Source organism: Xiphophorus maculatus, chromosome 7 (assembly GCF_002775205.1).
Source record: "Xiphophorus maculatus strain JP 163 A chromosome 7, X_maculatus-5.0-male, whole genome shotgun sequence".
Taxonomy (NCBI): domain Eukaryota; kingdom Metazoa; phylum Chordata; class Actinopteri; order Cyprinodontiformes; family Poeciliidae; genus Xiphophorus; species Xiphophorus maculatus.
Genome location: NC_036449.1, coordinates 3,875,167 through 4,019,345, shown reverse-complemented (window position 1 = coordinate 4,019,345; position 144,179 = coordinate 3,875,167). Strand labels below are relative to the sequence as shown.

Below are 144,179 nucleotides of genomic sequence, written 5' to 3'. Positions count from 1 at the left end.
TGTTAGAGGAACCCCTTCCAAAAAAATCCTATGAAAATCACGTTTTCACATGTGATTTTCATGGGATTTTTGTAAGGGACCAGCTGCACGTTGTCTGAAAAAAAAAAAAAAAAAAAGCTATCATCCTCCTACCATGTAGCCGCAAGGTTGTCGGTGCCTGTCGCGGCGGCAACCCTCGAACCCGCTGGTGGACACCTTCGGTGAGGGATGCCGTCAGGCTGAAGAAGGAGTCCTATCGGGCCTTTTTGGCCTGTGGGACTCCGGAAGCAGCTGATGGGTACCGGCGGGCGAAGCGGCATGCGGCTCGGGCGGTTGCTGAGGCAAAAACTCGGGCGTGGGAGGAGTTTGGAGAGGCCATGGAGAAAGACTTCCGTACGGCTTCGGGGCGATTCTGGTCCACCATCCGGTGTCTCAGGGGGGGGAAGCGGTGCAGCACCAACACTGTTTATAGTGGGGATGGTGTGCTGCTGACCTCTACTCGGGACGTTGTGGGCCGGTGGGCAGAGTACTTCGAAGACCTCCTCAATCCCACCAACATGCCTTCCACTGAGGAAGCGGAGCCTGGGGACTCTGGGTTGGGCTCTCCAATCTCTGGGGACGAGGTCACCGAGGTGGTTAAAAAGCTCCTCGGTGGCAGGGCCCCGGGGGTGGATGAGATCCGCCCGGAGTTCCTTAAGGCTCTGGATGTTGTGGGGTTGTGTTGGTTGACGCGACTCTGCAATGTCGCATGGACATCGGGGGCAGTTCCCCTGGATTGGCAGACTGGGGTGGTGGTCCCCCTGTTCAAAAAGGGGGACCGGAGGGTGTGCTCCAATTATAGAGGGGTCACACTCTTAAGCCTCCCTGGCAAGGTCTATTCAGGGGTCCTGGAGAGGAGGGTCCGTCGGATAGTCGAACCTCGGATTCAGGAAGAGCAGTGTGGTTTTCGTCCTGGTCGTGGAACACTGGACCAGCTCTACACCCTCGGCAGGGTCCTGGAGGGTGCATGGGAGTTCGCCCAACCAGTCTACATGTGTTTTGTGGACTTGGAGAAGGCGTTCGACCGTGTCCCTCGGGGAGCCCTGTGGGGGGTCCTCCGGGAGTATGGGGTACCGGGCCCTTTGATACGGGCTGTCAGGTCCCTGTATGACCGGTGTCAGAGTCTGGTCCGCATTGCCGGCAGTAAGTCGGGCTCGTTTCCGGTGAGAGTTGGACTCCGCCAGGGCTGCCCTTTGTCACCGATTCTGTTCATCACTTTCATGGACAGAATTTCTAGGCGCAGCCAAGGTGTTGAGGGGATCCGATTTGGTGGCCTTAGGATCTCATCTCTGCTTTTTGCAGACGATGTGGTCCTTTTGGCTTCATCAGATCGTGATCTGCAGCTCTCGCTGGAGCGGTTCGCAGCCGAGTGTGAAGCGGCCGGGATGGGGATCAGTGCCTCCAAATCCGAGGCCATGGTCTTGAGCCGGAAAAGGGTAGAGTGCCTTCTCCGGGTCAGGGGGGGTGTCCTGCCCCAAGTGGAGGAGTTTAAGTATCTCGGGATCTTGTTCACGAATGGGGGAAGAAGGGAGCGGGAGATCGACAGGCGGATTGGCGCAGCGTCTGCTGTCAAGCAGGCGCTGTACCGGTCCGTCGTGGTGAAGAGAGAGCTGAGCCAAAAAGCGAAGCTCTCGATTTACCGGTCGATCTACGTTCCCACCCTCATCTATGGTCATGAGCTTTGGGTCATGACCGAAAGAACGAGATCGCGGATACAAGCGGCCGAAATGGGTTTTCTCCGTAGGGTGGCTGGGCTCTCCCTTAGAGATAGGGTGAGAAGCTCAGTCATCCGGGAGGGACTCAGAGTAGAGCCGCTGCTCCTTCACATCGAGAGGAGCCAGTTGAGGTGGCTCGGGCATCTGGTTAGGATGCCTCCTGGACGCCTCCCTGGTGAGGTGTTCCGGGCACGTCCCACCGGGAGGAGGCCCCGAGGAAGACCCAGGACACGCTGGAGGGACTATGTCTCTCGGCTGGCCTGGGAACGCCTCGGGATTCCCCCGGAGGAGCTAGAAGAAGTGGCTGGGGAGAGGGAAGTCTGGGCCTCCCTTCTGAAGCTGCTACCCCCGCGACCCGACCTCGGATAAGCGGAAGAAGATGGATGGATGGATGTATCCTCCTACCACTTCCTGCCGTTTTATTTGTCGTTTACGCCAGCAGCAACGATGATCATGTGACTCGTGATGCGGAAAAAGTGTTTCCATTGCAGTTTTGCCAAATACTTCTGTTTTGAAACAGCTGAAAAACCACCTCATCCTAGTGCAAAACTTTTTTTCTTTTTAAGAAAGTGAGATTATTTTGAAATTGGAGTCTTTCAATTAAGCAAATTCAGTTTTGTAATTTCAATGTGTGCAAATTCATGGTTAATGGACAGTAACGCAGCTACTGGTTGTGTACAGGAGCTGCAACGCTACCTAAAGAAATCATCAACTAAAACTTCACTGAAATATGTTAAAAGCTCAGTTATCAACAAGTTATATCAAAACAGCAGTAGACCGAAATTTCAGGAAAACCGATCTGCATGAAAACAATTTATTACCAACAGACGTACCTGTAGAAAGGTGACTCAGCAAAATCCAGAAACTTACCTTCGTAAGTCTCTGTGGGTCTGGCGGATTGATACAACAGGAAAACCGGAGAACTCAACTCAGACATCAAGCTGAACAAAAGAGCACCGAATCTAACAACAGGCTCTTGTGAAATTATAAGCTGTTAACATCCAGAATAAAGTATTGAATACCACTGACATGAATATTTTCAGTTGAGGTTTTTTTGTTGTTGTTTTTTTTAAATTGCCAACGTCGGCTGGAACAGAAGAACATCTGACCAGAAATGAGCGCTTGGGGACAACAGCCGGTTCACGCACTGTTCCCCTTCTCGGTCTAAATAAACGAAGAAACGAAACCAAAACACCGAGCTCAACTTTGAGACGTTCCCGTCGCCGCTCGCGCGGGTAAAACGGTCATTGTCTCGAGACGGACCCGCAAAGCCTCCGCGAATCTATTCTTCCAGTGCGCTCGCGATAATTGTCCAGATTCTTTTTCGCTGTAAATTTGTGCTGACAGCTTAATCACAGGCCTCAACGCAGTAAATGTGAACGGCGGTGAATAGTCATATTGTGAGGCCTCCAGCACATGGCCGCTGTCCATGTCTGGGATTATAATGGAATAATAAACACAGGGACGTGAGTTTCTCTTTAATGAGGAGGCAGCGTCGGAGCGGTCCAATGAAAATCCCTCCTTTCTACGATTTTTTTAAATTGTATTTTTTATTTTTTTAAATAAACGATCAGATGGTTATGATTAGCACGAGGAACAAATGACTGTGTGGTGTCTGCAGAAGTATAGGGCTATAAAAAAAAAAATCACATCTGTCCGCCAGGTTGCCTCACACCTGGATGTGGAGAAAAACACGATTTGAGGAACGATAGTTTGCCCTTTCAATACGTGTGACCACAATACGCGAAGCTTCTCTTTGCCTCTTTCTGTCCACCATTAGACTCTGAACAGAGAACATTTCCAATCAGCCTGACAGCCATTATCTCGTCACTCTGTCGCGCTGCAGCGCCGCTAGTTAATTACACCGTTTTCCTTTGTGTCAGGAAATGCCTTCTCTCTGCTCGGTGCGCAGATTTGGAGCGGGAGCCGTGATAAAGGAGCGGCTCAGTGAGAGGAGACAGCAGACAGGCAAATTAGTCTCCAGAGTCTCGGTGAAAAGGATTTTTATTAGGTTCACGTGTGAAGCGGCGGCCCAAGCTGTCAGATGCTGTCGGGATTGAAATGTTCCGTCGGTCGGATTTTTTTTTAATTTATTTTTTTACGCCATTTCAACGGAGCCGCGCGAGCGTTTCGGCTCCGAGCCCAACAGAGACACGAGCGAGCAGCTGAGACGAAAACCACGGAGGTTTGGCTGCACCTCGACCCCAAACACGAGAAACGACGTCTAATGAGACCCCGGGGGCCCGCCGTGTCTCCCGAAACAAAGAGTCCGACCGGGAACTGTGGCACCCCCGCAGACCCTCGGTTCGCTTCACGCCGTCTTTAACGCGCCTTTTTCAGCTTTCTGGGTTCAGTTTAGAGTTACGATCCAGCGGGAAAAATGTCAATAAAAAGCGGATTTTACTTTTATTGTTAAAAACACGATTATTTATTTGTTGGCTGGTAGTTTAAACGTTGGTGGAAATAAAACATTTCTTGAAAAAAAAAAAAAAAACGTACACTTTTACCAGCCACTTAGAAATTTTACAAACCACTATTTATTTCACATAGTTGTATGATGTAGATCCGGGTCCTCTAGAGCTGCTGTATTACCATGTATTATTTAAACTGAATTATTGACTGAAATATTGATTGTAAATACATTCAGAGTTCAACATCAAAATTGGGAATTTAGTTACATTTTTGCATTTTATTGTTGCAAATACTCCAAAATTAGCGTTCCTTAAAACACACCACTCTGGCTTTTTAGGATAAATAACACAATTTATCATTCATCACAGGGCGGAATACTAGTCTGTGAATTCAAAAATAATCTTTTTTGTGTAACATGTCCCTTGATAACAAATCCCCGCCATTGCAATCAAATTACAAATGTATCAGTTCCCATCTTGAAGAGAACGTGGATGTCAAAGAAACTCTTGTCTGTGTTTTATGGAATAAACTGTTTATACAAGAGCACAATTATGCCCACAGTAAGACCATATTTTTATGGAGAAGAAAGAGCGCTCCATCAAAGTAGCAGCTACAAGATCTGAACATTTTGGGGAGACATTACCATTTGCTAAGATTATATACGGCTTCCAAAAGGCAAGACAGCAGTTTATCTGTGGCGATCTTGTCTGTGTCCCATCAGAATTACAGGGAGTGGCTGAATGTTTACCAAGACTGAGAAGTGAGTCCCTGGTAATGAGAGTCAAACTGAAAAGAAGTTTGTCATACAAACGTCATCAACGTATTCAGACGGTAATATGGTCTAAACTGATACATGCTTTGAACAAGCTGAAGGAGATTCACCCACAATATGCTGATATTAGTATCAGAGACGACGCATTGCTTTGTGATCCAGCATTACATGATGAGGAGGAGTGACAATTATGATGAAGCAGATTTAATGGAAATTGACAGACGTGAGAAAGACGCCATGTGTGAACAAGATATTGATAAGTCATCCTCTGGTACACGACCAGATGAACCAAATCCAGAGGAGCCAGAAAGTGATTTTCAAAATCGAGGTTTTGCTTTAGAAAGTTGTCCGCAGCCTGTGGACATCTCAGAAGATTTTCTATGTTTTAGTGATTCATCATACTGTGTCGCTCTGGCTGAAAGAAAATTCTCCAGTTAGTTTTTTCAGAGTTCCATATTTAGAGGGAATGTCATTTCCTGTCCAATTTCCAACACGACGCGATACGCTCGATGGAAACATGTCTCTTAAACTCGCGCTTACTTCAACTCAAGGCTTTTCAACATTGATAGAAGATTTGCTAAAGACATTAATTACCCGTTTTACTCGCAGTTTGTCCCTGAAATGCACTTGGCTAATTCCAGCATGATAACACAGTAAAGGAAGGGTCAAACTAGAATCAAAGATGGACGAAGAATAACATCAGGAATGTTGCAAAACAAAGCAGAAGAGGAGAAGCTTGTCAGAAACAAAGATGCAGTCAGATTTATGCAGCCACTCAGGGGTACTCCAGCTTACTGGGGAAAAACTACACGTGATCTGTACAGTATGCTGGCTCAGCTCGGACATCCACAGTTTTTCCTGACATTCTCTGCCGCCGAGATGCGTTGGCCTGAAATTATTCAAGCTATCAAAAAGCAAGAAGGCGCCCAAGTTGATTTTGAAGCGCTTGACTGGTCGGAAAAGTGTGAAATACTGAGATCAAATCCAGTGACTACCATGAGAATGTTTGATAAGCATGTCAACGCTTTGTTGAGAGATTTGACATTTTCTCCTGCACAGCCCTTTGGTGAAATTGTTGACTACTTTTACAGAGCAGAGTTCCAGCACAGAGGTAGTCCGCATATTCACATGTTGGTATGGCATTGGCAGAAAATCAAAATTGACATAAACGACGATCGAACCGTCTGTGACTTTGTGAACAGATACAACTCGGCTCAACTGCCTGACCCAGAAAGCAACGGACAACAACACCACTTTATGTTTCAGGATTCAGCACCAAAAAGCACTCAAATATTTCCCACACAAAGAACAGAACATTCAGTCTGTTGCAGTAGTATTGCAGCAAGAAGGTCCTGGGTTCGATTCCCGGCCTGGGGTCTTTCTGCATGCAGTTTGCATGTTCTCCTTGTGCATGGTGGGTTCTCTCTGGTGGGTTCCTCCCACAGTTCAAAAACATGACTGTCAGGTTAACTGGTTTCTCTAAATTCTCCTTAGTGTGTGTGTGGTTGTTTGTCTTGTCTGTCTCTGTGTTGCCCTGCAACAGACTGGCGACCTGTCCAGGGTGATCCCGCCTCTCGCCCGAAACGTTGGCTGGAGATAGAGACCTGGATCCCTCCCTGCCCCACTATGGACAAGGGTGTTAGAAAATGGATGGATGGATGTGACTGCTGCGTAGACTGTAGCTACCGCTGCTGCTAGCTAATCTAACGCAGCAGTTTGTAGTTTATGTTTCTCTTCTGCATTCTTTACACATACAAACCTTACCTGTACTTATAAATGAAGTCCATGCGCAAAAAGACTACGGGTCAGAAATGACGATTAGCTGCACTATTACCAACATAATTTGGAATTTTTAAAATATCCAATTTACAAAAAAACCTTAAACATTAAAGGGAAAACTGATCTTTACAAAATAGTGACTGGTAAACAAAAACATGTAACATAATTAGCTGACTGCATGAATCTTCACCCCCTTAATTCAAAGTAGAACGAATGGAAATAACATGAGTGCTTTAAGTGAGTCTCAACTGGTTGTGGTATAAAGACTCTGGGTCTAGAAGGTCTGTCAATCTTGGCTTAGTAGCCACTCACACAGAGTGTGACTGAATCTTCAGACTGAATCTTGGATTATGGCAGAATAATTCCCCCATACAGTCACATATGTCAATTTAAAGTTTTAAATATATACACACTTAAAAAGTCTCAGTGAAAACTTGTTTATTCTTAACATTTTGGTGCAAAACATTGATGAAAAAAAAATGTATTCACTTCATGTTTATGTCTGTTTGTTTAAGGCTGAGATGGCACTGAAAACAGGACTACAAACCAGCAATAGAGACATGGGGTGATAACTCAGAAATAGTCCAAATAGTTTGAATGTGTTTTTTCTTTCTTTCCTACTTATGGAACGTTTCTGTTTATATCATAAGTTTGTGGTGCATTTCCATCCTAGAGATAAAGATATAAAACTTCAGATATTTCACAACAAGATATTAACATACATGGAAAAACTGTATGAAGCCTTATGAAAACCAGAACTTCTCCTCACGGTCACACTCTACTCGGACTTTCTGCTCGCCTTTCGAAACATCTTTTGGCACAGTTGCCTGGCAACCTCTCAGTTGATAGAATGAAAGTGTTGTACTGGGTGCGTTTGTTTCCTTCTAGCGGGTGTGCCTGTGTGACTGCTATCGATTGTAGCAACCTGCATCACCCACTGGATGTAAGGAGTTGGTTGGGTGAACAAACTCCTGCCTAAGATCAGTAGTTGTTGGTGTTCAGTAGCAAAATGCTAGCAGATGTTTAGTGCACTACGGAGCAGAAAGCTGACATCGTTGTTTCTCCCTACGTTCAGTGGGTGGTTCAGGTTGCCACAATCGATAGTAGAGCAGAGACTAAGTCTGATCGCAAGACGTTTTGAGTACAATCATTCCAAATTTTGAGAAGGAAGACATGAAGTCCTTTTCTCAAAATGAAAATGTAAGTAAAAGTATTAAAAGTTTTGAGAACAAAAGACATTAAATCCTGTTTCAGACTGAAAATGTGTGCTCTAATGGGCAAAAAAAAGAAAAGTCAACCAAACAGCTTGATGCATGACAGCACTGAACACACTGTGGTTGCAGAGTTTTAATTATACAAAAACCACAATTTGAACACTGACATATTTTTACACTTAGATACACTGACCAGAGACTGAAAGCTGAGCGAGTCTCACCCAGACAGATGGAGATGTGTAAGAATTTGAAGTTTTGTATTCGTCGTCGTTGGTGACAATACTTGCGAGCAACACAAACATTTGCAGAGCGACCGTAGCGCTGATTCAACATGGAAGGAGTAACAATAAACAACAGGCAATAGCAGCAATTGTACAGTGCCTTGTACAGGTATTCATACCGCTTTCACATTTTGTCACATTATAATCGCGAACTTGAATATATTTTATTGGGATTTTACGTGATAGAACAACACAAAATAGTGCATAAATATGAAATGGAAGAAAATGCTGCATTTGTTCTTTAAAAAAAAACAACCAAAAACTAACTGCTGCGTTTGTAGTCAGCCCCGCTCCGTCAGAACCTCGCAGAATGTTCACCTTCCATGATGACAACCGAAAACATCCAGTCAGAACTACAACGGGACAGTGCAGGTCGCAGCACATTCATTTGTTTAAATGGCCCAGTCAAAGTCCAGGCCTACATTCAATAGATAATCTGTGGCAAGACTCAAAGATGCCCTCTTTCCAATCTGACTGAGCTTCAGCTGCAATATATTGCCAGACGTTTCTGCTCATCTACAGGTGGACTCGAGCTGCAGAGCATTCTTACTCCGACGATGTCGGCCCAGCCATCGAAGTTCAGATTCAGCTCCTCCGGGACGGTTTTCCTCAAGGTGCAGGAGTGTGTTGAGGGGAATTTTCAACCATTCTTTCATTACAGCATCGAAGAGGTAAGACACTGATGTCGGACAAAAAGGCCTGTGGCTCACAGTCTCTGCTCTATTTGGCCCCAAGGGTGTCCTAGAGTCAGGAGGCGGCGTGTGCTGCACCAGTTCTGATGGTTTGTAGGACTTTTCTAAAAATGCTTCTAACTGCCTTTATTAATAGTTCAAAGACCAAATATTCCTAAGTCTTGGTGAAATGGAAACCATCTTACCACTAGACCTGAAGCTAACATCTACAGTCTTCCTTATGTCTGCTGTTAGGGGCAACACAATCAAATAACATCAGACTTGTATAGCGCTTTTCTGTACACTCCTGCGGCTGCTGGATTGTAGCCACAGCTGCCCTGGGGCACACACCAGCTTCATCTGCCCTCTGACCACCACCGGCAAAAAGAAGAAGTCGATTTGGGTCACATTTGCCTTCTTTACGTCTATCGCATAAAATCTCAATTTCAAAATGTGAAAAAAAAGTTCAAAGGGAATAAATTCTTTTGCAAGGCACTCTATCAACCTGGCGTGACAGAGGCTGCGGTTACAACAACGCTGACACGAACATCACAAAGACTCAGATAGAGATTATGAACGCTAACATAAGTGACAGTCTAGGGAGAGTCCAAACTAATACCCACAGGTGGGTAAAGGCCTTCAGGGCTCCCTTTGCCCTCTGTTTCTCCTAGATCGTTCACATGATGAGCTCTCCTGTAAGCGACAGTGAAGTTTTACACAGCTACATGAAGGTCTGCAGGAAGTGTGTGAGATGTTATTGGTTGAGTAACAGTGCAGATGTTCCTGTATAGTTCCACTGTGCGTCTGGGGAGGCCTGGTCCTGCATTTTAACAAAGCGTGTTGTCTTGTTGGCAAACGTGTGGGAGGGGTTCGCTTAGCTGTCACGGATACTTCGAAGCGCCACACTGCGGTTTGAGGGTGTGTGTGTGAGTGATGGATTACTGAGGCCTGTAATGAGCGGAGTGTGTCTCTCGGGCGGGGAAGGATCTCAAACCGGCCCCCGGGATCAGCAGTTTGCGGTGTTAGGCCTTGTGAGCTGAAGAAATATGCTTTGCATGGCTCGTCATGATTGAAAGCACTTATAATGGAGAAGGTATGGAGTGTTCTACATGTGTCCCAGAGCTGCGGGTCAATTATTAGGAGCACATGAAGGGGGGGGGGGGGGCGAGCGGATTTGATTCCTCCAAACTGTTAGCGTCCAGCATTTTTGGAGCATAGCTCTATATCCAAAAATCAACAGAGCATTCCGAACAGTTTCAGAACGAGGTCCGAGGCCAAGAAAAACGAGAACCTTTGGGGGGTTGGGGTCTTGCAGGGAATTGCCGCCTACTCAGCTGCACTCCTCGCAGTTGCAGGCTAGGATGTATCTGTAGGTGGCCGTAATGCGAGTCCCGCCGGCGCAGCGCAGCCTCACCGCCTTCAGCTTGGAGGTGTGTGGTCGGCAGCAGGAGCAGAAGCTCTTGAAGGGCTGCTTGAGCACGGAGCTGAAGGAGATGAGCGGGTCTGAGCGGGTGGTGTGGCTGCAGTGGCCCTCGCAGCGCGCCAGCAACACCATCTGCGGAGACGTGAGAGAGGGCAGGTCAGTCACACAGAGGGTTTTCATCAACATCAAGGTTCTGTCAGAGATAAGATCCGGGGGACGGGGCGGTGTGAGCACAGCGGAGCATTGTTTTAGTCTGCCCTGATAGGAAGTAGCGTCTAGCGCCTCTTTGGCCTCCTACTCCCTGGCCTCGCACCTGCGAAATGAGAGATAGTAACAGGAGCCGGTCCCACACTCCCACACCAGAGGTAGTTTAGTCACACACAGCATACAGGAGTGTATCAAGTATTCCCTCAAGGTTGACCCATCTCCACACACACACGCACACGCCCACACACCCCCACACACACACAGCAGCAGTCTGATTAGTGTAGTGACCATCCGACTGGCGCTCCTCTGTGGGTCACTGCATTCCTGTCGCCACCCCTAAACAGCCTCCTGTGTCATGTCTTCTGTCAGCTGCTGTGTGTCGCCACCCGTGTACCCACTTTGACAAAAGCCTGTCTGGGGCCATAGCAGGATGTCACAAATACACCCACACACGTCAGGAGTGCTGTCGCCACTTTAAGACCATTTGTCTTTGTTCTGGCCGAGCATCGGTCCGTCGCTTTCTCCCCTCATCTGCTCGCCCCGTCCCGACCCTCTGCCCCCCTTGGCCTCCTCCCCCTTCCCCCACTGCTGTCTCACCATCCATTCAGGGCTGTCATTCATTCATCCACTGATTCAGAGATGAGGAACAACATAGTCACCACTGTGGTCCAAAGCATCAGAACTACAAAACATTTTCAAAAAAATAACTACAGTAAATCTCTATTGTTTGTGGATGTACCAAAAAATTTCTCTGGCTGAACAGAAACAAAACTGAAATTATTGTCTTTGGACCCAGAGGGGAACGATCTAGAGTCAATGCACAGGTTCAGTTATTACAGCTAGAAACCAGCAATTAGGCATAAAATCTCTGTGTAGTGATGAACTCTGACCTGAACCTTCAGAATCACATAAAACAGTTACAAAGTCGGCCTTCTGTCACCTGAAGAACATTTCCAGGATTAACGGACGAATGTCCAAGCAAGGTCTAGAGAAACTCATCTATGTGTTTATCTTCAGTCACATTGATGACTGCAGCAGAGTCTTCACAGGTCTGCCTGAGAAAGCAGCTGATCTAAAACAATGCTGCTCGCGCTCTCACTGAAATAATAAAATTAATAGGAATAATAATAATTAATAATAATGTTAGTTTATAAATCACTGAACATCTTAGCACCACTATACATCCAACCTTCCAGACTTCTCAGGTCTGCTGGTTCTGCTCTGCATCTCCAGAACCAGAACCAAACATGGTGAAGCAGCTTTCAGCATCTATGCACCAATAATGTGGAACAAACTTCCAGAAAACTGCAAAACAGCTGAAACACTGAGCTCCTCTAAATCAGAGCTAAAAACTCACCTGCTTGGAGGAGCATTTGATTCATAATAACCAGAACATTAATCAGCATATTTGATGCACGTGTTTGATGATTTTGATGATGACATTTGACCAAATGGAATGTTTATTTCTCGTTTCATAATTGGTTAGTGTATTACGCTTCATGGTGCAAATCACTTTGAACGGCCGTGTTGCTAAAATGTGCTTTGCAATTGAACTTATCTTTAACCTTCGTGCAAATATGTGATGAAATGATACATTTTAGGAAGAAAAGGCTACAAATAGGAGACTTCAATGTGCAGTGTGATATTTAAATACCTAGCTGCAGGTTTCACACTGCGTACAAGAATGCGGAAAGAGTAAAGAAAAAAAAAAACCAAGAAAGTATATTGGAGCTGGAGGCCTATCATATGGTTATAGTTTCCAAGAGAGAGGGACTTATTGCGCCCTGGAGACCTCTGAAGATCTACATGACTGTTAAACTATGTTGGTTTAAAACCATTGAGAAGCAATTTAAACCCACACACCGTCCTGAGGGAGGTCGTGTAATGGTCAGTCATGTGCTTGTAGGAACTATGTGACAATGTTTTAGTGATGCGGCAGCATCACTGTTTCGCCGTCTTTGTTTTGGGGCAGGACGGCCGAGTGGCCTTGAGCATGCAACACACCGAAGAAGGTCAGACGTTGAGGTCGAGGTAGAAAGACTCGGTGGAATCTGCAACATCTCACAACTTGTTCTATATATATATATATATATATATATATATATATATATATAAGGACAAACAAACGCAAGAAGCTGGCTTGATTTGCTTCGAAGGACTGTTCTCTGGGTGGAGTTGACAAGAAAAACTGGACGGAAAAGTTATTTTTAATTTATTGTGACCGGATCAAGCATATAACTTGGCGTTATTTTGGGTTCCAAGCATTCCTGCAGCTTAAAGTTTGGCAAATGTGTCGCTTTGGGAGACCAGTGAGAACTCATACCTGTAAAAGATGGTGGTCAGACTGAACCATCTGCACATCAGACTGATATTCACCCCCAGTGTTCAAAGGTGGCTTTGAAAATAAGCTGGGTTTGTCCAGCTGGTGTAATTTCATCAGTTAATGTGCCATGTGACGAACTGGAAATGTGTCAAAACTCAAATCACTTTATAGTTTTAATGGTCTGCTGTGTTTTGTATAGAACACTATAGAAAAACATGATTAAACTGTTAAATGAAAAATACAACTGCAGATAATCACACACACAAATGTTTTCTAGATACATTTTGTGTCTGTACTTTTCTCTAAAGTTATTTTCGTACAAAACTGACATTATAGTGGATACAATATTCACGTGTCTTAGCAACTGCTATTTCTCATCTTAAAAGAAAAATGAGGGCTGTGAAATAAAAATCTAAACGGTGTACATATAGATATAATAAATTATAATTCAAAATTAAAGACTCTAAATGATCTAAAATGATTCTAACAAAATAAATGCACTTAAATTATATTTGATAAATTGTTTGGGAATAGGTCAAGCTTTGTTAGAATGGTATAAATAAAAAAAAAAAGAGTGTTTTTTAAAAAAAAAAAGCACATGTCCTGTTGAAAGATGCTGGTGTTCTCTGCGAATATGTGTATATGTATATATACAGTATATGCTTCATACTCTCATGTATGATTTATGTATGCTATATTCTGAAAAACTAATAAATATATATATATATATATATATATATATAAAAAAAAGATGCTGGTGTATGTGGGGGATGAAGTACAATTCACACAACCCGGCTGTAAAAACACTCCTATAAATCACCTGTTTGTGATTTCTCTGTCTATTGTTACTGACCATTACTAATAACTGATCAGTTACACATATCCCTCGATAAACATCAGCGGCCTGGAGAAGGCAGGCTATCGCCAGGCAGCTTTGGGTTTCACCGCATCACTTGGAAACGACCGTTTATTTGCCTCAGACCATGAGAGCAGCTGTGACGAATGTCAGGCTAACAGGAGAAACATGTTCATTAGTAGCTCAGCGTGACAGTTCCTCCATGTTTCTGCAGAGAGGCCTCACATCCAGATCACTCCGATTGTTCAAATTTCACAATATGTGTCGATACATTTTGGCACTTTCAATTCATTTCTTTGTCTGTGTGATTTTTAAGCTTACTGTAAGTTGCTGTAAACAAGGTAACACCTCCATGGAAGAGAGGCTCTTAGGTCAAAATAGCATTGGTAATCTGATTAATCTGCATTATGTAATATTAATACGATAAACCTTTCAGATAACCGCGTGTGTTAACATGTTAACGTTGGCAGCCCTGTCAAGAATCCTTAGCAAGATTTGAAAATTGATGTTATCAAATGTTCTCCATCCAATCGGACTGAGCTTGAGCTATGTTCCAGACATCCAGTTGGCCTATAAAAGAAAAAAAAAACTCTATGATGTCATGACGCAGAAAAAAAAGTGAAAAAACATTTACAACAAGCATTTACTTAAAAAGTGAGTAATGTGGATTTTCTGCAGACCTTTTGCAGACTACGGTGCATAAAGTGTGAACCGGTGCCTCGGCGTGGCTTCCTGTCAGCTCTGTATGTTCGGCTACAGAGGACTCATGCTGGGCAGGCAGGCCTTGCCTGAGTTGAGCTGTGGTTTCACCACCTGCTTGATGCACTCAGAGTCAGAACATTAAAAAACACCAAAGAGCAGATCACTCAAACCAGAGGAACAACTGCTGTGGTCCACAACAAAGGAAAGGGGTCTAATTGACAGCACCTTTCCACAAAATGCCTTTGCACGTCTGCTGCGGCTAAGTGGACCACCAGTCTTCCCACGTGAAGCGGTTGCCCCGAAGCTGTCTTCAGCATCAGAATTGGAACCGCTCCACTGGATTATTCACACAAGCGCCTTTCGTATTCTCCCCTCGACCCGTCCCTCTCCCTGCGGACCCTTGGAGGAGGTAGCAGAGGACAGGCTGACACGACACGTCCTCTTTGGTAAAAAACAAGTCCCAGCTGAGGTACAGAACAGGTCTGCGGCGTGGCCCAGGTCCAGCACTCTGTCCACACACACTCACACACGCCCACACACACACTCAGACTTTTGCTGAGAAACAAAGCGTGACTTGTCTGCTTGACTGAGAGATGGAGATAAAGACACGGAGGTGGAGAGCGGGAGTAATACAAGTACTTTGGCCTGAGTTCTGGGGTTTGCTTTGGACCCCAGAGGTTTTATTTGGAACAATCTATTTCCGTGATGTTCCGGTGGAACGTTCTGGTAAAGGAAAAATGAGAGAACGACGTGTCGGTCCCACAATTTACCTTAGAGTTGCATTTGTAAATGGGATGCGTGATGGTCTCCACAAAGTGGTGCCTCATGCAGCGATCTGGGTCGGTGTCGACCAGCTGCTGGTGTCCCTTATCGCCAGCCTTGTTGCTGCTGCTGCTGGCGGATTGGACAAAGCCCAGCAGAGGACAACACATCAGGACCAGCAGGAGTCCAGAAGGAGGGCCTGTGGAGATGGACGCTTTCATGACTGGGACACCCGGAGGATCCTGGCACTGCAGGCGGTGGCCAATGTGTCACGGTTCTTGACTACAGCCCTTCTGACGCTTTGTGACGGGATTCAGAGGAGTCTCACACAGGACAGACTCTGTCTTTGTTCCTGCTGGAGGAATGAAGATTGAAGGTCAGGTAGGGAAGGCAAGTGGCAGGAGAGTCAGGCCACTCCATCCCTCGCTGTCTCAGTCCATCTCGGTCTGGAAGAACAACGAGACAAATACGAAGAGATTGACTCAAATACATAAACATAATAATGTACTCCTTGCAAACATGTTCATGTCCCTTTAAACTTTGCAACCTTTTGTCATCGCCTTTCTAGGCGACTTCTTCAGTTGTGAATAATGTTGGTTTCCGGCGTTGTTTTAAAATTGTAGTCTAGCTAGCTAGTTTTAGCGATGGCAGCGGAGGAAGAGAACGAAGCAGTTCAGCCTGTGTTGCCTAGGCTTCGAAACATCTGTTTATGTTCACAACGTTGAGATCTTGCCCAGATATTGCTAAGAGGTAAAAAAAAAAAAAAAAAAAAAAAAAAAGGGGCAGGGACTGGGTACAACCAAAGAACAGACAGAGAACATTTGAACTGTCAACCATGCAGAGATCTATAGAGGAGAGGCAAAACAAGAAAGTGGATTAGCAGTTCTTGCTAACAACTGATAGTGCCATATTAACAGAAATCAAGCTGCTAGTATGTCGACAGTCGTGAAACATAGGGCAAAACAGTCTTCAGTCAGAAGCCCTCTTCACGTTTGTTGCAAGACTGACTGCTACTGCAGATCTTTCCTACCAACAGCATCACCATCCACAGCAACTTTTTCTTGGATGACAAGAGCAACAGCAACATTTCATTTCCCTTTGGTGTAAATAAAGTATTTCTGAATTGAATGTTTTACAACCTAAAACTACCTCAAACTTCTCCACAATATTATCCAGACCTAAATCACATTGAGGATCCACACACACCCCTGCTGATACACACACACACACACAGGACACAAACATGCTGGTCTTTCCACAAAGGAAGGAGAAACCACACCAGCCTCACACCAACCAGGCCCTTTCCTCTCTGCAGGGACAACTTTTTCATTAAAACACGTCGCTCTCCCCAACAAGCCCTCCCTGCGCCATAAACGCTCTGCCAGTCCAGCAGAAATATTTTCATAACTGTTTACTTTTCCCCCCTCAAATTCAGATTTTTATAGCTCTCCCGACATCAGGGCTTGTGTTAATAGGGAGCGTGTTGCTGGTGGAGGCAGATTTGCTAGAAGGCAATGTGTTATTAATTATGAGGAGGTTTGTGTGCAGGGTGAGGGAGAACAACACAATCACTGAGGACTTTTCAGAAAAATTATAAATACAACATGACGTCATTAATGCCTGAAATGTATGAAAACGTGTGCTGACTGCCGGACTGATATACACCAGACTCTTGTAGCTAGTGTGTTAATTTCTCCCTCTCCTGCTGTTAACCTTCATGAACACTGAATGTTTTCCTACATCGGTTCATCTGTTTCTTTTTGTGTCTCTGCTCTGTCTTCTCAAACCACCCAGGTGGTTGAGGCAGATGGCCCCAATTTGGTCATTTTGATCTAAGTTACTAGTGTTTATTTATGTATGTTTTTTTAAAAAAAAAAAACAAATGTGAAAATATTTGTTTTCACAATAAATAAATGAAAAATGATCCACCTTTTTTTTTTTTACTCTTTTCTTCCCCCCCTCTTAAGGTAGTCATAGTCAGTTTTCATTTCTGACTGTATCATTTCTTTAAGGTAAATGTGGCTCTAGTGTAAAGTGCTCAGTGTAGTTAAAGCTGCAGTATGTAACTTATAAAACATATTTTTTTACATATATGTTGAAAGTGTTACGATGTCATGACAGTTCATGACAAAGTGGAGTAAAACAGATTAGACCATACATGAAAGTATGAGACAGAAATCTGTCTCATAAAATATGTATTCTTCTGCTGCTAAGTAGGAACAACCAATCAGAACCAGGAGGCGGGTCTTAGTGCTGTCAGTCGCCCTCTGTGTGGCGCTGCTCACTGCTACGCTGCAGCTAGCAGAGCCTGATCTGAATGCTAAGGCTACTTAGCATGGCCACTGATGACAACTAATGATAATTTTCCCGTAACTGTAAGTCCTTTCTTTGCCATTAGCACATTTAGCAGCGAGTTCATGTGGATGATTGACAACACTAAGACCCTGCTCCTGGCTCTGATTGGCTGTTTTTGCCTGGGAGCAGATGGCAACAGTAGCACTGGGAGGAGGTGGAGGAGATCGACTTTTTCACAGATTATCTGTCACAGGTTAGGGACGGTTTTAACAAATGTGTGAAAAACATATTTTTTAAATAAAAGTTACATACTGCAACTGTAAAAGCTATTTAAAGCTGTACTGTTTATAAAACCCATTATAAACATCAGGTCTCTCACCTATTGCTCCACAGGCAGCATTTCTCCTGAATTTCTCTTCCTTACTGGATGATTCACCATGTCGGTCTTCGTCAAAAGGAGTTTACGTTAAAGCTGGAAACTTAACGGTGGCTTTGATCCTGGGTGGCCTGTGTGTTTTGCATTGATTAAAGAATTCAGGCTTCCTTATGTAACGTCTTTCGGAGCATTCCCTCTTAGCTGGTTTGGCTCAGGATTTAATTATGAGTTTTTAACTCCAGACAAGAAAGTACTTTTTTTTTTTTACAAATATGGTAAACAAGCCAATAAGCACTTTAAATCCAAAGCCTCATGTTTGAACTTTAATAAACAGAATCATTTCGGCCGTCATATGCAGACGGTTAAGTACTGGATATTATTTGTCATAGCTAAGAGTTCACATATTTCCCTGGTGACATTAGATACAGTCTGCATTACACTGCAAAAACCTTTACCAAGTATTTTTGATCTGGTTTCTAGTTAATACATTTGAGATACGGCAGAACTAACGTACAAGTAACTCTTCAGCAAGATATAGGAGCTTCTTTTTAGTTTTGTCTTTTTTATATATTTTTAAAATTTTCCTTCAAATAAAAATGTTTTTGTTCCATTGGCAGATTATTTCACTTGCAACATGAAAAAATGTCTTGTTATGGCAAGCACTTTTTATTTCTGTCTATAAATTAGAACATAATTAGATATTTGAAAGGGAGTGAAAAAAAAAAACTTTCTTGCCTTTTGAGTGGATAAAAGTAGCATTCAACCCCACACTACAAAAACATCAAACCTTACTAAGCATTGGTCTAGTTTCTAGTTATTAATATTTCACATGCAAGTCATTCTTCCCATCTTTTATGTGAAATAATCTGCCAGTACTTTTTAAAAATGAATATTAAGGAATTACTGACTTCAAACAAGCTTGTAAGTTACTTTTGTCTTATTTCAAGTGTAATAAAATATTTGCACAAGGAATACAGCAGCAATACTTGAGTAGATTTTGTGTTTTTGCAGTGTATAGTCAAAGATGTTTACTGAGATTATAAGCAGATCTTGACCAAAACCGGACAATCAAACTTTAAATAAACCCGCTGATTCACTTTAGGCTCAGTGAGGCGTCAGTCAGCCCGGCTTTCGCTGTGATCTACATTTTCCTGCAGAAATCGGCCGACTGGCCCCGGTGCCGTCTCTTCCCTCGGCCCCGGCGCTCGTCCCTCGAAGGGGAAATCATTTAAAAGTTAACATTCCGCTCGAGAAAAATAGACGTATCATTTGGCCTGTTAAAATAAATACCGCCCGAGATGTTTCGCTGGACTGTCGAACATGTGCTGCGGGGTTTACATAGCGGGCGGCCCGGTCTCCTCGAGCGCTGCCAGAACCTCTCAGCACCTTGGGCCCTGCCAGCCGTACGACCAACACCGTTCCGTCGGCTCTGCTGCCCGTATCGCTATCATCAGTCTGCTTGTCTTTGGCAAGATACTCTTAAGTGTTTATGGAGCGTGAGTGTTTGAAATCAGCGATGGACCGTCTTCCAGCAGTGGAGTCAAACAGATTAGACCAAATGAAGAGAAGATTTATGCCCCCTGTCAAGAGTTCCCAAATGGAGACACAGATGCTAATTTAGGCGAAAATCTGCGGTGGAGGGCCCTTCTCACTGCTATTAACCCTTACCTACCATATACTGCATGTGCCCTTTGACCTTTAGATCCACTGAAGGTGGATCTAAAGGGACATGATATCTTCCTTTCAAGCCTATAGACAAAGAAACGACTAATTAAGAGGTTGTTTGTTTATTGAAGTAGTCTCACAATCTATAGGACTTGGGGTGAGTTCACACCAGCCATGTTTAGCCTGCTTTAATCCAACTCCAGATCATTTGTCTAGAAGGTCTGGTTCATTTGGGGAGATGTGAATGCGTAATCAAACTCTGATGTGGACAAAAAAAAAAGACCTAAAATTTTAGGTCTTGGATTGATTTAAATGAACTCTGGTGAGGTTCAAATGTATATGTGAACGCCAAGGAGACCAGAAACCGCTCCAACAGAAGGAAGAGGACTACAGTGCAGAGGATTCTGGGTAAATACAACCAAAGCAAATGCAAGAGTCTGGCACTAGTGGGAGAAATGGCTTGTGATCTTTTGCCAAAGATAAAAGAGAAATCCTATAACCACTAAAATCTGATGCCACTCCATTTTTATTTACATTTCATGAACATTAATTGCTTGTTTCATAAATGGCTACTGTACTCATCATGTGAAGCACTTTGAACTGCCTTGTTGCTGACACAAATACACTATCAAAAGAGTCAAAATGTTGTTTTTTTTTCTCTTTCATGTATTGTCGTCTTAAGAACTCTGACTGAATCAAACCTGGAAAGAAAGAAAAAACTAGAGACTGATACTGGCAGAAAAAGCTTGAGCAGTGATTCTCTAATCTTATTAACATCAACACAAATCAGTCATTGTTACAGTCAGGTCAACCATCTCTGCCATGAACTGTTCGGACTGGACCCATTCTGGAAAAATTCAAGTGTTAAGAGTATGACTAAAGAAATCTTCAGCATTGAAGCACATATGTGAATGAAAAGCTGTCAAAGGGTTTGATAACCCACATATGTCATTATTTTTCATAAGTGAGGATTACTTTATATATTCACCAGGCACCTGGAGACAAGACTCTGCGTACATTAAGGGCATCTCAATACAGAAACAGAAAACAACACAAACAAAAAAATAAAACCATTATGAAAAGATAAAAGCAACTGAATCTTTTACTAGCTTGAGACATTATGCTCCTTTTGCCTCCAGGCCACCAGCAAATGGACGGATTTGGGTTTAGCTGAGTTTTAGTTCAGACCAGGTCTGAATCCAGGTCTGATAAGAGTGAAAATGTTCACATTTCTTCTGCTGTTGTCCTCTTGACATCTTAATGTTTCAGGCCAAAGTAATTCATCACATCAGACAAAGATAACATTAAATCATGGTTATATTATTATGGGAAAGAGAGAGATACAAATCAGCTTGGTCTTATAAAAACAATGGCGCCTCGTTCCAGCCTCAGTTTCACTAGTCAAATAAAGGCCTGATCACTGCATGTAGGAGTGAGCAATATGAACTTAAAGATTTGTCATAATATTTTATGGTATTGTTGTGATAACCATAAAACTGACGGTAAGAACTCTTTATTAGTTTTTTAGGTTGCTGACTACATGACACAGCAATAACAGCATCACAAACACAATCACAAATGCTGCTATTGAAAAATATTTCTAATTGTAATAAATATCTTTATGACACCAGTCACATAAAGAAGTGATCACTAAAATGCGCAGTAACTGCATTTAATCATGTATTCAAATTTTGAACAAACAGACGAGAACAATGCTGACATTACAGACAGTTTTAGGACGTTTTAAACATCGTGAATTGGAATTTACCGTCACAACGATGAATCAGAATTCTTAAAATGTATCATGATAAATGATAAATGATACGATAAATGCACAACCATAACTGCTTGACCCAGGGAATAAAAAGAGAAATCACCAAAATCTAACAAACACTCCAAGAAGCAACACATCCATCTGAAGACATTCAAGAACAGAGTAGAAAAGAAATAATTAAAAACATGGAACAACCACAGTGACAATAAGAACTCTTTATTATTGTCACAAACGTTTCCGGGCACCATGACAAGTCTGTATTATCGCTGGGCATTTAAAGAATCACTTATCATTTATTGTGTTAAAATTTCTTGTCATGATGAGATTCAGATTTATTGCTGTAACGATAAATTCCAATTAATGATGTTTAAACCCCCCTAAACTTGTCAGGATTATTTGTAGGACGTTGCTGTTGATCACAATTCAATAATAAGAACATAGGAACAGTTTGGTTTGATACGTTTTTCCCTCAACAAATTAAATAATTTAAAAACTGCATTTTCGCAAACGGAAGAAATATGTAAAAGGGTAAATTCTGGTTGAGATTAAAGTTTAGTCGTTTTAATGAGATGCCAAAGATAGCTGGACTGACCAAAGTTTTTTCTAGACGTATGAAGTGAGAGTGGATTAATTGCTACATAGAGTAACACCTGCAGAGGCATAATCTCTGTTTCACCAAGATTTGGGCATCTATTGTATTGTTTATTGGTTTCCATTTATCATGATAAATGTCTTATAAAAATCAAGATTTGTTGTTGATAAATTCCAATTGGCGATGTTTAAAAAACAATTCTCCACCATTTGTTCAATGAGAGCATCGATAGATATCAATAAATTTGAAAATATAATTAAATGCAGTTACTGTGTGGAGTTGAGCAATTCAACACTTCTTGATGTGACTAATGTCCAAAGGAAGCACATTCGTTTGTGGAGCTATGAATGCTGTGTCATGGATTCACAGCCAGCCCCTAAAGTTACCTGAAAAAGTAGTAATAAATAGTTTTTATCACCTTTATCGCTATCACAATAGTACCATAAAATACTGTGATAAAATTTTAAGTCTGTATCGTTTTATCTTCTCTTCTGTTCCAAGAGACGAGCATTTCCGACAACTGTGGAAACTATTATTGCTACGGTTAGCTACTAAAACATGACTGTAAAGCAGCAGACTGCAGGCTGGCTAAATGTTTCAGCCTTCTCCAGTTTTAGTAGGAATAACTGTTGCTTTTTTTGTTTCAAATAAAAGTAAAGAACATTTTATGTTTTTGTATAAATACCTCAATATCATCAAACAATGTTTTTGTTTTTACTACATTTATCACATCCCACCACCACAGTCTTTGTTTTGACCCTTTGTTCCCTAAATCATCAAAAAAAAAGTTTTTTAATGACATGTAGAACAGCAGAAACACAGAAAGTCAATTTTTCCTGTAACCATATACTTTGTGATTACTCTAATTATATTTAAACCATGTGAGCTGAACAGGAAGGGACGGCTGTCAGCTATTCCACAGTCTGTGGCGGATTACAGTTTCTCCTGATAATTGGAGTGAGAATAATACTTTTCACTGAACCGCGGCAGCCAACCCGACGTACCAAACACAACAAAAAACAAAAAAAAACAGTCCAAGTATTTTTATAAGCTCCTGTCTGCTTTGCGGCCTCCGTGTGGGACAGAAACGGCGTGGTTTTCAAACTTCGTAGCTTCGCTTGTTCTTGTGTCATGTTTCCATAACTGCCAATCAAAGATGGAGACAGCGGAACGCCCGTGTGTCGTTGGGGGTTTCAGCGCGCAACGTTTCCAATCAAATCCACCACACATGTAATGAGTTTGGGAATTTCAGGGATCTTGGATGTTTTCTTGGGGTGAGATGTTGTGTGTGTGGGGGTGGAGGGGGTGACTGTTGTGAGCTTCAGCTACACGATACTCCCGTTTTGCATGAACGGGCAGAAAAGCATGTGTGAGTGTGTCATCCTGTAAAGCCAGTAAATGGATTTTATTAAGTGAAAACATGTTAAATCAATTGAGATCAAACAGGACGATGTAGCTGCGGTTGCGGTCACACTAGGGGAAACATCCTCGGCATTTCCTCGTAAATCACAGTTCCCCTTCGGAACATGTGTTTTCGTTAAACAGACAACAGGTCCTGGCCTTACCGTGAAGGAAAGCAAACAGAGATAATGACAGCAGTGGTCCGGCAAGTAAATACCCTGACAGGCCAAATAAACTCTCTTTTTACCTGAAATGTGGTTCTGGTCCCGGTCCAGCAGCGTCCTATGTGATTAACACTTCGCTGAGCTGGCCAGACGTCCGGCGAGGCAGGGACATCTCTCGGTGCAAGGTGTCTACACATCATAACTACTGTCTCTTTTTGGCCGCTCAGGATCATAAGCTCTGAAAGCTGCCGACAGCAACGCACAGCTATGAATGGCAGCTGTTTCAGATAATGGGTGGGGCTTTTAGGATAATAATCAGAGTGAGTTCATTACAGCTCCGTGAGGGTGAGAACTCCAGTCGCATCGTTGGTCGGAAAGTGAACGAGGTCGAGAGGGTTGAGGAAGGACAAGGGCCGCGTTCGGACTCCTCTGCCTGAATTCACCCTCACCCGTCCTGCTCTGACTTATAGAAAGCAGCTGGATCATTTTGACCATCCTTACCGCGCCACAGACACAACAACATAACCCCAACTCAAGCTGTCCGCACATCCTTAGAAAGTCTTAAATTCATGTATTTAAAATGAAGGACTTAAAATGTCTTTAATTTATTTTAAAAACGTATGTGGACCTTATATAAGTGAATGACAGGTCTTAAATTTTGCAGGTCGTGGTAGGTACTGGATGGCTGTGTGCTGTTTGCATTCTTTATAGTCCATAAAATGTTTAGAAAATCTGCTGTGCATAATAATTTGGAACAGTACATTTTGAGTTTTTTATTTTTGATAAAAATACTGTTCTCACAGGGAGCTTTGGTCACTAAAATTTGATTTATACTGTAATAGTTCATGACTTGAAAATTATACTGACCATCATTTGCATTGACCATTTAAGAAAATCTGAGAAAATATCACTTGCATAATAATTTGGAACATGGTGTATTCAATGCATTTTCTTTTCTTATAGGACTTTACTGTCACACCAAAGGTTGAGTCAAGACATCTTACTCTTGGTAGCAAACAAGCTAGCTATGGGTTAGATGAAAATATATCGCCAGTTGGCAGGAGGACCTTCGTCTTCGCCAATGGTTCACTTCTGTGGCTCAAAGTGTTTTGGGATACGTAGCTGCGGGTTTCCAACCTGTACGATGCGACATGCATTCTACAACGCGCCGCGTACACAGAGGCTGCAGACCTGGACGCTGCCATCCTGAGTTCAACTCCCGTTTTTGGTTCCTTTGCCACTTGTCTTTCTCACAGAAATGTCACAGTTTTGCTCCCGTGGCATGGCTAATGCCCCTGAAAAAGATTAGCGCTGCTACCGCTGGAATTGATCTAGGAGCAACACTTGATGCGACAAACTCTGGAGTCAGACGTTTTGTGAATTCTAAACATGGTGGTCAAGCACCAGACTTACTTATTGAAGAATTGTATTTCAATAAAAGCTGCTGCTATGGAGGGAAATATAATTTTTCTGTCTTGATACAGGCCTTGAATGTCATTCAGAATGGTCTTAAGTTTGAGTTGGTGAAACCAGAAGAAACCCAGAAACTGTTTCGGTCCACATCTTACTTTGATCTATCACTTGGAATTACCCTCATCTTCCTCTCAAGCCCCGCACTTGTATTTCTAGTAATCACAAAAAAAAACTAATCCTCCTTGTGTTCCACTTTAAAGTACATTCTTTTCCTACATCCTTTTTCCATCATGTCCTCATTCACACCAAACTCTAAGTACTCATACTATTCTGTTGCAGTGCAGTGTTCTAAACTTACCTGATTATGTTTGGAAAGAGTGCTGGACCCAAACCCATGGTGTCACCTTAGGTCCTCACTGTTTTCATTACAAAACCCAGCTATGCTGGCAGCACAGCCCCGCAAAATACAACAAGTCATTCATTCTGAATTACCCATGAAATTTCACCTCCTTTAAAGTAAACTACTTCGCTTAATGACTTGGAAGTAAAAAAGGCTCCAAGAAATAAACCACCGCCAACAAAGACATTTCCAGATGTTTCCAGTTGATTAGAGGGGCGGGGGCTGTTTGTTGTGAATTGGAACGATATAAATAAACAGAAATGAATTTGGAAGGCAAAGCCAACTTACAATGTCGTTGTAAAAAGCGAATACATGAGGTCAACTGCTTTCTAAAACATGATGTAAAGTTCTGCTCTTTTTTAATTAACTGGTGCACTTTAAAGGGGCAGTGTTATGCAAAATGGTATTTTTGACCTTTATATTGTGTTTTAAATCTATTCCCTCATCAAAAACATACCTGGAGTGTTTTCTTAATTCTATCATGCATGTGTGAGAAATCCTTCAATCTCCATGGCAACCACTTATCTGTGCAAAACACCTGGGTGGACCCACCCCCGCCTTCAATGACAAAGCTCCTCCCCTGAACTGCAGTTTTCAAGATTCTGAGCTTCTGCCTCACAGCGCAACCCTTACTCAGCTCCTTCAGACTAGCCAGCACCAATTAGCAAACACCTGCTGGAACTACCATCGGAGCTCATTACAGGAGCTACTTATCAGTGAAACACTGGTAAAAATGTTAAAAGGCTTATAGAGGAGCCATGTTGTGATGACTTCCTGAATCCCTGAAGAGTTTCAGAAAAAGCAGGAGCTTCTTATAGAGACAGAGGCCCAATTTCAAAGAGTTAAATTACAAAGTCAAATTTCTGTTAAGTCATACTTGACATACAGCAATTTTATAGCAACTGAAGTGAACATAGTTCGTTGATTGTGCTACAAAATGGCACTATGTTCCTGAAAAATACCTATTACTTTCCCGTTAAGAGTATTGATTTATGTATTGGGCCATTTACATGTCTCCGCTTTATTTTTTAACTCTCAGTTTCAGTCTGCCAGGGTTAACAGGCAGCAATATATACCTATCATGTTGCCCATGGATGTATATAGACAAGTCAAAGCATAATTAGTGAATTATTTTCACTAATTAACTAACACTCTTTCAAATGGTTGAGAAACATTTTCCAGCTGTGAAACGAAAGAAACTGCCATTGTGAGTTTCCTAAAAACATCACTAACATCTCCTGCCATCTTGTTATGATGAACCCAATACTATCTTTTCTCCTGAGCCTAATGTCATGAATGGGCCTGCTGAGTACATTACTAAGGTTTTGGCAAAGATTTGGCGTGTTTGTCAATCCCTGTTTCCCCATATTTACACCAAAACACCACGATTATCAACAATGCTGAATGGGCTGGAGGTAACACACATATACAAACTTTGTTAATTTCACCAACAGTATGATGGTCCCTAACGGCTCCGTTTTAGAGCATCATGCTTCTCAGCAGTCTAAAAAAACCGAGTCAATGACTAAACAAAATGTCAGCCCCATCCATCTTTCCAATCCCACATTTTTTCCATTAATTTACTGGTTTGTTTATGCAATTTCTCAGAATTTTTTTTTTTACCCTAACTGAATTATTTTTTTGCCATGATTTGAGGGTCAAAACCGCAACTTTATCAGACACTTCATACATACAGCTGACAAATAAGTAATAGTAAAGCCAACTGACCTCAGGAATGGAGACAAAAAGTCTGCAAAACCCGACAGAAGCTTTGTTTTAGGATATCTTCAAATCTTTTTGAGTGTAAAACCCCCCTGTCTTTGTCATGTTATCTGTTCGGCAAGCTGAGACATTCAGATCTGTTTGATTTTCAGCTAGCCTCACTCATAACTAGAATGTTTTACCCTGGAGACTCACAACATGGAGGGTCCAAGCCCATAATGGAAAGTACCGAAGATCTCCGGGGACGGAAGACGTTTTAATAGGAAGGAACTATCATTTTATTTTCAATATTAAATATTTGTAGCTTATAATTATTTAGAGTCAAGGCAAACGTGGATTCCTCTTATGGTCAAACAATCACAAAAGTCTAATAATCTTCTAGAAGTTTATGTGGATGTTATTTCATAAACTGGATAATCTGCCAGTGTTGTATTAGAGGACTGACTTCATAGAAATGAAAGGTTTTTCCAGGGAGGTTGGTTGTAGGAAGCAGACTGTAATAATGACCATCAAATTTAAATACCTAATATTAAACTGAAAGTACTAGCTGTATCTGGGCAGAGTTAGAGCTAGCTGATGGAAAAACAATGCATGGGCCTTCTAATATGCAGTAAGTGTTTCAAATCTCATAGTCACTGTTACAGACCCAGGTTTATGGTAAAAAGCATCTGTATTTAATGTAAATAACCATCTCATTATCAAGTTTTGCAAATATGTACATTTTGTACAGCTCTAAAACGGCACAGAAAATTGACGTCATCATTCACAACTTCTTCCGTTTGCTGATTAGCAAGTTTGAAATTCTATTGGAAAAATCAAAGTCAATGGGAGAAAACCCAGATAGCGCATTGAGGGGAGATTAGAACCGAGAAGAACTCCGTAGGAAGGCAGCGGCCAGGCTACAAATCCACAGAATCTACGGTGCTGAGACATGATCAAAGGATCGGTCATGGGAAAGTGTTAAACTTAGTTCACCTTTAGGGACTTACTAAATTTGAAACATGTAATCGGGTTGTTGATGGGAGCTATTGTTGATTGTTACTTTCTGGGTTTCCATTGACAATAAAATTGTGGAAATTGTAATTATGAAAATATATTTCTTTAATAAAAACATCCCAATTGTTTTTTATCCAATGTTTCTTGTGCTAGGAGGAAGTGGTTTTTCAATCGTATTGAAATGTACTGTATGTATTTCGCAAAACTGCAACGGTTGTTGTTGGTCACGAGTCACGTGACCAACAACTGGATGTTACTGCAAAAACGAAGAAGACGATAAGAAACGGCAGGAGGGGATGTGCTGTGGTGGCGCAGGGGTAAAGCACAACCCACATAAGGAGGCCTTAGTCCTCAACACGGCTGTCGCAGGTTCGATTCCCGGCCTGGCGACCTTTGCCGCATGTCTTCCCCCTTCTCTCATTACCCACTTTCCAGTCAATTAACTATCAAATAAAGGCCACTAGAGCCAATAAAAACCTTTAAAAAAGAAACGGCAGGAGGATCATAGTGTGACATATTTATTCATGACTTATCACTTGAACAAACTTATTCCCGTGTGATTTGAACTGCATTTCATATTTAACAGAAACACTGAAATTGCAAACTTGCATTGTGTTTTTTCTGGCAGAAGGTTTTGTGCACATTTATAGTGGAAACGCAAATACTGACTGAACACTGGTTGGCTCATCTCTTTGGTCCTTCAGTCCCATAGGACAGAGAAGAGAACCCTCTCGGTTTGCAAAGGAGGTTTTTATAATATAACTTCCCTAAATAATATGGAGTTGCGTTCTAAAACTCCAGACTCTTTAAGGTTGGGAGGAAGGAAATACATCTTGAGGGTCGAGGAAGTGGAAAATGTTGCACTTGTGCTTCGGCTCAGTGATGGATGTGTCTGAATAAACCCATAAGAAACATTAAAGTTTAAGCAACCTGTGTCGGGATGACTTATCACCACCACCGTGACGGATTGAACATGCCACTGATGTTGGGCCTGGTCTCTCCAAAAAAACGACAGGCATGATTAACCGAGAGTCCGCTCCCGTGGTTCAAAGAGTGGAAACTCATTTGTGGTTTGCACAAGCCTTAAATACCAATTGCTGAAACATGCTCAGGGAACTAAAAAGGCAAAATGTCACGGCCTTTCCCAAGTAATGACGACATGAAAGAGAACAAGCTGCCTCATTAGGACCTCTGGATATAATTTCTCATCAAAAATGTATAACCAGGTGCTGAAAAGTGGCATTGCGTTCATTAGCTGTTCTGCTTTCGTTATTTCTTCACATATTCAAGAAACCTGACTTAGAGTACGTCCTGAACATGAATGATAATGTCCCACCATCAGTTATTAATGGTTACTGCAATGGAAACAAAGCCCAGAAACAGAGAATGCCAAGTTATTTAACTGGTGATGGAAGTACAAAACCTTGTAAAAGTATTGACAACCCTTTAACATTTTGTCCTGTTACAACCACAACTAACCCCTAACCTATCACTGAGAACTAGAAGGGTGATGTTGTCAATATTTCTAACAAATAAAAATCTATAAAATATGACACACATTTGTACTGAACCCTTTTACTGTCATATGCCTAAATAAAAATATTCCGTAAATAAACGTATGGCTCCAAAATAATCAAATATGCAGGCGCTGATCATATGATTCTTATTTTTATTCTGCCATATTTTTGTTTTGTTTCGTGTTGTTTGTATTGTGGTAAACTCTTGTGCTAAACGGCTTTTTATTCTTTTTAATTTAGTAACTTGATATGACCCTTTTGGTTAAAAAAAGCTTTTTGTTTATTATTGGAAAGAAAATAATTCTATCTTTTGGAAGAAACTGGTTACATTGTGTGTATTGCATTGTAGTATGTTGTATTTACAGTATAATGAATGTACCTGGAAGGACTACAGATGAAAACTAATCTTTATGGTTAATTCTGGTATATTAGGTGCACTGTCTCTTTTGTAATAAAAAAAACAACAATATAAAATTCTGCGAAATCTTTAGAGGTCAACTAATTATTCAAGTCCACCTGTGTGTAAATTAAAGAGGCAATATTATTTGGATTCCAGCCAATTAGTGCAATTTTATAGCACATTCAAGTATGTTACTTTCAGTTGTTATAAAACTGCTGCATATATAAAACATATCTTAAAAGAAAATATACTTCCTAATTTAATGCCTTGAAATTGGGCCTCTGTCTCTTTAAGAAGTTCCTGCTCTTTCTGAAGCTCCGCCTACAAGAAGACCTCACAACAAGGCTCCTCTATTAATAATTTTACAACACTTTCACCAGCATTGCACTAAGTAGTAGCTCCTCTAATGAGCTCGGCACATGCACAGCTACAACCAGGTGTTTGCTAATTGCTGCTGGCTAGTCTGAAGGAGCTGAGTGAGGGAGTCGCGAGGGAGGACGGCTCTGTGAGATGAAAGCTTGACAGTATCTAAGTCCTGTTAACCTTGTTGGTATAACCTTTGTTTTTAGCTAGATAAATTACCAAGGACAACAGATGGAAAATAGCCTTTTGGCTAATTCTGCAAAAAATGTTAGTTAATGTGGATTGATCCTACCAAATAGATGAAATTAAACAGTCAAAGCTTCTGGATAAAATCTGGGGAAAGGTCTAAACACTTCTCTCATCAATCTGACCAAATTCCAGGTGTTTAGCTAAGAACAATAAGCTAGCATGTTCGTCTCCAGGTGAGCAAACTTGATACAAACATACACCAAAAGACTTGTAAGAGTAACTGTACTATTGTTATTCATATACAACATATGTAAAAAGTCCAAACTTAACAGAGCTGCATTGGAAAGTGTGGATCCTGCCGTTGACCCCCATTTTACTTGTGTTGTGACTTCGATGACTATCAGTCCAATCTCTCCTTTACCACAAATCTCGACCTTCAAAGCAATAACTTCAACAATTTGGCGCAACAGCCCTAAAATCCAAAGACATCTCAGCTTTAATCGACCAATATGGCGTTCACGCTACCCCAGAGCTAATTAAGCGCGCAGAGGCTGTGGGACCAGACCAGAGGCACACTAAATGATTCAACTGCATCCAGTTTATGAAACTTTAGACCAATATCTGGGTCTGCATTAACTGCTCATTAAAAGTAATATCATCTTGCGTGGATCAAATCTCGTTAAGCAACTTCCATCTCTGTTATGTAGGTTCGACTTCAGGGGCCTTGCTGAGGGGCAGATGATTTATGAAAGGCTCAGCTCACATAAAAGAACCAGTACTGCATAAGCATAACGAGGCCCGTCCTTACATAAGGTCCCCCTGCTGGGAAAGCCTTTTGGATTTGGAGAGTTATGAGAAGTTGAGTCCCAGCTTAATTTCTGAGGAAGGTTGATGTGCTGTCCTTCGAAGCGACGGTGGGAAAAAGAACTCCCACTCTCACCCACGGTACACTGGTGGATGAATGCGTCTGTCTGCCCCTGTATCTGTGTGGATTTAACAGTTTGTTCTTAGGTATTGTAATAATTGTCGAGTTATGTCACTAATCTTACTTCTGGGAGAAATCAGAATACGTTTCCACTGTTTAGCGGCTAATATAGCTAATATAAACACTTAAAGCTTGTTTTGTCTTCATTATAAACCTTATATAAGACTTTTAATTTTTTTGCGTCTCCAGACAGATTTGTTTTTTGTTTTTTTGATCCAAAATGGCTCTTTCAATATGTTGGGTAGCTGACCCCTGGTTTAGCCGTAAGACGAGAAAGAAAGCACCGAGAAGTTTAACGTAGTTAGTTACTTTGTCAATAACCGAGAGATGGAAATAAATTGATAGATAGTTACTTTTATAGAAATCATAAAAAAAAAAACGATTTAGTAATTTTGGGAAATATTTCTTAAAATATTTTTCAATTCTCTAGAAAAAACTAAGGCTGCGTTCACACCAGCCCTGTTCAGTGCGTTTGAGAAATCCTTTAATTTCCCGTGGCAACCACTCATGCAGTGCAGAACACCTGGGTGAACCTAGCTCCGCCTTTGAAGGCGAAGCTCCTCCTCTGAGCTGCAGTTTCTAAACTTCTCAGTTGCTACGTCACAGAGCTCCCCTTCCCCACAATCCCTCCAATCAGCTCCTTCAGACTAGCCAGTAGCAATTAGCTGGTGGAACTACACATCTGCAGTGTATACGAGCTACTTCTCAGAGCAACGCTAGTGAAAACATTGTTAAAAGGCTTATAGAGGAGCCATGTTGTAATGACTTCCTGAAGGCAGAGTTTCAGAAAGAGCAGGAATTTTTAAAGAGACAGAGGCCCAATTTCAAGACATTAAATTAAGAAGTACACTTTATTTTAAGTCATATTTGATATATATAGCATTTTTATAACAACCAAAGGTAACATAGTTACTCGATTGTGCTATAAAATGGCACTATGTGGTTGGAAAACATATAAAACTGCCACTTTAACTTACTGCCAGAGAACGACTGGATGCTTGGGGGTTTTATTGCATTTGGACTGCAGGAGAGACCTGAATGGAAATACAAAACTGTGCAGAAAGTAAATTTTGCATAATAGCTCCCCTTTGAGGAAAAATGAGCTATTGCAGTCCCGAGTGCATCCCCATCAATAACTCGGCATCACCAACTGAGTGTTATGTTCCATGAGTTTCCAATTATCCATCCATCTGTTATCTTCTGTTTAATCTGAGGTCGGGTCATGGAGGCAGCAGCCTAAGCAGAGAGACCCAGATTTTCTTCTCTCCTGCTACTTGGGGCAGCTCTTTTAGGGAAATCCCCAGGTGTTCCCAGAAACATAGTCCTTCCAGCATGTCCTGGGTCTTCCTCTGGGTCTCCTCCTGGAACACATCACCAAGTAGGCATCCATTCTAACCTTTTACCTGAGGCATCTCAACTAGCACCTCTCGATTTGGAGCAGCAGTAGCTCTAGGTCTGGCAGAAGCCAGACCCAGAGCACTGACTCAATCAGGCCAATCAGTTGGGCCAATCAGGGAACAGAAAGAGAAGCTGTGAACAATGACGATGATTTTCTGCACTGTTTTAGAATTATGGTCTGGCTATAGTTTTAGCAATGGCAGCGGAGGAAGTGAAGAAAGGTGTTCAGTCTGTGTTGGCCACACTTCCAAACATTGAATTAACATCAAAAGCCACATGGTTCGACTCAGCACTTCTCTCTTCTCAGTGGAGGATGTCTGTTTACAACGCAGACAATTGCTGGTTGGCTTCATAGCATCAAATTTGCGCTACATATGTCGCCGCCAAAAGTTAATGACTGGGTAAAATGTAAAATTAAACAGAATCCATGGCATCAGGAAGCAACAGCTTGTCAATAGCAAACCATAGAAGAACAGGCTGGTTTTTACCAGGCCACTGAAGCCTTGTTAGGTTAACTGGCGAGTCCAGGGTGTTTCCTACATTCTCAAGTCATTTGCATCAGGAAACTCTTCCCTCCTCCCAACCACCAGCCAGAACAAGATGGTGAGATGGTTCAGCCAGCAGACAACAAGTAGGAGGAGTTAATGATTTCATCTGATTATCATGTTCACTGTGAATATTCATCACTGTCCTGATGTCTTTACGTTAATGAAGACTCAACCAGTAGATCAGTCAAGAGTACCATCACACCTCCTAACCGTGCAAGCCATATGTTGTGTAAAGTTTCTACATTCCTGTGAAATGTGTTGTTTTCCCCGGTGGGATGCTAGTATAAATATCCTCTGCCCACCTGGCTTATGGGAAGGGTAGCGTACTATTGTGCAGCGAACTCCACTCAGATGCCAGTGACCTGGTGGAGGCCTTCCGACGGATCTGCGCCTTCATCTCGTTAGGTCAGCCGGCAGCTGTGGCTGGTGCCCAGGGACAGGCCTGTCTGTGGCAGGGGTGGGGTTGGAGGGGCTCAGTTATGGAGCCCCTGCAATCAGGCTGAGAAAACAGGTGTGTGAAAGGGCACTGGAAGATGAAGAAGAAGATGAAGTCAGAGTGAAGTTGCAGGTAGATTAGGGAGAGTGCTACGTTCCGGAGCCCCTCCATGTCTCCCTTTCATCTCTGCCACATCGCTCGTCTCCCATTGGCTGGAACGGCCAGAGTTTACGTCATGATTTTCTGCTCACCTCCCCACCTGCCCTCATCCCCAGCCTCACCCCCTCCATTGTTTCACCAGCTTTTAATAAACTAAAGGGCAGATTCCTGACTGCAGTGCAGCGGGTTGAGGCGGGGGGAGCGTGAGGATGGAGGGTGTAGAGACCTGTCCTCCAAACACACACAGTGTATGCACAAAAACACACACACCGTTTGGCATGCGGCGTGCCAAGCTCTTCCACTGTCTACTGACGCCAACACACACACACACGCTTCTATACTTCCTCTCTCTCACACATACACACACACCCTCTCCACGCGCCAACCTCCTAAAAGCTAAGCTCCTCACTAAATATATCCCCTTCTGTAAAGATAAGACAAACAGTGTGGATTTGAGCGCGCGCTACAACCAATGACAGGCAGCCGTGTGAGCCAGGGCTCAGCTTGTGTTAGCTTTGCACTTAAGGCTTCTCAGAAACTTTGGTGACACAGAGGACACGTTTGCATGAGCATTTGCAGATTTCTGTCTCTCCCCAGAGACGCCGCTGAAGCGGCGGCAGGAGAATGGGGGGCAAGGGGAGACCGCTTGTGGTGCAGATGCTTTGCTGTAAACGCGTTGTCCTAATGGTTTACCGTACGCACCACACGGTAAGGGTTGGTTTACGGTATAAAGGTGTGTTTAAAACATTGCTCATGGGAGATTGTTAAAGTCGTTTTATTGAGGTGCCAAATTGATGAGCTTGTACGACGTTACGCGGCGTATTGGGAAACCTTCCCTCACTTGTTTCTGCAAGCAAAGGTGAAGCTTTCGGCCTGAGGAGAGATGAAAAGTTTTTAACTCAACCTTATATTTTCTAGAACAAAAACTTAACTCATCAATATGGGGGGAGAGGTGGTTTATTTCTCTAAAAACAATTGGAAAATGTCTCGTTATAAGTGAAATTATCTCCCAGCGTAACTCAGACTTTTTTTTAAATTAATATTTGTGTTAAATATTAAGGAATTGCTGACTTAAAACAAGCTCCTACATCTTTCTGAAAATTTACTCATAAGTTAATTTAGTTTTATTTCAAGTATACTGAGATATTATCACTAGAAACTAGACCCAAAACACTTGGTAAGATTTTGTGTTTTTGTAGTGTGGGTTTGAATACTACTTTCATGCATTCAAAGTACAATTTAAAACATATATTTTTCACTCCATTTTAAATATCAAACTCTGTTGTCATTTGTAGACGTAAATAAAACAGACATCTTGACATTTTGAATATTTAATTTAGACATGGTTGGCAATTTATTATTAACAGTCTCAAAGTCAGCAAAGCTATTATTAAATGTGACTTCATGACGGTTCAGTGACGGTAGATAAAGAATGACTGACAGCATAGGGGGAATATTCCTTTTTGATGAAGTCATTTCTTAGGTCAGTAGGTTGTTTTTTAAGGGTTTTTAAATAAAGGTTTCTCTTTTGACACATGGCTGTTTTGAATGTTCTATGAAGAAATCCAACTAATATTTAGATACCAGAGAGAAAGTTGTACAGTGGCGTTCTCTCTGTACAGCCACCCGCAAATACCTAAAATCCACAAATACTTGAGTTATAAGAACCCTTATAACTGCCTATTTTAATAGTTTAAGTGCTAAGTATACCCTAATATATGTATTAATGTCACAGTGGAAACGTTCTTAGCAGTACCGCAGAAGCTAAAATGAACAGTCTTCCTTATCTCTCTCTTGTGTTTCAGCCAATCACTGCCAAGAAAAATAAATGGCGCTCCTGGATGGGCTGCTTTGCAAAGAGCAAAGCAGCCAATTGGTTCCATTGCGCAATTGAACCAATGGGCGCAATGAAACCATTGCGCCATGTCATTTCAGCTTCCCAAAATGCACTTTCTGTCATGAAGCCTAGGCGCAAATTCAAACTGGAAGACTCTTTAGCCCCACCTGCATCATCCAGTCGGCGCGTCCCGCTCATCACCGCCGACCTATCAACGCAGGACCAAGCCACGTCACGTCCACTCACCGACCAAGGCCCAGTTGATAAGGACCTCCATCCATGGCATCTTCCGCTTTCCAGCTGCGCTCAACCTGTTCAGCCGCACGCCTCAGCTCCCAGTCAGTTATCTCACCAGATCCTTTTCTCCGTGATTGCTCGCCCTTCCACCTCTAATGTCCCTCTTAAAAGCCGCTAAGCCGTTTGCTCGGCCCCTTCTTTCCCTCAGTCGCTCCTCGGATGGAAGAAGTATTCCTCCCGGCCTCATTCATTCTAAGCAGCTTCTGCCGCCGCTCTCTCGCCTGACCGGGACCCACCGTCCCTTGCTCCCGCGCCACCCACTCCACGGCCTGTCTCTGGCAAGCGGCCACATAATCCCACTGTCTTCATCCCTGGGCCATCTTTCTCCGCCTCAGGCCCCTGGCCGGCCCGCCAAGGTCTCGCCGCACCGATCTCCGTCGCCCTCCCAGCTCGTCGTTCATCATCTTTCCACCGCGTTCATCACGTCGCCTTTCTACCGGTTCCCCGCTCTGGTTCGGCCACTTCAACAGCTTCACTCACTTCCGCATAGCTGCTGGCAGCCCGGTCATCAGCGCCTCCCTTCGGATTTCCCACGCTACGCCCGCCTCGGGCTTTCAGGGTAAGACGTAGCCTCACTTGTCTCATTCATGTTTGCAACGTTAGGAAACGCGGAACTTATCCCCTTCCCGAACTTGCAGGCCCATTTCGCATGCGCCATCCGGGCGCGGTTCAAGTGCTTCAGAGCTTTTAATTGCATGAATGCATAAATGAATTGGTAATAGTGGCATCCCTCCCGGCGTGACCCAAGGTGGATCGCCAACCTCTTTTCTACAGCTTCCCGACCTCGGTAGTAGCCTCCGTTATCAAGCCCCGTATATTCCTCCTCTAACTTTATTATGCCCGCACTGGACTTACTGCTCCTTTTCTCGGCCCCTCTCAAGCCAGCGTTCGTGTTTGGTCACGTTTATCCGCACAGCGGGATTATTCATTCATAAAACGGTAGACGCATGCGCACCCAGCTACGTAGAGCCGTTCATGGGCCGTCATGGTTACCGTATTCATTTTCTCTGCTTCAACAGTGACTATCTTAAATCGTGCACCCGCCGTCTTTAACCGCGTGACAGTACGTCACGCTCCCACTGGCATTGCTGAGCGGGATGCGCATTATAATCAAAAGAAAAAAAAAAAAACCCTCGACATTTTGCATGCCGTTGTCAGGATTCGAGCACCTGGCCTTTTAACAAAGTGCCCCTTTTTCCTAGCTTAAGTTTTAGGATTGTCTAAGTCGTTTTCTGGGTTTATCCTTGGTCTCAAGAGTTTACCTGCTTCCCCGCCAGGCCCAACGGTACGGGTGAGCTTCAGAGTGTATTGCCTGCCCAGAGTAAGCAGTGCCCCTCCCCACCCCCTGAACCGGAAGCTGCCCGTTTCCACCCCAGAACGGCCAATTCTCCGTCATTCCTATGTTGATTTGATACTATGGGGGCTCCCGCGCTTCCCATATCCGCGTCCCCGTCACTTTCAGCAGTTAAAACTGTTTAATCCATTAAATGTCGTAACCTGTTTCCCGAGCCGCCCTCAAACGCAACTTGAACTCTGAGATGCTTGCTGGATTTACACCGGTGCGGCAGCGAAGGAGACCTGCTGCTGCTGCGCAGAGCTGTGTATGTCCATTATAATCACGCCACAAACGCAGAACCCTGCTAAGTTTTCCCCCAAGGTAACGACCACGTTGAGCAATGCTGTCGGATGCAGGTATCGACAGATAAATGATGCTCAGCTAATATTACAGCATCTTAAGCCTGTTAACAAGTAGCCCGCGGCTACCGAGCCGTTACCTACGTTCAGCTACGTAGATTCATTTTGCCCCCAAATAAGTCCATGCCCCCTGATAACTTGCTTAACCGTGGCCCGCCAACAGTAAACTGCCTCGTATGCCGACATTTCAAGCTCATGTCCCTGCTGGCGCTTCTAAGCTTCATCTCTCACCAGACAATTGTCCGGATTCGCATGCTATTCCCAGGCCATCCTGTCATTTCCAAGTCTATGCAGCCTATCCTCTAGCTTTCCCAGGTTTCACTAGCGCATTCGTTCCAGTCCCTCTTCCGAGCCAATTATCATAAGGCACCTACGAGCCACCCTTGCTGCCAGTTAGCAACGACCTACCAGCACTTGCAGTTGTTCTGAAGCCAAGGCCCCATCCGGAGGAGCAGAACCTCCAACATCATTGCTTAGGTCCAAGTCAAGTTAGTTCGCATGGTTCCTTTCACAAGCGCCAAAGCTTTGCACATCTTCGGTTTAAAAAAAAAAAGAAAAAAAAAAAAAAAAAAAGATTTCATTATCGCCCATTTTCTCAACCCCCATCGGGGTAAAGCCAGCACCTCCTTATCGCTGGGAGTATAGGACGGCACCTCCTCTCTAATTTTCTCATTCTATCCAGCCTGTCCTGCATGACCCTTTCGAGAGGGAACCCCCATGCAGCCGGTTCAGCTCCAACCTCCATTTCAGCAGCTCGAGTCCTCAGCATTCTACGAAGCCCGTTCCACTTCTGTAGCCTGTTTCCCGAGGGGTCATTTCCGTAAGCGTCCCCACATCGCCGCTCTCCGCCATAAGCTATCATGTTTGACCCGCAAAGCCGAATCTCCACCATTTTCCTCGCCATCATTGGCCATTAATCAATTTAATTGCCACTAATCATTCTAATCACCTCCGCTTATGGCAGATCTGGCCTTCATCTACTATCATCCCGCCATTCGAACACTCTCGCTTCCCCAGCTGGCCTTCATCTTCCAGCATCCTGCCATTCTATCACTCTCGCTGATAAGCTATATCTCCCAGCCCTTGTTCAGTCCAGTCCAGCTACTAGACAAAATAATCTATTTCAAACCCTCATCCACGCCTCGCACCGTAATTTTATTCCCTATGGTTCCTCAGTTTCTCATCCTCATTTCCAGTCTTAGCTTCCTCTTCATGCTCATCCATCATTCCAAGCCCCTGCATTCTCTCAATCTCGAGGCCATAATTTATATACGACATCATTCAACTCTTTAGATCACGTTTAACCAGTTTTCCAGGTATTCTCTCGACCTTACGTCAACAGCTCCATAGTCATCTTCAGCATTCTCTTCATATAATTTTACGTATCTCGTCTCCGTCTTCATAGCTTCCCTCAGTGCCCGACGTGCACTGCGCAATTCACTGGTGGTGGTTGGTCAACCTCACGCAAAGCGCACACTCCCATCCAGCAAATGTTATGCTCATCTTTCCCTGTTGTCCTTCACTCCCCTATTTTAAGTTTCATTCCAGAATGTCCCCATATCTCGCTCGCATCCTCTAACGTCACCCTGCGAATCTAATCCTGGTTCTAGCATCTCACCTCCAGTAGCAGGCAGCTATCTTCTTACATCCTAATCTATTCCCTCTCCCATCCTTTTCTCGCTATCTCAGTACCATGCAGCTGATCTCTTTCCTACAGCTAAATCATCATTTCAGTCGGTCTACTCTACGAGCACCCTGCCATTCCACGCCCATCTATGTCTCCGGCTGACCTTCATCCACTGGCTTTCATCATTTTCCCCTACCATCAGTACCGTCACCCTGTATAGCCTCCTTAAGGTTCCAGCCCGCAAGCCCCGAGTTGGCGTAGCTCCCGACCTTTTCTCACTCTCCCAGTCTCTAACTCCCAGCTCCGGCCCCAGCCTCAGCTTTCATTTTTGGGGGGATATTATTTCTAATTGACATACTATTTCATAGCATCACCACATTACCCCAGTCAGCCTTCATCTACCAACTTCCTGCCGTTTCATCTTAACGGCGCCCCCAAGTTAGCCCACATCTACCAGCATCCAGTCTTTTCACAAATAGCGGCTTCCCCAGCCGGCCCACATCTACCAGATCCGGTCATTTCAAGCATAGCGGTGTCCCCAGCTGGCCTTCATCTACCAGCATTTAGTCATTTCATGCATAGCGGCGTCCCCAGCTGGCCTTCATCTACCAGCATTTAGTCATTTCATGCATAGCGGCGTCCCCAGCTGGCCTTCATCTACCAGCATTTAGTCATTTCATGCATAGCGGTGTCCCCAGCTGGCCTTCATCTACCAGCATTTAGTCATTTCATGCATAGCGGTGTCCCCAGCTGGCCTTCATCTACCAGCATTTAGTCATTTCATACATAGCGGCGTCCCCAGCTGGCCTTCATCTACCAGCATTTAGTCATTTCATGCATAGCGGTGTCCCCAGCTGGCCTTCATCTACCAGCATTTAGTCATTTCATGCATAGCGGCGTCCCCAGCTGGCCTACATCTACCAGCATTTAGTCATTTCATGCATAGCGGTGTCCCCAGCTGGCCTACATCTACCAGCATTTAGTCATTTCATGCATAGCGGTGTCCCCAGCTGGCCTTCATCTACCAGCATTTAGTCATTTCATGCATAGCGGTGTCCCCAGCTGGCCTACATCTACCAGCATTTAGTCATTTCATGCATAGCGGCGTCCCCAGCTGGCCTTCATCTACCAGCATTTAGTCATTTCATGCATAGCGGTGTCCCCAGCTGGCCTACATCTACCAGCATTTAGTCATTTCATGCATAGCGGCGTCCCCAGCTGGCCTACATCTACCAGCATTTAGTCATTTCATGCATAGCGGCGTCCCCAGCTGGCCTCCATCTACCAGCATCCAGTCATTTCACGCATAACAGCATCCCCCGCTGGCCTCCATCTACCAGCATTCTGCTATTTAACGCCGCACCTCTTCCCCAGCTGGCCTTCATCTACCCACATCCCGTCATTTCATACCTCGCACCATCCCAGTGTCTTTCATCTACCAGCATCTCGCCAATACACGCCTAGCAGCATCCCCGCTGACCGTTATCCACCAGCTTCATAATTTACCCCTATCACAGTAACATCACCTACTACGATCTCCTCAAGTCCTAGTCTGTAAGCCCCGAGCTAGCGTAGCTCCCCCACATTACTCTCTGACCCTGATGCTAATTCCCCGGCCTCGGCCCCGGCCTCAGCCTCCCTTTTTGGGGGATGACATTCCTAACCTACATCGGGAATGCTCATCCGAGCTGATCGCAATTCACAGCTCAATGTCCTCAGCCGGGGCCCGAGCGCCAAAGAACTTTAAATTCATGCATGTCAATAAACCTGTTTAATCGCTGTTTTTTCCGTCTGAGTCTCTCCAGATTGAAATGAAGCCTAGGCGCAAATTCAAACTGGAAGACTCTTTAGCCCCACCTGCATCATCCAGTCGGCGCGTCCCGCTCATCACCGCCGACCTATCAACGCAGGACCAAGCCACGTCACGTCCACTCACCGACCAAGGCCCAGTTGATAAGGACCTCCATCCATGGCATCTTCCGCTTTCCAGCTGCGCTCAACCCTCCTCCACCCCTTCTCCACCTCCACTCTTCAGGCTCCCATCCTTCACCGACCCCCACCACCAGTGTCGGGTCCCGGGGGATGACATTCCTAACCTACATCGGGAATGCTCATCCGAGCTGATCGCAATTCACAGCTCAATGTCCTCAGCCGGGGCCCGAGCGCCAAAGAACTTTAAATTCATGCATGTCAATAAACCTGTTTAATCGCTGTTTTTTCCGTCTGAGTCTCTCCAGATTGAATTATATTTGAGCGATAGGTGAATAGGTGAATCCACAAAAACTGAAATTGTGAAAAGGCAGGGGTCCATTGTACTGACCACATTTTTCTCCAGCAGCAGAACAGCTATTAGAACTTCCCTCAAATGTTTCCACACAGAAACATTTGCTAATTTACCTTCCTTAAATGAAAGACAACATTGGCTGTTTGGAAAGTCAAGGAATGGAAACTAAATTAGTTCCAAAGATCTCTCTTGTTAACGTAAAACTTAACAGGTTTTACCTTAACAGGTTTTACGTTAAGTTTTAACGTAAAACTGCGTTGAAAATTGTAGTGAGTAAGCTAGAAGCAGCATGCTAGCCCACCACTGACTGGCTACCAGAGCAGATAGTCTGACTAACACTAACCGTGACTTTCAAAACATGCTACTTTTTCAGTCTTTTCTTATATGTTCCACCACTTTCCACTTTTTTAAAACAAAAGAAAGTAAACTTTCTTCTGGTTTCAGTCATTATCATTACTTATGCCTTGAGTAGCTTTTTAAACGTATTTATCAACAGTAGAAGACATTTTCTGTTAGATAAAATCAAATAAATCTATTTTATCTATAAATATAATTTATTGTGCTAGCACAATAAAAGATTGTTAAATATTTACTGGAAGTTGTGAGAATCTCATGCTGACCCATTTCTACCTGAACATGTACCTGCTCTCCAGAGAGAAGAAAAAAAGTGACTGCAGTGCTTGAACCAGATCAAACCTCTCCTGGTTATAAGCCTGAGGTGAAGCGAATGCAAAGTGGAGCTGGGTCTTTAAGTTTTACCGGATCGGACCCGGGTTCTCCAGCTGCGGTAGATCAGCCATGGTGGCACTGGGGTACCTTTAGAGGTTCATGCACAACAACCATTTGTCAGAAGCACATTTCCACAGTGGTGGGCTGTTGTGAAAAGAATATTGAATCTTCACCGTTGTCTAAATAAATAGACGCACAGCGGGCCTCAGGGAGAGGAGAGAGAGAGAGTGTGTCTGTGTTTCCGTGCATCTGCGAGAGTATGAAACACGAGAACTCAGAGATGAAAACTAAAACTGCGCTGCTCCTCTTGCCGGATAGTTACCGTCTCTCCGCACCTGGCCGCTCCGTCTCAAACACACCTCCTACTCGCTTCGGTCACGTTTCCCATCTCCAAACGGTTTTAAAGCGATTGGAAGTCGAAGGCCAGGATTCTAAAATCCTTTTTTTCAGACTCCGCAAAACTGTTTCTCATCTGGTGTCACCGGAAGTTGGAAAGGGATGCTTGCATCACTCTATCTCTTTGGCTCGCCTCTTGGGTCCGTCTGGCCGTCATTCTCTCTAACCTCTCTCACACATCTCGGTTTCATTCTGTTTCTCCTATTTATTGCGTCCTTCTCCGACTTTGCCAACCTTTCCTTCCCCCCCCCCATTCCCTTTGCCTGAGTTGTCTTTCGCGATTCGCCGATCTTTTACGGTCACTTCATTTTTCATCCAAACACCTTCTCCCTTTCCGACGCGGTCAAGTGGAAGTGGTAGCCCTCTCCTCCTGCCTACCTACCGCAGAGTCTGCTACGTCTGTCAGCGTCTCATACTGCCATAAGTCAGCAGCCTCCAGGTCCAAAACAACAGGCCAAGTCAATCACAGTCAAGGACATAACAGATCTGTAAAACACATAGACGTACACACAACATGTACGTCCAGATGCGTGCGGGGGTGCGCACGCCGACACACACACGCACACACACACTCCACATGAGCTCGCCTGCCCTTCTAGCTTGCCTGTCAGTACTTGATTAGCAAATCCATCAGTGCCAATGCAAACATGTTTCCTGCTTAAGCACATCAATCAGATTATAGATCCATGCAGAGCAGAAAATGCTGTAAACTAAAGACAAATGTGCACCTGAGCTTTGGAATGAGAGAGGGGAAAGTAAGCAGAGTCGTCCTTCAAACTGTTGCATTTGCAGCCATGCAGACATCTAAGAGATGATATGAGTCTCTAGAGGACGAGCTGTAAGTGAGATGATCAGGTTCCTGTGGTCTTACCTTCAGTCGCAGTCAGCTGAGAGGCAGAGATCTTGCAAGCAAGACTGGATTTGTTCTACTATTGTTTCCCGGCCAGCTCCTCTTGTTTCTACCTCTCTCTAACACGCAGGGGATTGTCTGAGTGTTACTCTCTCCTCCCTCTGTCTCCCTCTCACCTCCTTCCTCCGCCTCTCCTCTGTCCCACAGTCACACGCTCCCCTGTTTCATCTCTGACAGGGAGATCGGCGGAGGGAGGGAGAAAGGGAGGCAGCGAGGCTGGATGCTCTGGCCGTGAGGACGCCCGTCACATGTGGATCGTGACACAGCAATCATATATTATACGCCCTTTCTTTTCCTCTATCCTAACGCCCCCCAATCCCCAAACCCCCCGGCTGTCCACCTCACAAACACAACAGCTGACACACCGACACGCTCCACAGCAGCAAATGGGAATTCCAGGCCTGGACGGCCCCACTCGCCCCTATTGGGAGGGAGTGGGGGGAAGGAGGATTGACCAAAAGCTGAAGCCAGTTTTATGAGGTAGGGGTTATAAAACTGTAAGCGAATTCAGTTTATTTGAAAGCCCGTGTGGCCTTCCAGTTTATACAGCCTCCGCAGTCCCTTTCCTCAACAGACAAAGTGGAGAATCTTCACTTGACGTAATCTTTTAATAGGAATGGACGATATGGACTTAAGATTTATCACGATATTTTGTGGTATTATTGAAAGATTTTCCCCAGTATATTATAACCCTGGTGGGCCACCACGCTTTACCTGCCCCTTCCCAACAGGTTAAAAGTCATTTGTTTATTTTAAATATGGATTTTTTTACACCAGTAACAGTGACAGTAAAGACAGATTAAGCTAGATTTATAGTTGACACACCAATTGTGCCGTCCCTGCATCTCCCCATTGGCTTCAAACGCTATTATTTCCAAATTACGATGCCTGCTCGTGCACTTCCAAATTTTTGTAACTTTTAACATTTTTTCCACACAAAAACTGCCCTAGTATTTCTTAGCAGGTTTTCTGGGGAAGACCTTGTATTGTGATAACTATAAGAGTGAAAAGAAGAGCTATTTATTGCTACTCTTTTTGGTAACTGCATTGTTGTGACTGCACGACATAGAAGTGATAGGCTACGTTCACGCTGTAGCCTGAAGTGACCCAAATCTGACTTTTTTTTTTGCCTTTATGTTCCCTGTATCTGATTTTTTTCATGACAGTCTGAACAACACAGATCCAATTTTGACCTAAATCTGGTACATATCTGATCTTTTCAAATGTGACCCGAGTCTGTACGGCCAGGTCACATTCATCCGATATAACGTCATTGACACTCCACCAACGTCACTATTCTGCGTCCTGAAACGCGAAGCGAGAAGAAAAACAACTACGGTGAACGATGGTGAGGATTAAGTTGTTAATGTGCTGCACAGCAACCTTAAAATCAAAAGATGCGCTCCACTCTTACCATTCATGTCGCTATGTGTGACATTACTGCGTCCTCTGCTGCGCATGTGGTTGTTTGTGGTTCACACAGGAGCTCAAACACAAATCACGTGTATTTGGCGATGAGAACGACCATGCAAAAAAAAAAAAAGAAAAGAAAAAGTGGAGAAAATGTCTAAAATTACCGTAATAATCCTGACAATATAGACAGTTTTAGGTGGATGTAAACATCATTATTTGGAATTTATTGTTGTAACGAAAAATGCAAATCTTATGATACCTTTGTGCACCACGAAGGCAGAAGTTTAATATTAGGACTAAACACTAAGCATCAGTCAGACAAACAGCCAAGTTAGCTGCACAAGTAACAGATCCACCCAGAGGACATTTCACTTATCCTCCCTCGTAAACCGTCCGATTACATGACAGTCGGGTGGCTGCATGTTAGGAGAACATGGCAACAATCGCAACGGGGCCTCCAGTCGGATCTAAATGGTAACGTCTACATTCATCACTCTTACACAACTCAATATAAAAACAGCCCGCAATGTAAAATAGACTGACTACGATCAATGGAAAGCTAATAAAACTCTGAAAGTCATACCCTCTGTGAGACTGTGTGCTTGGCTGCTGCCAAATCATCGCGCTACACTGCATTTCATCAGTCGTCCCGCTTGCTGCGCCGCAGTTTAGGGACCATTTTCACCAACGGCATAAAGATCAAGCCTGACAAGTCCTTTCTCATCAGGAAGACCCCGCACTGCTGGAAGAGTCCGAGTCGGCCAAAAACCTTAAGTGTGGGATACATAAGACCAGGCGTGGACTGGGCCTGTCGCCAGAGGATGACTAGGACTAAAAATTAAAGGGGTTTTATGGTATTTGTGGGGAAAAAGGTCTATATGTGTAATGAAATGGTAAGCTGACTTTAAAGCTGGAGTATGTAACTTTTATAACTTTTAACACATTTTTTAAAACTGTCACCATGTTGTGACAGTATAGTATGAGACATAAACAGGCTCCTCTGCCTTCTCGCTGAGGTTTTACAGTCATCTGCAGAAATACACCAGAAACATCCAATCAGGAGCCAGGAGGATGGTCTTAGCGCTGTTAATCATCCACATCAACGCTCTGCTCACACCCTGCCCCTTGCTCTATGCTATGCTACAGCTGATTTACCACAATAGAGACTGTCCTGAATGCTAAAGCACGTTAGCATGGCCACTGATTTTTCTGGAATGGTGAGTTTGTTTCAACACCTTTAGCACATTGAGCAACACATACATAGAATGGTTGACAGCGCTAAGATCTTAAATGGTGACAGTTTTATAAAATATGTAAACAACATATTTTTGGAAAGCTACTGCAGCTTTAATTTTGCTATGCACTAGAGTATTGTACGGGAGATGACATCAGTTTTCTGCACTGTTTTATAATTGTAGGCTAGCTCTTGGTACCTAGCCAATTTTAGCAATGACAGCGGAAGAAGTGAAGGAAGCCGTTGAGTCCATGTTGGCCACACCTCCAAATATCGATTTAACATCAACAGTTGCCTCTTTCAGCTCGGATCTTCTCTCTTCGTAGTGGAGGATGGTTGTTTACAGTGGAAGAACTTTCTGGTAAGCTTCATAGCGTCAAACAGGCGCATTGCATACATAAAATAAATAAATAAAACTTTCAATCCTTCAGCAAGCCATAGTTTCTCAATAGCCGAGAGCCCAGACCCTTCGTACGAAGCGTAGAACTAGGCCCTGGCTTTTACCAGTCTAGTGTTTTACATCACTTGACCAAACAGGGAGGTGGAAAAGAATAACACTGGATGTGTGAGGTTACAGCACACGCTAACAGTCATTGGATCAAGCACAACGCCCACATGTAGACACACACAACGTCCTGGTATGTGGAGTCAAAACTCTCGGGGGGAAATAAGGGGAGCAAGCTGCTCCACACTAAGTAGGGCTTAGTGGGTCAAAAGTTTAAGAAGTGCAATTACCTGAAGGACCTCGGCTGACCCTCAAATTTTTCACCTTCTGTTCTTTTTAGCACACACACACACACCTTCAACAGAGGCGATTTACGGCCAGCAGCAGGAGGGAGTGAAAACTTATACACCACCAACAGGCTCCTGGAGAAAGAGACAAAGAGACCCACGTAAGCTCAGTTTGTGTTTTGAGTAGACTTTCAGGCATTGTAAATGATCACCACAGCGGGCAGTGTCATATTAAATGGCCATAACTCACCTGGACAAAATCTGACAGCTCCTGCTCAGCTTACTCAGCTTGGGTCCACACTAGAGGTGGTGACAGGGAGTAAATGGCTTCAGATGCTGTATCATAATATCGCATTAAGAAAATGTCCAAAGAAGCCAAATGTGAATCCCATCTGCGAAGACGGGAGGAGGGTGGGGTGAGAGGTAGAGAGCGGCGGAAAAGCCAGAGGATATATCGAGCAAAATGCTCAGGACCCTCTGAGATGACGAACCGCTAGGAAAGCAGCTTTCTGACAACTTGTAAAAACACTTTCAGATACTATAGCGGTAGCCGGTAATTGGACAGCAATAAAAAAAGACGTAAAGTTAGTGTTCTGTGACAGCTGTGGAAAGGTTGCTTGCTTTTTCACGGATTATAATAAACTCCCCTGCTTCCTGAATTGTTCAAATCCCATCTAGTGATACGTCGCCTAGCGTTTCGCGCCATACCCAGAGGCTCCGATGGTTTGGGCCCGATGGTCAAATTGCAGCAGTGTTACATCAGCGGCTGAGTCGGTGGCTTTCGTGAGGGACGTCCGAGCCTGGGCGCAGCCCCACCTTGGCTGCAGGCGGCCTGATCCTGCCGTCACCAGGAGCAGATGAGTTGGGAATGAGTCTGACATGACGTGGGTCATCTTCTCATCAGAGCGGGATTAGCAGGGCAGGGTCAGCCCACAGCTCAATCACACCTGAGGTAAACATTTTAAAGTGTTCAGGCATGCCTGTGGAACATTAGCCCTTTTCTACTTGCTCAAATAGAGAATTAAAAAGAACAAATATATATGTCTAATGTAAGGAGACAACTGAAATAAACAGAAGCTAAGATGACCAGCAGTAAGAATTCACAATTTCAAAATGCAAAAATCTTTCTCACCAAAGTATTTTCTGTCATTCAAAACTTTATTCAGTTGCTATCAACTAGTAAACAAAGCATAAGTGATTATTCTCTCGAATGTGAATGCTTTGTAAGGTAGATATAAAAATTTTTTTTTTTTTTTTTGCTCTTAAATAAATTTTTGTGTGCTGGAAATGTTGAATTTAGTCGCGTTCAGTGATTCAATAAATCACAGTTTTAGATTTATTGAATGTTTATTTTATTTGTGAAAACAAAACTTCTAATGCTTGAAACCACTCACCGATTTGTAGACTCTTCATCTGATTACTTGGTTCTCACGAACTCGAGTTTCCTGTATCATCTCCGTCTCACCAATTGCTGCATTGCATTAACCTTTGACAATCTGACACTGGCAACAAATACTTATTACAGCAGCATATTGATCACAGATGTTATGTAACGGTAATGTTAAAGTTTCATCCCTAACAGCTGCATGTTATTGTTCACGTCCATAAATTTCACGCGGAAAGACGACTCTTTTACTTGCCATTCATAGCCACACTGCAGCAGTAGAACATTTTCGTAACAAAATGAAACATAGGTATTACTGATTTAGCGCAGTGTGCCACAGCAAAGGGAAAATAACGCTTATACACTCCACTTTTCTTATCCTAATCTTTAATTTTTCCTTTATATGACCCTTGTTCTAAAATTTGAACCCTTTGTATTAGCTGTAACTGAGTTTACAGAGGGTATTTCAGCCACTCCATACCACAGCAGTCTTTAGTAAATATTGCAGACATAAGACTGGATGATCATTTTATTCAGAGGTTTGGAGCACACAGCTTCAGACTTTTTGGACTCCTGTTAAACAATACGTAGAAAGAACATCCTTCCCTTGACCTTTTTTCTTTTAAGAAAAATAGTTTGCTCATCTGTTTGTTGACGACCCGACCTCGACTGACGTCTTTAACGAACACTGAAGGAATCACAATGAACTTTTAAAAAACAATATCGATATATTTCATATTTAATTACAGCCCCCAAATTACTCAAGACGGTACAAATAAATTGAAGATGACAAGAAACCCCAAAGAAAGGCCGTATTTCCATAATCTCTGCAATGAAATTAGAGTCAAAGTCAATACATGAAGAATTTTTCCAAATTACTCATTTTCATACCGTCTGAACATTGTCTGATTTGAGGTTGTAAATATATTTCTCTGTCAGTTTCCATCAGTGCTGAAGAGTCTGCTACCAAGCTCTTTTTCTCCCAGTGACTGAGATGTAGACTGACTGACAGACTTTCAGTCTTCATTTCGAAGATAGATTTTCAGCTTTATTTTAAGCTACATGAAAATATGGATGTGGGCTATAATTCCGGAGATTTATTTGGACCGGTGTGTAACAGAAAAAAAAAAAATGCGCCCTTGCCTCGAAAATAGTCTCCGCTGGGAGCCAAACATCTGACAAAAATGGTCCCACAGCTGTAATTTACAGCTGGTGTAGAATAACTTTCTGTGTTCTTGACCAGGTAAAGCGACGTCTGCCAAAGACAACTCGCATTTGATGAGTGTACCAGGTCTGGCAATGAGAGTTCAGGAGGAAACACGAGGCAGCGCAAAACGCTCAGAATACACGGATAATGTCAAGCGCAGGTACCGAACAGAAACGGCGCTTCTCAGATGGCGAGGAGACGGACTTAATGGTTTAAACACTCGTTCAAAGGCATCCAGAGAGGGCCGCACGCTAAAGGACAGCAGCGCCCCTGGGGTGGTGGTTCAGAGATAAAACAAGAGACGAATATGAGAAAGAGATTTTGGAGGCAAAACATCGCGAGAGCCACTCAGGGTTTCCCCGCGTGTACCCAATGCCCTCGTCAGTGGCAGACTTCGTTCAGCATCCTCCCTCGCTGCCCACAGGCGCAGAAGAATCGCTGGGATGAGGGACAGCAGCCAGAACCAGTCAACTGCAGCCGCCTTCTTCTCTGCAGAAGAGCCGCTACGGAGGAGAGCGGCCTCCACGGAAAACCACTCAACAGGCGCCCGAGTTGTGACGGTGGCGACGTTTTCATTACTAATTTGCGCAAAGTTTTGTCGACACTGTGACGGTGCGGTGAGAGGTTGGAGGAGGAGTTAGCAGCGGTGGCTAGCCACTGTAACCCGAATCAGCAGAACTCGCGGTTATCCACACTTTCACCTTATTTCACTTTGTCCATGTAAAGCCGGATCTCCACGGTACTGAACTTATATTCTCTTCTCATACATGAGAAAAGTAACAAAAGTTGAACCGCTCTGTACCGCAGCATCACCGATATTTCTCCTCTCTAAAACAACATGGAAAAGACTAGTTCTTACTCTGTACAGGATTAAAAGAAAGTGAAATTGGCGCCCCCTTGTGGTGATACACACTCAACTCTAGGAACAAAGCAGTAAAATGACTGTTACAATATTCTGCTAATACTGACAAAAACAGAATTTCGCAATTGCGTTGTTTCCATTAAGTAAGAAGCGCAAAATTGAAATTACACGTGAATAAGCTTGTTCACGCGATAAATCGTTAGAAATCATGGCAATGTGCAGTAAAATTCATAATTCGATCATGGTGCTAGCGCTCATCATCTATCAGCCATAAGAGGAGACGTCAGCGTCCTATTCAGGCTCTTTAGACTGCACTGCTTTGGGGAAATTGTCAGTGTCTTTACAGTAGTGTTATGGATTCAACACGTTCAGCTTTTTATGAACTGCGTGAACTTAATTTATTTTCATAATTTCAATTAGCCCAATTCTATAGTTAATGGGAATGCAGCTGACATGGCAAAAGTTATTCTCCCCGCTGTGATGCAGAGAAACTCCATGAATTCCACACCCTTGATTCCTATAAACATGCACCGTTTAGAATGGAAAACACACATACCACAGAAATATGACATCACTTAGTAATTCTCAAAATCTACTTCATTTCCTGGTGTTATTAGCCAATACTTTCCAGTTTTCTAGCAAGGTATAGGAAAGAATGTAACAGTAGATTTAGACTTGCTGCTGTTTGCTGTTCCTGGTCTGGTGCGACTCCAAAGTTCCCTGCAAGCTCAAATATTTGTTAATTGCAAATGTAAACCGAAAGAAATTGGACTAAATCACGGAATTAAAAACATATTTCCTGTGACCTGGAAAACGAAAACCTGCTGCTTTGGAGGATCAGTTTGGGGGGGAAAAAACAACATCTGAACGCAGGTGCTCTGTGATGCATGTGTTTCCGTGTCCTTCCAGGTTCAAGACTTGTTGTCAGGAGAGAAGGACGGCACGCTGCCAGCAAACAGAAACTTTCCCCCTTCTTGTTTTCACATATCTGTTTAGACCTCATATATTAGCCATGACTCCATCAGACTTGCATTGAGCACCGTCGCCCACGTTAGCACACACGTGTGTGTGGGTGTGCGTGTGTGTGCGAGGATATTCTCAGATCCTCTCCACTCCAGAGACATGTTTGAGTTTCCTGCATATCGGTTTTTACAGTGAAGCAATCCTGACCAGAGCGGCAGTAAAGTGGAACAAGGACGAGGCAGGAAGAGCAGATTCCGTGCGGCACGCCTCCATGTTGAGCCTTGTGTTGAGCAGCCGCAGGGAGACAACAGGAAGCAGTCACAAATCACGTCAACACATTGCATGCTGAGAGGAGAGGGCTGGATCCGTGTTTGTGCTTCAAACTTTCGTTGCACGTTAGTCACAATGGCTGAGTTCGGAAAACGAGTTTTTGAATAAAACTTAGACTAGTTAGCAGGAATCGGACACGTATTCTAGTATGTTACTAGGGGTGAAGCGATACAATAATATCACGATACGATATATGATATTCTGAACACAATACAATATGTATCACAATATTTGGCAAACGATACAATTCGATGCACTTCTATGATTTTCTGAAAGATTTTAGAAGGACAGATTGATTTTAGTGACATTTTGTGTTCCATAGGCTTGGATTTAATTAACTGAAAACTGATTAACAGCACCAACTACACAATACCTGACTCTGATTGGACAGAGTCTAACCGTCTACAGCTGGACAAAATGAATCAAAGATGCAGTGAGAAAATTAGTTTCAACATTAATCCAGGAGCTGAGTGGGGAGATGATCAGCCTCTGTAGACTCTCGATATGCAAATGATTGCACTTATGTTTTTCTTTTGGACATACTGTGGCTGCGTTTTGGAGAAAATAAAGTCTTTTGGACTATAGGAGAAAGGCTTTTCTACCTTGGCACCCGGAGTTAGCCATGGCTGTAAGCTGTTTACTACTAGCTGCTGAGAGAGTGGCTCTGGCTCACCCCGTAGTGATCGACTCCTTGCAGCTGCGCAGCGCCGTCATTCCCCTGCTTGGATCTCTGAGTAGCTGCCTCTCAGACTGCCAGGATCTCATTGTACTCTAAGTCTCTGATACTCGTTGCCAGTTGCTAATAAACTGCTCTGCATGAAAACATCGTCAGCAGGAGCAAGAGGTGTTCATGGAAGCTGTAGCTATAAGTGACAGGTCAGAAATGATGAGGACATATTCCTACTTTAGATGACATGCCGCACGACATTTTGTTCGCGTTTTGAGCTGAATTGTAGCAGCAGATTGAAACTGACCTGGAGAAACTCAAGATAGGACAAAATAAACAGGAAGTGCAGACCGCAGTAACCGAGAATGTCACCGGTGAGTAAACGTAATGTATTGATGCTGATGAAATGTGGAGCGTTATTTAACTGCACTTCAAAGGTTTTCAAGAATATACATGGCATTGCTTTTATTAAGTTGAATAAAGTACTGTGCTGTGACTCAGTATTGGCCGGTTTCCATCCTAAAATGACTGTGTGGTTTGGCTCATCCACAGAACGAGACAGGCCAGACTGCACAGAACAATCAGGACTGACCCTCCCTTCATCCTCGACTTGAACAGATCTAATAATAATAGATTTTACTCATAATGCCCTGTATATTTTGAGCTCTCCAATGGGTAAAAGTAGGATAAAGAAATGGTTAAGTAACATCTAGGAAGACTTCACAATCCTGGACACAAACTGTTTAGACCTTCATCTTCAGGTGGCTCTATAGAGCGCTATTTGCAAAAAGCAGCCAACATAGGAGGATATTCTATACAGGTACATGTCTGTATGCATACATACATATTTATATATAAATACATATGACATTTATCATCTTAAACTGTTAGGGTTTAAAAGTTATTGCTTTGAACTATTTCACCTCTATTTCACTTTTAGAGCTTTTTGAAGCATAATTTGCTCATTTTGAATCTGATAAAATCAACTGTGACAATGGCGTTCCACAAGGCTCAATGCTTGATCCTCTTCAGTTTGATTCATATACCTCACTGCTGTCATTAGACAACACAACATACAGCAAGTCACCACCTCTTTGCTGATGATACACAGTGAAACCTTTCGGTTTCCTCCATCAGACTTTTAGCCTTTTGAATAATGTCTTTTCTTGCTTGCCCGATGTGAAGTGCTGTCTGTGTAGAATTTCTTGAATGCTAAATGAATACATGATCAATTCTCTTGGAAGATGCCGATAGGCAGTATAATTAAATGCAACCTTTCACTATTTTTGTTGAATCTTGTGAACATGTCAAAAAGTTTGATTGCGAATCTATGCTAATGTTTAGTTTTAGGGCTTAATATTTAAATGATGTTTTTTTACAGGTTCTAAAACAATTCAAATCTAGTGTCAGGCTAAAAATATTTTATCCCTTCCATGTCCAGATCTTCGCAGTAGCTTCCAGTCATCCAAAGAACTGATTTTCAAACTGTTTTTGTTCCTAAGCTAATAGCAGGACCTTCTGTAATTTGCCTTTGGGGAATATTTGGGCTCATAATTTAATCCTAATTGCTTTTTTAATGGATTTCACAGTGAGAACAGAGGAAGGTTCATTGCAGATTGATGAAACCCTCCTCATTTAATTACCACTAAATTTTGAAGTTGAGCAAAACATCTGGTCTAATCCTGAAGGATGCTCTGTCATATGATGCGATCAGATTTCAAAGACGGACGATGACGACACGGCTCATTCGGCGTGCTGTTGCTGTGCTGCAGAGCTCCGCGGGGGCAGAGACGGTTTGCAAAGAGAAAGCGAACTTGACAGGAGGAGAAGGAATGAAGTCTGGCAGGGGGGGAGGAGGGTGGTGGGGTGGCATTGGGGGAAATTCCTCCTTCATTCACAGCGTGCTTAAAAGAAAAGAAGAAAGACGCTCAGCTATGCATTTGGGAAGCTCCCTGACCACATCACTGTCAACTATTGTAATTCACCGACTAATACTGCAGCATGTGTGGCAGCAGACTGAGACTAACCGATAAGACCCTGGCTGATGTAATGCCCTAGAAGCCGGCCAGGGGATTGGCTGGTTGATTACCTAAAGTTTGCTGTGATCTGCACCACAGGCTCTGATTACAGTGGCGCCTCAACCAGGAACAACCTGTGTCTGTTTATATATTTGCGCCCCTCCATCCCCTCATACACACAGAAAGCAAGGCATCAGCCATCCGAGGAGTTCACTCAGCATTCTCAAACTTTTTAAGAATGGGTGGAGAGTTTGTCCCACTTAGAGGTATCACTCAACTCTTCAGTCTTCCTGTGATTTGTGGTCTTAGAGAAGGCTTATCCATTTGGAGTACTTCTGTGCTGCCAGGTCTCAATGCACTCAGAGCCAGAGCTGCGCTGCGTGCTCTGCATTGATTTGAGGCTTTTGAATGAAGGGATTGGATGAGACTTGATGGTGTACATGGGGGTACGAGGGCATCTGGCAGAGCCAAAAGTAGATTATATCAATTTAGAAAACGTCTCGCCAACAAAGAAAGAACAAGCCACACATTGCAGGTGCAGTCCAAGTGTCTTTGAGATATAAAAGATTATAAAATATAGAGCTTAGCAAAAGTTTAACATCCTTTTTTTTTTAACACTTTGTCAAGTTACAACTGCAGATGATTAAAGGTGATTTTTTTAAATTGCCAGAACCTTTAGATGTGTGTGTGTGTGTGTGTGTGAGTGTGTGTGTGTGGCTGGATGTCTCGGTGAACACACCATCACCACAGTGAAACATTACTATCACATATGATGGAGTGGAATTCAAAACTCTTTTGTTTACAGTCAAGGTCATCCGCAACCTCTCCCCTCATTACTCATTTGATCTCAAATTCAATTCAAAAGTACTTTATTGATCCCAAAGGGAAATTGCATGGTGTTGTGGCTCAAGTCATTCAAGATTCCTCAAAGAGTTGTTGTAGATAGTAATGGTAATGGCTGTGGTCTTCTGACTGAAGGAGCCTTTGACTGAAGACACAGTTTTTCCATGACAGTCTTATGAAGAGGATGCTCAGGGTTGTCCATAATTTGCTTGATTTTATGTAAAATCCTTCTTTGTTTTGTCATATCTAGAGGTTCCACAGTCGTCCCCAGAATAGAGACATCCTTCTTCATCAGGTTGTTGGGCCTTTTTAAAGCCTTAGTTGTGATGTGGTATGTGGCTGGCAAAGAGTAATCCAATCTGTAGCCTAAAAACTCCTTTGTTACCACCAGAACATCAAAAACAAAAATAAAAGTAAAAAATCAAATCAAATGTCAGAACATCACCACTCTTCCTGTTTAGATTCAGACTTAAAACCCATCTGTTCTAAACTGCCCGTTCATTGTGATTCCCTTCTAGATACATACAATTTTACCTTATTTGTAAAGTGACCTTATAATTTATTAACAAAGCATATTGATGCTTCATAAATTACCAAAGTCCAGACCTAAATAAAATGGATAAGGTGAGGCTTGAGTTCACATCAGTCTAAATATGCACAAAGCTGGTTGCATCATACCTGAAAGGACCTGCAACTGACCTGATTCAGATTTTTACTAATCATTCAAAAAGCCGTGAATCATTTTCCTTCTACTTCACATTCTGCACACATTTGAATCCCCAAAACCAACAAAAGTGACAAAAATGTGAAAAAGATCCAAAGGCAGGTTTTACCAGGTCAAATTTAAGACTCTTTAAGACCTTTTAATGCCAGCTTGAATGAAATTTAAGACAAGAAAAAAGAACTATAAATATAGGGGGTGAATGGAGTATCTTGCTGGCTCTTGTGGGCTGGCAGCAGAAGTGAATCAGTGGCAAAAACAATTTGCACTTACCCGTGAAAGATGCAATAAAGAAAGCTAGTTAGCAAGAGCATATTAGCAGCTAGTTACTGACTGCACTGAGTCAGAGAACAACCCTGAAGATTTCTGCGCATGCTTAAAACTGACAGAAAAGTCTCACAAGAAAAAAAAAACTAACAAACCTAGATACAAGATTAAATAGATCAGCTACAACAAAATGTAAGACCCGTGATTAACCCAACTCACTCTAAAAAGAATTTAAGGCCTTACTTCCACATACATCAATTTAAGGCTAAGGATGCGCAAACACCGTGGACTTGAATACTTTTGTAAGGTACGACTACATTGTTCAGACCAGCTGTTTGAATTTACACTATCATTTGTAAGCACACACAGGGGGCGGGGAAACATCAAAAGCATCTGGTTTCTGAGCAGGTTTCTTCCCTGAAGCACCAATTTTCCAGCTAAGTGGAGTGTGCTGAACCAACGGCCTTTTCCTGCCAGACAGCTAACACACAAAACAACAAACACTCAGTGTTCACACTTCTCCCATCCTCTGTGCCTTAGCAAGATGCACGATGAAAACAAAGGAACTGAATAAGTGACATTCTTTAATCAGCAGACAATGGCTGATTCCAGGCTGCTGGTCTGAGAGTCCACTTCCTCCCCTCCAAGCATCTACGTTGAGGCAGCGGCTTCTGCTTCACCTCTGTTGGGCGAAAAGCTGAATATTTCCTTCACAAGTTTGGAGCAGTTGATGTTTTTCAGAGCAGATCGACCACCATCAAACCTGGCGTTGACCTCATACTGGAAAGAACAGGAACACACGTCACTGACCAACACCACAAATAAACTGGTGGGAGTATTTATAGTTCATTTGCTCATCCTATATGTGCTCCATAAAGCTTCATGAGATTTTTCAAGCAAAAGAGCTTTGTAATTGTTCATTTTTTTTATCATCTGAAACTTAAAATAAAGCAACAACAAAAAAAACAACTGACACCTTCTTGTTTAGATGTGACTGTTAGAACATAAAGTGCCTTGAAAAATGTTCCCACATCTTGACAATTTTTATATTTTGTCACATTATGGCCAAGAACATTAATGCTCCTTTTATTTATGGATTTTTAAATGTTTTTATTAATGTGGGCTCTGAAGCACCATTTTGACAACAAACTCTCAGCTGGATTTCGGATGGGAGTTTGACTAGACCATTTGAAAGCATCACTTTTTCTATATCCAAACCTTAGTTCTGGCTGCATGTTTGGGCCTGACCTGTTACCGATGCCTTTCCTCTTGAATACCTCCATAAATTCTAGATTTTTGGGGCTTGAGAGCCCTCTGAAAATGGCTTTGTTTTTGTAATTGGCCATTATTTGTACAGGTTAAATCCCATTGGGAAAATAAATCCTTATTTTTATGGGACCTGAAACTGCCTAATTTAAACACTAAACATACCTTAATATAGAGCCAGCTTTGGTGCCATATCCACCAAGGAAAAATGCTTTCACTAATGATAATTACAGTAAATTAATAGGTAGTCCTGTACATCAGCAGATATAAACCAATACATTGTAGGCTTAATACATCCTCAAGCCAATAACTCAAGTTAAGTCGACTATAACTTGAGAATTTTCAAGTACGTCAAACCCTAATAGATTTCAACTCGGATGATTTGGGCCTGAGTCTTATATAAAGTGCAATGTTTGCAAAACCACCATTCATTTTGAAAAGAAATATCTTGGGCGCCCCCAAACATTGGAGCCCTGGGTTACTGCCCATTCTACTGTCTGACCCAGGTTCAGTCTAAGAGCACCAAGGAAAATGAATTGACCAATATTTCAACTTCCCAAGATGCATTTTCCTTCAGACATGTTCTGTGAAAAATTGTGACTTGCTAAATTTTCTGTGAATAATCACTGAAAAATTTGCGGACACTAATTGGCGACTGGGTGGGGTCTACTGTACAAATGACCCCACCAAATTCATGTTTTTATTCAGTTTTTTTTTAGGACACCAGATTAAAAAAGAGCTGGGAGAGAGTGACCAGTCTGGGACAGAACGTAGCTGGAAACCGTGGCAGAGGGAGGATCGACTGCACCACTATTAACACACACACACCCCCACACACACAGACACACACACACACACACACACACATACACACTCATTCCACTCTCATTCCAAACATGCAAGGTTTCCCTTTGTTGTCATGCCCCGGCGCACATCTCTCCTGCTCACCTGTTTCTGCTTAGATCTGGCTGCAGCGCAGCATTCCAAATCAACGTTAAGCAGGAAGAGCAGCACATGCAAGGAGGAAGAACAAAGGCGCGGCCGTGCTTTCTTGGTCTGTCAGTCTGCGCGTCACTCATTCTCAACTTCTGCTCTCAATCAATTGTCCTCTTGTTCACTTGACTGTTCCTTTCCACACACTTAATTCTGACTTTGGCTCCCTTCTCCTCTGAGTCATTGCAGGCGGCGGATGGTGGGAGATGGAGGGAAGGGGCTAGTGCAGATTGATTTCCAATTAGGTCTCTTTAAAAATCTGGGCACACGCCCGGCCTCCTTATGATAGACTCTCGTTTTAAAGTTTCGCTTCGCTCCCGACTTTCTGTGTGAAGAAGTGTCGTCCTTATCGCCTACCTTTAAAATGTCGTCGGCCAGCACTGGCGGTGCCGGGTGCTCTAGCCAGTTTAATCCAGCGACAAAGGCGTGGTAGTCGATCCCGTCTCCATCTGTATACCTGCAGCAGATTAGAAAGCATTTACATATCTTCCAGTGGTCTCCAGATGAAGTTTACACCATGATTAAACGGGTTTTAACTACGCCAAAAAATCTGGCCGAAGGAATAGAGCGGGGGGGCCTACTCTGTTAAGAGGGCTTGCTGCAGGCTCTCGGGGATGGGAAGCATGAAGGCTTTACAGATGTTCCTCACCTCTTCGGCTGGCAGACGTCCCGATCTAGAGATGAATTGGCTCATCAGAATACATTTTGGTTTTAACGTGTGAAAATAATTCAAACTGAAGCATCAGAAACCACCAGGGGAGCCTGGGATAAGACGAGACATTTTTTTCATGTTTAGGGTCTCTACACCCAGCTGACCTTAGTTTGATCTCGATCGTCAGCTTATACGTCTGCATATCCAGCTCTGGAAGAAATGAAGAGACCACTGCACTGAACCCCATTCAAACTCTCATAGTTATTCAATCAAATATTGATTTCTGAACTCTTCCTGAGTTTTTAAAACATTTTTGTTGTTTCTAGATGAATATGACATTGTTTTCTTTGCATTGTTTGAGGTCTGAAAGAACTCCATCTCTTTTTTTGTTATTTTGACCACTTCTCATTTTATGGAAATAAATATGAAACTTTGCTTGGAATTTCGGAGACATGTTGTCAGCAGTTCATAGAATAAAAGAACAATGTCCATTTTACTCAAACATATACCTATAAGGAGCAAAATCAAAGAAACTAATCATTGTTGAAGTGGTCTCTTATTTTTTTTCCAGAGCTGTATCTCAGGATGTTGTGTATCCATTCAAACAAACAGAACAAGTATAAACAGAAATATTTCAATAATGCAGCATTTCCAAAAAAATTTGTCATGTGGTTCAACTTATGCCACGTTCAGACCGAACGAATATTGCAAATCAAAAAGTTGAGCTGGATCCCTAGAACCCAAAACCCAGGCCCCTCTCTCACACACACTCCTCTTTTCCCACCCCAACTTGACCTCACTAGCACTAGAACTGAATCCTTATTTCACATTCATAGGTGAGTCAGTGGCTCAACTTACCACAAAGCTAACATTTCAACTTCATTTGTGCCTAAAATGACAGAAGTGCTAAAGGTGTGCCTAAAATGCTACACTTTTATTTTTGATAAAATCTCATGCTGTAACTAATACACAGGGTAACTGATATATAAAACTATTTAAAAATATCTACTAAAGTCTGAACACAATTCTTATGAAACTTATGATAGACTAAATTCATGTTCACAATTGAAAAACGTTTTTTAAGAAATAAGTTTAACCACTTTGCCCATGAGGTTCTTACATTCAAAAACTTCATTAAATGGTGTTTTCCTCCAAACCATTTGGTCTCATAATCTATGTGGGGTTTTTTTGGGGTTTTTTTACAATTTCCTAGAAACAAGTGTTGGTTCAACTGATCCCAGTTAGTCCAAATATCTCTTAACGGTGTGGCAACAGAAGCCTTTTAGAATGTGAAATAAACCAGAGTGATTCGAAGAACAAAGAGACGAATCCGAAATTCAACTGTCCAAGCAAAGAAGGTCAACCAGAGATGAAAGGAAACACGGATAGGTCAGCATGTCGGAGAGCGACAGCAGAACCTCCACGTCTGCCGAGAACTACTGGAATCACTGTCCACACTGAAGGGGATTTCACATTAACATCTACGGCACACCCTCTGTTATTTTCTTTTTTTAAATCCCTTCTGGAGAGAAGATTTATGCTAAAACAATTTACAGATATGTCTACTGGTGGTGAAAACAAAGCTATGAAGCTAAGGGAACTGAAACTGATGTCAGGAGTTAAGCCCGAGTCAAAGTCTGACAGGAGATGAAGAGATCTATAAAAACTTCCAAATCATTTAGACTCACAGCTGTAACTTGAAAAAATATGGCCGAGAACAGCCAATAAATACAGAACTGAAAGAAACCCACAGTCATTAAAGTGGATCTGTTGTAGTATGACTGTAAATCACCATGATCACGGATTCATACACGGAGGACTCTGGAGAAAAACAAAGAGTATTTAAATGTTTTCGGGAAATCAGAGATAAATATGGCCTACGCAAACATGATTTCTTTAAGGATACATTAGCCAAAGATTATTGTAATAATCAGAAAAATCCTCGTCACTCAGTTTGGTGATACAGTTAATCGATAAAACGTATGAAGGGAAGCTACAAATGCTTATATAATCATGTTACCACACATTACCAAGCAACACACACTGACCTGGATATAGAATAATAAAGTGGAAACTTACTGACACTGCTAAAACATTTAACCAATAGGAAAGTTCAATGTGTCAGAATAAATTTTACGTTACAAACAAAATTAATTGTTTTTAATTGTTTGACAAGAGGAATGTCATTTGGTGAAATGACATTGCTCTTGTCATTTCACCAAATGACAAGAGCAATGAGTGGACTAGTCCAAGGTAAGGCGTCTAACTCAAAGAACACAGTAAGGAAGCTCATAAAGAAATAGAAAATTAAATAGATTTGGACAAATCAGACATGCGCTCATCTGTGTCATGTATTGTTATATTATGGGAAAATTAATAACAATACAACAGGCAGGCGATAAGACAGAGAAAATATTGTAAACAAAAGGCAAAAAAACCCATTTCTTTCAAGTCCTAATCGAACCTGAAGTCAGTGTTTATGCCGCTTAAGTGACTCGAGTACGAGTCCAAATGAGACTCCTCATCTCTGGTGTTGAATGCGCTTCTTTACGGTCTGCGCTCCAAACAGCTGGGTTAAATCCGAGCCCAGTTTTAACCTGGAGCAGGTTTGGTGTTCAGCACCAGCTGTTGGGTCAGATCAGAGTGGAGCGCATCCAGGACGTGGAAAAACTCCTGCTTTCTGTCTCCACACACATCCCAGTCTCTCCTCCACTGTGAGACAAAATACCTTTCCAATAAGGACTGACAGAGTCACGAAGCCTGCTTTCTCATGATGACATTGAGTAAAGTATTTAGACTGTGTGTGTGTGTGTGTGTGTGTGTGTGCGTGTGCGTGTGTGTGTGTGTGTGTGTGTGCGCGTGTGTGTGTGTGTGTGTGTGTGTGTGTGTGTGTGTGTGTGTGTGTGTGTGTGTGTGTATTTTATACAGGCTGCTTGTTTTCCACAGTGATGCATGACACTCCATTCTTGTCATACTATTTTCATGTCAGGAACGCTGATGAACAACGCGACACTGTGAGAGAGGAGCTGGTTCTACAGAACAACACTTTAAGTGAGTTATTGCTGCGTGGGTTAAAGGTCACACCATACTACAGAGTATTAGGGCCATACTAAAGACGAATAGAAAGAAAATTACCAGAATAAAGTCATAATATTGCGAGAATAAAGTCGTAATCTTACAAGAACAAAGTCACAATACCATAGGAATAGTCAAAATATTGCAAGACTTAAGTCATAATATTGCGAGAATAAAGTTGTACAAGAATAAAATTGAAATACGAGAATGAAGTCATAATGTTTTGACAATAAAGTCATAATACTGCAAGTACAAAAGATTATTCTTGCAGTATGACAATTTATGAGCAAGCCCTTTGAACTGCCTTGTTTCTGAAAATGTGCTATATAAATAAAATTACCTTACCGTTCTCATAAATAAAGTCACAGCACAACTTCATTCCAGTATATAATTATTTTAGTTTTCTTATCGTGGCCTAATACTCCATCATACTCTACATCCTCATGGTTTTGAGCAGAAAAGAAAAGGCCAGACTAAATGACACATACATGTCACCCTGGTCTGTGGAGTCCATCTGCTTCCATTGACCCTCCCTTACATTTAGGGAACTAATCGTCGCCCTGACATGTGAGGCCACCAGCTGCGCCTCTGAAGTTTTGTTGCGATGCAAAATCTGCCTGCGTGTTACTACGGCATTTTTGGTGTGACACAGTGCGCGTGCTGCCTACTTTTGCCTGTCGCTGTGCACAAATCTGGCTGAAAGGAGATTGTAGTCCTCAAACCGTTTCCTCCTCAGGTAGTGCTGCGCCACAGAAAGCATCACCGCCACGTCCTCTTTAGGCACCGGGTGGTCCGAGTAGCGCCGGGCCAGGGCCAGAGCCTCATGCTCCGTCAGGCCGCAGTTCAGGCCCATCACTAAGTCTCTGCGGTGGCACAAACACACACGTGAAGAGAACGTGACAGTCACAAATCTATAGAAGAAATCTTTTTTGAAGGATAATTTTGTTTACAGAGACTTCAGGATCCATTTTATTTGTTGTTTTGGTTGCTTTGTTGATTTATTTTTTGATATTTGAAACATCTTCCAGTTCCTGTATTGGATGTTGGTTAGAAATTAAAGCAAGTTGATCTTTGAGGTATATACTGTTACAATAGTATTACTTGAAAATTGTCTCAAAGCAATTATATTATCATTTATTGAAATTAGGGCTGGACCATATGGCTGAAAAACATATCATGATATAAGGATTTCATATTAGTATAATCGACTAATAATATTATTAGTTGATTAATAATATTGTTTATTATTGATTAGTGTTTTGTTTTAAATATTTGGCACACTGATAAACTGGAAGCGTGACCTAGCTGTTTCATCCGCAGTTTTCACTCTGTGCTGTTTCTTTGCTATTATTATTAAGCAGTTTTGAGACACCATAGCAAAACCAGAAACTGCTACTGCACAAGTTCTCAACAGGTTGTTGCTAGGTAACCAAAGAGTGAGTGAGTTAGTTGACGCTGCCTACCTTGCTTAGCTTGTTGTGAGAAGTTGAGCAGCTAAAACCTTTCTTTTGCCTACATCCTTAGGAATGCTGTGTGATTCTGGATCAGAGTTCAGTGAACTTATTGAATATTCTAGCCATAGAGACCCAGCGTCTGCAGCGTCCGAGAAAATCTGACGGACAGATGAAGTTCAGAGGCTACTGACTCGATCCACTCTGTGATTGAACGTGGCTCACCACCTCATGGTGGAGTAGCTGTCGTTCCCAGTCACTTTCAACTATTTCAGGGTTTCTGCAGGTTTAAGACTTTTTAATGCCACCTTGAGTTAAATGTATGACCAAAATAACAAGAGGGAATAGTTGAGGGATGATGCTGCATTACAATCAAGCATAGCAAACAAAATAATGACGTTCTTGGGGTTTGTTTGGAGCTCTTGGCAACAGCATTGTGCTTCTCACACGGCATATGGCTCTTTACAGCCTTAACCCAGGTAGTGCCAAGCTCATTAGCACAGAATGAACGCAGAATCCTATGGGCTGGCAATAGAAGTAAGCTAATGGCAAAGACAAACGTAGCTCAGCCATCTGGTGATAAATTTGCACTTACCCATGATAGAGGCAAAAAAGCTATCAAGCAAGCTTTTTTGCTTGACAGCTTGCTTGATAGCTATCAAACAAGCTGTCAAGCTTAGCTTAGCTAGCTTTTTGGGTGGGTAGCTAAAAAACTAGCAAGGGCAGCCAACTAACTACAAGTAATGGTAGCTAAAAAGTGAGCTAGCTTTTTGTGGGTAGCTAAAAAGCTAGCAAGGGCAGATACAGGCCCGGCGGCATGAGCGGGCATTGGGGGGCATTGCCCGCCCACAGAGTCAGAGTTTATTTTATCCAATATTAGAAACACGTTAAAAGATGCAATACTCCGAGAAAGGGTGTAACATTTCTAGAGTTGCTATTTTCCACTCACACACAGATGAACTAGAACAATCAACTATAACTGTTGAAATATAATACAACTATCCCACATTCATTTTAATAACTGTACCTGAAGGGCTCAAAGTGGACGAAGCCACTGTTGATGGGGGTATTGTTGGACAGGAACGTCCTGACCTCATTCTGTTTGTCCTCGGAAATGGAACGCAGTTTGCTGAAGATGGTGCCTATGTTGGTTATGGGGAACTTAGGGAAAAAAAACAGAAACCAAGGTTATTATAGTTAACTACAACTGATGAAATAACTAAAACTGAAATTGAGAAAACTTTTTTGTAAATTTAAATAAATAAAAATGATCATTAATGGGGGGAAAACTACAACTAACTGGCACTACATCATGCATTTATACAACTAACTAAAGCATTTAAATTAGAAATATACCTGTATGTTTTAGCTATATGTTTACAGATAAACATATAGATATATGGCCAATTTGAAAGGCTATTTATTGTCCTTTCAAACTGATGTAAAATAGATTTTTTGGTTGAGTCAGTTGTTGGTCAATTGAATACATTTTTTCAAAATGGTAACTTCTGGTGAGCACTCATTACCCAATTGATGTAAATATAATAACAAAACTATGCATTTTGAATTACTCATCTAAAAATTGACCAAAATATTAAAAAAGACTACAACTTTAATAAAAACTAAACTGAACAATATTTAACTAAGAATAATAAAAACCAGCAACCACGCTCTAAACACTGGAAGACTAACTGAAGTACACAAAAAACCCAACAAAATAAGACTGGACTATAGTGAAAATCCTGACATGCTCTTCAAGCAAGCATACCTCGTCTGAATGCAGCTCCATGTAGCCGAGTGTGTAATCGTCAGCGTCCACAAGCTGGAAGCGCACTCCGTTCATGCAGATGGACCCTCCGACATACAGATCCTGTGCCATGAAGTATTCAGACGGCTCGCTCTTGAACAGCTCCTGCCCCGGTTTCTTAACCCGCTGGCGCTCCAGGAACTTTCCTCCAATTACACCTGGAGCAAGACGAACGACGTTTATTGATGTTTTCCCAGTGGACCACTGCTTTTTATATGATTATTGGCCTGATGTTTCTTTTTATATCGCATTAGCAGCCTGTTTTTTGTTTTTCCATTTTTATCTTTTATCTCAAAATCAAAGTAAAATTCCCCTCATAATATTCAGCTTTACACGCTTTTAAATTCTTGGCTCTTGTTCCAAACCCACAGCGCAGCATTCGTTTTGCACCGTAAAAAATACTGATGGAGAAAACAATAAGGGATATTGCTGGAAACCAACACACACTGCAAAAACACTAGATCTTACCAGGTATTTTTAGTCTTACTTTTTAGAGAAATATCTTAGTACACTTGAAATAAGTCAACTTATAAGTAACTTTTCAGCAAGATACAGGAGCTTGTTTTTAGTCAATAAATCCTTAATGTTGATGAAAAAGAACTAGGTCCATTGTCAGATTATTTCATTTGTAACATGAGAAAAATGTCTGGTGACAGATGAAATAATCCACCAGTGGATCTAGTACTTTTATATCAACATTAAGGAATAATGTACTTCAATCAAGCTCTTATATCATGCTGAAACGTTAGCTGTGTCTTACTTCAAGTTTACTAGGACATTTGCAAAATGAACCAGGCCATAATTACTTGGTAAGATTTGCGTTTTTGCAATGCATTGTCAGTTTCTACCGTATTCTGGAGCTGGAGGTGGAATCTGAGACCTTGACATTTACTAGGAGAGGTAAAGATTTGCACCTGCAGGCCGGGGAGCACTTCTGGAGGGAGCTGAGCGCCGTTACCTGAGTTCTGCTGCTCCTGTTCAAACACACTTATGGAGTCATCAGACAGGTAGTAGCGAATGAGGAACACCCGCTCTCTGTGCACTGGATCCGTGGTGATCATCCTGGCCTTGAAACTCAGCACATTACTGTTCAGGCCACTGCTACAGTGACAGAAAAAAATGCAGGGTTTTAATCATTCCTGCTCAAACCTTTGCACATCTTATCCCTTTACAACCACAACCTTAACTCTATTTTATTGGGATATTATTGGATAGACCAACACCTCCCAACTAGAACAAAAATTACACTGCAAAAACACATCTTATGAAGTCATTTTGGTGTAGTTTGCAAATGTACAAGAGCTTGAGCATATTGCAAAAGAAGTGTGGGAGAAAATCCCACCCGAGAAGTGCAAGAAGCTTATAGATGAATATAAGAAACGTCATTGCTGCCAAAGGCTGTGCAACCAAATATTAAGGAGGGGTGTTCATATTGGTGCACATGCTGGTTTTCTGTTTTGTCCTTTGGAATTAAAATATTTATGTTGAAATGGCAATTGTCTTGGTTAAATTACGTAGGACCTCGAATTGAAAGGTCCTGCAGATATAAGTTTTGAACATTTCCATTTATTTCTGAAGATATTCACTCAGCTATGCAAAACATGAAGGGGAGCCAATAATGTTGAGCAGGACTGTAGTAAAACTAAAAAGCCCAAAAATACAAAACAGTTTTGGGGGGTTTTAAACATTATTAATTGAAATTTATCATAACAATAAATCAAAATCCTTATCACCATTTTTTAAAATCACAATAAATAATAAACAATATAATAAATGCCCATCCCTACTGGTTATAAGTGAAATAATCTGCCAGTTGAACTAGTACTTTTTTTATTAGTATTATAGGAATTATTGTCTTAAAACAGCCGAGTGTGAAGCGGCCGGGATGGGGATCAGTGCCTCCAAATCCGAGGCCATGGTCTTGAGCCGGAAAAGGGTAGTGTGCCTCCTCCGGGTCAGGGGGGGTGTCCTGCCCCAAGTGGAGGAGTTTAAGTATCTCGGGATCTTGTTCACGAATGGGGGAAGAAGGGAGCGGGAGATCGACAGGCGGATTGGCGCAGCGTCTGCTGTCAAGCGGGCGCTGTACCGGTCCGTCGTGGTGAAGAGAGAGCTGAGCCAAAAAGCGAAGCTCTCGATTTACCGGTCGATCTACGTTCCCACCCTCATCTATGGTCATGAGCTTTGGGTCATGACCGAAAGAACGAGATCGCGGATACAAGCGGCCGAAATGGGTTTTCTCCGTAGGGTGGCTGGGCTCTCCCTTAGAGATAGGGTGAGAAGCTCAGTCATCCGGGAGGGACTCAGAGTAGAGCCGCTGCTCCTTCACATCGAGAGGAGCCAGTTGAGGTGGCTCGGGCATCTGGTCAGGATGCCTCCTGGACGCCTCCCTGGTGAGGTGTTCCGGGCACGTCCCACCGGGAGGAGGCCCCGGGGAAGACCCAGGACACGCTGGAGGGACTATGTCTCTCGGCTGGCCTGGGAACGCCTCGGGATTCCCCCGGAGGAGCTAGAAGAAGTGGCTGGGGAGAGGGAAGTCTGGGCCTCCCTTCTGAAGCTGCTACCCCCGCGACCCGACCTCGGATAAGCGGAAGAAGATGGATGGATGGATGGATGGATGGATGGATGTCTTAAAACAAACTTCTATATCTTGTTGAAAAGTTACTTTTAGGCTAGTTTTGTCTTACTTCTACTGTACTAAGATATTTGCACCAGAACCTAGACTAAAAGTACTTGGTAAAATTTGCAGTTCTGCAATACAACACATAAACCCCTAATAAAATACAAAGATTTGCTTCTTTAATGTGACAAAGAAGCAAATTACAAAGCAAATTTAAAGTACAAGGGGATGTGTACCTTTTTGCAAAGCAAATACTTCACCGTTTCATTTCACTGCTACTTTCTGAATCATCCAAACCTGTCTTTCTCCATGAATTTTTTGAAGTCCTTGTGGACGGGTTTGGGCAGCAGGCCTTGGCAATTGCCCAACGAGTCCTCCTCGGAGCCAAAGCCATTGTAGGGGGGCACTGGCTTCGGCGGTTTGGGGGCTGGAGGAGCTTTGTGTTGGACTGGGGTGAAATCCTCTGAGAGGAAGGAGCAGAGAAAGACACACACAGAGGGAGAGAGGGAGGAAAGACAAAACAGTTTGAAAGAAGAAAGAAGCCTTGGAAAAGAGCTGAAACAACCCAGGGGGACGCAGGTAATCCGTCCCTGATCTGACCTATGACTGCGTGGAGTCAGACAGGACCCTCCATCACAGGGGCCTGTCTGTAGGGGCTGCACCCGTTTTTTACTACTGTGACTAATCCAGAACCTGCTCCGACTGGCAGCTACATCCAGGAAAAGCTTGGTTTTCCACTGCAGGGACCCCCGTATGGCCTGGTGCGGCTCTAACTCCCAGACGTAGGGGCCCCGGGTTTCTCCGAGGTGCCGAACTCTTTCGACATGTCGAAAGTGTTTCGACCGGTGAGCAACAGGCAGAACGAAAAACATATGTGCTCCCCCCTTTTCCCCCTGCCTCTTTTGCGAACAGAGCCTGTGACACTGCTTTCAGGAAAGAGTCAAGGGGTATGGAATAGTAGGCTTGCACTTACTGCCCTCAAGTGGTCAGAGTTAGGTAATGCAGCAGAAAGCAGGAGATCAAGTAAAATATCTACAAACGATCCAATAAGGCGGTAGTTTTCTCAACAAAGTAGTGATTCTTTACCTCTGCCGTATTTGAAGCGGTAGTACGCTTTGGTGAATTCATCACAGTCGGTGAGGAGAACTCGTCTTCCCCAGACGTTTATTTCTTTGCCTATAGCCAGGTCGGAGTCTTTGTAGAACTCATCAGTGGCAGCTCTAATCTGCAAGAGAGCGAGAGAAACCTGGATGGCAGCAGTTTACATTTCTCAAAAGACGGCTGTGACATTACTGTAACCTTAACTTCACAGGTCTGTTCTTACTGCCCAAACAAACCACTTGTTAATCCCCAGCAGTGGACAAAGTGTTGATACTCATGGTCAAATCTTACTCAACTACAAGTAAACGTTGCTCAGTCAAAAATATACTCACGGTAAAGTACTGAAGAAATTACTTTTCAAAATATTTAAGTATTCAAAAGTACGAATTGAAATTTCTAATAACTGTACTTTTACAGAGCAGTGTGACTTGCTGAAGCCACCTGATAATGTATTAATATGTAGAACCTTCAAACCGTGCTCACTCAAAAAAAACAAAAAAACAGGAAAGGCCTTTTTTCTCGCAACAGAGCAATATCGGTAACTATAATTAATGCCACAATAATAAGCTTTAAGTCAATTCATTGCATGATAAATTAAAATGAGCTCAATAATTTTCTCTTTTCTCTCTCTACCAAAAACAAAAGTCTTCAGTCGGGTGCATTGGTCCCTTTTCTTGAAGCACATTTTCTTTTTTCATAATTCATTTTATTTGTTGTTTCTGTTGTTGTTTATTTATTTTTGGATATTTAAAATGTGTACCAGTTTCAGTGTTAAATGTAAGTTTATTGATCGTTGACTATGTGTTTTTGTAATATCATGGCATTGTCATTATGTTAAATGGTCTCAAAACAATATTATTGTTTATCGCAATAACCTCTGGGACAATTTACTGTCTAGCAAAATGTATTATTCTGACAGCCTAGTCGAAAGTCGTAAGTTCCCCGAAAAATAAATACTCAAAGTAAAAATACTCACAAAACTGTACTTCAGTAAATGTACCCTGTTACAGACCACCACTGCTAACCCCTTCCCAACGTTACGCATTGATCTTCCCTGCTACTGAGACTGGACGTACGTCACAGCTGTCCAGTACGATGTGCTTTCCTTCATTCATGGAGCCAAACACGTTGAGGACGGTCCGGGTTGTGACCGCTCCAGGGGGCTTCATCTGCACTGGAGCGTTCTGCAGAGAAACCCCGACACACACACACACACACCAGAGACAAAAAAAATAAAAAGGGTTAACACAACAGATGTAAGAAGCGTTCTCCATAGATACGGAGAGAGGCAGGGAGAAGAACAGATCTGGAGGTAAGAGAGAGAGTGGACTTTCCTTTGATGGAGAATCCTGCTGATCCCTTTAAGGCTGACATTTATGAAAAGGCATGGAAGCAAACAAAATGAGTGTCACACACACACACACACACACACACATAAGTACAGTCACAATCAGGATTGAGGAATGGCTGCATTTCAAAATGAATTATACTTTAGTGAGAGAGCGCAGGAGAAGCCAGGATGCTTGAGGGAGACAGGGAGTCCTGTCAATGTGGATGAGTTTTTATTGAAGACTGGAACGTTGAGGGGCTCTTTAATTGCCCTTTAGCTTTTACATTTTTTTACTTTTCCCTCTTAAAACGGCCTTCTCTACATTTTGATGTACTGAAAAGGTGTTTCACTCAGAAGGAACTTGAACAGTGGTAACCCATGTTCTGGGTACGTGTATGTTTGTGGTCAGTGGTGGGTAGCCAAAAATTCTATTCTAATAAAAGTAGAACTACTTCGACATATTTTTACTCAAGTAGAAGTAAAAAGTAACTGTCCAAGAAATTACTCAAGTAAGAGTAAAATGTGTCTGATTAAAAGGACGTTAAAAAACAAGCCGTGCCACGATCCTCCAACTACTTGTCTCGTCCTTCTTCTTCTTCGTGGTCTACACCAGTGGCAACGTTCAGTTTTTGATCCTGTGACTCGTGTAATGAATAAAGTGTACAACTGATTTCGTTTGCCCTCACCTTAGGTAGTTTGCAGCGGCGTAAGAATTTGGAGACGTGCACTCTTCCGGAGTTTGGCGGGATCACCTCGATGATCTCAACGGTGTCATCAGCCAGGTAGTAGTGAAGCACGAGTTCCCGCCGATCTCCAAACAAGTTGTCCGTGTCGTCCCAGAGGCAGTAGAAGCGCAGAGTTTTACCGTCATTCTCCAGGAACTGCTTGAGCGGGTGCAGTCTTTCGTACGGACGAAGAGGATTCATGCTCGCCTCGTGCTAAAAGGGGAATGGGTGCACATAAATAAAATATCAGGGAGTACAGTGAAAATGCTATTGAAAGACCAGTGCTAATTTCTTTCTCGCTATGTGGAGAGGCACAAACGAGCTGAGTCACTGTTTAGGCTGACCAGGCCAGCCAAGTACCCCAAAATAGTTTCTTATTTTAACAAATTAAACAAAAAATATCAACAAAAAATGTGTTTTCTAGCTGAGCAAGAAGTTAGGACACCTCCTTTGTTGCCCCCCTTTGGTTTAAATACTTTTAGTAAGATACTTCTTGTAGCATCCACTGATCTCTGACACTGGTTTGGCAAAGTTTTCTGCATGTCACAATAACAAATTTTTCTGGACGATAAATTGCCAGAGTAATTAAAAGTGATAATTGTGTTATTTTGAAACCATTTTCAAACTAACAATATGCCATTATGTTGACAATGGCATATCAAATTCGCTCTGTCAAGGCAATCCATCAATCCGTTTTCTAACACACTTATCCCACTGGAGTCTCTCTCAAGGCTAATAACCTTTAATTTGGTAAAACGACATTATCGAAAAATGAAAAATCATATCGTTTTTTTTTAATGTCAGTACACACTGATATACATTGGAACTGGAAGATATTTTAAATATTCAGAATAAAACACAACAACCATAAAATGAAAATAAAAACCACACACAACTAAAACAAGGACTGCATCAATAAGAAAATTTGGGTCGATATCCGATATAAATATTGATGTTACGGCCAATAACCGATACTGGATATATTACTTATATGTGTCTACGCTTACGCTTGGAAAGAAAGAGTGCGACACACTTGTGTATAATTCTAGCTATTTTGGGTGAGAGGTGTCTTTATACCTAATCAAGTATTCTTCTTCTTCAGTTTTTGTTGTTAATTCTCATTTGTTACTAGATTTTCTCAATACTGATAGAACTGATTGTACAAAAATTTGTATGTCAAAATAGGGGAGGGAAGTGTCCTAATTTGATCATATGACTGAACGAGCTCTGGTGTCTTACCTGCTGGCGGAGGTTGGTGTAAGGGTCCTCCGGCACCGTGGCTGGCTCGTTCAGCCACAGACCCAGTTTAGAGAGGAAGTTCTTTGTGAACAAGTCACAGTCGGTCACTGTGAACGTGCGAGAGTAAAACACTATGTCTTTGTTGATGTTGAAATGGAAAACGTTGTAGAACTGGTCGTCGTTGGGCGGAGGCAGAGGGATGCGGTGCCGATGGATGAGCGTTCCTGCCACAGGGACGACCAACGTTATTCACCGTTGTACTGTCATACCTGTGGTTCTCTTCTACAGCTGGACCATGGAAAGTGAGGAAAGCACATGGTTCCTAAGGTAGTTTCAGACGTGTCAGTGGTCACCTTGAGGGAGGCCGCTGTTCTTGAATCTCAGCTCTATCACCTGGATGGTGTCATCCTCCAAGTAGAAGAAGATCTTGCACTTTCTGATTCTGTGTGTCTCGACCTTTGCGTCAAATTCAGTTTCCTTGAAGTAAGCTTCAAAACAAAGAGTCTGGACGGAGAAACTGCCGTTAATTACACCGTAGTTCTGCTGCCTAGTTACAGATGATGCAGTAAATTCATTTGAAATAAAGTGCCTCGCAAAAGTATTCACAACCCAGAGCATTATTCAGAGAAGCAGACAAGTGACTGATGGGAACCGTCTGGAAGTCATTCGCATGACGCCAAAGATTAGAAAATAAATAAAATAATTACATGTTAAAATATTTCCTTTTATCTGCTCCATTACGAACTCATCATGAATGTTTAATGTTCAAAGTTGTAAATGAATCTGTAACTCACTTTTCCATTCCTATCGTGCGTAAAACTTTGGTAATTCTCCGCAAATGTCGAAGAACAATTTGGCAATTGTGATGTTTCCATTAAATAACAAACACAATTGCAATCACCACTTCCTGTTGTTTCCTTCCTTTTTCCACCAGTAGTAACATCCGGTTATTGATCATGTGACTCATGTGATGTGAAAATGTGTTTCTGTTGCAGTTCTGCGAAATTCACAAATTTCGATGGAGACGAAAAATAATCCCATCCAAAACCATTTCATCAAATTATTTTTATTATTTTTTTTTTTCGAAATTGCCGTGTTTCCATAAAGGGAATTTATTTTGATAATTCCAACCTGTGGAACTTTGTGGTAGATGAAAACACAGCTACAGGTGTGGAACGCAGAAGGGTCTCGCATGTCTGATTCATGAAAAGAAAGGCAAAACATTTCTAGAGCAAATATCTTAGCACACTTCAAATAAGACAAAATGAACTTCAAAGAAAACTTTTCGGCAAGGCATATGAGCTTGTTTTAAGTAGATAATTCAGTAATATTGATGAAAAAGTTCTAGTTGGCAGATTATTTCAGTTACATTAAGACATTTTTGCCATTTTATAAGTGAAATAATCTGCCAGAAGAACTAACGCCTTTTTTATATCAATATTATGCACTGACGGTCTTAAAGTAAGCTTCGATATCTTGCTGAAAATGTACTTGTAATTTAATATATCCTTATTTCAAGAATACAAAGATATTTGCACTAGAAAATTAGACCAAAAATACTTGATAAGATTTTGTCCTTTTGCAGTGTATGGGCGTCAAACTTTAAAGAATTTCAAATAACATTTATCATCAAAATTCCTGTCTCTGTTTTGGTCGGTCACGCATAATCCTAATGAAGTTCATAGAAGTTTGTTGCGACAAAATGGGAACATTTACAAGGGGTATGAAAACATTTGCAAGGCTCTGTGTGTAGATACCCATGGTAGTAATCTAAAGTGATCAAATCATTGACTTGATTTGGTAAAAGGTGTTATAAAAAAATACTATTAGCCATATGTTTTTGCATTCATAACAGAGGAACTGAGTCCAGTCAGTTTTACCTGTTTGTCAAAAGCAACCCAGGAAGGCAGGTCACTGCCCTCTCCTTTGGGATAGACAGAATATTTTGGTGGATTCTTCTGGCCGATTAAAGGCTCTCCTCCGATACCCGGCTTCTCCAGGTCCACCGTCATCCTTCCACTGTAAACCATGAAATGCTGGGATTTGTGAAATCTCTCCTTCCCTAGCTGTGGCACAGAGGAGACAGACCAGGATCTATCATGACGGATTCAAGATGAAGGCTATCAAAAAATGTTAATTTCTTTTCGCTTTTTTACTGTCAGCGCACACTGATGTAAGAACGTCCTGCCGAGTTACCACATGTACAGTTCTTCATTTCAAATGGCTTCTTAAAGGGTCAGCATTATGTATTTTCCAGGCACATAGTGTAATTTTATAGCACAATCAAGTAACTGTATCTTAGCTTCACTTGTTGATGTATATATGGAATAAAAATATGACATCACATATTTCTTTACATATGACTCGTTTTCGAAAAATTCAAGTGAAATTCTAAAATACTTGACTCATCCTAAAGGGAAGTTACATTTTTGTCACAACTCACATCATTTAAGCATCTTCAGAGAGCGGTGGTGGATGGTGACAATACTGGAGACAATGGAAATGGTTCGCTGCAGCAGAGTGACGCAACTGGGCCCGTAATATGAAAGGATTTTCCCTCGGGGATAAATAAAGGTATTTGACCTGAACGGTTGCCACAGTTACTCCTTAACAACTGTCCTAAAGGTTAACAGTAAGAGCAGAAATCATTCCTGCTCTGACTTTACACCGCATCCATAACCAGAGGGAACAGCCATCCTCACGCGCAACGAATCAACCGGAACTATTGTGAACTCAAATCTACAAAAGGAACAAATAAGATCCAACGTAGCGACGCCGCTTCAACATACTGAGACCGTAACGCGACGCAGCTTTAGAAAAAAAAACCTACCATAAGCTATGCTGTTAGCTAAGTGCTTCTCTGGACTCTTACCTGGGCATTGGGCGAGTTTCCGGGCATAAGTGGTAGAGCCATTATGAAAAAAAAACGACTTCAAAACGTTTCACTTTATCTTCACTTTACAAATGGTGTAGGTTGCCAAGGAAGCGCTTTTTGTTTGGAGCGTCTCCTAGCAACGCTAGGGAGAAAATATGGCGAAACAACACCTACCTTTAAAATGAACGCACTTAGCGAAAAAAAACAACCCATCAGACATTATCATAGTGAATTATTTGTTGGATGTTGGTTGTTTTTGACTTTTTACGCTAATTGTTATGTACTCGCCTAAAGCGGTCAGTTTGAATGTTTCTGCTTTTCAGAATAGTGGCTTTGTGTGTCTTATGTAGAGCTTTTGCAATGCAAACTCAGCCCAAAAAGGTTAAAGAAAATATTACTTCTGGTTTACAATGATGCTCTCTGGCAATAAACCCTTTATACAATAGATGCACAGCTGTAACGAAATATTGTGGTTAGAGCAGCAGAGTATGTGAGTTGCAACCACGGAAAACGAGCTGAATAAACTTTAAAGAAATAACACATAATGTTCACTAAGGACCAAAAACATCAGTACTGCATGTGAGAACCATCCACAACCACAACAGCTGGGGTTGCATGATAATAACAAAGTTCTTGATATTGTTGGTCGACATTGAGATAACTTGGACTACATTACCAAATTAACATTGCACACTCTTGCACAATAATGCAAAAGTGTGTTGTGATATATTGCCCTCCTCCCCAGTACACAACTACATCCAACACCAGATCAGCCATCATCACCTACAACAGCTCTTTCACAAAACTTGGATTATACCAGTTACAAAATTCAATTTAGATTAAGAAAATACTTTTGAATTGAGTTGAATGTCTACATACAGTTCATTAGAGTTGGGCATTTACTGCTTATCATTTATCATGACAAATAAATGATAAGAAATCTTATTTATTGTTGACCATAAAGTCCAATTAATGTTTTAAAAAATCCCCAAATCAGTCCATATTGTCAGGATTGTTTATTTTACTTTACCCCCTCACTGTTCAATGAGAGCATCAATATCAATACATTTCTTAACATAAGAACTGTGGTCTGTTGTCAAAATTAATTATTTTGACAATTATTAAACTTTGAATCCATTTCGCCCACCTCTACAGTTCATAAAACATAACCTATGTTGTGAGTGACTGTTTTGTGTCCTACTCATAGTTGGCCAATGAAAAGGACATATACTTTACTTTGTCCTCCACTTTAGGTCAGTTAAAAAAACAAAGAGACAAATGCAAACATTTGACAATCATTTTTATTTTCTTAAAGAGTAAGCAATCCACAGTCTCCCAGCAACATCATTATAGACACCATTTCTACGCTCAACAATACATACATATATATATAAAAAGGAGATGCTAGTGTGGCAGATGTAACCCAATTCTGAAGAAGGCAAAGCAATTCCCACATCCATCAGCACTTAATAGTAACATTCTGGATTTTATTATAAAGATTGTTATGTTTGGATTTGAAAATTACAACACTGGCATTGATTGAAAACTCAATGTGATTTTTTTTTTTTTTAAAGGTAATTAGCCACCCAATGTCTGGCATAAATAGTGCATGTGTTTTCCTTCTGGAACAAATTCAGTTTGGTTCAAATAAATAGAAAATAACATTTAGAAAGCCTCCATGTTCTTCAGCTTTAAGCCTAACCATGCTACATACCGTAAAAGGTCATATTCGGCCCGATATGGAGCCTGACTTTCCCACTGACAGTATATTGATGTGGTTGTACAGTTTCAGAAACAAAATGGTGTGCAGTTTAAAAAAAGAAACTTATATCTGGAAGCGTAACTGAAACTGGCTGCTTGCTGCCGAAAAAAATTCAGAATCCCTGCAAGAATGACCAACCATGATTTTGTTAACGACAGGGGGACGCAGACTCTTCTGCTTTGGCACACCCTAAGACGCCAGACCGAGCAGGAACCCTCCCACGAAACCGCCGGTGACCCCGATGTTCTTCTTCACGAACTCTGTGGACTGAAAAAACATGGAAATTATGTCTCAGTCCAAAATCAGCTTCAATACTTAGTGGAGACAAAAATGAAAAGAAAATGCAGACGTCACATCAAACAAAGGGAACTCAGCCGACCTGTTACATAGTGCTGCTATCTCTTTAAATGCATGGTTTGGATCTTTTAATGAGCGTGGTTCTGTTAAAGCAGTCGTCCACAAATCCCATGCTGCGGTGCGGACCTGTGCCGGTCCGGGGACCAATTGGTACCGGGCAGCACAAGAAATAATTAAATATTTCCGTTTTAAGTATTATCTGAGATTGGAGGATCTTTTGTTTTGAAAATCCTTTTACCGGATTCTCTCGGTTACATCTTGCGCGCCAACATTGAGCCCACAAGCAGCAAAATGAGTAAGAAACAGATCAGATTCTTTGGAAAGTTTCTTTGCGAAGGGGAAAAGGCCCAGAGAAGAGACAGGAGAATGGATTTATCCCGGCAGGTGATTCCCACATTCCAAGTTCTGCATCATATGCGGCTTGCTAATGAAGGAACGAAGCCTTCAAACTGCTTCGCTACTTACAGACCAAGTATCCTGAGCATAAGCAACACTTCAGGTCATTGTTTTCCATCTTTCCTAGATGAGACCGTCTCCTTGCAGAGAAACAAACTCAGAGCTCCCATTGATTTGTCGTTATCGTGAGTTAAAACTTTCATTAAAGTAAAATGTTTGTTTTTGTGGCGCATCTGTATTTTATTTTGAAGGGATATGTAAACATTACCATAACGACCAGAGTCAGAGCATTAGGGCATTGGTCAAGAGGAGAGGAGTAGAGCTTGTGAATCTTAAGTCTGGTTCACACGACACGCTATAAGAATTGCCGGCCGATTTCCCAAAGCTCTGTGACCACAGAGCTGATAAAAGTAAAACAGGTTCGATCGGTTTGTGTGTCCAGCCACAAGCAGAAGCAACACACCATGTGCACACGAACCGATTTCACTCACGAGCATCCTGGTTCCAGAAGAAAATCCCGCAAAAGCAATAGTGATAGTTTGTGGACTCATTTTAAGCAAAAAAAGACATAACAAAAAGAAAAGAAAAAAAAACATTGGATAAATGACTGCAGAGCAGCTGCACTATGCACTAAACCGGGCTCTCAGTTGCACCACGACAACTGTTTGGGATTCCCCTCCGTCACCGCACTTTCTGATTGGCTACCTGTCACATTCAACAGTCTGCCTTCTAGCATCCAGTCTGGGAAAACTCCACAGGCTGAGATAAAAGGGCCAAGACAATCCAACATCTTGAATATGCCCGATTTTAGATCGGAGCGGTCCCAACGTTCTACAATCCCGCAGGACGATCAGTTACGGTTGTTATGTGTCACTAAAGTTAATCTGAATAATCCATCCGACTCCTTTTAATCTTTGAATTAGTCGAATATACAACAGCTCTGTAAGACAGAAGCTCAGAAACTTGGAAACTGCAGCTCCAAGTTGCTGCAGTTTCCAAGCAGCAACTTGGAAACTGCAGCAATGCAGTGCCTGGTTGAACCTAGCGCTCCCTTCCAGGAGCTTCCAGGAGCTTCGTCCTGGAAGGGAGCGCTAGGTTCAACCAGGCATTTTGCACAGCTGAATGGTTGCCATGGAGATCAAAGTATTTCTCAAACATGCATCAAAGAAATGAGGCAACACTCAAGTAGGTATGTTTTTGAAGAGGAAGTAACATTATGACATGATGTAAAGCTTTAAATAATACTGCCCCCTTAATATGGAGCAGTCATGCCTTTAATCATTAAAAAACACTTTTCTTTTTTCAAATTTATGACTTCTGAACCTCAGAATGTCCAAATTTCTCTTTTAAATATTTGATGTAAGAATGTGACAATTGTTTGCCAGAAATTAAATCCAAAGAGAAAGCTTATATCTGAAATAATGGAGGATGTACTCTAGTTTGCTGTTAGCAGGGAAGTCCCAGCAGATTGACTATGAAGAACCAGACAATTCTCATTTCCAGTCTCCCTTGAACCTCACCTTTTCCATGAACGTGTTTAGTTCTGGGACTGCTTGATCTGTTCCCTTCTTCAGCTGCTTCTTAGCTTTGTTCACATCCTTCTCCACCCTCTTCCAGTCCACCTGGATGTAACCGCTGTTATTGGCTATCTGAAAGCAGAGTCGGGCCAATGAAACGGAAGGGAGAGCTTGAGCTGTTCCAGGACAAACAGAGGTGCAACGATACCTGCAGCAACAGAAGACCTCCACCTACGGCTGTGGCAGCAACCTTCCCCACCTTCTGGAAGAGATAACCTGCGCACCTAAAGCCAAACATACACAACAGCAAGGGGGTTCAAATGAAATGAGTGTTTCTGCCTCACAAAGAAATGTGAAACAGCTTCGTATTTGTTCATTTGTTCATTGGGAAACTAAAGCTTCTTCTCCATTGTCAGGTCTCAGTCTAGCCGGTTAACGTCTGGTTCGGTTCTAGCAAAGTTTGTTGCATCTCTAATGTGTGGGTGTGAATATGGGCAGGAAGTACATATTATGTAAAAAAAATATATATATATATATAAATATATATATATTTTTTTAAATAAAAGTTATATGCTGCAGCTTTAAAGGATTAATTGTCTCTTAAAATGTTGTAAAGCCTATATTTAAAAAAGCATGTTATCCACTGCTTGTCTGGAAGGGAAAAAAATCCATTAATTCCATCAACGCTATTAGAATTTTGTTTAGATTTATTTAACTAATTCAGTGGACTGTTTTTTCCACGGATTGTACCGGACGTAGGCGGGCGTTTAACCTTGGAAAGCTGGGCAGTACGGATAACACGCGGCCCCTGAAGGCAGCACGGTACGTTAGGAAGGTAAATATTTACCATCCACTCACTCCTCCTATTGCAATCTGTGTGGCCACGGAGTACTTCTCCGCCACGGGCCCGGAGTTCTTCCCGAATAGGCGGTTCCACCATCGCTGCCGCTTGGCGTACTCCGTCAGATCCACGACCTTGTCGTAAATTTCCTCTTCTACATCTTTATGTGGAAAACACACACAGTTAGCATCAGGTAGCAAAGAGCAGCTACCAAGACCTCAACTTAATGCAGCTCCCTGGGCGCTGTTATTCCCTTTAGCTCGAATGTTACAGTTAGAGGGATGTGAGGTGTACAGAGACAGCTGACGGCGGGAAGGCTGCTTTCTGAACTCGGTGAAGTTCTCCGGCCTGAGAAGGGTAGCGTTAGCTTCAGACAGGTGGAGCTAGCAGCTGAGAAGAAAAGTTACAGCTACAGAAAACATGGCTTCCAGCTGTAGGACAACAGTGAACAGACTTGGAAAATGTTTGAGTGACGCTCGGAGAACGTTCTCGAGTTTAGCGACAGACACGAAGAGCGTTTGTTTTAGTAGACGCGCTTACCCTTGTTGCGGTTCGCCATTTTGGAGTGTGCTGGGCTGTCCCCCAGATTCCTGCGCGTCCGCCGTCATTTGCATAAATTGGACGGAGAAAAGGAAGGAGAAGTCAGAGACATGTCCTCTGTCACACGGAGCGGAATGGGAATACAGAACGGCTTCAGCCCCACTGGGAAAAAAGTATTCTGACTTTTATCTTAGAATTCTTTCTGCTTTTTTTTTAAAAGGCAAAAGTCCTTTTTCGTCGGCCATATGGTCCTCTTACTTACAAGTTACAACACAGTAAATAGCAGATGGGAAAAAAGAACATTTTACAGAATGTATTAAGTGATTTTTCCATGTATGGTTGTTACCAATGAGTACTTTATTTTTCTCTCTAATTCAGATAGAGAGCCTTTTTTCTTTCTTTTTAATTTTTTTACTGCCACTTCTTTTTTTTTTTTTTAGATGTATATGTTTTTTCTTTGAATAAATTCAGCCATCCATGAACCTTTAACTCTTAGAAATATCAACTTTGTATTCAAACCAGCACATTATTTCCTCTTGCATTTGTGAACAGTGGCGGATTTGGGAAACCCTTTTCATAAAGACATCTACTGCCTGGTCCTGCTCCTTTGAAAACATACTGTATATATTTTAGAAAGTTTTAATATGCACCTTTATATATTTATGTTAAAATTGTCTTCATTGACAGAAAGAATCATCTCAATATATTCATAAGAACATATGTGGTGTTCAGAAAAAAATATTGTGGCTATCTGAAATCCATAATGTTTAATTTTTAGTTAATTTTTTTTATTTCAAATATACATAATGTAAATTATTTCAGATATAAAGTTAGTTGTAAACAGTAAACACTTATTAGGGTGACCTAATAAGTGTTAGGTCATATGTAACTAGTCATATGTAACTTAAGTTACATTTAGTTACATACATATAGAGAAAGAGGTTTCAGATACCTATTGACACATTTATGCCAAGACCTTCTTACCATATAAAGTGAAGAGTAAAAACAACGTCATAGCTATCTTAAAACTAACTGCATTAAATTTGAATTACAGTTAAATTTTAAGAGCGTTAACATTTCATAAATATTTCCTTAATTCTGACAGCAAAAAATTATTGTACTACAACAACCTGCCAAATAGTAATACTAATAAACAGAATGAAAGTTGCAAACGTTTGTAGTCTATCTATCTATCTATCTATCTATCTATCTATCTATCTATCTATCTATCTATCTATCTATCTATCTATCTATCTATCTATCTATCTATCTATCTATCTATCTATCTATCTATCTATCTATCTATCTATCTATCTATTTTTTCCTACCTTTTTTGTATCTCTTGTCTGGGGCTTCCAATAAAGAAAGCCAAAACGGCAAATAAATCATATTAAATGGAACATTTACAAAAGACCTCCAGTAATTTTGATAAAATTGAAAATAAGCTACAGAATATTTTCTGCTTTTGTGGGGTGAAAGTGTGTTCAGAGTTATTCATATGTTTACAACCTGTCTCAGTGTGTGATTTGGATGTCTTTTTTTCTTTTGGTATTTATCAAAAAGTCCATGTGCAACGTTGCAACAAATATCCTTGACCAGACCGACAACTGCGTTGACCAATAGGAATCAGGGAAATTTCGGTTACGTAATCATAATACAATGAGAAAGGCCAATCGCGCGGCACGAGGCGGGCCGGCGGAGCACGTTTTGATGTGTGCGTGCGCGTGTTCGCGACCCATCAACTGAAGGCCCTCATGTGACCGCGGAGGAACGCCGCTGATTGGCCACACGGAGTGGAGGGCGTGCCGACGGTGGCGGCGTGCGTTTGCCTATGTGACACAATTACAACAACTTTGAGCCGCTGGTTGGGGGGAAGTTTGCGAGCTTATCAAACAACTTTCTCACTTCTGGTCCCACATTACGCCAACTCCATGCATAAACCGGGACTGGAATACGCGCACTGTTTTGACGTACAATGAAGAGCGCGGAGGGGAACTTGAAAGGATCGCTTCCTTGAGGATTTGGCAAGAATCACGCTGCGCCCCGTTTTAACCCTGGATTGGTGTGCGACGGTCCCGCTGCTGCCGAGTTCCGCCGGAGTCGCCCGGTCCCGCTCCCCCTCTCGGTCTCTCGCCATGAAATCGTGCGGACTATCGCTCACGGCCGCTGCCCGGAGCCTCGGCGTTGCTGCTAATGACGAGGAGAAAATGGCGTCGGGAAAAGCGACTGAAATCGAAGAGGACTTTCCGAAGCTAACAGCACAGGAAAAGGAGAGCCTGGTCGGAATTGACAGGTTAGATGCCTAACTGCAAGAACAGTCTTATTCGCGTGTATTTTTTCTGTTGTTCTGTAGCTTTTACTAGTGAAGTTGGTAACAACATGATCGCTCCCCCCACTAAGTAACACGGAACCGTTGTCTGTCCTTTACTTGCAGTTCACTGTTTGGATTTCATGGGCTTCAAGAAGATGGCGCCAGAACGAAGGCCTTGCTGTTAAAGGTATGCCACTAAAAGCAGCCTCACAGCCGCCTCTGGCCGCTATCTCCTCTGATGAGACGCATATCCAACCTGAAACGAATGGTACAGACCTCCCTGCGCCGCTCTACGTGTATGAGTGCATCCTGGCCTTCAATTTCACTCCCAACTTTAAAGCTGAGCCAGCGACCGCCTGTAGAAGCAGAGTTATTCCAGGGATATAACGCAGCGGCCGGCGTGCATCGGTGTGAAACGCACCTTTGATAACAGAGACAACGCTGTTTTACGGTGAAACTGAACGCATCTCCGCCCTAACAGAACTGTCATCGGTTCAGCATTTACGGTCGCATTTTGTAGCGACAGCCTGACTGCATCTTGTGCATCATAAGCAGGGCAACTCATATTATCTTCACACCTGCTGTTACTTTCTTGAGTTTGTTACATATGCAGACAAGCGCCCCTTTTCTGTGCAGGGAAATAGTGATAACTTTTGTGTTTGTGTAGTTAAAGTGAATTACAGAGCTGCACGTGGACACAAATCTAACAGTTTGCGTGAGTTTTTTGTAATATTAGTTTCCAAGTCGGCAGCAATATTCGGCTGGCACAAAACAAGCCGATGAAACGGCAAGCCAGAGTTTGATTGTGCGTCAGCTCTCTCCCCCGGTTAGCATGCAGCGGCTAACCGTCCAGCGGTGTACACCCGTCTGCACTCGCACTTATGCACCCCCTTTTTTTGTTGACATTTTGGGCTACAAATACATGCCTTGTGTTAAGGTTGCAAAAAATAATGGCTGCTTCGTGTCACCCAAGATGGCGGGGGAGGGAAGAAAATACCCAGAAAAGGTTTGCTGCCCTAGCTAGCTAGCTAGGTAGCTGCTGCGGCTAGGCTAACCTTCATTCGGATGAGAGATAATCACGACGAGGGAGTTCAGTGTTTATAACAAAGACGAGTGATTAAAGCGGAAGCCGGGGAGCGACAGGCGGAGTAAACGTGCACTGCTTGGTGAACACGCACGAAGCGTGTATTTAATTACAGTCCGTGTTTCTGCCACAAAACTGCCCGTGCGGACTGTTTGTTCAACATGTGGCTCACTGGAGGTGGAGACATAGCAGGAGGACAATATATCCCAGGGTTGAGAAGGCATGTTGGCAACACTTTCCAAAGAGTCGTAATGTCAAAACAAGTGGGAACATTTAAAACGTCATTAGATGAACTTAAAATATTATCCAGGAACACATACAGGTGCATTTACAGGTGCAATTCATTTTATATTGTAATATGAATAATATAATCTTAAAGGGGCAGTATTATTTACCTGGAGTATTGCCTTGATTCTTTCATGCATATTTGAGAAAGGTTTTAATCTCCCATGGGAACCATTAAGTTGTGCAAAACACCTGGTTGGACTGATCGCTGCCTTTGAGCCGCAGCTCCTCTTCAGAGCTGCAGTTTTCAAGTGTCTATATTACAGAGTGACCCTCCTGCTCTGGGCTCCTCTAGACTATCCAGCAGCAATTAGCAGAAACCTGGTGGAACTGCACATCTGCTGAGCTCATTTTAGGAACTACTTTTCAGTGCAACCCTGGTGAAAACATTGTTAAAGGGTTACCAGAGGAACGATGTTGTGATTATTAAATAATATTTCTTTTAAATCATATTTTATACACATAGCATTTTTACAACTGAAGGTAACATAGTTACTTGATTGTGCTATAAATTATTAGCTGCAAATGATTCATTATTCACTAAAGGAATGCAGTTATTGCCTTCTTGGCAGGAAACTGTTTTCTTTTTAAAAGAACTGAATTAATCATTTGGTTGCATCTTTTAACGCATTTCTAATATTGTGTAAAGGCTTTATTGGTTAAAGGAAAAAGCTGCAGAATATACATTTTAAAAAAAATCTGATTAATTGATTAATTTCATAATAATGTACTAAATCAATCATGTTTTCCTCTTTTAAAAAATACATTTATTTGCTGTGTCTTTTGATGAACATGTAATATTGTTTAAAAATAGCTTACGTGATTAAATGGACAATCTGCAGAATTTACTTTTTTTTTGTCCCAATAATCAATTGCTATAAACAATCGTCTAAAACACATGTCTAAAACAGGAATTAAATTTGTTACTTGTTTCTTTTAATGTATTTCCATTTATTGTATAAAAAGCTTAAGTGGTTAAAAATATATATATTTTTTTACCTATTTATTTATTTTGATCAGAGTAGTGGATTAATCGTTACAGGAAACCCTGTGTTCAGCTAGAGTCCAGCTCCAGTTTGCTTTTCGTCTCGGGGTAAATGTCCAAGGTTTACATGTGAGGTTTCATTCTACAAAGCTGTGGTTGTAAAATGTCGTTTTAGAGGGAAAACTTAGAGTTTTCCCTCTAAATGCTGCACGCTGCTTCTCCCCGACCGTTTCCCTGGCTGTCTCGTGTCAGCTGGCACTCTGCCGTGGCGGCGCGACGGCTCATCGAGCCTCATTTGTTTAGCCGTTGTTTAGATACCAACTCCGTGTCCTTATTTGGGCGTTTGGCTCGTAGTATGCAAAACGGCTCATAAACATGTCAGATTATGACCTTCTAGGAACATTTAAAAGCCTTCCTCAGACGTTGGCTGCTGTTTAAATTGTAACGTTGGCTCGGTGTGGCCACTGAGCTCTCGCCTTGATGTCGTTGCTTTAGGCTGTGAGCTGCTACAACGGCCTCATCCTGAAAGCAGAGGGCAAGGTGGATCCTGACGTCTTCTGCCAGCTCGGCCACTTCAACCTCCTGCTGGAGGAATATTCAAAAGGTAACAATCATTTATTATACTGTATTTGTATAACTTGATGAGCTGAACTGAATCTTAAGCTTTTCATATTGTTCCAAAATGACTCGCTCATGTTGGTTTTTGTTGTCTCGTCCTTCACTTAGCATTATCTGCATACCAGAGGTACTTCAGTTTACAGTCGGACTACTGGAAGGTGAGTCTGATGCACGTTTTCCAGATCGCAGCTCATCAAATGGAGAATAAATTGTGACACAAACTCTCTTACATAATTAATCCAAGAGAGGGAAAGAAAAGAGAAGTTTGGTTTTGATTTAACGTCAGACGGTAGAATAAAAAGTTGAATCATTTTATTCTGTGTGTGTAAGTTTCTGGTCTCAAATGTAAATAAGTAGCTGTTGCAGGTGAAGATGTTTAAACATATTAAAGAACCCAGTTTTTTGGGCCGTTCCGTCATAGAACTATATAGAACTATGACATGACTTTAGCATTTAAACTCTTTAAATGCTAAAGAGTTTGTGGGTTCTCTTTAGCATTTACATCTGAGAGGGAAGAAGGTTAGGTTTTGCACCTGGTGAAGCATTTCTATGTATTTTTTGTAATACTATTCTGACTCTATTGTAATAATATTCTGACTCCCTGCTAGCACGACTTCCATAAGTTCGGCCCCATTTTGTCTAGGCCTGCCTTAATAAGCAATAAATCAGTTAATCACAAGATCAATTATAAGGAGCTCAATAATTTCCAAAAGTTTTCAGTTTAGTGTTTTGGTCTCAACTTTGAAGGACAGTTTTGTTTAAAGAGACTTCATAATTCCTTTTGTTGTTTCTGTTTTGTTTGTTTATTTTAGATACTTAAAATGTCTTTAAAAAAAAAATCACCAGAAAATGTTCATTAGAATTTAAAGTTTATTGATCTTTGAGAATGTCTTCTTGCGTTACCATTATGTTACTTGAAAATGGTCTCAAAACAACATTATCATTTATCGCAATAATTTCTGGGGCAATTTATCGTCCAGCAACATTAGTTATCATCACAGGTCCCACATTGACCAGCGTCGATGGAGGGTTTATACTAACGCAAGCTGCGTTTCCATTGACTTTATAACTGCGTAATTTGACATTTTGAAAATGAAGTCGTTCAAAGGAAACACTGCAATTTCGAAAAAACTCTTGGTTTTTGCTAAATTTTTGCCACTTGGATGAGATGTTGGTCTTTTTTTTTTGGTTTATTTATTTTTTGGTTATAAATTAGTTTATTTCAGCAACCAGATGTTGCCACTGGCACAAATGAAGAAGAAGACAACAGGAAGTAGTTGGAGGATGATGTTTTTTAAAAACTTATCGTGTGAACAAACTTATTCACATGTGACTTTAATTGCTTTACTTATTTAATGGAAACCTTGCAAAATGGTGGGGTTTTTTTTGGACATTAGCATAATATTGACAACATTTGCAATGAAAACACAGGTAGACACCTGGAGTTTGTGGGTTCTGTTTAGCATTTACATCTGAGAGGAAAGGAGGTTAGGTTTTGCACCTGGTGAAGCATTTCTATGTATTTTTCCATTTTGGACCCATTCCCGACTCAAATCTAGTCTTTTAGTTAACTTTTTTTTTTTTTTTAGTTTACTGACTCTCAAGACTTTTAGACGGGTGTCGAGCCTCCTGACTTGGCAGCTGTCATAGTTCTATATAGTTCTATGTCTCTATAGTAAGTAGACTATTGTTAGAAGTTGAACACTAAGGTAATATCTAGGCCTGTCGCGATAAACGATAAATCGATTAATCGTACGATAAATTAAAACTATCGACGTCATTTCAATTATCGGCATTATCGTCTCTTCCGGCCTTTTTCTCTTTCTGTTGATGACACCGAATGAAAAAAGGCTCAACTCCGGTGCTCTCCACTGATCCTCCCTTCCTCATTTCCTTAGTGTAAAGCCCAGTGCACACTACACGATCGTAGAGTTGTCGGCCGATTGTCGGCCCACTTTTAAAACCTGAGAGATCACACATTAGCCGACAGAAATCCTAGGTATAACTGTTCGATCGGGTTCGTTCCTGCCGTGTGGTGTCCAACAATGGGCTCGAAATAATGGCTACAAGTCCAGTGAACTAATTTTAAAACCAGTTATTAATCAATGCATTACTACAATCTACCTGCAATGCATGTGGCTAGTGTCAGCGTCAGTGACGTGCGGTGAGGTTCATAGCTGGTGAGGCACTGACGTCATCAGAATCAGATTTGCAAATAGATGCATAGATTGACAGCAGTTTACAGGTTATGTTTCACTTCTGCATCCTTACACATACAAACTGTAGCTCACAAAATCTATCGCTGCACTTGACTTGCTTCCCGAATCGTTTAGCCTAGCTCGCTGTCACTTACTCGGCAGTTGAGGAGTGAACAAGACGAACGTCTGGGATCTTGAGCGCCCCCTGCCATGAGGCAAGAGAACTGCCTGCCTCACCTCGAACCTGTTCTCTGCCGTTTATAATCGCTCATTACACGAAACACGTTACACAAACACAGTTGGTGACAAAAAGCACTGTACATTATATACATAAGCTAAATTATTGGAAATAAGTTCACATATTAAATTTGTTTAAACCATTTTATTGACGCCGTACAGCAACATGCTCTCTCCGCTTAGCAGCCAGCGCAGAGCCAGGGGTTGCGCAATCCAAGGTGAGGCAGAGCTCGCTGCTGCCTCACCGGCATCGCTTCCAAGCATTTGAATGGGAAAATAAGAAAATTCAGCGATTTTGAACAAATAAAAATCGAAATTGGTGAAGCTACATGAAAAATAAATATTTTTTAGTACAAACCACCGGATGAATATAACAATTTAAATTACTTTATGATTATATATTTTCTTTCTTTCCATGATGGCAGGTGAGGCACTGCCTCACCTGCCTCCCCTGACCGCACGTCACTGGTCAACGTAAAGTCCTGACTGAATGAAAATCATTATAACCTATTTATGACACGTTAACGAAGAACAGCTGAAAAGTTACCGGGTAGCAATTTCTGCGGTAGCAATTTCGCTCCAACTCCTCCTCTTGTCATTTCTATATTCTTTGCATGTTGAATAAACATTAATGTTGTTTCCACGTCGGCTGGACTTCGGGTTGCGCCGTGTCAGCTGTTTGGGATTCCCCGACGTAATTTCCCCTCAGAAAACACTGAGGAGAATCCACGCTTTCTGATTGGCTACCTGTCACATTCAACAGGCTGCGTTAAGATCCCAGTCGGGGAAAAACCCCTGATTTAGATCGGAGCGGCAACGAGGATCTACCGTAACACACCACACAATCTTAGGAAGACCAAATGTCTAAGATTGTTGTAAGGGGAAAAATAGGAGCAAAAAATCGTGTAGTGTGAACTATTGCATCAGGTAGTCGATGTGCCCGTCTTCTCTATTTAAATCTAATTATTACTGAAGGGCAACATAATATACACACTTCATAATCTGCACTCTTTTGGTTGAATGCAGTATTTATTTCCACTTTGGCTTTATGTTGTTTAGTTTTTATCAAGTACATTTTTTGTTAATGGAGACTGAGAATCCATTTTGTTTTTGGTTGTTTTGTTTATTTAGTTTATCAGCTCCAGTGTTAAATATTCTTTTGAAAATAAAGTGTATCTATCTTTGGCAGGAAATCACATGCATTATTACGTCATTTCCATTAAATCAGTGTAAAAAGGTCTTCAGACAATATTATCGTTTATCGCAATAATTTTTTGAGACAATTTATCGCTCAGCAAAATTTGCTATCGTGACAGGCCTAGTAATATCCCAGCTTCCTTCAAAGGTTTGCCATTGTTTGCAGTCATTTTACGCTAAGCTTCACACATTCATTGCTTAAATTAGTTGCCACTATAAATGTAAGAGTAAGTTTCTGAGTTGGTTGTGGTTGCTAAAATGTTTCCCTTAAATGGCAATATCTGTAGACAAAAGTCTCAAGTAGTCTGTCCAAATGCTGCTATTCTTAATAATGGCTCCATGCTCAATCATATCACCTGTCCCAGTTCATACTGGGACCAACTGAGGTGGATTGGGATGAATCACTGGTTGGTTAAGTGACCCAGAGGAAAAAGAAAAGTATGATCTGAATGCAGCTGAAGAAAATTAATCCTGGGAAATGATCCTGTTATGTTTTTATTATTATTTATTTGATTGGTCAACTATTTATTGTTTAAGCTGCTTTGTTCTGCGATGTGATTTCAGCAGAAAATATAACATTCTTAGGGCTGCAGCCAACAATTATTTTACTAATTGATTGTTCTCACTATTAATCAAGAAATCAGGTTTTAAAAAAATGGGCACATTCTCCAGATTTTTTAAGCACAAAAAATCTTAAACATTAAAAATTATATAAAATGCTAATACAGGAAAAAACCCAATTCTATTCATCAAAGTAAGAAAACATTCTATTGCCTAAAATGGAATAACAGCATTCCGTTAGTGAACTCAGTCACTTGTAGCAAAGGATGCATCTACAGCTAAAATCCCACTTTTTCACAGAATTCAAACCAGGTGAAGCTGAAACATGAAACTTGAGTTCTGGCTAAAAGCCGTTTACTAATATTTATTTTTTAGCTAGCTATCCATCCATCTTATCATTTACCTCTTTATCTATCTAGCTATCTATCCATCTACCTCCATCTATCTGTCTAGCTCTTTACCTCCTTCTCTACCTAGCTTGATACATACCTAGCCATCTAGCTATGTATCTAATCAAATTGGGTTTTTATGCGCGATTTGGCTGTGCTCTTTTAGCAAATTGCCTTTTTTGAGTCTGTATACTCCAATTGAGGATTATTCGATTCTTAAATTAGTTGATGATATTTCAATCAATTAATCTTGATTAATCTGATTAATTGTTTCCGTCTTAATATATTTGTTTTCCTCTTTAAAGCCAAGGAAACACTGCTTAAATTTAGAAAACCCAAAATTAAAGTTTTCTGCCAGTGTTATATCAAAGCTGGTGTCTGTGTAATGATGTAGACAAAGACAGTATGACCGGAGATTAACACCATATATTAATATATCCAAAACTGCAAAGCAGCCTTTATTTCTCGGGGGGAAACGGGCTGGAAAGAGTCTTTAGTCGACTCTGAAAAGTAGAGAAAGAAAAAGTCTACCAGAGGGATGAAGCACACCAGCACAAAGTCAACGAGGTCCCAAAAAAAAACAAAAAACATGTTGGCTCAGGACCCCCCACTCCCAAAAAAACAATCAAGAATCAAATATAAAGCCAACAAGACCTCATTCTCCTCCAGTGCGTTCCAGAACAACAAGGCTGAGGTTTCATTCACTGGTGCAGAAATGGGGCTGATTTAATGCGCATGTGGATATGCTGCTTGTTTTTCAGATTTGGGTTTATAGCTTGGAGAGGCGGCATTTAAAATGCTTGGGACACCATTAAATTCTAGCTTTAGGTTCTGGCCAGGATCTGTGCTGTAATCATTGTAATGTGTTCATCTAAATCAAGTCTGATGTACTTTCTTTCCTTTTTTTTTTGTTTCCCCAGAATGCTGCCTTTTTATACGGCCTTGGAATGGTTTACTTCCATTACAACGCATTTCAGTGGTAAGTGTTATGTTTTTCTCCTAAATGATTTCCTTAGACTAACATGGATTAGTTAATTAATGGATTCATGTCAGAACAAAAGCATTTTTAAGGACACATGAGTCCTGGATGCTGGATGTACTACTGATGCTTGTAGCCATGGCTAACAGGCTATCCAGTAAGTGGATATGACCATTTTCCTGCTAGTTCAGGGTTCTTTGGTTGTATTTTTTTCCCCATCTTCAAACTGGAAAATCAGACTTGAAGTTCTGTTTCATATAAATGGGGGAAAAAAATAAACTTTCTTGGCCTCAGGGATGATGTTTAATTCTGCCAAAGAAAGATATCACACTATATGCTGATGATATTTTGATGATTCCAGAAGTTCTCTGGAGAATAGGATATTTACTAGAGGTGAAATGGTACAAAAGTGTTTGTAAATGGTTCCATAGGCTTTCAACAGGATTTAGTTGTTTTAAATGTTTGCTTATTGACTTTATTACTGTCCCTGCATTCAGTCAGAAGGTCATGTAGAAAATATTTATTATTTAGAAAAAGGACATTACATTCTAGTTGAAAGCAAATGTTACATTTCATAGCATAACAGTGGTAGCTGAGTCATGATTGAATTACTTCATCATGTGTTAATTTGTTAAGTTGTGGTACTTAAACTGTAAACTAGCTGGGATAAGAGCTGGGTTAGCGGTGCTAACCCTAAAGCACAAATTATAGACTAAAAATAAAATATAAAATGTCAAATATCGGTCGTTTAACTAAAGGTTAATCAAAACAAAATGATAATGTTCACAGCAATGGAAAAACCACTGGTGGGGAAGAATACCATGCAAATTTTGTGTTTTGCTAACAATTTAGTGTTTGAAAACATTTATTCATTGGCTTCCTCTAGATCATTTGTTCCAGATACATTCTAAAGTGCTAATGTACTTGGGTATTATGTATAACACATGTCATCAACACATGGTGGGTAATCAGGATGGTTGAATTTAGCCTTTTAGCATTAGCATTAGCTTCCTCTGAGTACCATGTTGGTGTAGCGCCTTAGCATTAGGTGAACAAATGTCTGACTCGTGAGTTAGGGTCAGACCCGCTAACTTTTTAGTTAGCACTGCTAACCCAGCTGTTATCCCAGCGGTATTTTTGCTTGGATATTTCTCTACTGTTAACCCTAAATTGTTTTCAGTTTTTTTCTTTTGTAGAACATACCTAAAATATTTGAAGTAAAATCCATCTCAGGAAGCTGAAATATCTAGGTGTAATGCAACCGGACATGCTATTGGCTGGAATTTGCAAACCAGCCAATCCAGAAGCTCTATTTACTTTTCTTGCCTCTTATTGACTGAACCTCCAGGAGAGGAAATGAGGAAGTAGCATGTTTATGAACATCTGGTAACACTGTGAGGTTACCTGCAATCAATCTATAACTGATAAAGGGAGGCGTTCTGTAATAACCAAATACATTTTGTAGTTTTTCACTCTGTAGTTTTCTGACTGTTATCTTAAGAGCAGCTAATAGTCCGTTTCCCTGGACTCAGAGGTTATTATCTATATTAGCCATAGAGGTATCATCCCAGAGTAAGTGAGAGAGTCAATGTCGGCGTTTAGCTAGCATGCTAAACAGAGACTGTATCGGAAAGGGGGCGAGGAGAGGGGGTCGCCGGGACCGGGAGTCGAACCCGCAACGTCCGCGTCAAGGACTAAGGCCTCCAAACGTGCTAACCCCCTGCGCCACCACAGCACGCCCCTATGGGTTTTATTTTGAAAGAAACCAGAAGTAATGCGCTAGAGTTGTTTGTGGTAACTAATTCACAGACTGAGTAACACTTCTGCTTCTCCACTGAAGGTTGAAAAAGGTCGGAAAGCAACTTTTATGCCATCGATGAGAGACATGCGTCATAATTCTGCCCTAGAAAAAGCAGGAAGCTGTAAATCCGGACGTAAAAAATGGCTGAAAATTATGATTGTGAACTTATGAAAGAAGTCTATCAGTGGCATTACAATCCCACCGCTCTGACTACACATCCAAACAGACTTCTCTACACAATTTACAGTCAATGCTCCACAAAACACTAACGTTATTACTTGCGCTTTCTTTTTCTTATCTTCCTTCGTCTGTTACAATCCTGTCAGCTCCCATTGCTGAAAAACTTTAAAATCCATCCATTCGCAGCTCCAGATAATGCGCTGCTGTGCGACGTCTACGTTCTCCGTTTCACTTTGGGGTAGTAAACCATTGACGCAGAAGTCTCACCTCAGTCGGGTTTAATTAGCGGTATGAACAACTGCGCGAAAAAAGATTCCAGCATAAAAATTGGAATTGGTTGTCAAGACCTGCTGTGTGAACGTAGCCTCTGACGGCAGTTCTGAAGAAAAATGCAGTACTCCTGGTACACATCCCTGATGACACCTAAGCGACTGCAGCTAGTCACCTGTATCCTTGGCCACAGAAGTAGTAATGGCAGTATTTTTTGGCTTTATGAAACATCTGTGAATAAAATGAAGCCCCGTTTGACTCCACTCCACCTTGAACTGGAGACTGAATAGAAGCATTAGTCTGCCAGAGCTGAGGGAGGGGAGGGGAAGGCTGTCATTAGGTTGGGTCCAGGGGACAGACTATGTCATGGAGACCAAGGCTGAAGGAATGCTGAGCTGTCAGGTGGGGAATATTGTTTCATTGGGGTGTTAGTGTGTCTGGTGGCCTGAGTGTTTTAAAAAGTTTAAGTGGAGGTTTAATTTTCACCAGCTAGCATCTATGAGTCAAATGGGGTAGTTAGCTTTGTGTTTAGTTAAAAAGTAGCTTTTAGCTGGTTATGAGATTTTACAATAAAAAGTGGAGTGTGTTATTTTTTTTACTGGAGCTGTCATGTTGCTGTGTGGTACAGTCTATCGTGCTGAGGAGCTTCACTGGATGAAGCCTGGGAGGGAAAGAGAGAGAGGGCAAACACAGAGTGAGTGGAGGGAGGGAGTACGTAAACTGAGAGGGGGAGGGGCTGGGGGCACTGAGTTCAGTGTGTGTGTGTGGCATGTTCAGCAGAGACCACAGTACTTTTTCATACAGGAAAAGGGCTGCACACTGACATGCATTTGCTATTGTTGCTATAGTTACACAGCAAGTGGGTTCAGTTGTAAACGGCTCTTTGCCGCAGGTAGGGTCACTTCTGTTTTATCAAAAGGGCTGGATTCATGTTGGCGAACATGATCACATCATTTCATTTCACTAGATCGTGTCCAAGGAAAATCTTGAGTTTTTCTCTGTTAAATGATCCTGGTTTTGGTAGCATTGTGTGCTAACAAAAGCAGTGCAAATTACTCTGCTTTTGAAAATACTGAAGGTTTTCTGCATCGTATTGATGCTATGAGCCAAAGCAATTAGCTGTTGCTGTAAAGCACTCTGCTGATATTCAGAGAGCCCCTTCCTGAATCTTCCAGTAAGCGAATGCTCTTAAACTGAGAATCCACATCTCTGAGGTTCATGCTGGAACATATTGTCTGTTCAGAGAGGATGTATTACTGAGCTCAGTGCTGCTCTGCATCGTATTTCATCGTCTCTCTGAACCAAGCCTTTCATGTGAAGCATTCAAGCAAGATGGCAAACTAACAGTTTCTAATATTGGTATTAAGATGACCAAAAAAAAGACTATAATTTTTATTTTTTTATACATCTGTAAGACATTAGAGCAATTCTTCTCCCAAAAAATTTTCTGATTTCAGAAATGCAGCTACCTTGTGTTTAGAAAACATTAAGCTCACTGACTCCTAAATGAACATTTCCTAACTGTATGTTGATGGTTGTCTGTACATGTTGTCAGCGCATCCTTATTTATGTCTTAAATACATCTGTTAAAATTGAGGCCTTAAATTATCTTAAATTCATTGAGAAACAATATGTTGGTATTAAATGTTGATCTTTAATTTTGTTGTGGAAGGACTATCTACTCTCATTCTATGTAGTTTCTTTTTTAAAGTTTTCTTTCTGAAATTCAAAACTTTGAGTTGCACAGATTTCTTCACTGAATTCTGTGACTCAAGGTGGTGGCGACTACTGGTCACTAGCTGCTACTATATGTAAAAAAGTTAACTAGCTTTTTTTTTTACATATAGCAAGCTGGCTTTATGTAAAACAATGGTCCGTTTTTTTCATGTAAAGCTAGCTTGCTTTTTTATGTTTAAAAAAAAGCTGGTTATACGTAAAATAGCTTTCTAGCGTTTTACGTAAAGTTAGCTTGCAAAAGTTTTATTAAAATTAGCTTGTTAGCGTTTTATGTTAAGTTAGCTTGCTAAATGAAAGCTAACTTGCATGTTGCAAGCTATATGTAGATATAAAAGCTAGCTACAGGGAATTTTGTGACTCAAGGCGGTTAAGTCTCGTGTTCTGCTCCCAGTGATGATATTTTCTGTTTACAGCAGATTAGTGTAGCACAATCTGCTGGGCAATTAAGACGTTCCAAGAGGTGCTTTACATCGACCCAATGTTTTCCCGAGCGAAAGAAATTCATGAAACTGAATGAAGTCCTTTTTTTTTGTTTAGCACATTTCAGCAACAAGGCAGTTCAAAGTTTTTACATAATTAAAAAAAATACTAAAAGCACTACAATAACAAAATAAAGACAAGTAAATAAACTTAGACCTGAATATCGAGGAGAGTGGTTTTTATTTTGAAAACTACTGTTTGGACATATGAAACTCTTATTTTGGAGTCATGATAACTGGACTGATGTAGGGGGAACTGTTGCCATAATTCCCATGTAGACACTTCTCTGTGCTGTGAATTAACATATGTACCTGAAGCAGCTTGTTTGAGCAGTGCATTTGTTCAAAAATGAAATCCTATAATGAAGACCAACTATTCCTAAAGATTTGATTTAGAACCCATTTGGCTCCGATCATTGAAATGCATCCTAAGCTTCTAGTTCTGAATTTCTCACCCTTCATAGACATCCAGGAGCCTTTTCGTTACTTGAAATCACTAAATAAGATATGATATTAAATGGATTCCTCAGTTATATGTGCCTATTAAATACTCTGGCAGGACAATCATTTGAGTCAGACTTGAGTTTGTTTTCAGCTTGTGATCATTTTTTTTTTTTTTCCCCTCTCCAGGGCAATTAAGGCGTTCCAAGAGGTGCTTTACATCGACCCAACGTTTTCCCGAGCGAAAGAAATTCATCTGAGACTGGGGCTCATGTTCAAAGTCAACACAGACTATGAGTCCAGCTTAAAGGTAAATCAGAACGACAGACTGAATGAGGAGTTCTGGGCTGTTCAGGTGATATACAGGGAAAACATTAACTGGTTAAAATGTTTTGTTTTTTACAATTTAAATCAAGCCGTCTCTTAAATCTAGCCCAGTATGGCTGACTGCTGATGGATTACATCAAGTTCAACAAGACGTCTGTGTTCGATATGAAAGGCCGGTACAGTTGTTGTTGAGTCAGTTTTCATTGGTCTGTGCTGGAAGCCTGAAATAGACTCCATGTCTCCAGTTCTTCTGACAAAAGCTGTTATTAGGAAGAGTAAAATTTACACCTGTGAACCAAATGTGTCCAGACAGTTCTGGCTCTGCTGTAGCCTGAAACTTTCAGATTGTGATCTGATCCCTGGCCTCGTTATGGTCCAGACGTTTCTCATAGATTGTTTGTTCCTGGAGATCCAACTCCAAATCACACAAGATTGTGCGAAAACAATATTCCTGAATATAACTTGAACTTTTACATCAACAAGGTTACAGAAACCCTTAAGATTTGTCTTGCACATGGAAAATTGACTTATAATCTTGTCTGTTCTCAGATTTAACTGTTGGAGAACCCTTAAAACTCTTCATTGCTTGGTGTGTCCAAAGCAGTTAAGTTTTATATATTTTTTTAAGAGCATGGCCAGAGTAGTTTTTTTACTTCTTACACAGTTGACCCTCGTCTATTCCCTGTTTAGTATTCACAGATTTATTCTCTATTCTCTGATTCTTCTGTGGGACTCAACTCACATTATTCACGGAAAAATTTGCTGCATGCATATTATTTCTCAGACCATATTTAAAATATTCTAAAGATTGGGAAACGGCAATACTAAACACTCTACTGACTGGTGTTTACAAAGCAGCCAATACAGAAGGGCTGCTGATTTTCCTTGGCACCGATTGGCTGTATCCACAGGAGAAGAAATAAGGAAGACTGTAGATATTAGTTTCTGCAATTGAGCTATTAATGCGTATTAATACATGTTGAGGTGTATTTGGTTTATTTGATCTAAGATTTCAGTTATTAACGAGCAACTGTGGTCCCTAACCCCAACGAATAAATAGTTCCCACAAGACCAGACTAGAGGTAAGTTACCCCAAAAATGTGCCTTCTTGAAAAGCAACAGTGAACACAATTGCCCATTAATGTGTTTGGAGTCACTTGGTAGCATTGTAATGTAGAGAGGTTTACTGATGGGGACGCACCAGTACACTTTTTCACTACACCGATATCTGAGGTGTCGTATCGGCCAATACCCATCCGATACAGAAAAAGTGCAGAATTGACTCAAAACACAGACAGAAATGTACTGAATTGCAAATATATTTGATAACTCTGCACCAGTACAGCACACTGAAATGCAACAATAGCTTCACAATCTTGGTCGAACATGTAAAAACACAACTTCAGTTTTTTTTTAGTCTGTGCAAATAAGAGTAGAATGGCCAATTTAAAATAAATAAGGAAGAAACTGACGAAAGCATTAGTTTGACTACCTTGGTCATACATGTAAAAAGTAAACTGTAACAAACCTTCTTTCAAATGTAATTAGGAATTCTAAATAAAATGTAAAATAAATAATGCATTACGTTGCTCAGAGTAAAAAGCATTGAATTAGATGGAATAGATCTGCCCTTACAGTTCGGGCTTATTATCTGTATGCACCAATACAGATATTATCGCATCGGTTCATTTCTAGTAACTCATCTTAGTGGGAGCCTGTAGTTAATAAATAAGAGGAGTCCGAGGATTGAACCTTGGGGTACCCATCATGTGATTTACGCCTACTCTGATGAGAAATCCCTGTGAGCGACATTTAGACCAGATGAAGCCCTCTCTGGCTGCAGATAGTGCTACAGTGTTGCATTGAGCAGGCTGCTCATGCTGTTTGTCCTTAATTTTGGACGCGGCCCTCCCTCTCGGTCCTGAGTCACTGCCAGCCGCTCACACACGATTCACAGCCACACACTCCCACCAACAGAATCTCACACATGCCTGCCCCAGTTACCTACAGGGAGGAGTAGGCGCCTCTTCAGAGGAACAGGGACACAATAAAGGTAGAGAAAGAAGGGAAGACATGAACGATCCTGATCAGATGCAGAATTTGCTGCATTCCCATTAGGAACCAAACGTTACATACGTCTCACCTGTCCTTGTCAATCCCACCTGCGCTCGTTAGGGGAAACGTGTCTGCATCAGTTTGTGTGCTGTTGCCTCCCGCAGCTGCAGAGAACAGATCTGAGGAAGGAGGGGAAGCTGCTGTGTGTGTGCGTGCGTTTGTGTGCGTGCGTGCCGGTTCCTGCTTTGAGGTATTGTGTGTCATCTCCGTGCTCTCTCTTCTGCAGCCGTCTGCTGAATGGTAATCAGTGACACCAGGAGAGAGGAGGAGGAAAGAAGGGAGGGGAGACAGATAAAAAGAAAGACAGCAGAGAGACGGGGGAGAGAATGAGGAAAGCAAGATGTGAGGAGGGAGGTGGAATGCCAAGCTGACAATCCTGCGGCATTATCTGGCCGACTGTAGAGCGAGTGTGAAGGATAGAGAAGTCTGAGGGAGACCCACCGTCTAGGTAACGCCTTTTAGTCTCTGAAATCAAGGCATGTGGGATTTGGTGATGTTTTTTTACTGCTAATGCTTGATTTTTAAAACGCCACTTTCTTATGAGCTGGTTCCGTTCATTTGTTCATGCAGTAATTTGGATAGGTTTTATCTGCCTGACGTTTACTGTGAGTGTAGCAGAGCCCGGGGTAGGAGCTATGTTTAGCCTCGGCCTGGATGACGGATAACGGCGCGCGCCTCATCAGAAATCCCCACGGATGTGCCAGAGGAGTACCTACTGGCTGTTTGTGGTTTCAGCGGGTTCTAGTCCTCACAACGTGACCCAGATACTGTCGGCTCCTTTCCAAATGCGTGAACCTGCACAGGGTCACGCTGCCGCCTGTCACCTTGAAGCCACCTACGGATGTAGAGATGGGATTCCAATTTTTGGTTGATTTGAACCCAATCTAATGTCTCCTTAAAGACGAACGCAGGAAGACAGAAGACCAGCTTTTAAAAGGATTTTTTATTTCTAGGTAACCTGCCGTTGGCAACAGAGGTGATGTCACACTGTGTTAGAGAGCAGTTGATGTAAAACAGGCTTTTAGCAATCTATCAAAGACGGATTAAATGAACATGCAGTGGATCTTTTAAACTGTTATATGCGATTTCTATATGCAGTACATGTGCATTTTTCAGTCTAACGATTCGATTCAAATGGTTTTCGATGCAGAAACCAAATTTCCTATTCAGTCTGGAGATTGTTTAAATTGTGAGTGATAAGAGGAAAAGATAGTGTAGCCTATATCAACTTTAGATTGAAACAGAATTGGGTTGGTGCATAAATTCCCAGTATTAGGTTAGCTACTTCTTAAACAAAAAAAATTCTAAGAATTATTCAAAACGTATACGCGTAATGCCGCATACTCACAAATAGGAGCGACAAAAACATACAACTTAAATGCGTTTTAAAATCAACTTTCGAATATGCAGTTAGCATGGTTACTGCAGCTAGCCTTACGAAGTGTGTGTTTCTTAGAAAATGTAATTTTCACCTTTCAGGCCTGATTCATACATTAGATTCTTTTCAACAGCAAGCCAAGCCCAGCTGTTGTTGCTCCGGTGTCTGTGTGCGTTAGGAGGGACTCCCAGTCAGAGCAGGGCACCAATCAGGAAACACAAAGATCTAGATAGTTTCTCAGTTTCAAGGATGCAAAAACATTTTTTTTTCCCTTTTTATTCCAATTCTTCTGGTCCTCCCGCCAGTAGACTGTACATCAAACCAGTACCTCCCACTCCCCGAGAGGCTTTTGTGAAAACTGTAAATCTGAGACAAAACGTCACCAAAAGTGCTCTTGTCCGTTCCGACCACAGGGTTCACCTTCAAAAACACAAAGATGTATTTTAAACTGAGATTCGGAAAAGGCGGTTAACGTTTCTAAGGGTGTCTTTACACCTGATAATAATGTGGACTTGGTTTGATTGGGGGACCAAAGTTGCAACAGTTGTTCCATTTTCAGCTGGTGTGGTTCGCCTTCACACTGCACTCTGGAAAACAAACTAAACTCTTTGAAAAACCAGGTCACCCTCCTCACCTGTGTTGGTGCTGCACCAAGAATCACTGAAGTGCAGAACTTCAGTGAACCGAAGAAGCCACTGAGCGCAACTTCCTCCTTCACAAGATGTAAACAAAAATGGAGTAATGTCAGATTTTAGAGGATGTAGGATTTCTCTTTTGTTTTTGTTTTTACCCAGAATACCCTGCACTATAGTTCGCTTACTGCTTCTGGTGTTGGCGTTGACAAATGCCGCCAGAGTTCACTTCAACCAAACCTAGGTTGTTAGGCAGACCAGAGTTTGGTTTTTTGTTCTGCATCAGAGTTTGTTTGCACATTCACATTTCCCGAAACAAACCAGACTAACTAGCCAAACAAACCAGAGTTTGATGAAAGTGGACTAGAGAGATCTGGTGTGAATGCACCCTAAATCTTCCAGGATAGACAGGAGTTGAAAACTGAAAGGATCCAATCAGATCAACTCTGCTAGATGACCTTTAGTCTTCCTGTTATCTGCTGAATGGATGTGGCCTTTCCTGGACTTGGCTCTTGCTAGCTGTTTTTTTTTTTTGTCGTTTTGTTTGCGTTGTCCTTCATACTACAAATTAAACCCGACTGCAGAAACTTCTGTATGAATGATTTCCGACCCCAAACTGACCCGCATGCGCAGAAGAATGTTGAGGTCACACAGCAGTGCTCTGTTTACGAAACAGGCTGTTACCTTCAACTGTTATAAAAACGTACTGTATATCAAACATGACTAAAAACAACATTTGACTTTGCAATTTAGCACTTTAAAATTGGGCCTCTGTCTCTTTAAGAAGCATTTGCTTTTTCTGACACTACGCCTTCAGGAAGTCATCACAACAACAATCTTAGGAGTGTTGCACTGAGAAGTATTTCAGATGATGAACTTAGCTGATGCTCAGTTTCACCAGGTGTTTGCTAATTGTTGTTGACTAGTTTGAAGGAGCTAAATGGCGGGGGAAATCTTTGTGAGGAGACTTCAGCTCCAAGGAGGAGCGTTGTGAGAGCAAGCGTTCAGGCAGCCCTGAACAGTTGACACAGGCAATTCAACAATTTCTCAGACATGCGTGAAAGGATCAGTTCAACACTCCAGGTATGTTTTTGTTGAGGGAATAACATGATAAAGTTCAAATAAAGTCAATTTTAGGGTGGTGTTTTCCTGCAGAAATGGCAGTTCTGTTGATGCATTCAAAGGCGGTGTAGGAAGCGATCTTTGTGTTTCCTGTGGCGGTGGGGTTGCTAATTGTTGTTGACTAGTTTGAAGGAGCTAAATGGCGGGGCACAGTCTAGACAGTTTTAGGCTCCATCACATAAAACCAGTCTAGTTCAGCCCTACAACGTCCGCCGTCCTCTCATGTTCCGGTCACCTGGGTTTGTTCACGGTTTGTTGGGAATTGGACCGGAGCAGCGCTCATATTTCCGTCAGACATTGGCCCACACATTTTTTTTAATGACACAAATCACACAGACATGAGATCCTGTTTCCATAAAAAAATTAATTAAACCTTTTTCTTCTTTTGTCTCTGCAGCATTTCCAGCTGGCATTGATCGACTCTAATCTCTGCACTTTGTCCAAAGCTGAAAGTAAGTCGTAGCTAGAAGCTGAAGCAGTGCGGCGCTGCAGGCTGGAGCTTTAACTAGTTATACTCCAACCTCGCTTTTTCCCTGCCGACCGCACTAGAACTAAGACACAGGTTGCCTAGGAGACGGCACGAGGAAGGAGCTGAAAAGACTTCCCAACACATCACACATGCACACTGTGATTTCTTATTACATGATTACACTGGAGAGTGTTAGACTCCCCCCGCCCATCTGCGCTCCACACTGCTGGCAGTCTGTTTTAATGGAGGTCCTCAGGGTGGATGGGAAATCTCCCAGATTGTCGTCATGGTTAATTTCTTCTTCTGCTTTTTCTCTCTTCCAGTTCAGTTCCACATCGCTCATTTGTATGAAATCCAGGTAAGCAGATCACATTTGAAGTGATTCCCCGCTTTGTTAGCGACGACGTATTAAGAGCCACTGTAGATAGAAAGAGGCAGGGAGAAATTTTGAGGTGAATTTCTGAGCTCCAAAATGCTATGAGAAATTTTAAGATTCATTTCAAATATTTTCTAGAGAAAATAAGGAAATTGTTTGAGCTCAAGTTGTAAATAAGTGAGGAAAAATTCAAATTTTGAGGTTCATCTCAGAAATTGTTTAGAAAAAAAATGCAGGAAATTTCTGAGCGCCGATGGTCAAATATTTGCAAGAAAAACTACTCCAGAACTTTTAAATTAGTTTCACATATTTTCTAGAGAAAACGTGCAAGTTTTCTGAGCTTGTAAACTTGGAACATTTTTGACTTTTCGATCCCAGAAGACTCCCAGGTCTGTTTCAAGAAAAAGTCCAGGATTAATCTCACAATTTCTGTTTTTCTCCCCTCGTAAATCAGATTTTTTTGAGCTACGAGAATTTACTTCTTTCTTATAGAAAATGTCTGAGTTAAGCCTCAAAATTTGAGTTTCTTAGACTCTATTTTCTACCTACAGTGGCCCTAATAAGCCATCATATCTCCCACTTCCAAATTGACCTGTACATTTCTGAAGGTCTTATTGATAAATTGTTTTGCAGGCTCCACTACTTGCATGTATATTCTGTTTCCTTTATTGTAGATATTTCTCTAGTAAATTCAAACCTTTACTTGAATTAGAGACAGGCTGGTTTTCATCAGGCTGTTGGGAGTTGTTAAAGTTTATTTGGTTCAGACTGGTTCATCTGCACTCTGACAGATGGAGTTTAGTAAAGTTGCAGGGAAAATGTTTTTTGGGGGAGGTGGGAGTTTTGCCCCCCCTCTCCCCCCATTCTTTAAATTTTCAAAATTTGAAAATATTCAACTTTTATTCATGAATTTAAAAAGTTTAAAACTTTTTTTAACTTTTAAGACTGAAACATTTTCTAGAAGATTTTAGATTAATATCAAAAGTTGATTTATGTTTTCAGAAATGAACTTCACTCTCCTCCCCCCTTTTCAATGCCCCCAATATGCCACTGCACTATATTCTTGAAATGAAACAATTTAAAACATTTGGTAGCCTGATCCTAAAAATCCAAATCCATATCACAGAAGGATCACTGAAATAAATGGCACTGTTTGAAAAATATTTTCCATCATTTCTAAATTCTTTTTTTTAGGAAAAAAATAATCGACATATTACCTTTTTTAAAATTATTTTTATGCTATTTTTTTGTCCTGTCTGTCTGGCAGACATGTGGCATCTGGCCTGGCCTGTACTATTCCTCCCCTTCCTCTAAATTAGTGGCTCTGTCTGGTCATTAGCAGTGTGAGGACGGCTGTGGTCTTTGTTTCCAGATAGGGCCATAAAACGCCGTGTCTCCTGTCTGCCTCTAACCGCCTCTGCGTCTCAATCTGTCTGTCCCGCAGAAGAAACACAGAGCGGCGAAAGACGCGTATGAGAGTCTGCTGCAGATGGAAAACCTTCCTGCTCAGGTGAAGGCCACCACACTGCAGCAACTGGGTAAGTGGCTCCGCCTGATCTGTTATTTTCTGCCATGGGTCAAAGTTGTAGCAAAAGTGCTGCAACTTATTCTGGTTTGTCTTGGTTTCCCATCCCCCTGCCTTGACGATAGCGTGGGTGTGTGTGTATGGGGGTGTGTGTGTGTACTTCAGGCATAAAGTTTTGGTCTTTGAGAATATGGTGTTTTTAGAGGACAAATTTATTAGTAAAACTGGTCCAGTTGTGTTTGAGGACAGAAGTTACTGAGACTGTAGGAAAGATTTTTGTGTTGTGGTTTAAAGCTGCTGTATGTAACTTTTATAACAAATATCTATTTTTTTTATAGTTGTAGAAATCTCCCTGCTCTATGCTATGCTACAGCTGGATCCCCACAACATATTCTGTTGTCAATGCTAGGCTAGTTGTGCCACCGATACCGGTAGATAGACAGTGTAAAGGATAAACAGAAAGTTGTTGCTGCCATTAGTACACCAGGGTGATTGACGGCACTAAGACCCTCCCCTCTGCTTTGATTGGTTGTGACATTTCCTATTGACTTGGGGAGGAAGTGGAGGAGGTGAATGGTTTATCTGTCTCATACTGTCATGACATTGTAACAGTTTTAACAAATAAACATTTTTGCAGTTACATACTCCACCTTTGTCGCCATATTGTTTTACACTGCAATGCATTCTGGGTAGATGACGTATGCTAGGCTCTACAGCTCTAGCACCATCATTTTTGTGAACTACTTCTCAATGAAATGTTTGTAAAAATATTGTTCAAGACTTAACAGAGGACTGATAATGTGATGACTTCCTCATGTTTGATGTAGCCAGCATTTTTATGACAACTGAAGCTAACACAGCTACTTGATTGTGCTATAAAATGGGACTATGAGGCTGGAAAATACATAATACTGCCACATTTAAGAGCAAATTTAGCATCAGTTGGCTAGATAAGGTTTGTTTTTGCCACTGGCTCACTTCTGTTGCCAAAAAAATAAAGCTAGGCATTGTGGGAGTTAAGTCTGTAGCAAGCATGTAGCTGCTGCCCAGGGTCACAAACAGACCCCAGAAATATCACAATTTATGTTGTGCTTTATTGTAATACAGCAAGATCCCTCAACCATCCCTTATATTATAGTTTTTTTTCCCCATCTTAAATATTATTACAGGTGGCATCAAAAAGGTCTTAAGTCTTAAATTTGACTTGCTGAAGTCTGCAGCTACCCCAATAAATCGTCCTGCTCCTCAATAAAACGACATCAAATCAAACCAATCTGTGTCTCCTGCTCTGCTACTTCATCAAAACAAGGTTTCAACAGCCACACTCACTAAGTACTGCTAATCATTGCCTGCTGAGGGTTTCCATGGTGACGATCGGAGCATGCTTCAGGTGTATAGGAGGACGTGGAGGGGAGAAGGGGTGGGCTGTGATTGCTTTGGTCTGTCTCCCAGAGCGACCTTGTTTGTTGGAAATGGCTTGTTACTGCTTGTGTGTGTGTGTGGGTGGGAGAGGGGGGAGTGTTGCGTGCGTGCACTGTGGCTGCTTCAAATGAAGCCTTTGAAGAAGGCCACCTGTCTCACTTTATCCGTCCTTCTCCACTGTTCGGTTAAAGCTCCTTAAGGGGACAGGGGCCCGGGCGGAGTCGGCCGTCTCCACAGTGGCGCACATTTTGTCTGGATGGAGGCTCATCGTTCCGCCCCATACCAGTTTCCACTGGAGCTCAGAGGAGTTGTTGAAGACTAACAGCTGATCTGCTCTGCTGCTCGTTAGGCTGGATGCATCACACTGTGGAGCAGCTGAGGGAGAAAGACTCCAAGGGCTGCTACGCCATCCAGTGTCTGCAGAAGTCTTTAGAAGCAGACCCCAACTCCGGCCAGTCCTGGTACCTTCTCGGCAGGTACGCCTTAAAGCTTTTTGACGTTATTTGCTTCTGTTGGAAATACACACTACAGACACGTTGCTTGTCGTTGTTTACACCCAGAAAATTTCATGCGTGCGGACAATGTTTTAGGTCATAAACACAATTCTTTTACATGCCATCCAAAGCTTCGCTGCTGCGGTCGAACAGTTCACAAATGAAGCCTGGAGATAGAGGTGTTATTGATTTTGTGCAATGTGCCGCAGCAAAGGGAAAACGATGCAGAGAAAAGCCATTGAAGAACAACTCTAAGGCCCTGTTTACATGACAACAATTTCTGGTGAAAATGGAAGAGTTTTGTTGCGTTTGTATTGTACATTTACATAAAACCACCAAATGTTTTTTTTTCTGACAACGGTACAGATTGAAAACGGTTTCCAGAGTGTAATGGCTCTGAAATGTACCGGTGTCCGTTGTCTTGTAAACAGAGTAAATGGATGTTTTCTGTCAGGGAATCCCTAGCAAAACATAGCTGCTTCCTACAATCCACAGAAGAAGAAGAAACTACTCACGATGCTGGTGTTACTACAGTTCGTGTTTCCTCATCAGCGTCTCTTCACCGCTCTGCAACGCCTAGGTGGCAAAATACATGTGTGCTTGTTCAGCACTCATAACAAGCACTCGCTTGTTAAGTGCTCTTATATAGAGAACTACGGACACCGTGAAAGCTCCAACAACGTGTTTCAGCAAAGTTATCCCACTTTTTTCCATCTTCATCCTAATCAGACATACATAGTGCGTGTTTTCCCCCAAGATGTGGGGGAACGGTACCTGATGTGGAAATGTGAATTGACCTGCCTTCAAGTAGAACATTATTTTTTTTAATACATGCGCACTTAGTTTCAAAGAACCTAGCACCAACTAGTGGCTTGGCGAGGGCATTACACCTTTTCGATGTGTACTGTTACTGTGTAAACAAAAATTGTAATTAGAACGTCTTCATGTAAATGTGTTAACAGAAACGAAATGAAATTTCCATTTTTGTTGGATCATTGTCATGTAAACAGGGCCTAAACTATTTGTATTCTTCTACGCACAGCTCCATTACCATAGCAACCAACTGACAACAGCTTCCACGGGTGTATCTAGATTTAACACCAAAAAATATAAAAAATTTCCAACACAAAGAACAGAACATCCAGTCTGTTACAGTTTTATGTTTTCAGGCTTGATGTTTATTTTATGATTGTTACTTTGACAACTTGACAGATAAAACCAATGAAAGTCACTGAGTAGCTTTTTGTCCCTGGGAGGCGGGACACATTGTGTCTCAGAAACGTCAGTCAATCCTGTGTCTTAGAACAAATCTGTTCTCAAGATGCAGCTCAACATTAAACCTCGGAGATTACAACACGTTACTACTCTGGTATTGATTGTTGGTCTTTTGCTGCGGCAATCTCTGTCCGACTGACATAAGTCATGAAATATGTTGTTTTCCTAAAATGCAATGATTTAGAGTTGGTTTTGCTTTCTGTTGGGCAGGTGCTACTCCAGTATCGGAAAGGTGCAGGATGCCTTCATCTCCTACCGCCAGTCCATTGATAAGTCGGAGGCCAGCGCTGACACCTGGTGCTCCATAGGGTAAGAGCAGAGTGTGTCAGCTAGTGTGGCTGTAGAACAAGATGCTTCTTACTGTAGACTCACTGTAGACAAAATCCCCTGCAAAAGTATACATCCTGCCACAACTTTTGTGTTTTATACACAGAATTATGAAGAGGAAGGACAATATTAAATCTTTTAAAGGGATCCATAATTAGTTGTAATAATATTATTTGCTTGAAATATTTCAGATGTTGGAACGATGCAGTAAAAATACTGCAAGGTCTTGAATTTTTATAAATGTAAGTAAAATATTGTCACATGGACGTCGCCATTTTGTTTACCCTGCAATGCATTACGTATGCTAGGTCCAACAGTGCTAGCTCCATCCAGTCAGAACGGTAACTTTTGTGCAATAATATTAAACCCTTTAAATTTGAACTGGAATGAGTGAAAATGGAAAGCAATGGAGAAATGAAGATGAGGACCAAACGGAGGAAGAGGAGAGATTAGGCCGGGGAAAAATACTGATATTTGTGCAGCTGTTGCCTGAAAATGTCAGCCGGTCAGCTCCAGAGAACTGCTGAGAGCTTCAGCTTCTAACTCAACTATTAGCAGCAACGCACTAATTGTTGAAGTAGGAACAAAAACTCAAGCTGTTTTTAGCATTGGTTAGCAAGTGGTTAGCATTGGGATTAAAACATTTTCTCAAACACATTAAAACGTTGTGTTACAATAACGTAAAGATGCTTCAATGCCACTTTAAGCGCCAATACATTATCTTATTCTTTGATTAAAGCCGCTACCTCATGCTAACGGCGCTAGCTCTAGCTAATATGGTGGACAGTAGACTACAAGCCCATTAGTCCTGTTTGTTTTAACAGATAACTCATGTTTAAAGTCACATGACAACCGCGAGGGACTTTTCCTGGGCCCATTCATTTTGTGGGCTGCCCTTGTCCGTCTCCATGATCTTAACTTCTTGCATTTTGTTTATAGACCCAACTCCCATGTCATCAACCTGACATGGATTGCGCAGGTGAAAAATACAATAAAGACATCCAATTCTTTGAAGAAATTGAGTTTTTATGTCTCACAAAAAACAGTGTTTAGGTTAACAAATGAAAAATTACAACATATTTACCCCAACATGTTCACTTTGTCGTGGGTCCCTTTTAAGAAATGTTTTCAAATGTTTTCAATTTTACTAAAAAATTTGTAAAACTTTAACTTGTATTTGTGTTTAGCTCCTTAAGCAAACTCCAGTTTGCCACAAGACGTACAGGAAACACAGCAAGCATGCGAATGCAGGTGCTCTGGTCAAAACCCTGAACGGCCTAGTCAAACTCCAATATACAGTGTAACAGCATGTGACGATTAAGAGACAATTAGAAAAAGTAAGGTCTGGACCGTGTCCCTCCCCCTGCCCTCTCTGCTTGCAGTGTGCTGTACCAGCAGCAGAACCAGCCCATGGACGCTCTGCAGGCCTACATCTGCGCCGTCCAGCTGGACCACAGCCACGCCGCCGCCTGGATGGACCTGGGTACGCTGTACGAGTCCTGCGGCCAGCTGCAAGACGCCATGAAGTGCTACATCAACGCCACGCGCAGCAAAGCGTGCCTCAACACCGCCGCTCTCGCGCAACGCATCAAACTGCTGCAGGTGGAAGCCCCGCCCTCATTTCCCCCAACCCCAGCCCCCTCCAGCCTGCTGTGTTTAATGTCGTACAGTACTTTTTGGTGTTTGTGCATTCAGGTGCTGTGATAACAGCCCAGCATTGCCAAAGCAATCAGCTTTTAAAATGCATATTGTCCTTTTTTTTTGTTTTTTTGCCTTTGAACACATAGATATGAATAATAATTCATATTAATGTGACTTTCTCTCACTTTTAAAGCATACATTCACGACATTAATCATTTCTCTTATTTTTATGTCCGGGTAGAGACGCTATATTAGCGAGCAAGACTTTGTTTTTGTTTTGTTTTTTTTGTCCTTTTTATAGTATTTCGACTTCCAATTCAGGCTCTAAAGTTTGTTGTTTTCACACAATTTCTCCTCCTAGGCTCAGTTGTGTAACCTTCACCCAAGTAGTCTGCAGAATAAGAGTAAAATGCTTCCTTGTATTGAGGAGGCGTGGAGCCTTCCCATTCCTGCCGAGCTCACGTCCAGGCAGGGGGCCTTGAACTCAGCACAGGCGCAGCAGGTGAGAATCAGAAAGAGACGGAGCGAGGCCCCGTTTTGTTTTTCTTTTCTTTCTTTCTTTCTTTTTTTTTTGCAGTAGACGCCAGATTGTCCTTCATCGTTCCTCCTCTCAGATTGTTAGACTTGTCGCTAACTCTCCATTCAGAGCAATTCCTGTCCCACGTTTTTTTTTTAAATTTTTGCCCACTCACTGCAACTCACTCAGCAAACTCAGACGCTTGGACATGCGTGCCTTGCAAAAAGCATTTTGTCTCATTAAAATGTCCATTTGTTTTATTGGGATTTTATGGGATTGACCCTCTGAGTCCATGCTTTACCGAAGCTCAGAACAATAATTGCTAATCATTGTCCTTGGGAAAATATCTCAAACTTTGTCAGGTTGGTTGGAAAGGATCTCAATATGTGGGGTAATCTAAACCATCAGCCTTCAAACATTCCAACCCAAAGAGACGTTTTTACTCTCTATCTAGCCAGATAAAACTCATTTAGAGCCATAGGTGTGAAGTGACCTAGTTATCTGTACTTTAACTAGGCCATGCTATCGCATCTACCCACCTTAATCTAAATCAGGTGTCTGCAAGCCTTACAACCCAGTCTTAAGGTGATTCTTAAAACTGTGAGACTGTTGTCATGGTCAGACAACGGGGACGCAATGGGGGTGTCCCGCCAGACCATCAGTTCCTGAAACAACGCCAAAAAAAAAGCTTTCGTAAAAGCACATGGAGTCAGTGCGATCCATCTGGGACGCTGCACAGAGCAAAGAGCATACACGTGTGTTCCAACGTAGTTAAAAAAAAAAAAATGTTTTACTAGTAGTTTTCATTTCATTCTTTGAGGAAATTCAATACAACTATTGGAAAAATTAAACCTGCATTGAGACGGCGTGTTCAGGGTGATGCCTGCTGTCAGTTTTTATCATTTTTTTAATGCAGGTCAGAAGTTTTGGTGTCTGTCTGACCAGAGCTTCTTCTTCCATTATTATTCTCCTTCCATTTCAGATTTATGCTATTTTGTGTTGGTCTATCTCATAAAGTCAAAATCAAAGTTTTAATGTTCTGCGACAAAATGTGAGTAATAAAACTATTTTTGCAAGACATTGCATGTAAAGGTTTGGATGCATGAATTTATTTCAGCAAAGTGACAATCATTCATCCCAGCTTGTCTGTTTTTGTGACAGATGTAAATGGTTCTGTAATTCTGTTCCTCCACAACCTAAGGAGGCATTTCTGCTCTCAGGCCAGCTAAATGAAACTCGTTTACAGCCGCAAATGTCACAAGATGCTTAGAAAAAAAGACAACTTATAATTTCCGATATAACTTAGAACTTCATTGTAAATTTTATGTCAATTGTTTACTATTTTTACCATCAACCTTCCAGGAGGCTACAGATCAAAATTACCCCTAGTGGCTGAATCTGGTATACGTCCATGATTTTAATGCACTCATGTTGATCAATATACACTATCCCTTATGAAACAAATTGGAAAGAAATTGATATATAAATATCTACTCTCAGAAATGTATTTTTCAAGAACTACCATTTTATTTGCATTTTGATTAATTAAACAAAATTTAGCAAAAAGATTTTTTTCTACTGTAGAATAGAAAATTTCGCAACAAAAAATGTGCGAAAAATAGATTTAAAACCATTACTGGTATGTTTCTTGTCATTCTGTCGAAATTCAACAGGGCGTTCCCACATCCTTAAAAAGTCCTTAAAAGTCTTACATCTGTGCAGCTCAAAATTAAGGCCTTAAAATGTCTAAAATTCATTCGCCCTTGAATAGATCTTAGATCATAGATCTTAAAGTTTGTAAATAAATAAATAAATGAATGAATAAATAAAATTCTTGCAGGACTTTTCTATCATGGGCGCACAAAGCCAGGTTCTGTGTTTGCTTGATTGTAATGCAGCGAGTTTCCCCAACCACCCTTATAATTAGAGTTTTTGTCTGAAATTTCATCCAAGGTGGCATTAAAAAAGGGCTAAAAAGTCTTAAATTTGACTTGCTGAAACCTGGAGACAACCTGAGTTAGCTCTTTGTAAGGTTTTAGCCAAAGTTATTAAAAGTCATTAATATTAAAACCACATTACGTCTTAACGGTAGAAAGACTTTCCAGGAGACTGAGAGGTTATAAACACCAAACGGTAAATCAGAAGAATTCAGCTTTAATTTCTGACCACAGCCCATTAGAGTCCTGGATTTTTGTGGGATTGAATTGTTTTAAAACCCATGTGCATGTAGATGTTGTAACACTGTCGTCTTTCAGTGTCCCTGCAGAAAAGTTTAAACCCTGTTTGAGCTTGTAGGTTGTTTCTGCTCTGACTGCGGTCCGTCCTCTGAAGCAGTGTCTCTGCTGGATCCACAGGCTTGTAAAGGGGAGGGAGGCCCGTCCGCCAGCAGCCACAGCGACCCGCTGGCCAGTCCTGCTAAAAAGAAACGCACTGCCAGCCAGGTCAAGGTACCGCAGAGAGCCCGGGGCGGAGAAGGTCATCGCAGCTGAAGGGGCGGGGCTTGAGAAGGAGCGCTCACACAGGTTTGTTTTTGTGTGGTCCTCAGGGTGCTGCCGACTTGTTGGCAAACGGATCCAATCAGCAGCAGGTCCCCGGCTGGTATCTGACGCCACAGAAGATCCAGGTAGGCAAACGTCTCAACATTTAAGAGCATCCGGTGTTTCCTGTTGAAGCGAATTGTGGATTATTAGTTCTGTAGCAAAAGAGCATGACTGAGCTGTTCCTCTGCTCAGAAAAATTCTTATCTTCAGCGCCAAAAATTAGGGGAGAAAAAAAACACGGAAATCACTGCAGCTGCATTTTAATTGGCAATGTGAAAAATGTTGAAGCTGAATATGTTTGTTGGAAAAAGGACACTCATTAAGACATAATGTCTTTACCCTTTTTTATTAAGAGATGAAAGTAAGGACTTGTAGACTTAGCATTGATTTATCAACAATTTATTATAATATATATATATACACATACAGTATATATTATGACTTATAGACACGTTGCAACGTCATGCTATTCATGCAAGATCCCATCCTCCAGCTGGAGGACAACAAGCCGCTCGCCCATGATGATTACCATTAGTTTTAGCTGACAAGTTGTCAACGATTTAGTGCGTTTAACATTACGCACTACATCTTAAAGCAGGATATATCAAAGAAAAATGGACTCAGTGCTTTGCTACTTATTGTCAACACAACGACGAGAGAACAAGGTCAGGAAAAAGTTTTAATTAAAACAATAGTGAGGGAGGGAATAGGTCAGCTACGCTAGCTTGACTTTGACAATCTTAACATGAAGATGTGCTGTGGGATTCAGTGTGTTTTGGTTCAGTAAAAGAAAAGGTGACCCACACATTATCAGTAGAACATGTGTTTCTTTTTGAAAGGTTTTGTTGGCTCTAGTGGCCTTTATTTGAAAGTAGTTTGACAGGAAACAGGGTCATGAGAGAGGGGGAAGACATGCGGCAAATGTCGCTGAACTCTGACAGACTGAAGGTTCTGTTTTGTGTGGGAAATGTTTGCCTGTTTTTCAGTGTTGAATCCTGATGCACTAGTGGAGCTATTGTCGGCTAGTTGCTATGACAACAGATCTGTGTGTAGCATAACCGACAGAGCAATGAAAAAGATGGAGTCGGTTTGATTTGTTCAACAGTTTTTCTGCGTCATTTTCCCTTTGCTGTGATGCACTGGACTAAATTAACAACACCTCCATCTCCAGGTTTCATTTAGTTAATGGAATTGTTCTACCGCAGCAGCAAGGCTCTGGATGGAAATTAAAGGAATCGTCTTTATGCCTTCCAGCGTTGTGAGCACATGCAAAATCTCCGGATGTGGACAATAACATGCAACGTGTCTAAATAAATCACAAAAACGTTACTCAAAATGAAAACCAATCAAGCAGACCCAGGTTTTTTTGACTCTCCAGTTAAAACTGCTGATCTTGTGCTGAGTTCATTGAACAGTGTTGTGTAACTTGCAGCTGTTGGATCATTTACGGAGCAACCAGGCCAGCCTCACGCCCCCCCGGCAGCACATGCTGGAGCAGCTGGAGAACCAGTTCTCCCTCATGCAGCAGCATCAGCAGCAGGTGGGTTTGACTTTTTCATTAAAGAACCGCTAAATGTGTGTTTAGCTTTAGAGCTGAAGTGTTCTTCTTCTGCTGTGCTTCAGATGAGGCAGCAGGCTGCAGTGGGCGGCCAGCCGCGGTCGGGCCTCCCCAACGGCCCGTCAGCAGACCCCCCTCACAACCCGGGACTGTCCCACTCCTCTCCTGTCAATCATGCAGCCGGTCGACCCCCCCAGACCAACGGCTCCTGTTCGAGTCCTTCGGCGGGTCTGCCGGGACACCTGGACCTTAAAAACGCCAGGGCGGGGCTGGGCGGCGGTGGTGGTGCGAGCAACGGAAACGTGCCTTACCCGCAGCAGAACTCTCTACCTCACACCTGCACCGCCACCAGTCAGCCAAGCACCACCGGCAGCAGCACTAACACCAATCCCAGTCAAGCGGACGATACCTGGAGGAGCCAACCACGCAACACTACCACTCAGGTACTACACCACTTCCTGCACCGATCCACTTCTTTCACTTTGGATACCAATGTCTGAGGCTAAGTATCGACTGATTTCAATCCAATACAGAAAAACAGTGGTGAATTGACTTGAAAAAGTTGTATTATACAAAAAAATTTGACTTTTTCTGAGCTTAGCATCATCAACTTTATTCCCTCATCAAAAACATACCTCCTCCTTGGCGCTGCAGTTTCCAAGCTCACGCCTCACAGAGCAGCCCTCCCCACTCAGCTCCTTCAGACTAGCCAGCAGCAATTAGCAAGTACTGCACATCTGCTGAGTTTGATATACGAGATACTTCTCAGTTCAACGCTGGTGAAAATGTTGTTAAAGGGTTAATAGAGGAGCCATGTTGTGACGACTTCCTGAAGGTGGAGTTTCAGAAAGAGCAGGGGCTTCTTAAAGAGACAGAGGCCCAATCTCAAGATGTGAATAGATCTGTCCTTATGGATCGGGCACATTGTCACTGATACCTGATCTAGAATTGTCTTTGATATCAGGACGGATATAGATATTACTAGATCTACTCACTCATAAACATGGATCTGTTTTCTGGGTTCTGATTCTGGTTTGTTTTCCCAACAGGGGCTTCAAAAAGGTCCTGGTTCCCATCCGGCAGGTCCTGATGGAGAACCCCCTTTCTCCTCCTCTTCCTCCCCATCTCAGACCTCCTTCTCCTCCTCCAGTGTTCTGAATCAGGTTGGACTTTGCTCCGGGCCCTGCACTGCCTCCTCCTCAGCCTCCTCCCTGTCCCCCACTTCCCCACAGTCCACGCCCAACCACTTGTCTTCGCCTCCCCACTCCGCCACTACCTCAGGGGTCTATACCAAAGACGCGGCGACGGTGGCGCCTTCCGGGGGGAAAACCGGCAGCACCGTCCCCGCCGCCGTTCCGCTGCCAGGTCTCGAGGCGGCCGGCGGGCATCACGGAGGAGCGCCGTGCAGCCCTGGCTCCGCCTCCCGGCAAGGATTGACTAATCACGTCCAGCCGCGGGCGCAGGAGCTCTCCGCCAGCCCGCTGCAGCCCGCCTCGCCGGCCGCTGGTGCAACGCTCACTTCAGACAATCCTCAACTCTCAGCCTTTGTAAAGGGAAAAGCCAACGCTACCAGTAACCACGACGACGGTAATCACGGAGGGTCTTCCTCAGAGAAAACAAACCACATCCTCCCAGCTCTCCACGCCAAGCCGGAGCACTCGGCGGCTTCCTCCCCGCTGTCGGTCGCCCCGATGCCCTCGCCGTGCTCGACGGACCCCCACACCGCCAGCGGCCCCTCCTGCCTTAACAGCCTGTCCGACTCCAACAGCCAGGGGCCCACGCTCAACGGGAAGAGCCCGGAGGACTCCCGGAGCCCGCAGAGAAAGACGCCGCCTGCTGGGCTGGCTCCATGGTCGTCGGTCTCCATCTACCCCAGCTCCAGTGATGTGCTGAAAGCCTGCAGGTCAGGAGCTGCTTTCATTCTCTCTGCTCTGGAAACCTCTGAGTTTACCTTAAAACATCAAAAATAATTCCTTTCAGCAGTTCTACAGAAGTGTCTTCTGTTGTGTCTGTGGTGTCCAGTGACCATAAATAAACAAACTCCATGCGGTTTTACTGGGTGTCCTCGCATCCTTAAAAAATATTCAGTTTGCATATATAAAATTAAGACTTTAAATGTCTTGAATTACAATTATGTAAGTTGGCCCTAGATATGTCAGTCACATGTCTTTTGTTGTAGCAGGACTATTGAGTCTCGTAGAGTGTAATGTAGTGACTTCTCTGTCAGGTAAAAGTTGCATGTAGACATTTGATGATCTGCTCAAGGCAGTTGAGGCTACCGCTAACTAGCTGCTGGTATAGACTTGCTAGCTAGCTTTTTATGCTGCTGTTATGCTAGCTAGCTTTTTTGCGATACTGACATACCCTTGATTGCTAGTTAGCTTTTTTTTTTGGCATCCATCATGGGTTAAGTGCAAATATATTGCCTGTTGACTGGACAGCGTTCGTGTTTGCCATTGACTAACTGATGTTTCTTAGTAATATCCTTCCATAGTTTACACAAGTTCTGATTTATAATTGTGAGTTGCCATCAAAATGATAATTGATCAACAGTGATTGTTGGTTGAATTACACATCATCAAAGGTGGTTTTGTAAGTGGGGAATAAAGCAGCACCGAATACCTTGATGTGGCTTCAAAGATGACATTTTAAACTGTCCTCAGCATTTTACATCGATTCATGTTTAGCTAGTCTGAAAAATTCATTACAGTCTTCCTCAATTTATTTTTCTTTCTTGTTCTAAAATTACAATTTGTTTTGAAATAGTTTCACACACAAGACAGCAGAAGGTAGTGTTTAGTTGTGGTGTGTTCAGAACGGGTCAGTCTGATGACCACCAGGGTTTTCTCTGCGGATCGTTGGCAGAACACGTCTTCCTCCTCAGCCGTTCTCTGTTAGAACTCAAGTTTGGATCAGAATGTCGTTCGGTCCTGTGGGATCAGATGCAGATTTCTACACTGCGTGTTTCCCCTGGAAAAGCATCAACACGCTCTGGTGGGAAGTGAGCTGTTGCGTAACGGCCTTCAGCTGCGGCCCGGTAGACGCCGTGTTCAGGTCTTGTTAGCAGAACTGTGAATCCTCTCAGGTGTGAAAGCAGATCTGAGGAATGAGGATGGATTTATTTTTGTGGCTCTCGGAGTTGATTTAGACGTCTGGCTTTCACCCCCGCCTCTTTATGAACTCCTGTGTGAGTGTGTACTTGTTCAGCTATTCTTCCTGGCATCATTTCTAGCATATTCACTAAACTTGTGAAGACCAATAGGCCTTGGAGTACACCGTATCAGGACTGCACTTTGGTTCCAGCGTTTTTTAGGGTCTGGGGTGAGCTTTAGAGTTGTGGTGTGAGTTTAGGCTGCAACTAACAATTATTCTAATAATCAATGAATCTATGAATTATTCTGGGGAATAATCTGAAAAAGAATATCACAATCTGACAGATTTTTAATTTAAGTCTTTTTTTTAATACAATATTATGAATACTTTGAAAGATGCAAATAAATACATTTTCTTCAAATAAGAAAATAAACATTGTGTTGCCTAAAATTCAATAACAGCATTCCTTTAGTAAATCTGAACTGATGAAACAATGCCACTCTTTGGCTAAAACATATTTACAGGCAAAGGTTTTTTGTTTTGTTGAAATTGAAATGCACATGCTTTTTATACAATTCTGGCTTAATTGATTGATGTTTTTTTTTCTTTTTCTTTCAGCAAGCATTCTTTTTTTCAGCATGAAATCTCCAGTTAATGAACAATTACTGAATTAGCTAACAACTATTTCAATAATTGATTAATTACGCTTAATTTAATTCATCGTTTCAGCTCTCGTGAATTAAGTTTTAGTTAGGATAAGACCTAGACTAGTAGTAGTTAGGATTAGATGTATGGTAGTAATGGGGAAGGTTAAGGAAAATATTGGGGTTTGGCTTAAATGCAGTTAAAATTAATGGCAGTCGATGAAAAGTCCTAATATGGGTAGAAATATACACGTGTGTGTGTGTGTGTGTGTGTGTGTAAGCCATCCATCATGCTGGACTCTCATCCCGGTCAGACATGTTGTACATTCCAACCTTCATCTTCTCCTCTACCTCATTTATTCCATGTCAGTGTTTTCATTTAGGACTCCAGCTTCCACTGAATCACACCCACAGAAAACATGACCTACAGCCCCACCTAGTGGCAGCACCACTCATCACTATCACACACGTTCTTCAGCTGGATTTGTATTGCAGCCTTGCTCTGCTGCCTGTTTTTTTTTTTTGAGTTTCGGTGTTAGGGTTTTTTTTGTAGCGCTGACGTCTTCCCGCTTCTGCAGAAACCTGGGGAAGAACGGCCTGTCGACCAGCAGCATCCTCCTGGACCGTTGCCCCCCGCCGCGCCCGCCCGGCCGACCCTCACCCCCACTGCCAAAGGACAAGCTCAACCCCCCGACGCCCAGTATTTACGTGCGTCCATCCACTTTATTGGAGGAGGCTTCCTCATGTCTGTGTGGAGAGTAACGGTCACTCTGACTCCCCCTGCTGTCTGCTTTCTGCCTCTACAGCTAGAGAACAAGAGGGATGCTTTCTTCCCCCCCCTCCACCAGTTCTGCACCAACCCTGCCAACCCAGTAACCGTCATCAGGGGCCTGGCTGGGGCCCTCAAACTGGGTAAGACACTCACTTCCTGTCTCAACTGTTACTCACTATCATTACCAGACACGGTTCAGTGTTTAAGGTTTGGAAAGGGCTTGATTTTCTGTATGAAGTCCTTGAAAGTGCTTGATATTTACACTGCACAGTTTTGTAATAAAGTGCAATCTAACATTTGATTAAAAACCTAAATTTGGAAAACGTTATTTGCGGTTGAAACGTGAAAGCTCTGTCGCAATTGCAAACTTTTACCGGATGAAAAATTGTCCCAGAATTTATCGCAATAAATAACAATATTGTTGCTTTAAGACCATTTTCAAGTGCTATATTGATAATGGTAGAATAAGGCAAGTTTCGTCTTTTCAAATAATTTTTTTTTCTCACTTCTGAAGTGAAATCAGACCAAACGTCTCTTGTTGTTGGTTAGTCAGAATCACCAAAATTGCTTCTATTTTCTAAACCCCAGAAAGCTTAGTGAGAAATTTATTTTAAAAATTTTCTGTACATTTAGGCATTAATTTGTGCAGGAAGGTCATTTACCTTAACACAATTTGGAATGTAACGAATATGTATTATTCCTAATGGCTCAAAAGATGATCTTATATATGTTTTTGTGGGATTTTCTTTTGTTAGGTTAAGCAGTCAGGTGTGTAGGGTGCATGCATGAAAGATTTCAAAATATAACATTTTGTAATACTTCATATTACTTTGTGCCTGCTATGTTGAATAATATCACAAGGCATTGTTAACAAAACTTTCTTTTTTAGTTCAGTTTTATTTATTCATTTTTTTTTGTGCTGTAAAAGTTTGCTGACTTGCCTTGAAAAAGATTGAATTTCTCTGTGGGAAACCCTGTGCCATAGCTTATATGGTTTGACATCTGCAACAGCAGCACCACCTGCTGGAGGATTATATTAGTGTACACTCCTCAATCCTGCTTGTTGTTTTAAAATTTTTGTTCCTTTCTTTCACTTTCTGTCACATTACAGCCACACACTTTAGTACTAGTTATATTTTACTTGTGATATTTATGTGACACCTTAACACAAACATCCCCATGGAAACCTGAGCACATGATTGTCATTACAGTGTTACAAATAAAAGACTTAACAAAATGGGGACAGAGTGCTGAAATGACATTGTTTTCTATAACAAGCTTTTCTCAATCTTTTGCGTTCACCCACTCGCAGACCTGGGCCTGTTCTCCACAAAGACGCTGGTGGAGGCCAACCCCGAGCATCTGGTGGAGGTGCGGACCCAGCTGTCTCAACCCACCGACGAGAACTGGGACCCGAGCGGGAGCAGGAAGATGTGGCGCTGCGAGAGCAGCCGCTCCCACACCACCATCCTGAAGTACGCCCAGTACCAGGCCTCGTCCTTCCAGGAGTCGCTGCGGGTCAGTGGGCGGGTCAGCCTCACAGCACACCCTCATCACCTCTGGATTCTTAACTCTGCCGTTTTAACCTCATGGAATCTTTTCCTGACAGGAAGAGAATGAGAAGAAGAAAGAGGTGGAAGCAGAGGCAGCTTCCTCAGACAGGTGGGTCATTTCTCCCTCCTGGGGCACTGGTGCAACCAGTCTTTGGAGGTAAAAAACAATTAAATTAAATAAAACTCTGACAGTGAAAGTCTTCCTTAGTTGTAACAGACACATTACAATAGAATATCATAGAACAATAGAAACAGCCTCTTTTGTTCCGTAAACGGGAAATTCAGGCGTCACAGATATAAAAGGTTCAAGTAAAAAGTTCTTGGTGTTGAAAATAATATATAGAAATCAAGATTAACTATGATAATAATATAATGTATAAGACTGTAACAGAAAATACTGTGCAGCTATTAGAAATGGGAATATCTGATTCACAATCCAAGGGATGAGCAACTGAGTGAGATCACATTTACAAAAATGTACATAATGTGGACGTGTAGAGAACTCTGAGAAAGACAGACTATTTATAATACAGCCTGTCACTGCAGAAACTGACTTACATCATGGTCTGAACCAATGGTTCCCAAACTTTTCCATGCTGTTGTTCCCCAAACAGCATTAGCTTCTGGCTGTGGAGCCTCTTTGCAAACCCACAGGCAATGCTGTGGGCTTGTGAATCATGGCAAACACTTCCTCACTCAGTAACATCCACACTGAAGTGTGTTGCTTGACCTCTGTCTGGTTTCACTGTGGTACTAATGTGGAAAATGGCCAATCAAGTTGAGTTGAGGTTCTCTGTTCAGTATTTTGTCCCACTGGTGGAAATAACACCGTTCCATTGCTCTCTAGTGGGATCCGGCGAAGGAAAGGCCCTCTAAAGCACATAAAGTTTGGCACCAACATCGACCTCTCTGACGACAAAAAGTGAGCAAACGCTTCTCGCCGTGGTTTGGTCTCTCAGCAGCCTGTGTCTAACAGTGGGCTGGTTGCAGGTGGAAGCAGCAGCTGCAGGAGCTGACCAAGCTGCCGGCCTTTGCCAGGGTGGTGTCAGCCGGGAACCTGCTGAGCCATGTGGGCCACACCATCCTGGGCATGAACACCGTCCAGCTGTACATGAAGGTGCCAGGGAGCCGGACTCCAGGTAGAACCTGGGCACGCCCGAGGCCCGAGTCTTCTCTTGTCCTCCTGAAAGCCTTTAGTAATCCCAGTTTGTCACAGGTCACCAAGAGAACAACAACTTCTGCTCGGTCAACATCAACATTGGTCCTGGCGACTGTGAATGGTTCGCTGTGCCTGAGTCCTACTGGGGCGTCATCAATGACTTCTGTGAAAAGTATGTCAACTTTAAAACTGATTGAGCCCAAAGTGGGTCCTAGTGGCTGATTGTGTGGTTTCTGACAGGAACAACATCAACTTCTTGATGGGCTCCTGGTGGCCCAACCTGGAGGACCTGTACGAGAACAACGTTCCAGTGTACCGCTTCATCCAGAGGCCCGGGGACCTGGTGTGGCTCAACACTGGCACCGTTCACTGGGTCCAGGCCATCGGCTGGTGCAACAATATCGCCTGGAACGTGGGACCCCTCACAGGTGGGTCAGAGAGGACGCTAAAGGTTTTACACGCTGGATAGTCCGGTAGACCCGGTTTGATTGGAGGCCAAATTTGCAACACTTGATGTTTTCAGCTGGTGCGGTTTGCTTTCACACTGCATTGTGTCAAACAAATCCATTTTCACGTATTCATTTTAACAGCACCATATTTCACTTCAACCACACTGTTTCCTAGGCCAAACTGAATCGGGCAAAAGAATTTGCTTCTTTTGTCTGATTACGCATTCCCAACTTCCCAACGAACTGGACTTCCTAGGCAAACAAACTAGAGTTCGATTGAAGTGGACTAAACAGGGCTGGTGTGAATGCACCCTTACAGTGGATAGTGGGTCATCATCCACTTGACTGGACGATGTCAGTCTTTGCCATTGGCTAATTTCTGAATGCACCTACCCCCATTTGGGAGTATGTGCATTCAGACTTTAAGTTTGACCCTCACAAACGCATCCCAGAAGTTTTGGTTTTTGCCACTCTTGATTCTAATACTGCAGAATCCTTCAGCCGTCCCCTATACTTAGTTTCTCCAGTCTTAAATTTCATTATGGGAGGCATTAAATAGGTTTTAAAAAGTCTTACATTTTATTTGCTGAAACCCTGGGAAAGTGCTTGAATTTTACTGCAGGAAAAGTGTGGGGGAAAAAACTCATTTTCCCAGAGGTGTGCAGAAGCTTTCCGTCCTCTGGAGAAGCGCTGAGGGGTCTCCTCTCCCTGAGGGGCCACACATTGAGTTTTTCTGTCGTGTTCTGTCTCCAGCCCATCAGTACAAGCTGGCAGTGGAGCGCTTCGAGTGGAACAAGCTGCAGAGCGTCAAGTCCATCGTTCCCATGATCCACCTCTCCTGGAACATGGCGAGGAACATCAAAGTGTCAGACCACAAGCTCTTCGAGATGATCAAGTGAGGCCCCACTGGATTAGCTTAGCTTAGCTCAGCTGCTTTGTTGGGGTTGACCCTGAACCCTGTGTGTGTGTGTGTGTGTGTTAGGTACTGCCTGCTGCGGACGCTGAAGCAAGTTCAGATGCAGAGGGAGATACTGCTGGCTGCGGGGAAGGAGCTGGTGTGGCACGGCCGGACCCACAGCGAGCCGGCCCACTACTGCAGCATCTGTGAAGTAAGCAGACGGGTCTCTGCTGCGGTTCAGGATGGGAGCGGGCGCTTTACCAGTTCTGCTCTCCCCTTCACTCCCGTACCAGGTGGAGGTATTCAACCTGCTGTTTGTGAGCAGCGAGAGCAACAGCAGGAAGACATACGTGGTTCAGTGCCAGGACTGCGCCAGACGGGCCAGCGCTGACCTGGACAGCTTCGTGGTTCTGGAGCAGTACAAGATCGAGGACCTGATGCAGGTTTACGACCAGTTCACACTGGTGAGCAGCCAGCTCCACTGTAGAGCTGTCAATATTAACGCTGCATTAAAAAAAAAAGTAACCATAAATGATGCGTTTCTGTAAGTTTTCAGTATCATGTGTGCTGAAGTTTGAACATAATTTTCTTTTGTTTCTCTTGAAGGCTAATCTCCCATTTCTTAAAGGGCCAGTATTATGGAAAATCAACAATTTTTCTAACTTTAAATCGCGTAGTAGAGACATTCCCTCATCAAAACATAATTGGAGTGTTGCTTTCATTCTTTCATGCATGTTTGAGAAATCCTTTAATGTCCCATGGCAACCATTCAGCTGGGTGGACATAGCTCCGCCTTTGAGGACGAAGCTCCTCCCCTGAGTTGCAGTTTCCCAAAACTCCTCCACTCAGCTCCATCAGACTAGCCAGCAGCAATTAGCAAACACTTGAAGGAACTGGGCATCTGCTGAACTCATTATAGGAGCTCCTTCTTAGAGCAATTCTGGTAAAAACGTTAAATGGTCAGCTTCTTTTTTTTCCATGTTATGATGACTTCCTGAAGGCAGAAGAGTTTCAGAGTAACAGAGTGTAATTTTATAAGAACTCAAGTTAACAGTTACTTGATTATGCTATAAAATGATTTTATGTTGCTGGAAAATGCATCCTGCCCTTTAAAAATAAAAAAAATTCTGGGGCGTGCTGTGGTGGCGCAGGGTAATCTTAGTCCTCGACGCGGACGTCACAGGTTCGACTCCCGCTCCCAGCGACCTTTGCCCGGCGACATGTCTTCCCTCCTCTCCTCGCCCTCTTTCCTGTCTGCCTACTGTCACAAAAAATACGAGCCACTAGCACCGCAGAAAACTCTATGGAGAAAAAAAATGGAAAAAAAAAAAATTCTGAAAACAGCTCCACTCTTTCTCCTCTCCTACTCCCTGCTCTGTGGGGTTGCTGTGGCAATCAGAGCACAGGAAAAGCCCTGAAATTACTCTACTGTTGTTGACAAAACAACTTAGCAAAGCCTCATTTTACATGCATCTATTCACAACTAAAGCAACACTAAACTGCTGTGAAACAATGTAAAATAGTCAGACATAAGAAATGATTTCCCATGTTCATTATTTTATTTTCTAATAAAAAAAAACATTTCGAACTCTCTCAAATTGTATTGGCGATTGTGATTATTTCACAGCAACCCTCTGATTAATCAAATTAAAATGTTTAATTGTTCGACAGCCCTAGTTTTGTAACTTGGTGTGTTTATTTGAGCATGAACTCTGACCTCTGTCAGGTTAAACAGGTTTGATCCAAACTGACCTTATTGTTGTTTCCTCTCCACAGGCCAGCCCCCTGCCTTCCTCTTCTTGATGGAGTCATCATCATCTTCTGAGAACATTACAGAACCATAATGGACCTCAGTGGAAACTCTCAGAACCCCCTTCCCTTCCTTCTTCCCTCTTTCTTTTTTTCTTTTTCTGATATTCAGGAAGAAAGGCGGCAGTCCCTCCGACTGCGTCCTGTAGCTATCCCACAAGGCAGCTGTGTGAAAGCTGTGTGTCTATGCAACCTGCCCCGAGCGGTGTGCCTCCCCCTGGTGGGCTGGAGGGATTGGGTTGGGGGACGGCAGCTCCTCCCGTCGTCACGACCAGACTGTTCTACTGCTTGGCCCATCTGGACTTCACCACAACTCATCAAATGAAAATAACAATAATAGCATAAAGTTTTGTACATATTCTGTTCGAACCATCGACCTGGTCACCAGAGACTACTGATCTGATTGTTTTTTTTTGTTTGTTTTTTTTACATTTTTTATTCTGTTGCGAGCTGACACCAGAGCTCTGTGTGTGTGTGGGTGTGTGTGTGTGTGTGTGTTGGGGTGTGTGTGCGCGTGCATGTGGTTAGCCTTTTACTACGTCGGACGCCTTGGTCAGGAAAACCAACATACATGTAATGTGAAATGTGACACGTTTTGTTTCTGCTCTTCTACTCGCCCTCGATACGTCGACTTCTTCACTTTCTTAACGTGGAGGAAGAGAATCGGATTTACAACCAGCCAAGTCACAGGAAAAAAAGGGTTGCACACAAACTAGAGTGAACTTTAATTTGTTTCTTTTTTCTTTTTTTATTTGGATGTAAATTTACACTATTTATAAATTCATATTTATTGCTTGAAAATATTTGTTGATGGAATGCTGTAATTTTTCTCTAGAGTACCTGCCATTAAATCTGAAGGGAGCCCTGAGATTTTTAAGCCTGGCCCCCCTTATGTTTTCTATATAAAGAAACAGCTTAGTAAGCGTTGTACAGAGACCTTACCTTGAAATGGGTTTATTGTTTGAAGGATGTTTTATGCGTCAATAAACAAAGAAAAAAAAAAACTCTTTTATTTACATCTGCAGTTTTTCTCGTTTTTCAACTGTCAAGCATGGTGGCGGTGACTATGGTATAATGTTGCCATTTGGCAACAAATGACTTGAAGCCCTTCCACACACATACAGTATCTCCAATTTTACGATGTAGTGCATTGAAAGAGAGATGAGACCCTAACAGAAGCAACGGCAGTGTTTAAATTTGTCCCATGATTCTCAGGAGGGAAGTTTGACAGCCTTCCATACAGACCTCTTCACAGGGAGGAGCCTCATCATTTGACTCCTCAGAAATCATGGAAAAAAAAATTATATTTTTTTGACCAGGGAAAATATACATACTCAACAATAAGTGAGTTAAGTTCATTATTCTGTCATTTATTGTGCTGCATTTAATCATTTAATGATAAACTGTTAAATTGTTGATATTGCCATATGTCAACACTGTACCATTAAGGTTGCCATTGTATTGCTAGTCCAGCATATTGATCAAGTGTCTGCTATAATAATGCATTTTATGAGTCCTTTCCATATTGCATATGACTTTATTTGATACTCTTTTTTTTTCCATTTACATCATTAATGCAACAATGTTTTATAGTTTCTTAGGAAGAAAACCAAACTAGCAGTTCCTTTTTATGGTAGTGAGGATGAATTAGGATTTAGTGATGAAGAAAACGAGCAGCTTGTAACTTTGCAATGAGACAGTGAGGATGATGAAGAGTATAAGCCAGAGAATAAGGACAGGAGAAACAGTGAGGGTGAACGGGCCATTATTACTTATGTGTTGCATTAAAGTGGCAGGTTCATAACATACTAAGGATGTTTGTTTTCTAGGTCCATCTCCTCCACTGGAAGCTGGGAGGAACTGCTTCATCAGCCTCCGCAAGCAGTAAGGCGAAGGCGGCAGCATCAAGACACTCGGATCAAATGAAAACCATCATATCAATGAAATATGCCAATAAAATGTTGAAAAACATTTAAAAATTTTTTTTTGCTTTCAATTGAGTTTCATTGTTTACTATTATTGCTACTGGAGACTATTTAGACTATAACTTGAGTTGTTAACGTTTTTTTTTTTTTTTTTACAATAATAAGCCAAACTCTTGTTTTCAATAATTTCCACTGTTGTCATGTGGGCTGGATTTGTTTTCACTGTGTCGACCATGACCTGTGTCTGGATGCTGAAGTTTTATGTTTTTAAATGAGATTTATTCTGCTGATGTCTGAACCGTAGATTTGAATCACAATCAGGTGCTTTGTGGTAAACTAGAATATTAAAAAGATTTCTACCAGGTGTAAAAAGCCTGAAATTAGTTGGTCTTATTTACATTACTCATTAACAGGTCTTAAAATTTTGTTGCGTCAGGACTATCTGATCTCATATCGTCGCATCCTAAAATAATGGCCCCAGTCTCTTTTTTTCTCTCTCCAAAAGATGGTTTAATAACTTATCACGTAAAAAAACTTAAGTGCTTTTAATTGCATTTCTTATTAAATAGAAGCAACTCACTTGCGAAATTGTTTGTCGACGTAAACATAATGTTGACAAAGTTTTGCGCACATTTGGAGCGGAAACGGAGCTACCAGGCCCCCAGCCTACCTGAATACAGGTAGGTTGAAAAGAATACTTCTACCTGGGTTACTCAACAATATTAAAGTTAAAAGTAGCTTTAACTACTTTTAAAACTAGTTAAAACTAATTAAAACTAGTTAAAACAGGCAGAACAACGTCCGTCAATGTTGACTTCATGACCAGCTGTTTGATTCCAGTGTGAATGCTGAGCATAGCTAGCCTCGCTAGCTCATGCTAACCAGTTAGCATAACTAGCCTCGCTAGCTCATGCTAACCAGTTAGCATAACTAGCCTCGCTAGCTCATGCTAACCGGTTAGCAGGTCAAATGTTAATGTTTTCTTGAATCTGTTCTTGTTTGTTGTGAACCAAAGTCATAAAGACAACCCACTGAGATTATAGCTATCATTCAGCATCATGTTTAATCCTGTGGAAGAGTTTGATCATTTTGTACAGTAAAATGATGAGGTTTATGATGTAATGATGTAATGATTATAATGATGAGGCTTATTCTGCTCTCTTCTCAAACCAAACTGGGTAAGAAATTTGCTTGTTAACAAACGAGGAAGGAAGCAGTTTCATGTGCAGAAATGGCAAGAAAACGTAAAACCTGATTTAATTTCAGGTCCCTTCAGGTTTAAACATGGACATGACGTGACTTTGTATTAAACGAACCACTGCGATTTAGTCGTTCTTCTTTCAACGTGGCCTGTTACTTGCTGATTTGGACTGCAGTAATCTGATTCAGGTCCCCACAGCTGTTCAAAGGCACAAAGCCTCATTAGGGGCCCCGCGGTGCGTTCAGGGTCTGCTGCGAGTCTTCAAGCAAAGGAGGTTTAAAAAATGTGAAGAAAATAATGAGTCTGAAAACAGAAACGATAAATGAAACGCTGTTCTGATCTATTTCTCAGGTCACTGTGAGGCCTGGTCTCTTTTTTGTTTTGTTTTACACATTAACACGTCCCTTCAGTAGGTTACCTGCTGTTCTGTCATTACGCAGTGCGGCAGCTCAAATTGTTGGGTCAGTTGGACTAAATCCGAGTCTGACGGCCATTGTAGAAAGAGAAAAAAGTAGGTTACTGGCCACAAAAACTCTGAAACTTTTAGATTCATCTCAAATTTTCTAAAAAAAAAAAAAAAACCCAAAAAAATTCAATTAAATTGGAAATTTGCTTGAAAACAACTCAGAAATTTTGAGAGTAATTAAAGAAATTTTCTAAAAAAAAATCTGACTTTGAAAAGCTGAAATTTTGCTTGAAGAAAACATTGAGATTTAAAGCTTGGGAAATGTTTGATTTTGAAACTCAGAAACTTCTTTTTTTCTAGAAATTTGCTGAGATTAATCTCAAATTTAATATTTTCTTCTAGCAAATTTTTAGACTTTCAAACTCAGAAATTGAAACGTTTTTTCTAGAACATTTCTGAGCTTGTTCTCAAAATTTCAGGGTTTTTTTTTTTTTCTTGCAAATTTACTCATCCTCTTTTTGTCTGTCTGCAATGGCCCTCAGACGCCGCCATACTTCTAATGAAAACAACCAGAGGAAAACAGGATTTCAAGGAGAAAAGAGGAAGTGATGAATGTCGGTTAGTGAAAGAGGAAGAGAAAGTCGTTTCTTTCTCCAGGCTAAATCAAATACAGCAGGATGTTTTTGACACCAACATGAATAATAGTCCTGTTGACATTGATGGTCGTCTGTGTGACACCATGATGACATGGCTGGCAAACGACGGGGTTTATAATTACTGGTTGTGTTCCATTAAACATGATCCAGAAAATCAGTGTTTCCTCTAAGAAGTATCATAATCTTGAATATCAACTCAGATATTCAGATTACATTCACCTCCAGCTGAAAGAACTCTTCATTCAGAAACCATTTTTCTATTCAAATGGTCTAGAGATGAAACGGTCTGAAGGACGAGGAAATGAAAGTACAAACAAATAGAACATTTGATTAAAACTTTCCTGTATCAAATTCCACCAGTTTGTTATTTAAATAAAAATCGGTTTGTGTGTAAAATTCTGACACTTAGATTTTTTTATTATTATTATTTACGTATAAGCCAAGCAGCCAGGCTAACCTGATATTGATAATCTAAGTATTTTTAAAAAATACATACGGTGATGGAGTTGATGCATAATGTCATAAGCAATACAGTTGCAAATAGGAGCGGCAAAAACGTACAATAAATGCATTTTTAAATACATTTCTGAGCATTTCAAATCGATTCAGAATTGCCAGGATTGGGAATTGTGGTTCTTTGTTCCTCTAGCTAATGTCAAGTTGAGCAAAAATATTATAAAAATATTCTAAAATATTTATTGGAACTTGAGCTAGCTGTTAGCATGAGGTCATATTACTTCGAGGTTCTGCTCGTACTTAGAGCTGCAGTTTCCAAGCTTCCGCCTCACGGAGCAGCCCTTCCTCACTCAGCTCCTTCAGACTAGCCAGCGGCAATTAGCAAACTCCTTGAGGAACACCAGCTGAGCTCATTGTAGGAGCTACTTCTCAGTGAAACGCCGGTAAAAAGGTTGTAAAAGGGTTAATAGAGGAGCCATGAACGCGGAGTTTCAGAAAGAGCAGGAGCTTCTTAAAGAGGTGGAGACCCAATTTCAAGGTGTTAAATTACAATGTCAAATTCAAAGTCATATTTGATATATACAGCGTTTTTATGACAACTGAACGTAACACAGTGTCTTGATTGTGCTATAAAATGGCACCATGTCCCCGCAAAACAATAACGCTGTCCCTTTAAAAACTTTCCCAATCTAATATTTATATTGTGTTGCGTTGTAAATTGTTCTTAACGCTGGAAAAAAAAAAAAGAAAGTTCCAGCCAGTTTTCCTTCTGTGACCCTGAAGAGTTTTCTCCGTCTCTTGTCCCTTGAAGCTCTATTGGCTCAACTGCTTTCATATAATCTTCAGTTCGTCGTCTCCGTCTCCGCCGTCCCTCATCTGAGCCAAATCTCTTTGTAATTCTGCTCCGTTAAAGGTGAGGCTCGGAGAAAAGCTCTCCGATGATTATTATTTATCTCACTGTGAATGAAAAGAGTTTTCCATTAAAGCCACTAATGCAGAACCTCTATTCTGCAGCGCAGCAGGAGCAGAGTGCTTATTGGCAAGCTGCCACTTCACATCACACACACCTACACACACACACACACACACACACACCCAGGTCTGAACACCTGATGACAGCCGTTCTGTTTTACCAGGTCCTCGCCGCTGTGGCCTCGTGTTCTCGTGAAGCGAAGCACTCTAAAACTCATTCAGCCTGTTTGTTAATGACCTGTTATTCCTCACTGCGGTCATTATTTAGTTTAATGCTTCTGCACATTATGTCACTCTGCTGAGTTTGACCAGAAACGAATCAAATGGTTTTGCAAAACAATTTGAATAAAAAAAATCTCAGGCGATTCGCAGTTCTAGTTTTCGCTCAAAGACAAAGTTTACTTTTAAATACAAATTTAGTTCATTGTGTGGTTTCACTTAATCGTTGTCATTTTTTTTTTTTTTTTATCGTAAAAAGAGACATACTTTCCCAGGCTGTCTCGTACAGTGGCCTCTTAGGACCACTGTGGGAAAAAAGAGGAAAATTCCATCAAAAAACTCAGAAATTGGGAAGAAAAATATGGACATTTTCTGTATTTGTGAAGTTGAAATATTTCACCTTTTGGAAATTTTCTGAGTTTCAGAAGTGGAATTTCTTCTTTTTTTTTTACTTTTGAAGCTCAAAAACTTCCTTGTTTTTTCTAGAATTTATATTAGACTGTTCTCAAACTTTTGGGGGTTTTTGGTGGAAATGTACTCCTCTTCTATTGTTTCTCCAGCTACAGTAACCCTAATAATCCATCATAAGTGTATAATCGGCTGATATTTTTATGTAAATGTTTCAAACAACTGTTCTGCTAATGCACTGTAATACAAATATGTAGTTCCTCTTAAAAAGACCTAAATTAATTGCTCTGTTTTGGGGGGGAAATGATTGGAATTAGAGCTATTTTTGACTTCATCCTCAAAAAGGGATGAAGTAATAATAATTAAAAAATCGAATTATTTTCCTATAGAAGGAACTTCTTGATGCCTCATCAGATGCTTTTGTCCTTTTAACATGGAGAGGACTTTTAAATGGAACGAACGAGTTCCCTCATCTTTACAACATGTGTTTTTTTTCTAAATCTTTGTCTGTCTATGCAAACGAACTTTTCTTTTTAGCAGCGTCATGTGACAACAATGATTTTTGAATGATTTTAACATGAACCAAAAACCTAGAACAAGAGAGGGATGTTATGTAAAACTTTTTTTCTATACTGTTTGTATAAAACGTTCTTTTTTTTTTTTTTTTTTTAACGGTAAAGGCGTTCCACCTGGTGTCGACCCGGCAGAACAATGTGAATTAAAAGCCGCTGAGCTCAAGCTTTCAAACCTTCAGATCCAAATCACAGTAAAAACGAAACAAAAACTGATTATTATTGCACGATTCACAAAATCTCCTTCGATGTTTCATGTTTAGTAACGTGACGAGAGTAAACAGTGTTTTACTTAAAGTGTGATATGACCTCTGACATGTAGAACAGTTACTGCTGACTCTGCACACAGCCTCCCTGGGAAAACATTTCTTATGTTTTACAATCCTAATCGAGGTTTAATGTTTTCTACAGTGAACATGCATCTCTGTGTTATTTACTTCCAACTTCCAATCTTTTACAGGATTATTATTATTATTATCATTATCATTATTATTATATTGTTATATTTAGGATTAGTTTTACCAACAAGGGGCCTAAACTGAAACAATAACCTGAGCTGTCATAATCTTAATAAAACTTAGATTTTTTATTATGGGGTCCAAAATTACTGGCAGCCCCTGGGTATATGGGATTATGATCTGACTTTCTTTGAAAAAATTTTTTTTTATCTTTGAACGGGCGCAGCTGTCCTCCTTGATTTGTGTTCAGAGTGGGATCTGAGGCCAAAGTGCTAAAGTCTGCTAACGGCAGGTGTGGATTCATATAATGTGACAAGTCTTTACAGGGGCGTGGAGAGAGAGAGGGAGGGAGGAGGGGGGGGGCATAAAATCAATTAATTATATGCTTGAAATAAAGTAGGGCCTTTTTTTTTTTTAAACTCCTTGACGGTGCCACAATCATTTAACAATAAATCCATCTGCGAAGGATTTTTTTCTTCCTCTCCAGTGGAGTGATGGGCAGGGAAGCCATTGTTTCTGGGTCCCATTCATTGTCCCGCTGAAATACAGTGAGTCATGCATGTGGGATCGTTGTTCTGCAGCCTGACAGGTATTTCATTATCGGGACCGCAGGGAGCTGCAGCGAGCTGACTGGACTGACATCCACTTCCTACCAAAACACCCTTAATTTATTCGCCTTTTTCGAGCTAAAATGGAACAAAACTATGTACTTCAGAGCGAGCTTTGAGAAACAAGCAGGAGCGAGGAGCTCCGGCTCTGAGGGAAAACCCAAGCACAAAAGGTGAAGTGCTGTCTGGAACTAAAAGGCTTCTAAGAGACCTGCCAACTTCTAATTTCTTATATTAAAACTGTCCTATTCCAATAACAGCAGAGATTAAAGGGATTTTTGTTTGCTTTTCTTTAGTTTTTTTAAGAAGAGCTTTATCATGAAAGACACCATCTTTTCTCTCACTGCAGATGAAATACATACTTTTTTTTTTTTTTTTTTTTTAAAGAAAAAGACATTAAGCAGAAAGGAGCAACACTACATATGTTTCTATTAAAGTAGGAGTATTATGTAAAATCAGCTTTTTTGATCTTTACATCATATTATTATAATGTTATTCCCTCATTGAAAACATAGCTACTTCTCAGTAGAAAGCTGGTAAAAACCTTAAAGGGTTAATAGAGGAGCCATGTTGTGATGACTTCCTGAAGGCGGAGCTTCAGAAAGAGCAGGCGTTTTTAAAGAGACAGAGGCCCAGTTTCAAGGCGTTAAATTACAAAGTTAAATTTCTTTTAACTTTGCAAAAAAAAATTACAAAGTTAAATTTCTTTAACTTTAACTTTGTAAAAGTTAAAGTTTGTAAAATACATACATACATGTATGTCATGTTGTTAATACATACAACATTTTTTTTAACAAGTGAAGGTAACACAGTTACTTGATTGTGCTATAAAATGATAATATGGCTGGAAAACATATAATAATACTATTCCTTTTAAAATGGTTCCTTTTATCAGCATTACCCACAATGCTTGGTCAGTCTTTGGTGGAGAGTCCATCTCCCTCCAAAGCATTGTGTTTGTGTTGGTAAAATAATCAGATAAACCTCAAACAAGTGGAAGAACACCAGTGATTTATTTGTGCTTTAAAAGGCTGGTCTACAGAATGTGGTGCCATCTAGTGGTGCCAGTTGTAATTTTCAGCCAATCTTCACTATTTAGGCTAGTAAAAACCAGTCCTCTGTTTTTACGCTTTGCTTCATACAGAGGATCTGGTGACAACCAACAATCCCAGTTGGTTCTTCTATTAAAACATCCAACAGTTTTAGTATTTGGAAGACAGACTGCATCCATCCACCCATTAGAGGCGGGTGGATGGATGCAAAATACTGGATCACTATTGGCATAGTAAGGTTGATGCTTTAGTTTCAGTTTATCTCTGTTGTTTAGGTTTTCTAGTGTTTCTGTTTATCATGTTTCTATTATATCAGAGTATTTTGCAGACACCTAAACTTTGTCCAAATTCTGATCTACACTGCAAAAACACAAAATCTTACCAAGTAATTGTGGTGTAGTTTGTAGTCCAAATATCTTAGCACGCTTGAAATAAGACAAAACTAACTGATAAGCAACTTTTCAACAAAAATATTAATAAAGTACCAGTTCCACTGGCAGATTATTTCACTTAATACAAGACATTTCCCCCATGTCAGAAGGAATTGTTGACTTTAAACAAGCTCCTATATCTTGCTGAAAAGTTACTTGTAAGTAAGTTATGTCTCACTTCAAGCGTGATAAGGTATTTGTACTATAAAAAAGATTTTGTTTTTGTAGTACGTTTTAACAAAAAAATTTAAAGGAAAAGCCACAAAAACAGCAAAAGATCAGAAGTTTGATGATATATCAAACCTGAATGAAAAAGTATCGCCATCTGTATCATATCATATCACATCGTATCGATATCTGCGATACAGATTGTCTATTTATCTAGCATCAGCTTGATACCAAAATGCGGTATCGTACATTTCTACCCTCCATCCATCTTCTCTGGCTTCTTTATCCAAGGTCGTGGGAAGGGATGGTGCCTATCTCCAGCATGTACTTTGCTGCTGTAATTTAAGGAAACCTTCCACATTCAAACAAGAATGAACTACAGCCATGATAAATCTCAACCTTCAGAAGAAACACGAGGCTCAACCAGGAGATGTCACTGTATCTAAGAAATAGAGCGACATGCTGTACAGGCACTCAGACACATGAACGAGGACAGTCAAAGCGGCTGTATCCTGAAGGTGTATTCCACATGTGTGAGTCACTGGTGTGAATCAGTGTGTTCCGTTCGGATGTGTTTTCACTTTTTAAGTGACTCACTCTGAAGTTGGCTGAGAAAACACATGCAGCTATGTCGAAGCAGGATGTGGACGTACAGACGGGGCAAGAAGCTCTCAGTTTTTTTGGCTGCGCAGATCGGGGCGCTTTCAACAGCCAGGAGTAATTCATGGTCATTTGTGGAAGTGCTGGTTTGTGTGAAATGCGAGTCTGTGCCGTCAGATCAACAAACAAAATGTCTGCAGTCTGGCAGGGCGATAGTGAAACAGAGGACACGTCTAAGCTCCCTGAAGCGTTCCGTCTCTTTTATCAGAAAATTAATCTCCATTTGGCTTGGCTGTATATCTTTGTAAATATTTGTTTTTTTTTTTTGTTCAATGTAATGCTAATATAGTTTTAACTTTCCTGCTAGCTTTGCAATAAAAACATTTAAATAGCTCAAGTCTTTTCAAGTTAGATACATATACAGTATTTCACTTTGTCACACATCGTTTTTATTCTCTCTTTCTTTCTTTCTTTGTTGTTTTTTTACATCTCGTGCTGCTTTTCTACCTGTATTAATGTCCGGTTCTTAGACCTGACTACGCGGACAGCAGCGAGCCGAGCTCGCGCGGCTTTCAAAGGGAACAGTCGGCGGTTCGTGACTCAGCCGCGAGTCAGCGCAGTCGCGTGCGTGCGTGCGTGCGTGCCTCGAGGCGCGTGGAAGCTGGACGGTTTATCTGCTGGGATGAAAAAGACTGAAAGACACCGCAAAACTTTGAGAGGTAAACACAGGACGCGTGGAGGCTCGGCAAGGCGAGACAGACGGAAACTGTTATTAAGACTAATGTCACTAAATACGGAGAAAAGACAGAGACATTCATATACATGGAGATTCACTCAAACATCTTCATTCATACCACCGTGGCGGGCGGAAAAAGCCCCCACATAAAGCTACCGCTAACCAAAATAATGGTGACTAACATCCTGTGGAAGTTATTAGTTTAGCTGTTGTAAAAAAAAAAAAAAAGAAAAAAGGAAGAGTTGGAGCCGCTGCTCTGGGTATTTTTGATCTGGCATTAAAAAAAAAACATCACAGAAGCAATGGAAAAAATACAAGCAACCGTCTTCTGTGTGGCTTTGTTGACACGAAAAGCTTTTGTTCACATTTTTCTACACTGAGGCTAGAAGATAACCAGTTAAAACGAGTCATTCAGCAGCATTAACCAGTAAAAAGATCTGAGCAGACTGGCTGGAAATGAACAACCTCTGGTCAGAAGCCTGATTAATTCCGCATTTTCAGAGGCATAAAGAGGGATGTTACTTCAACTTTAACAGATTTTTGGTCAAATGTCAAAGAAAAAAAATGGGAGCCTTTAGCAGAACATTGAGTCCTTTGATGGTGAGCGCTCTCCCTTTGCACAGAGTGGATATTCAACTTAAGATGTTACTTTGGCCATTACATGTATGTCTTTTTTTAATCTCTTGACCATTTTGACATTAAATGTGTGAATTTTTCTATGTAACCTAATAGTTATTAGCTGAAACCATCAGAAAATAGGTCATGCTGTTGTCAGTTGAAGTCACTCCAAGTATTCAGCTGCCTTAGGTGAAATAGTGTTTGTCAGTGCTGACAGAATGTCTGCAAAACACTATATTAGTTTAGGTAACATTATTATCAGCGTACCAGGGCCATTGTAGATAGAAAAAAATGGAGTAAATTTCTGCCAAAAGACACGGATATTTCTGAGCTCTAAAAGTTGAAAATTTTCTAGAAAAAAACTCATAAATTTCCAGATTAATCTCAGAAATTTCCTAGAAAAGCCATGGACAGTTTTGAATTTCAAAAGTCTTTTTTTTGTTGTTACTTTTCAAACTCAGAAAATTTCCAAAAGAAAAAGTTTACAATTTTTGAATCTCTAAAATGTCCATGTTTTTGTGGATAATTTCTAAAATTAATCTCAAAATTTCTGAGTGGAAATGTACATGTTTTTCAATCTAAAATGGCCCTGACATGCCATTGTACATTGTTACAACATTTCACTAATGCACTACTTGCATAGATTCCATTACAGTGTACAGTATCTGCAGTATATATAGCATTTGTAGGGTGCAAATTGAATTCTGCCAAATTAGTCACATGTCCATAAAGTCTGTGGTAGCCCGCTCAGATCAAACTGTGGTTCCCACAGTAAAAGCCAATGCTACAGTGTTCTTTATCCACACACTAAAACACAAAGCCAAAAAAAAGAGAATTGGCAGCAACAAACACAATAGTTCTTTCTGGGAAAAAAATTTAATTAGTTTAGAAAACTGAAAAAACCTTGGAGAAGATTCACAAACGGCAAACATTGACAACCGTCACCTTTTCTAACCAACGTAAGGACAACACTTCGGGCTCAGGTTGAGAGCTCTGACTAACTCCGATCGGCTTCCAGAAAAAACATGTAACCTTCCTGTGTGAAGAAAGAAACACCAAGACCGACATGAGGGTGAAGTCCCCCAAATTCCTCCTGGATGAGTGTTGCAGAGCTGAGTCACAGGAAGCTTTTGGTTGTAGTTGATCTTGTGATTTTGCACACATCCTCAGTCAGATATTTGTGCAAAGCAGAATTACTCACAGCAAAGATCACGTTTGAGAGTGTTAACATGAGATCAACATTGCATGTCCAGGAGGTAAGAGTCAAACATCTCCACAGAGGAAACTCATCTGTGCTGCACCTTATACTGCGAGCTGTGAACTCAGTGTGGCCTCTGTACTTTAAATTCTACGTAATTCTTTTCAATTTTTTTTCAGTATTATTGTTAGATTTTTTCATACCATGAGATCAGTCCCTTTCTCCCTTTTAACTCCTAAAGTGACCCAGAATGTAATAACATGGACAACCGGTAATAACTATGGTCTGTAGTGGAAATGTCCCACTAACATTCCTGAAGATATTTTCATGGTAATGTTCCAGAAATTCAAAGTCATCCTGTCCTGTAAAGTCACTTAGTTTTGGTTGCACAATGCCATTAACTACAGGAGGTTGCAAAGAGTTACATGGATGTAAAGTTGTGCTGCTGCTTCTTTGCACTTGCCACTTTTGGTTGGTCTTCCAATGAAATATATATTTATGTTTGTGGCTGCGATGTGACAAAATCTGGAAAAGTTTAAGGGGTATCACTAGAGATGTTTACCGACCACAAGCACCTATGAATGGGCTTGCCACTCTACATGAACATGCTGCTGTTCTTCCAGACTCTATCTCACTGGTCTCCTTTCCTTTGGCAAATGCCACACATGGACTGTTGCAGAAATGGAGATGTGTGCAACCAGACTGGCCCAGGCCAAGCCCCACCTCCCCACACACACAGGTGCGCATGTTGCCCATGTCACCTGGCACATGGACAGAAACAACAATCATAAACATGTCTACCTTAGTCTTTTACTTTAGTCGGGCCTCTTTAATGCCAGGTGTAGCAATCTGTCAGTCCCCTCATGTGGCACCATGTTGGATTCCAGAGGAGGACTGCGACGGCGGCCACCATTCCAGCTCCGCCCCTGGCACTGCCCCTCCCACAAACTCACCAACGTGGCTCTATGACTAACCCATTTGGAGATTTGAAAACTTAATTGGCCACCCCTGGGTTTTGAAATTACTCAATACAGATGAACATATTGCTGCCAGATGATTTATAGGAGTTCCCAGATGATTTTATTAGGACTGCCTTGTCAGGTTTATTGTCACCATTTGGACACGGTTGCAGGTTTTTGCATGAGAGAGAATTTTTTTAAAAAAAGGTAATTGAATATAAAGTAACAGTTGTTTTCTTACTTCTTAAATGAATTTTGTCTCTTATTTGAAAGGTTTCTTCAAATAAGAAAGTTTTGAACGTTAGGACATTCCCACTGCATTGAGATCCAGAGTAACCGACACAACCGCCCACTCCTCCTATGTTCCTCAGGGATCTTATCGCTAGAGATGTTTACCCACCACATGCACCTATGAATGGTCGTGTTCATATGTGTCTCAAAGTGTGGATGGTTGTGTTGAGGATGAGTCGAGATGTCTGTGTTGGTTAATAATCGTAAAAAAATATTTTGATGGGACGGTTGCACTATTAGTTTATTTGTCCAAATTACTTATAAAATCCAGAATGCTAGCAGAAGTGTCTAAGTATCACAGGGTGGCGAGTAAAAAAAAAAAAATCAATAAAAACAGGGTCACCACGGTAATAATTGTTTGCTGAAATGCTAAAAGTTTTGCTTGAAATCCAACTGATTCCAGTAGAAACATGTTTCATTCACGTTGTCTCTTCTTTCAGCATTTTTGAACTGCAGATTGGCTGCAGGCGTGAGGACAGATTTATTATTGCAGCTTTTTTTCCATTGGACTCCTACAGCTCACAACTGCTGAGACCGTGAAGGGTTGTAGTTTTTTAAAGATGTATCGATTAATTTACAAATCTGTAAAAGAGACAACCAAAAACACAAAAACAATTTAGCTTTTTATAAAAATGGGGTTATGAACAGGACTATATGACGGGAGAAAGCACCAACATTTAAAAACAGCTTTGAATGAGAACCTATATAAAGAGAATCACAAAGACGACTTTGAAAAAGGGAACAAAACAAAATTTTGAATGTTAAAGAAATACATTCACGTGTTTACACAAACAAATATCCTGATCAGAAATGTAATGGTCAGAACTAAATGTAAAAAAAAGAAAGATCACATTTCAGAATGATCATTTTTGTTTTAATCATCCCATTTGAAAACATATAATGCAGTACAAAAGGTCTAAACACTATGCAAATTATTTGCAATTCATTAATTAAAGTTAGAAACATTAATATTATTGAACATAAGGTGTAAACACTATATTTACAGTTCAATAAGAGTGCAATGATTCTCAGATGATGTTTTTCTTTTTCTTTTTTTTTTTGCGCATGCGCAGAGGCACTGCCGTTCTTCTGAATGAAGTGTAAAGGCAGATGGAAGGTGACTGGAACTCTGTCCTTCACTTGCCTCAAAAGTTCCCACCTGCCTCTCCCAACTCATCGGAGCAGAGGACGCCACATTTTGGAGGCACCGCCTGGATGTTTGGTCAGAGAAAAATCCGCCAGCGGTGAGTGGAAGTTCGAACCAAAGCCTTCATTAACCCTTCATCAACAACCTAGTGACATGCGGTCAGGAGAGGCACTGCCTCACTTGTAATCCTGACGAGTAAGAATAGCTAAGAGAAGTAAAGTAATAATTAAGTTACTTTAATTTAAGTTTGATCTTTTCATTTCATTGTTTCCAGGTAGCTACTTTTGTCATCGTCAGTCAAAATGACCAACAACAAAAAAGTCTAGCACAGCCTATTGACCCAATATATCCTGGATGCTCTGACAGGTTGAACTTCTGGTGAAGCCTGTCTTTGTAGAGTTTGCATATTTTCCCGGTTTTCTTTCCGGTAGGGTTAGAGATGAGAGTTAAATCCTACCTATTTATTGTTGTGACTATATTAATACCAGATTCAAAGTTTAGGAAAGAACAGCAACTGTTTTGTCTCCTGCTGATCTTCTCTGAGTCTGTTGAGAGCATCATCTCTTCCATCATCATCTGTTGGGGTAACAGCTTCAGAACCAGGGACTTAAAAAGGCTCAGTGATTTGATAAAGAAAGTTGGTTCTGGTTTGGGGACGATTTTGGAACCTCTGGATTTAACGGTGCAAAGAAGAATTCATCGTAAAACCGCGAACATTTTGCACAACCCTGACCATCCTCACCATGAGACCACTGACCGCTACAGGAGGTTGTTCCTGCCAACAGCCATCAGTATCGACAACAACTCTCGGAAGAACCATGGATGATATGAATTACAATTGCGTTTAATTTCCCTTTGGGATTAGTGAAGTATTTTTTAAACTGAAATAATGTAACCCATTGTTGCGTCCATTGTCTATACTTGCTTGTCCTTACAAACCCGGTCGTGTTTCTTATTTAGCAATTCGGACATTATTCAAGTCTGTTGTAGTCTAGCAGAAACTGAGCATAGAGGAGGTTTTTTATGAACTACTAAATCTACACCTTACATGTGATCCTGAGATCCCACTGAGGAATCAGCCATGAAAATCAAAGCGTTAACATGACAATTTTGTCATCTTTTGCTAATTTGGCCATAAAAATTTATAAAGACAATTCAAAAACAAAAGTGCTATAAATAAACAAGAACATTCCCACCTACCTTCCCATCAGACCTGTATCTCTTCACAATAAAAATCTTAAATGATTTCCGTCTCTGTTCAGCTGCCATTCCTGAGCCTTTCCTCCCCACTGTTACCCCATGCTTGCTCTGGGCAGGAAACTGTTAAAAAGTTTGATTAAATGCAACCAGATAGTTTTATTGTACTTTTTACTGTTTTATCCAAATATGATTATTTGGGTTTGAAGCCTAAATGGATTGAAATAGACTGTCTTCCTATTGGACTGAAAGATTAAATGACAGGAGGAACGTTGATATCTGTAGATTTTTTTGTTGCAAACTGTCTCAAAACGATGTTTTGTTGAACTTTAACTGAGTCCTTTTCACTTGCAAATATGCTTTCATTTTAAAGTAGTGGCAAAGTAGTGTGTGTGATTGGTCAGACTCGAGAAATCACACTTGAACCTCTCTAGACTGGCTTAGTAAAGCTGAATGTAGTGAAGAGCTCAGCAGGTTGGAGTGAGCCACATGGGGGCGGTGTCCTCTAACGCTGTCTGCAGACTCACTTCCTCGGCTCCCAACTGTCACACAGGAAAAATGTCAGTAAAAGCGAACTCAGAAACCCCCCCAACCAAAAAAACAACCAATTGAGCGTGTTTCCTAAATCTCTGCATTCTTTTTTTCGTGTTCTGCCTGAGTCACGGTGACTGTTCTGACAAATCATCAACAAGAAAGGTCAGTTGAGCGGCTAATTTGAAGCAGCGGTCAGGTCCTCCCACGGTGGCGCCTTCCAGGCATTTCTGTCACACTTTGATGCCTCCAGTTTCCAGTCTCTTCTCGTTCGGCTAGATTGGCGTTCTGGACGCGGCTGTTTGACGATGAGCAACGATGACTTGCCTGTAATAAAATCCAAATATTCTGATGATGGGCAGGAGGAAATGGACAGGTGCCGTGTTTGTTTAGGCGACAGAGCTGCGCTCTTCAGGACAGGTGCTCTGCAGCCCGGGCAGCGAGGGAAACTCCACTGCGCCAACGGATGCGAGCACCTTGTGAGGACTCTGTTGACATAACATAATCCCATCACTTTTTTTTTTTTGAGACTGAGGTTGCGCTTGAAGTACCTGATTCTGCCTTGGAGATGATTCACCAATGTAACAGAAAGCTGGTTGTTTTGCATGGGTCAGAACTGATTGCTGTGTTTAGAGAACAAATGTGTGTGTGTGTGTGTGTGTGTGTGTGTGTGTGTGTGTGGAGGTGTGTGTGTGTGTGTGTGTGTGTGACTTTCTTTTAATAACATACCACAACATTTGGTCATCTGTAGTGCCTCCAGGACTCATCCGACTATCCAGTCTTGTGGGAGAGTTTGGTGCTTTCCAGCCACTAATGTTGGATCCGTCACTGATTCCTGATTAACCAGAGCTGCTCCCATGTTTCCCCTCCTACAGGCCTCTACAGCACACCAAAAACACACAATCTGACCAGGTTCCTTTGGTCTAGTTTATGTATTGGAAAACTTGAAATAAGTCAAAACTAACTTACAAATAACTTTTGAGCAAGATATACGAGTTTATTTTAAGTCAATAATTCTTCAATATTGATGAAATAGTACTTGTTCCAGACTATTTTACTTGTAACATGGGAAAATATCTTGTGACATTATCTGCCAATGGAGCAAATACTTTTTCATCAATAGTTTAAAAATTACTGACTTAAAATAAACTCCTATATCTTGCTGAAAAGTTACTTTTAAGTTAGTTTTGTCTCATTTCAAATGTACTAAGATGCTTGCACTAGAAACTAAACCAAAAGTACTTGGTAAGATTCTGTGTGTTTTTTTTTTTTTTTTACAGTGCTCACATGACAGATGTTGTTCAGCAGCTGACGGGCCGGCTCCCGGTTTCGACCAGCCGTTGTCCCGGTCCGCGGTGACGCAGGTATTGCACAACCTCTTCCCTGGTTATGACTGCCGTGACATCACCGGCTTATCTCCACGTTCACCATCTCCCAGTCCTCCACCTCCTTTCACCCACCTGACGTATGGCACCAACGATCGCACTGTTTTGTGTAAACACAGCAAATATATCAAAAATGAACACTTTGCATACACACACACACACACACCCCTACCACTGCCTCGGGTCCCGACGTAACCAAGGACGCACCTGTCGCACTCGACGTCACAGATGAGTCAGGTGAACGTATGAATGCGTGTGAGCGGGTCACTGCCGGCTGTGGGATGTTTTCATAATCAGCACACCTTGGTCACAAGGTAAACTTTCCACTGTGTCAGAGAAGCTGGTCTCCCCTTCACACTCGAGCAGTCTGATAAAGGCAAACTCCCTCCAGACGGGACTGACCACAGGGGCCAATCAGGCCTGGTTCCTTCCTGTCCGCACATCTCTGCAATGTCGTTTCTTTGAATATTTTTGGTGCACTTTATCCCATTTCATCGTCTTCATTTTTCATTTTCAAGTTTATTTGTGTTTCACATTTTGGCAGTCCAAAATGTTTTCCATCATCCAAACACCAAAGTCATCAGTTGTGAGACCGGCGATAAATATTACATTTTGTTGAATGCCATCATCAAAATCGTCAATACACATCAAATATGTTGATCAGTGTTGCAACAATGTTTACTGCTAATCCAAGACAACTTGAAGCAGCTGGGTTTTTCAACTTGATTTAAAGGAACTCAGAGTTTTGGCTGTTTTGCAGTTTTCTGGAAGTTTGTTACAGATTTTTTTGGCGCATAGAACCTGAATGCTGCTTCTCCGTGTTTGGTTCTGGTTCTGGGGATGCAGAGCAGACTCCTTCAGTTGGTTGACAAAACGTACTTCTTTTTTTTTTTTTTTTAGTTGATTTCACTGTGAAATTGTCATAGGATGTTGCACAAACAGCCAAGGATGCAAACCAAACTTGTCATATTCTCTTAAATCTTTAGATGAGGAAAAAAGACAGCGATGGCCATCAGCCTCCACCGTGACGACCAGCAGTTTTCAGCAAGAAAAGTAAAAAGTGTGTTTTACTTTTTACTTTTCTTGTATATGAAGTTCATATACTTCATATACTAGTATATGAACTATACTTTAGTAAGAAAGATTAGTAAGATGCAATCAAATGTTGCATTATGGAGAAAGTACATGTCTAATCATTAGTAACCATGGAGAAAATGTCCTACCATCATGTATCCTACCATGTACAATAG

The 144,179-nt window shown here is 41.7% G+C and overlaps 4 protein-coding genes across 9 annotated transcripts; 1 reads left to right on the top strand and 3 right to left on the bottom strand.

Annotated features, from left to right (window-relative positions):
* Positions 1 to 8,006: 8,006 nt before the first annotated feature.
* ndp (NDP, norrin cystine knot growth factor) lies at positions 8,007 to 43,968 on the bottom strand. 3 transcript variants are annotated; one of them, XM_023336228.1, is made up of 3 exons: positions 43,665 to 43,968; positions 15,144 to 15,581; positions 8,007 to 10,417 (listed from the first exon to the last, which is right to left on the bottom strand). In XM_023336228.1, the coding sequence occupies exons 2-3, from the start codon at positions 15,354 to 15,356 to the stop codon at positions 10,193 to 10,195; spliced, it is 438 nt and encodes a 145-aa protein (XP_023191996.1). In that variant the 5' UTR covers positions 15,357 to 15,581; positions 43,665 to 43,968; the 3' UTR covers positions 8,007 to 10,192. The 3 variants fall into 3 exon arrangements, with proteins under 3 accessions (XP_023191996.1, XP_023191998.1, XP_023191997.1); XM_023336230.1 differs by lacking the exon at positions 43,665 to 43,968 and adding an exon at positions 33,636 to 33,723; XM_023336229.1 differs by lacking the exon at positions 43,665 to 43,968 and adding an exon at positions 23,486 to 23,578.
* An 11,397-nt stretch (positions 43,969 to 55,365) lies between these two features.
* efhc2 (EF-hand domain containing 2) lies at positions 55,366 to 76,052 on the bottom strand. Of its 2 annotated transcripts, none has more exons than XM_014470526.2 (15): positions 75,473 to 76,052; positions 74,481 to 74,666; positions 72,954 to 73,104; positions 72,601 to 72,824; positions 71,323 to 71,574; positions 70,383 to 70,490; positions 69,292 to 69,430; positions 68,503 to 68,668; positions 66,547 to 66,689; positions 65,550 to 65,746; positions 64,809 to 64,942; positions 62,999 to 63,193; positions 59,185 to 59,277; positions 58,961 to 59,060; positions 55,366 to 57,124 (listed from the first exon to the last, which is right to left on the bottom strand). In XM_014470526.2, the coding sequence occupies exons 1-15, from the start codon at positions 75,512 to 75,514 to the stop codon at positions 56,996 to 56,998; spliced, it is 2,259 nt and encodes a 752-aa protein (XP_014326012.2). In that variant the 5' UTR covers positions 75,515 to 76,052; the 3' UTR covers positions 55,366 to 56,995. The 2 variants fall into 2 exon arrangements, with proteins under 2 accessions (XP_014326012.2, XP_023192250.1); XM_023336482.1 differs by lacking the exon at positions 75,473 to 76,052 and adding an exon at positions 75,044 to 75,446.
* Positions 76,053 to 76,758: 706 nt separating this feature from the next.
* On the bottom strand, positions 76,759 to 80,938 carry fundc1 (FUN14 domain containing 1). Its single transcript, XM_005803792.2, has 5 exons — positions 80,889 to 80,938; positions 80,355 to 80,508; positions 79,716 to 79,791; positions 79,511 to 79,639; positions 76,759 to 77,504 (listed from the first exon to the last, which is right to left on the bottom strand). The coding sequence occupies exons 1-5, from the start codon at positions 80,905 to 80,907 to the stop codon at positions 77,427 to 77,429; spliced, it is 456 nt and encodes a 151-aa protein (XP_005803849.1). The 5' UTR covers positions 80,908 to 80,938; the 3' UTR covers positions 76,759 to 77,426.
* A 1,364-nt stretch (positions 80,939 to 82,302) lies between these two features.
* On the top strand, positions 82,303 to 125,751 carry kdm6a (lysine demethylase 6A). Of its 3 annotated transcripts, XM_014470515.2 has the most exons (30): positions 83,024 to 83,181; positions 83,323 to 83,386; positions 86,049 to 86,157; positions 86,280 to 86,329; positions 91,674 to 91,732; positions 96,830 to 96,950; positions 102,612 to 102,666; positions 103,007 to 103,041; positions 104,504 to 104,597; positions 106,356 to 106,482; positions 107,986 to 108,084; positions 109,485 to 109,704; positions 110,105 to 110,245; positions 112,615 to 112,707; positions 112,806 to 112,883; positions 114,233 to 114,340; positions 114,424 to 114,801; positions 115,408 to 116,261; positions 118,674 to 118,803; positions 118,902 to 119,007; positions 120,180 to 120,385; positions 120,477 to 120,529; positions 121,268 to 121,342; positions 121,411 to 121,559; positions 121,637 to 121,751; positions 121,820 to 122,007; positions 122,782 to 122,923; positions 123,011 to 123,137; positions 123,220 to 123,390; positions 124,703 to 125,751. In XM_014470515.2, exons 1-30 carry the CDS (start codon positions 83,024 to 83,026, stop codon positions 124,727 to 124,729), a joined length of 4,332 nt encoding a protein of 1,443 aa, XP_014326001.2. In that variant the 3' UTR covers positions 124,730 to 125,751. The 3 variants fall into 3 exon arrangements, with proteins under 3 accessions (XP_023192149.1, XP_014326001.2, XP_023192150.1); XM_023336381.1 differs by lacking the exon at positions 110,105 to 110,245 and having other exon boundaries at positions 82,303 to 83,181; positions 124,703 to 124,729; XM_023336382.1 differs by lacking the exons at positions 83,024 to 83,181; positions 83,323 to 83,386; positions 86,049 to 86,157; ... (1 more) ...; positions 91,674 to 91,732; positions 96,830 to 96,950 and adding an exon at positions 99,128 to 99,530 and having other exon boundaries at positions 124,703 to 124,729.
* Positions 125,752 to 144,179: the final 18,428 nt, after the last annotated feature.

Bases quoted from the DNA above. Each gene is read 5' to 3' on its own strand.
- fundc1 (XM_005803792.2), bottom strand. The intron at 79,792-80,354 runs GTAAATATTTAC...GTTTGGCTTTAG, and splicing joins ATAGGAGGAGTGAGTGGATG to GTGCGCAGGTTATCTCTTCC. The intron at 77,505-79,510 runs GTGAGGTTCAAG...ATGTTTTTTCAG, and splicing joins TAAACACGTTCATGGAAAAG to TCCACAGAGTTCGTGAAGAA.
- efhc2 (XM_014470526.2), bottom strand. From the start codon at position 75,514: ATGGCTCTACCACTTATGCCCGGAAACTCGCCCAATGCCCAG. The intron at 68,669-69,291 runs GTAAAGAATCAC...CCTTCCTCTCAG, and splicing joins CCGCTTCAAATACGGCAGAG to AGGATTTCACCCCAGTCCAA. The intron at 64,943-65,549 runs GTATGCTTGCTT...TTTTTCCCTAAG, and splicing joins TGGAGCTGCATTCAGACGAG to TTCCCCATAACCAACATAGG.
- kdm6a (XM_014470515.2), top strand. From the start codon at position 83,024: ATGAAATCGTGCGGACTATCGCTCACGGCCGCTGCCCGGAGCCTCGGC. The intron at 102,667-103,006 runs GTAAGTCGTAGC...TCTCTCTTCCAG, and splicing joins CACTTTGTCCAAAGCTGAAA to TTCAGTTCCACATCGCTCAT. The intron at 114,802-115,407 runs GTACTACACCAC...TTTTCCCAACAG, and splicing joins CACGCAACACTACCACTCAG to GGGCTTCAAAAAGGTCCTGG.
- ndp (XM_023336228.1), bottom strand. From the start codon at position 15,356: ATGAAAGCGTCCATCTCCACAGGCCCTCCTTCTGGACTCCTGCTGGTC. The intron at 10,418-15,143 runs GTAAATTGTGGG...ACGTCTCCGCAG, and splicing joins TTTACAAATGCAACTCTAAG to ATGGTGTTGCTGGCGCGCTG.